We start from the raw sequence: 138,826 nt of genomic DNA on the forward strand, positions 1-138,826 counted from the left end.
CCTAAGTCCCCAGCTGGTTGGCTTATGTGCTGGAGAATCTGAAGATCAAGGTCACCTGGATCTCTGGACTTGAGCACTGGTTCTTTGGACACCCCTCTTGAAGCCCAGCCATATGGAGGGGCCACCTGGGGGTGCTTTGGTCCACAGCCCCAGCTGAGCTCCAGCCCTGTGAGTGTGCCATCTTGGATGTCCAGCCCAGTCCAGCCTGGCAATGACAGCCCCAGTACCATCCAATGACAACCCCATGAAAAGCTCAGCCAAACCCTTCCCAAATTCCTGTCCACAAAATCACCAGCAAAATAAAATAGTTGTTGTAAGCTGCTAAAAACAAACCAACCAACCAACCAACCTTTGTAATTCTAGCCTGGTGAAAATGTTATGTTGGAAACATAGACATTTGACTTTTTAAACACCTAAGTATAAAATGCTCTTACAGCTTTTTCTAAATGCAAAAAGTAAGGATGTGATAATTGCCTTTTATTGCTGTTCATATGACTGCTTTATGTTTTACAGTAGTAAGAGATGACTTTTTAAAATCTATTTATAAAAAGGCAACAAGTACACAAATGATTATCTCTTTGGTAGTTCAAAGACCAATCATACATGCCAAAATAGTATTCAATTAAATTCAAGATATATTCCTAATTTTTAAAAACTATTTTTAATATTTGTTCTACAAGCCAACTACCTGAGCTTCCTTATGAATATCAGTCTCAGATGACAGCCAGTATTACACTGAATGTTAGAGTGAAATACCAGAGGCATCCCTTCAACAGTAATTTTATGGATATATGTTTTAGCACCTTTTCTTTTCAACATTTTTGTCTAAGTTTTAGTAACTATAGTCATAGTGTAAAATATAGATAAGAAGTAAAACTATTAGAAAATAGATGAAGTTACCAATATTATGAGGAGCAGAGCATGATACTGTATTTTTTAATTCAAAAGAATTAACTAGAAATTCTTATATTTAAGAGTTTCAGTTTAGGTGGAAGAATATAAAAAGTGTCTCTAAATCAGCAACTAGAAATCAGGTACTAGAAATAACCAGCTAGAAAATATACTGGAGAAAACCAGGTTCCATTCTTAATAGTCATAAAAACAAAAAATACCTAGAAATATCCTTTTAAAAATGTGTAAAACCTAAGTGAAAAAATTATTTCATTTTATTAAGACTTGAATAGAGATGTGCCATGTTCCTGAATGGGTAGATTGAATGCTGCGAACCTGCCATTCTGCCAGATTAATTCACTACTCTAGTATCATCAAAATTAATATTTCAGGGAGATATTTTAGGAACTTAAAAAAACAATTCTAAAGGGCATCTGAAGGAACAAACAGGCAGGACTGTCTAAGAAATTTTTGGAAAGGAAGAGTGGTCAGGTGAAATATTCCCTTACAAGTTTAAAAATACAAAGAAAGATAAACAGGTATTCTAGAAACAGACCCAAGTGTTTATAAAATTGTAACATATGATAAAAGTGCATTACCAATGATCAAGAAAAGGATTAAATTATTCAAAATTAGTGCTAGGACAATTGACAAGCTGTAAAAAAAATAGCATCTCACCATAAAACACATATGATATTAATTTGTAATCGATTAAAGATTCAAATGTAAAAATAAATAAATAGATAAAAAGCTGAAAGAAAATATAGGTGATTATTTAATCTCAGGATGGGAATTAAAGATAAGGTAAAATAAATAGATTTTGCTATAAACTTTTAAAAATTTCTGTCCATCAAAAATCTTAAAATTAACATAAGTTGGAAAAATATTAACAAAAATATATTGGACAAAGTTAGCTTCCTTTCTGTTAATGCATCAATTTAAAAAATATTTGCTTGTGCTCTAGTTAAAGCAAATTATAATAAGGCTAAGGGCATACCTTTGGAGAACAGTGTTTCTGGATCTGATGCTGGATCTGTCACTTATCAGCTGTGTAGCCTTGAGCAAGTTTTACAGACATTCCCTGTTTTATTGGGCTTTGCTTTATTGTGCTTCACAGATATTGTTTTTTTGTTTTTTTTTTTTTTTTTTTTACAAACTAAAGATTTGTGGCAACCTTGCATTGTTGGATGATGGTTAGCCTTTTTTTAGCAATAAAGTGTTTTAAATTAAGGTATGTACTTTTTTTTTGGACATAATGCCATTGCACACTTAATAGACTACAGTATAGTGCAAACATAACTTTCATATGCACTGGGAAACCAAAAATTTGTGTGACTCTCTTTATTACGACATTCAGTTTATTCTGGTGGTCTGGAACCAAGCCCACCATATCTCCAAGATATGCTGGTGGTCTTCCTAAACCTCAGCCTCTTTACCTGTAAAAGAAGGCTAAGCACCTTCATGGGATTACTGTTGGGATTACATGAGATAATGCATATATTTAGCACCGTGCCTAGCAGACTTCAGTGTTTTCCTCTATCTCACATCTCACTGAATTCAATAGTTAATCATTATAATCAACTTCCTTGCCCCTTTCTTAATCCACCTTACTCCTTTGGGCAAACTGCAGTGCTGGTTAAATTCAACCTCCCTCCTGCTTCCACCAGCACCAGCACAGCTAAATGTAGCTGGAGAAAAATATACAAACATGCTGACAGGTTTCACTTTAAATTAATCATCAGTCTTCAAGAGGAATTTTATTGCTGACTGACGGTCATGCTCTATTGCCCTGGTCCATTCTCTATCCTCAGTGACCTTTCTTTTCAGAACTCTAATATCTCCTCCCTGATGTTCACCCTCAGCTATGCCTTTGCTACCTATTATTTCACCTACAAAATAGAAACAGGAAAGAACTTGTACAGGCTCTTGCTGTCTTAATCCACCAATGTAACTGCATTTGTGTTCAAACACTCTGTCTTTTCTCCTGCTACTTGAGATAAATGGTCTCTGCTCCTAGTACAGGATTTTCTCTCTCTCTCTCTCCACTTGATGCCCCTGTACCCTTACCTGCTCAAGGACATTACTCCAGCAATTCTCCTAACTCTCCACCCCATGATCAATCTTCTCTCTCTCTACTGGATCTTTCTCATTCAGCATGCAAACATACTGTTATTTCTACAATACTGAAAAAGCTCTCCCTTGACCCCACTTCTGCCTTCAGCTACTGCCCCAGCTCTCCCTACCCCTTTGTAGTAAAACTCAAAAGATTGCTCTATATATGCACTACTTCCAATTTTTCCTTCCGATTTTCTCTTGAGCCCAGTACAGTTAAGTTTAAGAACTCCACCTCTTTACCAGAGCAGCTTCTATCAAGATCCCCCAGAGCCTGCATGTTTCTGAACTCAACGGTCAAGTCATAGTCCTCATCTTATTTGCCTTCTCAGAGACATCAAACTGATTTCTCTTTCCTTGAAATGCTTTCTGGGACACCACTTGCTTGATTTTCCTCTTACTTTGTGACTGCTTCTTCACAATTTCTTTTGCTTGTCCTTCCTCATCTCTATTGATTACCATTGGAGTGCCAGAACTTAGTCTTTGGTCCTCTTCCTTTTTTTAAGACCCAGTCTTATGACTTTAAATATCATGTCTATATTAACAACCACCAAATATATAGAGAGCTTAACTCCAGGCTCACACACCAATTCAATATCCTTACCTGGATGTCTGATGGGTATCTCAAACTTACCATTATTATAGTTAAATGGGGAAAAGAAATTATTAGTTTTCAAACAAGAAAATATTAGCCAGCCAATAAACACGCAAAACCAATTGTTCTTGCTTCACAAGTAATCAAAGGAAAACTAACTGGAGTGACAAGTTGATGGCATTTTCCACGTAACACCCTAGCAAAGATTACAAGATCACAGTTTTCAGTATTGCTAAGATATAATGACATACATGCTCAAATTCTTCTGGTAGGATTGTAAACTGGTTTATTTTTTCTATAAGTCAAATGACAAAATGTTTCCCGAGCCTTAAAATGCTTGGATTTTTTAAAATGTTGTAACTGTGCAACTAAGAAATAATCAGACATATATGAAATATTTATGCCCATAGATGTTTATCACGCATTATTTGCAATCTTAAAAAAACTAGGTATGGCCTAACAAAGGAGATAAAAGACTTGTTCACTGAAGATACAAAACATTGTTAAAAGACATCAAAGAAGATACAAATAAATGGAAAGACATCTCATGCTTATGGATTGGAAGACTCAAATATCACTAAAATGTCCATACTAACCAAACCAATCTACAGATTCAATGCAATCTCTATCAAAATCCCTATGGCATTTTTGCAGAACTAGGAAAAAATATCCTAAAATTCATGTGGAATCTCAAGGAAGCCTGAATGGCCAAAACAATCTTGAAAAAGAACAGAGTTCAGAGCCTCACACTTCCTGGTTTCAAAATATACTACAAAGCAGCAGAAATCAAGACAGTGTTGCACTGGCACAAAGTCAGATATGTGAACCAATGGAACAGAATAGAGAGCCTAGAAATAAACCCTTGCATATATGGCCAAATGATTTCCAACAAGCATGCCAAGACTTGCCAGGAAAAGGGCAGTCTCTTCAACAAATGGTTTTATTAAAACTGGTTATTCAAATGCAACAAAATGAATTCAGACCCATACCTTACACCATGTACAAAACTTAACTCAAAACAGATTCAAGATCTAAGTGTAAGACCTAAAACTATAAAACTCTGAGAAGAAAAGCTTCAGAACATTGAATATGGCAATGATTTCTTGGATATGACACCAAAGTACTGGCAACAAAAGCAAAAATAAGCAAATGGTACTACATCAAACTTAAAAAAAATTCTGAGCCAGAGGAAACATCAGGACAAAAAGGCAACCTATGAATGAGAGAAAATATCTGCAAAGTATATATTTAATAAAGAGTTAATATCCAGAATGTAAAAGGAAATTCTACAAGTCAACAACAAAAAACAACCTGATTAAAAGATGGGCAAAGGATTTGAATAGACAATCCTTCGAAGAAGATATACAAATAGTCAACAGGCATATGAAATGATGCTCAGTATCACAAGCCATTAAAGAAATGCAAATCAAAACCACAGTGAGATACCACTTCACACCCATTAGGATGGCTGCTATCAAAAGAACAGAAAACATGTGTTGGCAAGGATATGGAGAAATTGGGATCCTTGTGTACTATTGGTGAGAATGTAAAACAGTGCAGCATTGTCGAAAACAATATGGGATTTCCTCAAAAAATTATAAAATAGAATTACTATATGATCTAGCAATCCCACTTCTGGGTATATATCCAAAATAATTCAAAGCAGAATCTCAAAGAGCTATTTGCATACCCATGTTTATCACAGTATTATTCACAATAGCAAAAAGCTGGAAGCAGCCTGAATGTCCATCTACGGATGAGTGAATAAAGAAAATGTGGTGTATACATACAATGGAATATTATGCAGCCTAGAAAGTAGGAAACTTAAGTGATCTTTCACTTATGCTAAGTGAAATAAGTCAGTCACAAAATGACAAATTCTGTATGATTCCAATCATACAAATTATCTAAAACAGTCAAAATCATAGAAACAGAAATTAGAAAGATGGTTACAAAGGGAGGGGGAAGGAGGAAAAAAGGAAGTGGAAGAGTTAATGCTTAGTGCATTTCAGTTTTGCAAGATGAAAAGGTTCTAGAGATCTGTGCACAACAATGTAGATACATTTAATACTATGGAACTGTACACTTAAAATGGTTATGATGTCAAAATTTAATGTTATTTTTATCACAATTTTAAACACTCATTATAGAAATAGTTAAATAATGGTGCGCTTTTATGAAAGAATATTATTCAGCCTTTAAAAACAATGTTTAAGAATTTTTTAATAACATGATAAAATGCTTGTGATATAATGCAAGTATTTTTTAAAGGTATACAATAGTATTAACCAATAATGAATACATGCATGAATAAACTATGTTTCAAGGGCATGAAAAAAACTAGAAGGATATATCTCAAAGTAGTAATAGTAGGTATGTTTGGATGGGGGATTATAGATGACTTCTGTTTTAGTTTCTTTTCTGTAGTTTTCCATACTTTATAAATGTTTCACTAATAACATATATTGTTTTATAATCATACAGACGTTAAAAAAATAAAAACTTGACACTCATTAGAAGTTTTTATTTTTTTGACTTCTGTATGATTATAAAGTGCAAAGTTCTGGGAAGTGCAAAGTCCCAGGAAGCAAAGATGAAGAATGTAAAATTTGAACTCTCTGTGGGCTCAGTCTAGCCAGATCATAAACTCCTACATTTGTGGCCTCAGTAACCAGCCCAGGGCCCCATCTAGGGCTGAGCTCTGTGAAGCTGAAACCCAGGTCAAAGTCATTTTCTCCCATCCAGACTCGAGCGTTTTTTTGTTTGTTTGCTTTTGTTTTTTTAAATTGAAGTATAGTCAGTTTACAACGTTGTGTCGATTTCTGGTGTACAGCACAATGCTTCAGTCATACATGAATATACCTGGAGAATGTCATTCTAAGTGAAGTAAGCCAGAAAGAGAAAGAAAAATACCATATGATATCATTCATATGTGGAATCTAAAAAAAAAAAAAAAAAGACAAATGAACTTATTTATAAAGTAGAAACAGACTCACAGACATAGAAAACAAACTTACGGTTACCGGGGGGGAAGGGAGTGGGAAGGGATAAATTGGGAGTTCGAGATTTGCAGATACTGACTGATATATATAAAATAGCTAAACAAGTTTATACTGTATAGCACAGGAAACTATATTTGATATCTTGTAGTAGCTTACGGTGAAAAAGGATGTGAAAACAGACCCGGGCATTTTTATCTCTCCTCTCACTCTTCTTGAGCGGCAGTCACCTCTACCCTGATTTAGACAAATCGAACTTGCTCTGTGAGGTGAATTACCTTATCACGGAGGTTATACTTAATAGACTGCTGAATGGGTTGTAAAAAATTATGAGGATTTGAACTATCACCTAATGCCTCTGCATTGGCAAAGAATAGTCTGAGAGCTGATTTTGAGAATCTTGAGATCATCTCTCTCTAACACTACAAATTTAATCGTTCTCATCAAATACTCTCAATTTGACTCCTCTCGGTGCTCCCTGGCCCCATACAGCCCACCATCTCACCCTCCCACTGCTTCCTTCCCTGCTACTGTGTCCTCTGAAAACCTCATTCCGCTGTGGACAAACAACTCTCCTCCTTCAAGTATATCCCTGGTGGCTCTCTCCATGTCCTCGCCTTGACAGAGCTCTGACTCTTCCCCACCCCAACCCCAGTACTCTGCTTCCCTCATGCTCCTGTCTCTCAACTGGAGGATCTTCCTTTTACACTTCCTATGAACTTCAGAGCCAGCTAAGGTCTCAGGATTTTCCTTGTCCTCCCCACCTCCATAACTCCTTCACCTTCACATATGCAAAGTGTATCTTTCAACTTTTGTGCTGTGCCCTTCTGGTTGCTGTTACCAACAGTCTGCCAGGTGCTTAACCACATTCTTTGAGCTCTCTGGAAACCAGTCTGAGGTAGTGATGACCTTTGTACTCAGGAGGATGAGTAATCCTACACCTCATCCTTAGAGTATTTGATCTTTACCTGTACTTTAAGCCATCCCTGCCAAGGACACACCCTGGGCCACGTCATCAATCACAATAACTCGACCTCATTCCAGGACCTTTTGTTTTTTTCACAACCCTTTGGCACTGACTCCAACATCATTTCCTTTCCCTTCCAGTTTATTCCTCACAATCCCCTCAGTTCACTCATATCACTACCCTTGTCCTTTTGTTGACTAATCTTGCAAAAACTAAGCCCGAGATAAATCAAGACATTTTACTTTTCACTCTCAAACCAAGCTGCTGAAGTAAGATACAGGAGAGAATAAGGATCATTGAGGGGTTGGAAGAACATGTGGGTTGGGAGAGTGACAAGTGGGGTGAAAGTCCAGGTGTGACTGGAAATGTAAATTTGTGGAGACAGCAATTCACATGGTTGTGTGATATTCTCCAGTGTCACAGGTAGGAATGAAATGCACAAATGGTTGGATTTGGGGCTTTGCAGTAGGGTGAGCAGAATGACAAGACAATGGAGGGACTGAGATTGAGGCAAAGGACCATTATATCTAGATTGAAGAGGAAAGGGAATAAAAACACAACAACTTCTGTTGATTCTAGTGTGCTGTGTCCGTCTACCTTCTTTTTCCTTATTTGGGCTGTATCAGAACCTGGCACAGTGTTAAGACCCAGAGTGTTCAAAAGAGGAGACTGCAGATCAGCCTAAGGTGGCAGGATCAGCACCATCTTTCTTGGACTATTCACCACTGCAAGACACGACTGTGGTGGTATGAAACCTAAGGAGACTGAACACAGTCGGTTGGTAAGGGCCAAGGGCTAGATTTCATTTTTCAGAATAATGAGATTAACAATTAATAATGTAGGCTTGAAGCAGACCAACCAGTTTTAATTTCGTCCTGCTACATACTAACTATAGCAACTGTGGAAATTACGTAACTTCTCTTGGTTTTCTTTATCTGTAAAGTGAGGGCAATAAGAATATCTCATAGAGCTGTTGTGAGAACTAAGTGATGTCTTGGGTTACTATTAGTAATATTACTATAATAAAACAATAGCAGAGAGGATTGATACTTTGCCAGGAATTTCTAATTTCCACCCTAACCTGACATCTAGCTCAGAAGATTAAGATCTTCAATAATTTATATCACCCAAATTTAACTCAGTCAAAGCCTTCTGTTGAATCTTACTCCAGTATGACTATATCCCATAAGGAGATTTTTGTGTTCCCATGTATCTTCTTTCCTGGGTGATCTTGCCCAGACCCGTGGCTGTAAATATCATTCACATGTGGATAACTCTCATATGTCATTCTGTCCTCTCCTATGACCTTCAAGCTCATATATCCAACAGTCGCCAAACTTTTATTTAAATATGTTTTGAATATTCATATATTTAAATATAAGTTTGTTTTTATATTTAAAATAAAACTCTTTTGCACAGGCAACAAAAGAAAAAATAGATGAAATTGAACTACCTTGAAACTTAAAACTTCTGTGTATTAAAGGACATGATCAACAGAGTAAAAAGGCAAATCCTGGAATGGGAGAAAATATTTGAAAACCATGTATGTCTGAAAAGGGGTTAATATCCAGAATATAAAAAGAACTCCTACAACTCAACAACAACAAAAAACAAACAACCCAATTAAAATGGGCCAAGGACTTGAATAGACATTTCTTCTAAGAAAATATACAAATGAAATGATGCTCAACATAACTAATCATCAGGGAAATACAAATCAAAACCACAATGAGATATCACCTCACACTCTTGAGGATGGCTACTGTAAAAAAAAAGAGATAACAAGTGTTGGGGAGTTTCTGGAGAAATTGGGACCTTTGTGCATTCTTGGTGGAAATGTAAAATGGTGTGGTCCCTATGGAAAACAGTATGGTAATTCCTCAAAAAATTTAAAATAGAGCTACCATATAATCCAGGAATTCCATTTCTGAGTATATACCACAAAGAACTGAAAGCAGGTACTTGAAGAGATATTTATACACCTATGTTCACATTATTCACCCCAAAAGATGGAAGTAGCCCAAGTGACCATTGACAGATGAATAGAAAAACAAACTGTGGAATATAATTCAGCCTTAAAAAGGAAGAAAATTCTGACACATGCTACAGCATAGATAAACCTTGAGGACATTATGTTTACTGAAACAGGCAGTCACAAAAGGACAAAAACTGTATGATTCCATTTTATATAAGGTGCCTACAAGGGTCAGATTCATAGAGACAGAAAGTAGAAGGGTGGTCGCAAGGGGCTAGAGGTAGTGGAGACTGGGCAGTTATTGTTTAATGGATACAGAGTTTCAGTTTTGCAAGATAAAAAGAGTTCCGAGACAGATGATGGTGATGGTTGTACAAAAATGTGAAGGTCCTTAATGCCACTGAATTGTACCCTTATACACAGTTAAGATGATAAATTTTATGTTTTATGTATTTTACCATAGTAAAAAAAATTTAATTAAAATAAAGTAAAACTCTTAATTTCCCAAACCCACCATCCCATCTAATTTCCTCATTCCAAAAACTGGCACCAAGTTGCTTAAGGCAAAAATCCAGAAGTCCTCAATTTCTTCTCTCATGCCACATTCCATAGTAAGTCATGCTACCTTTTGCTTCCAAAATGTATTCTGAATTCATCCATTTATCTCTTTCACAGATACTCCTCTACTTCAGGCCATCCTATGCTCTTGCCTATGATGCTGCAATAGATTCCTAACCAGTCGACCTGTTTTCGTTCTTGTGCTCCACAGCCAATTCTCCACATAGGAGCCAGAGTACTCTTTTAATGATAGAAATCACACCTTATCCTTTCTCTGATTAAAAATACTCTGATGGTTTCTCATTGCACAAAGTATGAAATTTAAAATCCTTGTCACTGTCTGTAGGGCACTAGATGATATGGTCTTCACATAAACTGGCCTCTGGCCAATGTCTCTAACCTGATGTCCCAACACTATTCACTTTGATCACTATGTTCCAGTCACGCTGGTCTTCCCTCTGTTGCTTGAACACCCCAAACACACGCCCTTACCTCACTTGCTGCTCCTCTGCTTGGAACACTGTCTTCCCAGTTCTTCACATGATAGATTCCTTCTCAATCCAGATACCTTCTCAGAAAAATATTCACTCACCATTCAATCTAAAGTAGCCACCTACTGACTGTCACTCTTTCTACTATCACACTCTTTATCTCTACTTGGCACTTAACACTATTTGAAATTCATATTTATATTCACAAGTTTATTGTTAGTGTCACCAGCTCCCAGCTAAATTGTGAGCTCCATGAGAACAGGTATCTTGTTTCTTTACTCAGTTCCCAGAACCCAGAACAGTGCCGGTCACATAACAGCCTATTCAAATATTTGCTGAATGAACAAAGAGGTAAACAACATTAATAACCCAATTTTCCTTCAATGTCACATTTATACACAATAGCCTTTTGAGAAAAACTGTATTTCTAACATTAGCTGTCACCAGTGTCTTTTCTATCTGTTCTCAAATGTGATAACCAGTCTTTAAAATGCAAGCAGCCTATTTCACATCTCATTTTATATAGGTGTACCTAAAGGGAACAAGTTTCCATTTCTATTTCCACTCAAGTTTGTGGCAATGAATAAATATTTATATGGAATTTTAAAACTCATCATGTCTTAAAGCCAAATTGTGAGTTTTCACCTTGGAAATTACACTCATTCAAAGGGAAAGTCTGGACATCTATATTCTTAAAAAATTGTTCAAAGCATATTATTATATTTGATTATATAATCTTCTAGTCTGCAGAATACTTCAAGGCCTATTCTCTTCATGGTTAGTTATCTATCTGTCCAGGCCAAAATAGACTAGGATGAAAATGCAGAATCATATAACAGTACAAATGTGATTTCTTTGGCCCTTCTATTTGTGCAACCCAATCTCCTTCAAAGTCAAACCTCCGGTAATTGGATTCACGAATATAGATTTGTCTTTTTCTTTTCTGAAATATATCTACAGTGGACACCTGGAGAACAGCACAAAAGTGCTGCCTACCACTGACAACTGAAGTCCTGCCACACCATGCTCAACTGCAGCTGCTCTACTGCGCTTAAAATGCATGGTGATGACATGCCACTTGGGATGTTGTCTGGTGAGGTGAATAGACTCCTGTTCCTTCACTCTTGGGTCACACTCTGATGTTCTGAGGCCAAAGCAAATAATACCTCACAGTGATCTTGGCAAAAAAGAGCTATTCCAGATTTTACTCAAGGTCCCCTTTCTATAAAATCTGTACACAGTCTGTGGCATCAACAGCAGAGGTTGGACAGACCCTCTGAATCATCCTCCACTCTGATGTGGAAGCTGTTATATTGGACTAAGCCTTCTCAGAAGCTTTCATTTATTTTGAAATATTAAAACAATTTTAAGAGTTGGTACAAGAAACAAGTTTAGAGGGGAGGGTATAATTCAAGCAGTAGAGCACATGATTAACATGCATGAGGTCTTGGGTTCAATCCCCAGTATCTCCTCTGAAAAAAAAAAAATCCTAATTACATCCACCACCTCCCCCACTGGCAAAAAGCAAGTTTACGTTCAAGAAGCATGATTTTCCTTGGTTAGTTCCAGAAAAGGACTGTTACTTGAAATTGGATGTTAAAAAGGATTAAGTCTATTTCAGGAGGCAGGAATATTGGACAGTAAGTGCAAATGGAATGACTAAGATTTGTATTGACAATTTAAACTCAATTTTTAAAAAAATCTACTACGCTTTATGGATATGTTTATATTTCTTTGTGTAAAACATGCTGGCAAGATTAGCTTCCCTTCTCTGTTTTCATTTTCAATGTAGAATACAATTACTATTAAATAGTTTTATCCAACAGGTTACATTTAAAAACGCACATTTTCTCTATCACTAAGCCACTATTATTATAAAAAGCAAAGTCCTGCAATGTTAAATTTGGCAGCCCTAATTCTTAAAAGCCTTAGAATGGTGCTGTCCTATAAGATAGCCACAAGCTACATGTGCCTACTCAGCCCTTAAAGCTCTTAAAGTGGCTAATCCAAATTGAAATGTGCTATAAGACACACACTGGATTCTTAAGATTCAGTATGAAAAAAAATTTTAATGTAAGATCAATGATTTTTTAATATAAGAATATAAAATACCTCAAAAATGTCTATATTGATTAGATGAATGAAATAATAATGTTCCAGATATATTGGACTAAATATATTATTAATTTCACCCATTTCTTTTTGAGTTGCCCTATATAATACATTTGAATTTCATAAGTCCCTGCATATTTTATTACTATAAAATTATTTATCAGAAATCAGAAATTTTAACTGGGTGTCCTATATTTTATTTGTTAAATCTTGTAACTTTATTAATATGACAAGTAGAAAATGTTAAATTACAAATGTAGCTACTTACTCAATTGGATAGAGAAGCTTTAGAGTTACCTAATAGCTTTGTTTCTTTTTTCAATTATCCGTCAACGCAACTCTGTGCAGAAATAACTAATCTAAGGGGGAACATTTAATTCTAGGCTGAGAATGTCAATAATCTTTAAGTTAAATTTTTACATTTGTTTGAACAAGTTAAAGGACAACAAAAGGGCTTGTTACAGACCAAAATATGGAGAGGGCATTTGGATTAGAATTAAAGCATTGCTCCCAATCTCTCCATTGGGGCAGTTAACGGTTCCTGTTTCAAAACAATCTTTGTCACTCTCGCAATGACGGGCAGTATCAAAGATAGTTAAAATAGCAGTGAGACCCTGGGCCAGTCATACTCCCCCTTAAGGGCTCGGCAAAGAGTTGAGGGGAGGGGGTGCGGTATTTTTAATACCTGAGCCTGGCTGCCGGCTGGCCCACTTGTGCCCTCCCCGGCTCCCCCACGATCTCGCAGCCTTCCTCAGCCGAGCGAGGGCTCGGTCGGCTGTAACCTCCCAGCTGGGCGCCCAGAGGCCCGCAGCCCCAGGTGCGCGCGGCGGCCCGGGCCCGCCCACCGCCGTCACGTGCGGCCTCAGCTCCGTCCTCGTTCGCTCCGCCCCGTCAGCGCCGCACTGCCGCCGCGTGGGGCGGGCTTGGCGGCTCAGGCCCAGAGTCCTCCCGACCTCGCGCCCCTATGTAAGGCCAGTCGCTTCGGTAGGGCCGCAGCGGCGGCGGGTGCTCACGAGCCTTTTCAGTCGGCGGGCCGTCCCCTGGTCCGTCCTCTGTCGGCCGCACGGTGGGTACCCGCCGCGCACGCGCACAGCCCCCCGCCCCCGGCCCCAGCGTCCCGCCTCCGCGCGCCTCCGCGCGCCTCCGCGTCCTCCGACCTCCGGCCGCGCGCCGCGGGCAGCTGAGGGCGGCATGCGGGACTACGACGAGGTGACCGCCTTCCTGGGCGAGTGGGGGCCCTTCCAGCGCCTCATCTTCTTCCTGCTCAGCGCCAGCATCATCCCCAACGGTTTCAACGGCCTGTCGTCCGTGTTCCTGACGGCGACGCCAGAGCACCGCTGCCGGGTGCCGGACACCGCGAACCTGAGCCTCGCTTGGCGCAACCACAGTCTCCCGCTGCGGCTGCAGGACGGCCGCGAGGTGCCTCACAGCTGCCGGCGCTATCGGCTCGCGACGATCGTCAACTTCTCGGCGCTCGGGCTGGAGCCGGGGCGCGACGTGGACTTGGAGCAGCTGGAGCAGGAGAGCTGCCTGGATGGCTGGGAGTTCAGCCAGGACGTCTACCTGTCGACCATCGTGACTGAGGTGGGTACCACTTCCACTCCAGGGCCTGGGTCCGGAGCATAGGGGGGACTCTTGCAATCTTTAAGGTCGCGCACTGCCCCCTCCAAAGTGAGCGCTGGATGCTGTCACTCCCAATTCGCCCGACTCACTACACACTAATGATGGGCATCTTACATCCAGGTGGCTTGAGAGCACTTTTCGAGGTGCTTTTGACTTCCAGCCGGATCATGCCCATCGTAGCACGGATGTCAGGCTGGACACTCATTTTGTTGGCTACTTTGGAGAGGAAGCCAAGGAGACCCTGTAGATTTCTGGTAGATGCTCTAAGATTCTGAGTAGTCAAAGACCTGCTCTAAATAGGAGTGGGATTGCTGAGAACCAGAGCTAGAATTTGAGCCAAGGAGCTGTCACCGTTTTTCCTCCAGCCTCTTGGTATCTGTTTGGAGAGAGAAGAAATAGCCCGTCTACTTTCTTGAACTTTTAAAGTTAAAGGAAGCATGTTTCTTGCTCCTTTTCCCAGTTACTCCTTCCCACCCACCCTAACCCCAAAATGACTGTCTGGTCATATGTTATAAGAAATTGTTTATTTTTTGCTCATGTTTAGTTAGCCTTTTAGGATTCATGCATCTGAAGATCCATTCAGGATGACTTCTTAACCTGAAATGTTTAAGGGTATTCTAAGGAAATGTCTTTGGCCAAATCTGATTAAGGTACACAACCTTAGTAGGAACCTTAGTTGGAGTGGAGGGAGACCTTTCTCATTCCCTGGCCCCTTGGATTTTCCTTTAGGGTGGCCTTTTCTGTCCCCTGGTGACCTTGCAGTCATTAAATCTGGATGTATGACATGATGTTCATGGATGTGAGTGGATGTGCTTTGCATCTTACTCAGGCACTGGTGCTCCCTGTAGTCTCAGCAGAACTGAGCAAGCAGGACATTGAAAAGAGCCCTCTTTTACAGGTTCCAGGATACCCAGGTTCACTGAGTGTCAGGATCAGGGGTTCAAAGATTAGGGAACGCTTCTTGGAGAAGGAGGCCTCTTGGTGAGTCAGGGGTGTTTAGCTCAGCAAGATGCAAAGTCTGGAATAGCAAGAAATAACCTAGCAGGAGGGCAGAGTTCGCAGGGAAGGGGCTGAACAGGAGGGTGAACAGATCTTGGTATGGCATCAAACCCCACTCATGTCTCAAAGAGGCTTACATGGGTCCTGGAAACCCTGCATGTGTTGCTTCTGGAGGTTGTCACCCTTCAATGGAATGTGAGCGCTGCCCCAAGAGACGTGTGTGTGTGTGTGTGTGTGTGTGTGTGTGTGTGTGTGTGTGTGTGTGTGTGTGTGTGTTGGTTTTTGTATGTTTGGACGTTTGATGTCCTCAGCATTGGTGCCTCTTTGCTCCACATATAGGTAGTAGGAGTGTGACAAGGGCCCCACTGTGATCTCTCAGCTAGTGACATCATTCCAGTGTCCTGAGGCATTATTACTAGAGAAAAGAGGCACTGATTGGAGGTGGCTACTGTACTTTGTGGCTAAAGAGTACACAGCGTATCAAAACTTCTAGTCATCACTAGTCCTTGTTCCTAGCCTCACAATCAAGTCTGTTACCCTACTAGAAGCCAGTGACAGTTGTGAAAGCAGGGGCCCCAGACTGCAGGCAGAGGCCACAGAGGGGAAGCCATACTCCATGACTCAGGAGTCCTTGCTGATTCTGCTTCTGGCTGCCCACAGAAGTGGGAGGCAGTGAAGTCAGAAGCAGCTAGTGGCTTCTGTTTGGATTTTCCTCTGACCCCGAGGGTCCCTGACTTACTGTAGTCATTTGCTCTTGCTTCGCTGCTCCCACCCTGCCTTCCACTGACAGTGGTGGTGGCACAGATGAGCTTCCAAAGGCTGACTGTTCCAGAAGGGTCCTTGAGCTTTGTTGCCCCCAATGACAGCCTTTTCTTTTAAATATTTAGCCTATTTCTTTAGCTGTCTTAACAGTTTCATAAGAGCTTTGTGCCCTTTCACCTACTTACAGGTTGTCAGTCTTTTCAGGAAGGCAAGATTAATACATTACTTAGTCCTTTGTTTGGAGAAAGTGGAATGCAACTTCAAGGCTGCTTATTCCTCTCTGGTGAATGGTCACTGTTGGAAGCTGTTGCATTAACTTTCTGATGGCTGTGTCTGTCTAAGGTCCATTTTCTTTCAAACCAGACCTGGCCTGCTGAGCACTATAGCTAGTCCTGTGCTTGCTAAGTATCTCCAAGCCTGCCCTCTGCCCCAAATCAGACAGAGAGGTATTTGTAAATACTCTGGTATCAAGTTCCTATTCATGTCTTTCAAGAAGATGAAACCCTCAGGTCTCCTGCTTGATTTTTTTTTTCTTTGTTGAAGTTAAGGTGTGCACATGTAGTACTAAACTTTGTGGTAGATTTACATCTTTGTATCTCCCGTAAGTCCTGACCTTGATGTTGGATACAGATGGTGTTACTCAGGAAAATTTTTGTTGAATGGATTAACAAATAATTTAGAAATCTTCTCTAAAGTGAAGATGAAAAGGACAAGTTTAATTCATAGAAGGGAAACTTGGGGGTAATTGAAAATCATTGATGGAAGTATTTTAAAGGAAAGGTAACATCCCCCCAGCCCTGAACTGGGGCTTGTGCCTATATGACTCTGCAACAAGGCACTGGGCCTGTCAGAAAGAAGGGGACACTATTAATGAGATGAAAGAGGTGGTTCTCCCATGTTTCAGGAATAGTTTGGTGGTTCACGTGCTCCTAGGCTGGCCCGTTCTCTGGCCCCTCAGTCATTGTGGAGTGCTGGAGAGTCAGCCACCACCACCTTGCAGTGCCGCAGATCCCTGAGTGCTTCTGCTTCTTGGCCCAGGACTGCATACTTCTCTGGGAACCCGGGTGATTTCTCAGGCTGCCTGGGCCGCCTGCTTTTTGTGTCTCCATAGCACAGCCTGTGGCCAGAAAGATTCTTTAAGAAGCTTCTAGTTCTTCTGGCACCCGTGAGTTGGGGTCTCAGCCAAAACCAGGCAGTCCTCTGCATCCCCATGCTCCCTGCCAGTCTCCACTTCCCGGAAGCCCCCTGCCCCACCTTTGGCAGCACTCTTGCTCTCTTTTGTCCTGGAAAGCCTCTTTTTCTGGACCATCTTTTCTCTCAGCCTTATCTTACTCTTGAATAGTCTTGGAAGATAGGAGAGTCCCCACAGTTACCTCCAAGTCGACCTGAAGAAAAAGCCATGTCAGCCCAGGAGGAAGGCCCTGGGCTGACTCTGGGGTGGAGACACCAGAGACCTGGAGCTTGTGCCTCACTGCTATGCCTTTATCGACCTCTCTCACTCTCGGGAAGCCCCAACCCTTATCTCTGCCTTTGTAGCTCATGGCAAGCCACTCGCTGGGTCCCCATGAACGTGCAGTCACGACAGACACATCTGGTCATGAGATTGATCCTCTCTCTAACTACCTGAGAACTGATACCCTGAGTCAAAGTTCTGACAGCTGACACAGAGAAGGGGGTGAGAGAGGAAGCAAAATTTTCTGTTCTAGAGATTGAAGTACAGAGTCCATCTGGGCTTTGGGCCTCAAAGCCCAAGGACTAAGCCCAAGGGATACTATGGTTTTTCATTCATCATTCACTCACTCACCTAGGTACCATACGGCTACTGAGCCTCTCCTCTGCAGGGCACTGCCAGGCATTGTAGAGGATATGGTAGCAAATACTTCTCCTTTCCCTGACAGCCTTGGGGCAAGGATTTGCCATTAATTGCAGCAGGAGACAGGATGAAATGTGTTTAGGAATACATGGCTTTCAGTAACAGGTAGTACTTACCAGTGTATTTGACCATTGATGCGGTCAGGCTAGGTACACCTCATGGAAGAGCCTCTGCCCTATGGGCACAGACCCTATCTCTTTTTTCTTCCAGCCAACTCACAGGTCAGAACATTTAGTCTCAGGAAACTGCATCATCTCTCTACTTCACGTAACTGAGAAGCAGCACCAATGACATTCTGCATACAAGAGACACGATTCTCTGTCTTCTTAAAAATTTTAACAGCTTTATTAAGGTATAAATGACATAAAATAAACTGCACATAACTAAAGTTTGTAGTTTGAAAAGCTTTATGTAGGATGTGAGGGTGATCTGGTTGCAACATCTGTCACCGCATTGATTGCCAGGGTTGAAAAGCTTTATGTATACATATGAATATATCTCTCCATGGAGCCATGGCCACTAGAAAGACACATTTCTGACCAGGATGGGTGGCCAGTCTATGCCCCTTGCTTGCCAGGGTTACTCCCAGATTTTTTCACTGTGTGCCTGGTTTCACAGCTCACCTAGCTGAGGGGTAATGATGCTAGACTCATAACCCAAATCTTAAACCCACGTATTCAGTTCTAACGTTGGTCATCAGCCAGTACAGCCCATCCTACTTACTAAGTGGAGGCATCAGTGAGCTGGTCGGTAGCTGCTTTTTAGTCTTGGCTGAGGAGCCAGGAAGTCAGTGTAAGGAATACTCGATTCTTCTGTAAACACAACAAGCCCAGGCTACATAGCCTGGACTCATGGGCTTCTTATCCCACCCCTCCTAAAGAGGATTCAGGGCTCACTGCAGTCCATCTGGTGGTTGACAGGTAAGTGGATGGGTTGGCTGGGTGGGACCTAGTCTGTGCCTGCCCTTCTGTTCATTTTTTAAGACCTATTACCTTTCCTGATGCTACTTACAGGCCCCTTGTGGCCAGTAGGAAGGAAGGATTAACCCATTCTTGCTTTTGGAGGGCCCAGAGTGAGGCCCTGAGAATTGCTAAAAACTGTCAATGGTAGATAGAGAGCCCAGTTACTTCAGGGAGTAACACACTTGCCCAGAGTATGGATGGGCTGGACCCGGTGGTCAGGGTGAGGCTGCAGGGACCAGAGATATTCTGGGGACCTATCCTAAGGTGAGCACTACAGTTATCTTCTCTCCTGCAGAGCGTAGTCTGACTTGGTTCCAGGTAGCATTTGGCCTTGCCAGTTCAGAACTCCCTAGAAGCCTATATTGGGAGCCCTGACATGGGGTAGAGGTGGGGCAGGGGGAGGTTTCACCCCAGAACTCATTGTAGAAGTCTCTATGGATTTCTAGTCCAACTCAGCTGTTAGCCCCCAATCCTCATGAGAGACCTGTTGAGAAGCAGCTACTGTCTATTCATTTTTTTTAATCTCTCTATCTACAAAAGCAGTGCATGCTAGCTGGGAATAGACAGCATTCAAGAGTGGCAGTAGCCATAATCTGGCTGTGAAGCTCTTCCTCACACCCAGGGGCTGACGCCCCATCATTGAGTCCCCTGCCACTTCCATCCTGACGTCAGCAGCCATGTCTGGACTCACCCTGCTAGAAGAGAGATGGTGTCTGGGGGCTGGCACCACTGCGGCTCCAGAGGTGGGAAGGCTGTAGACCTTGGAGCTCCTTGCTTGCCTCCTGCTGGTCTGGGCTTCCTCTAGATTTAGGAGTTGGTGACCCACAACTCTTCCCTGGGGTGGGGATCACCACCCCATTCTCAGTCCATCCAAGGTGCATACTTGCTCCAGAGTGGAGAGCCAGCTGTGTGGCTCAGTGATCCTTATCATCAGCTGCGGGGGTTCTGCATGTCCACCCTGAGGGCTGCCCTCTGACCCCTCTGAGATGCCTGGAGGCTGTGTGCACACACTGCCAGCAGGGCTGAGAAGCACACTTGCTTTTCCCACTGTCCCTGCCTGGAAGAGATGCTTTGTTCTTGGAAGCCGCACATTCTCCGGGAGTGGGCGGGCTCCACAGAGGGCAGGCCAGCAGCCTGGCACCAGGCAAGCAAGGGTCTAAATTCCCCAGAAGGTGGCCTTGTTGGTTACTACTGAGCACCACCTCTGTGTTCTGGAAAACATTTTTCTGGGAACCACCAAGCTTCCTGTTTTGGTTTTTCTTCCTTCTTTCAGCCCTTGTTAGGCTGGGGTGACCTAATGTCTGAGTGTTCAGGTCCCTGTGCCCACAGACCTCTTTCCATGGTAACTGTAGATGGAACTCTGCATTGGATGCTGGGAAATTCAAGCACCATAGCCTGTTCCCTACCCTAGTCCCTGTTTCGCAAATGGGGAAATTAAGGCACAATGAGGTGGAAAATCTTGTCCCAAATCTTGTAACCAGTTTATAGTAGAGTAGAAAGTAAAACATAGTTTCTTAGCTCCTAACTCAGAGCTCTTGGCTGTAGTTGGGCCTAGTGTTGGCGTAGCATCAGGGATCCCAGCTCTAAATGTCAGCAGAAGGACCCAGGGGTCATTGCCCAGTGCTGGATCCTGAGCAGAGCTGGAGGAACAGATCCAGAAGGTACAACCAGGCCCTCTGGCCTCAGGCCCTTGCTAGATGCTTTGACTGTTAGGGCCCCAGAGCCCTGCTCTGGAACCACTCCTGTGCCACCCCTGCCAGTGACCTGAACCCCACTGAAAGGAAGCCCTCCCCCATCCACAGTCCTGGGCTTGGCCCAGATCCTCAGAAGCGACCATGTGAGGCCTCGCCTCCTCCTGGGTTGGCACGTGGGCAGAGAGTACTTGCTCCCTGCCTGTCTCCCCTCCTCAAATTGGTAGCAAGACAGTGGGGCTAAAAGCTGTGAAAAACAGGATGGTGAGGGAGGCCACTCTCCCTGTGAGGGGAAAGCTGCTCTCTGCCTGGCTACCTCACGAGCTGTCACCTGCCTCAGTGAGCTCACACATCTTTGTGGTCGTGGAAACAGAGGCAGTGATGCAGGATGTTCTGATGTCATCTTCCAAGAAGTCTCACATTTAAAACATTTTTAAAAAAGAAATGAGTGATACATCCCTTTGCTCCTCTTTCAGTGGAACCTGGTGTGTGAGGACGACTGGAAGGCCCCGTTCACGATCTCCTTGTTTTTTGTGGGTGTGCTGATGGGCTCCTTCATTTCGGGGCAGCTCTCAGACAGGTAAGGTGGGTGTCTGTCTCCTGCAGCTGCAGGGGGCCCAGCACTGAGCAAGGTAGTATTCTCTCAGCCCAGGGCCTTGTGTTTTAAAAAGTGGAAGCCACATCTACAGCACAGACTCCAGACCAAGTAAAGAGAGTCAGCAGCCCCCTCCCCGCTGCTTGCCGAGCACAGCCTCAGCCAAGCATGCCCACGGTCCAGCTGACCAGGAGACAGACCATGGTTCCCTTCTGCGCTGCCTGGTTGGCCTTCCTTAGGTTAGAGTGACTCTTGCATGTCTTCAAACGTAGGAGAGGTAGACACCACACACACGTGCACGTGAGCTCGATTGTAGGTCTTAAGGCATTCCATGGATGGCCGCCTCTGTGTCCCCAAAACCATTGCTCTCTCCTCGAGGGGAGAGGAGATCTCACTAGCCAGTAGCGGTGTGATGGGCAGAACTCCTGTGTCCACAGGGCTGATTCCCTTTAGCTAAGAGGCCTGTGGTTATGGCACTTTGCAGTGAGCAGGAAGTGTGCTGCTTTGACCTGTAAGCAGATTATTTGTGTAATTCCAAGGCTGTTAACTCACGGTCCATTCGTGGTTTAGGGAGTTCATCTACTCTGAAAAGTACATGTAAAATTTTAGAGATTGTATGTGAGCATTTTTCTGAAGAAAGGTCTACAGTTTCCACGAAGTTCTCAGAGGGGTTTATTATATTGTGTCTTTCTACCCCAGGGCTTCAAGATCTGTGGGAGAAGCCCATGGTGAGGAGAGCAGCCTTCAACAAGGTCCTTGGCCACACTGGGTCACCCGCTGGAGAGGAGTCCCGGCATCCTCCCAGCTCGGGGAAGTCTTTTATAGGGAAGTTTGGGATGAGAATGTCATCCTGCCCTAAGAACATAGCCATTTTATCCTGTGGCACACACACAGAGGGATGTTTTGGCATGTTTGCATCTATGAACTAATGTCTTCACCTGGAAGAAATCTTTCCTCATAAGAAATATGTGCACTTCTCACTAGATTTGTCCTTTCCAGAGTGTCACCTAGTTATTTTAAAAAGACGCAAATTCCTCCAGTCACCAGTGAGCATTAAAGAGTTAAGAAGGCCATGACCACTGATTGAAGATTCTCAATGAACCTGAGACACTGACCCATTTAAGGGAAAGGCCTTTGCTTCCCCAGGCCCTTAGCCTAGCAGCAAGCATCAGCTGATTACTCATATTTATTTAACAAACACTGAGCGCCTCATGTGTGCCATTCACTCTTATGAGCACTGTACCAATAAAAAAGCAACAAATAGTTTAATCTTCATAATCCTATGAAGTAGAAAATATTATTTGCATTTTACAGATGGGAAAAATGAAACCCAGAGGAATTAGATGTCACACAGCTGACAAGTGGCAGAGCTAAGATTCAGGCCCAGAGTCCTGAACCTCTGTTTGGTATGAACTACTGTTCTAGGGCCCTGTAGTTCTCCTAGAACTTGCCTTCCAGCAAGACAGAACATATTAAACAACGAGTTGAGGAGAAGTACAAGGGGCCCAGAGAGGGTCTGACAGAGGAGGCCGCGAGAGGCTGCCCTGAGACGGTGAGGCATGTGCTGGGGATTGGAAGATACGTAGAAATTATTTAGCTAATGGGGTGGAGAGAGGAAAGAGCATTCTGGACAGAGAGAGCCACATGTCCTTAGGCCTAGACTCAAGAAAAGGTATAGCACACTTGAGGGGCCGGAAGAAATTCCTCTGGCGCGGTGTGGAGAGCAGCACAGAGACGAGGCAGCGAGGTGGGCTGAGGCCCATGCAGCAGCACAGCAGGCCGGGCTCAGCGGACGACAGGTTGGGGTCTGGGCTTTAGTCACAGAGCAAGGAGGGCCGTGGAGAGTGTGACATAGTCAGATTTTGCATTTTTAACAAGATTGTTTGATAGCTTTGTGGAGAAAGGCTTGAAAGGAAGCAAGAGGGATTATGGAAAGACCAGTTAAGAGGTTATCACAATAATTTGTGCAGGAAATGATGGTGGCTTACTAGGCTGAGGGCAGTAGAAACGGAGAGGAGTGGTAGGAGGTAAAATTAACAGGACTTGGCTCTGGGCTGGATGCAGGAAGTGAGGGGAGGAAGACTGGCCCGCACAACCAGGTAGATGATGATACCTTCTCTAAGACAGAGCACTCTGGAGGAGGACCATGTTTGCAGGAGGAGATGTTCAGTTTAATTTGAACATACCAAATTTGGGGTGACGGTGAGACTTAGGGATCTCAGGGGGAAATGAGTATGGAGGTGGATGTATGGATATGGTACCCATGAAAGGTCTGGGCTAGAGAAACACATTTGGGAATTGTCAGCTCATAGAACCCTTATCAAAGCCCCATGGGTGGATGAAACTGCCTGGGGACAGTGTAGAGTGAGAAGAGGCCGTGCCCTGGACTGAGCTGAGAGGTCCTCCTAGAGGGATGGCGGGAATTCTCTCACAGGGTTGGGTGGCAGCTGAGACTCAGAGGAATTACCTCAATGTGAGCAAAACTAGGAGGAGATACCCCAGTTTCAGTGCTGAAACTCAGGGCATTTTTCTGGGTCAGCTGTGTCCTGGGTTAGGCGGATCTTGGTGGGCTAGCCTCAGAACCTGACGACCATAGAACACCATGATTACCTGAGCAAAGAATTGACGTTCCAAGAGATCTGCTCCCAAGGAAACAGTAGAAACAAAATTAATGAGTAAGTTGAGGACCACCTTAGTCTTCAGAAGGGCTAGTACAGTGTTTTTGAAACCTTTGAACATTTTTTTTTGCCAGCAGACTTAAGTAGGATCATTTAAGTCTAGTAAATGAAATAGCCAAAAGTGTGGCTGTTCTGGCTACAGGCCCTGCCTTCAGCTCCCAACACCACCCATCAGGCTCATTAAGTATCCTGCTCGAAGGCCCAGGGCTCTGTGGGATGAACAGTTTACTCCCAGCTGAGCCAGCTCAAAAATCCAAGCCAAACAAATTACCTAAGAGCAATGGATTCATGCCTTCCACTGTTGTCTTTAATACCAACAGTAATTTTTTTATATAGGACTGCTTTCTGGCATATGAATAAGCCTGAAATTCAAGAGCAATTAAATTAATCCTGTGTGGTCAGAGGAATTTTATCTGACACTACATGCAGAATTACAAGAGAGCCGCACCCCTGGGAAGCAGCAGCTGATATTTCCTGTTTTTGTAGACATGTGTGTATGTTTGATCTTTTGTTGACAGACTTTAAAAGCGAGCATTTCTGATCCCAACCCCAGATTGTCAAGGACTGGTGCTGTGTAAGGGTTCCCTGAGTCTTTGTCTTCCTTGCCATCCCAGGGAGCCCACAGGAAGGGACGCTGGGTAGGAAGGGACTGCCCCTTGGTTGGCATGTAGAGCGCTATTGCTACAGAACAGTGCGGGGGAAATTGGAGTCTCCTTCTAGGCCAGGGCTTCTCAAGCTTGGCACTGCTGACGTTTTGAGCTAGAGAATTGTTTGTTGTGAGAGCTCTCCTGGGCATCTCAGGATGTTTAGAACATCTCTGGCCTGTGTCTACTAGATGCTAGCAATGCCAAAAAAATAAAGCAAAAAACCCTGTGTAGTGGGGAGAAGCAGCTTTACCATGGCTGAAGGACTTGTGCAGTCTGCCTGCTTCACACCTCTGCAGTCTTCTATTGAACAGCCAGTCACGATGGCCCTCACCTTCATCATACCCTTCCAGCCACAGTTGTGTGTGCTCTTCTCACAGTCTGAAGCATTCTCCACCCCATCCCTGTGCCTCGGCCTTCCTTAACCATGCAGGCTACCTCAGGGTCCCCAGTGTACGTTACCCTGGTTCCTTGTGCCTTGCCTTCGTAGCACCTAATCAGAAATTGGTAAATGGAAAGTATTACCATATGATTAATGTTGGTGTCCCCCACTCTACTGTGAATATCGTGGAAAGCTTGGTCTTTCTCCCCACTCTCCTTTGTCAACAATTACTTTATCTTTGGGCCTCATCTCAGTGCCCCATCATCAAGGGAAACCCTCTCTGAATGCCCACGTCCCCAGCCCCTACCTCCAGTCCAGCATAGGTTCCTCTGTTGTGTCCCTTGTGGACTAGGGCACTGGTCCTTCAGTGCACTTGTTTCAGTGTGTAATTGTACATTCAGTAGTGTGGTTGTCTGATTAAAATGTGATTACTGTCTGTCTGTCTTACCAACTATAGACTATAAGCTCCTTGAGGGAAGAAATGGTGTCTTTTTCAATCCAAATATGTCTCTAGTGACTAGTATATAATAGAGGTTCAAATAAATTTTTATTGAATGAAAATGAATATTGCCAGCCCTGGCCAGACACAAGCTGAATCTGCTAGGTTGAATTAACTAGGTTGACTTGTTCTTTCCTGTTGAGGTACTGTCTTTAAAACCCAACAAACCTAAAAGACCCAACATTTTTTTAAATTTTAAAATGAACACAGTCATAGAAAACTCACAGAACAAATGTGGCTTAATGAATTATTCCAGGGAAATAACCTTGTAAGTACCACCAAGTCAGGAAATAGAACACTGCTGGACGCCAAGAAGCTCTGTCCATCTGTCCCCCCAAAAGACAACAGCCTGCCTCCCCTATAAGTAACCACTAGCCTGACTTTTATAATAATCACTTTCCTCTGGGTTTTGTGTAGTTTCATAATCCAAGTATGCATCCTTAAACACAAGTTTAGTGCTGGCCACTTACGACATTTTTCAATGTCTTTTAGCCTGCTTTAATCTAGGGATTCTCCATCCTTTTCTTTGCTTGGGCTGTTCCTCCTGTAGAATTTCCCAGTGTGAATCTTGCTGATTGTGTACTCATGGTACAGTTTAGCGTATTCCCCTTTTCTCTACATTTCTGGCAAACTGCAGCTGGATCTAGAGCGTGGATCAGATTCAGATTCAGCTCCTTTGGCAAGACTGCAGGAGTCATGATGTTCAAGTGTCTCTTTTTATGATAGCAGTCATTGAAACATAATGCCCATATCTGTTCACTCTTTGGGGACTGTCAAATGGTGATGTCCTAATTTTATCACTTTGTTTTCATTTAATAGTTGGAATACTATTATAAAATGATAACTCCCCTTATCTGTTACTGCTTACTGTTCACCTAGTTTTCATAGGAAAGTTTTTATTTATAGTGAATTATTATTTTTCCATCATCCTCTGAAGTAAATGGTTGTTTTAAAAAAATAAATTATGAATGTATGATTTAAGCATAATGAATGTGTTTCAACCCCTTGTAATCATTTTCTTAATTCTGGCATTGCCTTTTGGGCAACCTTGGTACCTAGGCTGCACATTTGTCCTGGGGAGCAGTGGGGGGAGTAACAGCAAAGGCACTGAGAGGCCAGGATTGTCCCTGCACCAGGCACCCTGGCAGCACTGTCCACAACCTCTCCCTGAATTACTCAGGACAGCCTCTCTTGGTGGAGCCCATTCCTGCTGCTTTGCCCCAGCTGGTTCTCTCTTACTCTCCTTTCCTTCCCAGGTTTGGTCGGAAGAACGTGCTGTTTGTGACCATGGGCATGCAGACAGGCTTCAGCTTCCTGCAGATCTTCTCGAAGAACTTTGAGATGTTTGCTGTGCTGTTTTTCCTTGTAGGCATGGGCCAGATCTCCAACTATGTGGCAGCATTTGTCCTGGGTATGGCCATCAAGTTGGAGTTGAGTACTTAATCCTCTGTTTCTCCATCATCTCGCCACCCACTTTCTGGAGACAGCTGTAATGTCCCTCCAGGGGAAGTGGTCTCTTGCAACACTTAACAAGGATTTTTGGTGAACCCAGTTTGTAGGCAGGGACACTGAGTCCACCAGGTGCCCAGCCTTGGGTCCCCAGCAGCACAATAACCTGAGCACTGAATTCCAGTTCTTTTCTGGCCTCTGAGGTGTGGCACCTTGGTCTCATTATGTAATGTCTCTGGTAAAATGATGCCATTTTACTAAAACCCACCCAAGACCATTCATTAAAAATAGGGCCTGCACTGCCCAGGGTTGAGGTAGCAGAGGGAGACGTGACATGAGGAGCAAGGGCCTTGATTGGGAGGCTCGCCAAGGAGGAAAACTGCCTCTCCTGCAAAACATAGTAGCCAGTGAAGTCGACTGGCAAGAATAAATTGATAGGAGTGGTCTAGTCTAGGTCTAGTCATGTGACCTTGAGAGTTTTAATTCAGAGTCCACACTGCAGGTTTGTCCTCACTGAAAAGTTGCCGGTCTCACTGTTCAGAGGAATCTAACTCTAGCTTATTTGTCTTGGGTTTCCTTGGGTTGATTGTTGAAAGGATTATGTCTTTCTCTTAACATTTAATAGAATATTTTTAAATGTAACAGTCAGCATGTGTGGCCTTAATAATAACTCCCCCTTTAATGAACTCTTCCTCACGTGAAGATTACATTTTGAGGCCTGATGTAGCATCTTTAGTGTAAGGCTTCAGGAAGTGATGACAGTTTCAGGAGAGAACTGTTGCTAAGGGACCTGAGAGGCCACAGTGAGGCCCCCCAGCAGATGGTCCAAATCCCATCCCTCCCTAGGGCTTGGAAACTTTGAGGTAATTCCGCCTGCTTTCTTATCTGCACATTGAAAATTATGCAATAGAAGATTAATAAGGAAATAACTTGAATTAAAATACTAACATGACTCCTCCCTTGTTTTGAACAGGAACAGAAATTCTTGGCAAGTCAGTTCGTATTATATTCTCTACGTTAGGAGTGTGCATATTTTATGCATTTGGCTACATGCTGCTGCCACTGTTTGCTTACTTCATCAGAGACTGGCGGATGCTGCTGCTGGCGCTGACGGTGCCGGGGGTGCTGTGCGTGGTGCTTTGGTGGTGAGTGGTGCCCACGAGCAGGATGTCTTCTGTCTGGCTGTTACTAGAGGGCAGCAGCAACCCACAAATCCCCATCTGGGCTCCCAGAGACAGAAGTCTAAACTACTTCTAAGTTTTAAAAACGTGTTTTTCCATACTCAGAAAAGCCAAAAACAAAACAAAACAGCCCCAGGACATCAACAGACTGGTCCTCAGCTCTGTACTGGGTTGATCAGAGTTCAAGGAGAGGAGGAAGCGGTAGCTGTGAGACGATGGGTTCTAGCACGACCTCCCAGGAGCTATGGGACTGTAGGACAGGACACCTGAGACCCCGGCTCCAGTTGTGTGTTGCCAAGGCCCTATTGGGAGAATAGGGAGCACATTGTAAGCAAGAGTCTCAGGGAAGCTGGACAGAGGAAGCCAGGCCCCATGTGAGCCTCCAAGATAGAGGAATTGGACAGGCAGAGAGCAGGCCACTCTGTACCAACAGGGAGAGAGCACAGCCGAGGGGCTAAGGTGGGAATCGCTCCTCGCAGGTGGGGATGGTGAGATCACATGGTTGTGAGAGCATTCCAGAATATGGTGGGAGAAGACACAGAGCACAGCATGAGTCCTGGCTGTGACTGAAAGGCAGAGGCTACTTAAGAGGTAGAAAATAAGATCCACAGTTCTCAAAGCAGCCAAGTCCCTTGGTAAACATAGGCAGATTCCGGCAAGTCAGTTGGATGAATCAGGGGTAGGTGGGCGAGGAAAAACTAGAGTCTGAGAGGCCAGTGCAGAATCTTCTGTGGCTGCCCGGGACAAGCAGGGGAGTACAGCAAGGTAAGGGTCTGGGGTGGGCTGAGCCCCCCAACAGAAATCAGGCTTCCAGAGCCCACCTTGCGTCTGTCTACTTTGTGGCCAGCAGGTGGCACCACTACTCTTCAGAAATGGAGGTGGCCAGCCAGTGGCAGAATCCCATCATGGGGTGCTGGCCCCTCTAACTTTTGTGTACTCCCCTGTAATCAGAAGCTTACACTTCAGGTCATTACTGGATGTAGTATGGTGCATCTCTACTTCTGGCTCTGAAACACCAAAACATTCCCCAAACCTAGCTCTGGTTCCGAAACCCCATTTCCCACCTCCAGTTATGCCCCACCTGGTCTCTTGGGCAGGAAGGCCCCAGTAAGATCGCTCCTGTACTTCCAGGTTCATCCCTGAGTCCCCCCGATGGCTCATCTCTCAGGGACGATTTAAAGAGGCAGAGGTGATCATCCACAGGGCTGCCCGAATCAACGGGATTGTTGCACCCTCAACCATCTTTGACTCAAGTGAGGTGAGCGCTGTGCGGGAGCTGGTGGTAGGGTCTCAGTGACCATGATTTTAGGGTAGCACCACACAGCCCTGAAGCCCTCCCTTCACACAGGAGCCCAGCCCTCTCCCTGTCCAAGCCCCAGCTGCCCCCATGGCAGGCCCTGTTAAAATCAAAATTGAGGAGAAGGTGCCAGCTGCCTAAATTCCCTTCACCTTTCCCATGGATTTTAGGTTTTCATACTCTACATAAGTCTTTTCTAGATGATTATATAGTTGAACCATTACTTTTAATAATAATAACTTTTTATGAGTAATAGGCCTTTCCTGAAGTTAGCATTCTGCGAAATCAAGGTTTCTTACAAGGTAGTTTCTCATCTTAAAAACTAATGCAGCACCTAAAATACGAAGCAAAAATAGATTTGGAGTTAGAAATGTTCCGTCTCCTTCCGCCCACCAATGGGGAGTTGTTGAGTATTGTCTTGGAGCCAGGCCCTTTTTGATATCTGCCACCACCCCTCCCTGCAAACTCTGTTCTCACATGCCATGAGGAATTTCCTGGCTCTGCCTGATTCCTGGGTCTTGCTTCTCCTTCCTGTTACCTCTTTCCACCCTCTCTGCAGCAGGTGGTTTTCCTCAGTCTCATAACTACGAGAAGATGTTAGAAGTTGTCATTACTGGCTGATGTGGTTCTGAAGTGTCTCTGCTCTGACAGGAAGACAAGGGGCTGGCTGTGAGAACAGCCACCAGCAGTCACACTGCAGGGCGCGCGCAGGCGTGTTAGGGTCGCTCAGGGCTCCAGATGCAGACTTGGGGCTTGGGAAAGACAGACCAGTTATTATAGGCAGCAGAGAAGCTGCTGGCCACTGACAGCCTTGCCAGCCTCACAGTTAAGGGGTGGCCCAGCGCCAAATCCCATTCAGCATGTCCTAGAAAGGGCTCTGGGGCACAAAGTTCAGGGAGGAGTAGATGGAGGGAGGGCCTTTAAGTGAGGTGGCCTTGGTAGCTTCGCAGGGGTCAATCTGGGTAAACCCATAAGTCCCACTGGCATCTTTGTGGAAATGAGGCTATTTCAGGGGATCCATTAAGTCAAAAGTTGACCTTTTGTTGAACTGCTAACTCGGGAAAAACAAACTCCAAAGCTGGGTTTGCTTAAGAAAGCAACATCAGTGTGTTTAGACGTGTGGTTTATTAATGTCCTTGGCTGTGCCAAATTTCAAAGGAAGTTACTCTGGGTGAAGCTGAGGTCAATTTTCCTGTTTTTCTGTCAGAAATTTTTTTCCTTGGAAATAGACCAGTAACTACATGGTATAAGGGCTGAAAACATTAATTCTTTTAAAATACTGTATCAGTAAACTACACAGCCAGTTTCTCTCTCTGACCCAGAGGGCTGGGAGCCAGCCTTAGGTAGGAATGCTCAGAGGCCTCCCTGGAATGTAGCCACTGAGAGGCTGGGGGTGGTGCCGGGAGGGAGCAGTCAGCCTGTGCCTCTTCGTCGGCCTAATTGCCCAAGGGACTAGTCACCTCTCTTCTTCCTCATTCTTGTCTACTAATTTGTTATCGACAAGGCTTGGGGAAGCCTTCTGCAGCCCAGGGTATAGTCACTATACTCACTCTTCTTTTCGAGCAAGAAACGTAAAACACCCCCAACTCGGAGACACCGAAAGCAAAGATGCTAGGGTTTCAAGTGTGTTATCCGGTCTCTGAGTCTCCAGCCTTCTCTCCCTCCCATACCCTTGTCATGTTGTTCCTGCAGCTGCAAGACCTAAGCTCCAAGAAGCAGCAGTCCCACAGCATCCTGGATCTGCTCCGAACTCGGAATATCCGGATAGTCACCATCATGTCCATAATCCTGTGGTGCGTAAGTGAGACCTACCCGAGGCCTCCAAACAAAGCTTCTGGCAGTGGCTGTCAGGCCTCTCATTTGCAGACATGTCTCAGACCAAAACTGACACATGCCTGTGTCATCCGAAAGCGGCAGGGATGTGCCTTGCAATGAAAGAAATGGGCATGTCACCATTCTTAACGGGATCTCAGAAGAGGAGAATGAAAACTGTTGTGGGGCTTTGGGGGGAGATATGGGATCTCTGGGGACCCCTCCAGGTCATGAGGTGAGTCTTGCTGACTTTGAGACCAGTTTAATTGTTCCTGTCCCCTGTGCATCAGTGAGGAGGACAGGTGAGGCCTTTAAGAAATTCTAAGTGAAGACACCATGTCCTTTCAGTTACAGAGGCTGCTAAGTACATTCTGGAAATGTGGAAGCAGGACATCTTCCCTCTAGGATGTTTGGAGACTGTCCTGGAGGCAGAGCCATGGCCTGGATGTCCTCATCAGATTCTTCTAATGAGGCATTTCACCAAGTGTGTCAGGGAGGGATTTGTGACTGACCAGAGAGAAGGAACAATCCGAGTGCCTGGATAGCGTTTGCTCAGTGGCCAGACCCTTGGGATTGCAGGTGATGACCTGAGCCTGCCTGTTAGGGGAGGTAGGCAGACTTCCTCTTAGAGTCAACAAGCCTTGGCAGCCAGCCATTTTGCTCACTCAGGGGTACGATGCATCACCCACTTTCAAGGAATGGCCTGGGATCCCTCAGGGCAGTGCATCACCCCTCAGTCAGCCTGAAACAGGACCAGCATTCAGCCTGCAACACAGACTTGACAGCCCGTGGCATTCTGTAGTCATCTAGGCACTCCTCGTGCTCTGGATTTCCCAGGGACGCCTGCACGTGCCCTTTGCCCTGATTGTACCAGCTGTGGTTTCAACCTGCAGATAACTTAGAAACAGTCTGATTCATTCAGGTCTGGTTGCTGAAGAGTGCTGACCATCAACAGAGAGAACACCTCCTGGGGACCAGGTGCAGGCCAGGGGCAGCAGGAGGCATGCAGACGGGAGACAACATGGCCCACTGGGGGCTCCCTCTCCTCCCCACAGTCCGGTGGGGTTGGGGTCAGCTGCTTCTGACAGGCCTCTTCTTGGCTGGTCGCCTGAGAGAGTCTGCCAGGAATCTATCTCCAAATGTTTGACTAATGATTGTTCTTTATTTTATCTTATCCCTCTGGTCTTATCACAGCCCATTGGTACCTGCCTCTTTCCTCATTCCCTAGCTACTGCAGTTGTTAGATTTGGGGAGATTCAGAGAGTAGGGAAGTAGGCTTTTGTGAGCACTTCAGCTTTGGATTTTTAAAGCCAAAAGGTAGGTTGGAGTTTTTTGGGTTCTGTTTTTCTTTTTTTTCCAACACAGTAAATCTGTCTGAATTATGTAAGTCTTTTTGCTGGGACACTTTGTTTGAAATGCTCTGAAAGAGCTCTGGCCCAGAAGGTACCCTGAGCTGGGGGAAGTTATCTTTCATTCTGAGAAGACTCAGGGTTAAATCTGCTGCCCTCCTGGTAAGGATAGTTTTGAATTTCCTGCAATAATTGTTTTTTAAAAGTCACCCAGCTTGGGAGGCACGTGAATGCCGCTTCTCCACCTTTCTTCTGCACTCTGTTTCAGGATGACCATATCAGTGGGCTATTTTGGGCTTTCCCTTGACACTCCTAACTTGCATGGAGACGTCTACTTGAACTGCTTCCTTTCGGCTGTGGTTGAAGCCCCAGCGTATGTGTTGGCCTGGCTGCTGCTGCGGCACCTGCCCCGACGCTATTCCATGGCCACCGCCCTCTTCCTGGGCGGCAGCGTGCTTCTCTTTGTGCAGCTGGTGCCCCCAGGTAGGGAGCATACTCTTCTGCAGGCTAGAATATCCACTGAGTCACTCAATCCCTTCCAGACTGTCTGCCCGCAATTAATAAAGAGATAAAAGTCATGCCATCACAGCTAGCCTGCACATCTGCATTCTCGGCCAACAAATCAGGTGTCTCCCGGGACCAGACAGTCATCATGGCCTGGGCTCTGGGGGAGGAGGGAGAGCAACCATGTGGGGCTGGTGGTTAATTTTCTCCCTACCCGAGTCAATCTGTGTGTATTTGTTTTTCTCTGTAGAGTGCAGGGGAGGAAAGAGAGCCATCCCTATGTCTTTTTAACATGGCCACATCTTAGTCATTCATTTATTCAATAAGTAGGTACTGAGTGTTTACTGTGGGTGAGGCACTCTGCCACTCTGCTTGGGGCTAAAGATGCAGAAATTAAGGAGTTGGACAGAGCCCCAGGCCCTCCTGGAGCTCACACTCCACTGGAGAAGACAGACAATAAACAAGTAAATAAAACACTTATTATAGTACAAGCTGTGTTACCTTTTAAAGGACAGTGGAGAGCTTAGTTTATATATAGAGTGGTCACAGACAGTGCCCCTGAAGACGGGACAACTGAGCAGAAACAGATGGGATGATGGAGAAAGCCATGAAGAAGGCTAGGAGCAGAACATTCCAGGCCAAGAAAACAGCAAATGCAAAGACCCTGAGGAGGTGACGAGTCTGGCAAGTCTGAGGAGAAAGAGGGAGCTGGTAGGAGGTGAAGAGGAGAAGAGAGGGGTCAGGCCACATTGTGGCTCTCACAGGCTAGTACCAGGATTTTATTTATAAAATTGCCTTGCTATCCCATAGAAGGGTGGGAGGCAGCCCTCTTTGACAGTTCATAAAACGGTTTATGGACCTTCATGTCCATCATGGTACTCAGAGTTTCATGGATTTGGGGGCCTCTGGTGATCATTTGTGGTCCCTTGAGGCTGGCAACACTTTGCACAAGAACAGCCCCCACTGAAGCATTGCCAGGAGCTCAGGAATGTATGTCGAGGTTCACTTTGGAGCTTTGGATGACCCACAAGCCACCCAGCATGTCCCCATTGGCACAGCAGGCAGGAGAGATCGAAGGATCATTCCTGAGGGTCTGTTGGTCTTGAAGTGTTGAGTGCAAGCATGGAATGAGTCAGACTCCCCCTTCATCCACAGGGCACTGGTTGAGTCCGCAGTACCTGCAACGTGAGGTTATGGGGTGCCAGCTGCCCCCCCAGACAGACATGTCTTCAGGACTTCTGGACTGGAAAGCAGGCTTACTCTGGTGGTCTTTAGCCTGAGGAGAAGAGCATGTCCTCACACAGCTGCAGGTCCCAGCCTCCTCTCAGTATTCAGCGTGGAGGGACATCTTGTCTGTAGCCCTTTATCCTACAATAAGTAGTTTTAGAGACTATCCCCCCATGCCCATCAAGAAAAGGGAAAAAATATATTTGTTTTGGGCAAAAAATTCTCAGTGTACCTTGGTTTGGTGCCTTCTCCTACCTTCTTCCCTTTACCTCTCCAGAATTGAATTATTTGGCTATAGTCCTGGTGATGGTGGGCAAGTTTGGAGTCACTGCTGCCTTTGCCATGGTCTACGTGTACACAGCCGAGCTGTACCCGACAGTGGTCAGAAATATGGGAGTGGGAGTCAGCTCCACGGCGTCCCGCCTGGGCAGCATCCTGTCTCCCTACTTCATTTACCTTGGTAAGTCCCATGGGCCAAGTGCACGCAGGGGCGTTGGGTGGAAGCACTGATTGGCTTTAGTGTGAGCTGGGGGTGACTTGTTAACAGGAAAACAAGCACACACAGCACATGGGATCCATGCAATACTGGATCTATGCCTGGAGAAAGTTCTGGTCCAGGTGCGCTGTGGCAGAACCACTCACTTATAAATGGAAAACAACCTATAGACCAGCTAGAAATTGACAAGAAAAGTAGAGGGTTTTGTATCTCTTTTAACCATCCCAGGCCTTCCTTCAGAGAATACAATTCCCCTGTCCTAAGAAATTGCAGAGTGGTTTAGGGAGCCAGTGTACTTAATTGGGGAAATTTCTCCTTGGAGTCAGAATTTAGAAGGAACAGAAAGGGAAGGATACCCATTCAAGAGGTCTCATGAACAGAGAATCCCTGTAACTATGGAGTGTAAATATCTTGTACCATTTTATGTAACGGGGCGCCAGTTTTCTCTTCCTCTGATTTCCTCATGGCAGCTGCTGTTCCCTTGCACATGCCCAGCCAGCACATCTCTGGGAAGGGGTGGCACCCACCCTGGGAGTACTCAGAGTGCTTTGCAAACATGCTACGTAGACCTGACAAGCAGAAACACCTTTGGATCTGGCCTGAAGATAAATTGAATAGGTTATGACACATCTGGATAGGTGGAGGAGTTATTCCTGTCCCTGGACAAGTACCTCGAGTTCTTTGGAAATCCAGTACTAGAAAATAGAAATGGAAATGGCCCAGCCCTATCTTCCCAGTCTGCACTCCTCCCCTGCACCACGAGGCGCCACTGGTCTGTGCCACTCTGGGTTCTGAGCCCTGCCTAGGTGCCAGATTCCAATGTAGCAGCTCAGACAGGGAGATGCTGATGCCCAGAAGGCAGGTGATCCCTGTAAGAGTTCTGGAAACACAAAGAGGGGAAGAGAGCCCTCCTCTAACTGCACCTCTGGCTTGGGGCTCTGTCTGCTTTGCCATAGGTGCCTATGACCGCTTCCTGCCCTACATTCTCATGGGGAGTCTGACCATCCTGACAGCCATCCTGACCTTGTTCCTCCCGGAGAGCTTCGGCACCCCACTCCCAGACACCATCGACCAGATGCTAAGGGTCAAAGGGTAAGGAGGCCTCCTTCTTCACAAAGTTGATGCTCTGGGTCTGGGCCTGGCAGAGAGTTGCCCACAGAGTCAGAAATGCCCTGGACTAGTTCAGCCGTCAGAGGGTTAGACCTGGCCAAGTGCTTCCAGCCTGTTCTCTCTGGCCTGACCCAGACCGCCACGTCCACATGCACGTCTGCATAGCAACAGCAGCTCTGGGAGAGTGCAGAGACAAGGAGAAGCCTTTCAGAATCTGGGTATGATTTTTTGCCTTTAGTGAAATAGCCTCAGTTCTGGGTTTGTTTGTTTGTTTTGAGACTGGTAGACATCTTTTTAAGATTTGTTACTAACATTTTTTTTGGCTTGCTTTTATAGAATAAAATACAGGCAGACTCCAAGCCACACAAGGATGTTAAAAGATGGTGAAGAAAGCCCCACAGTCCTTAAAAGCACAGCGTTCTAACACAACCGCCAATGAGAAAGGAAAAGACTCTCCTGTCAGAAATGGCTTGTGCAGACACTGAGTGCTTTGGAGGCAAAGGCCTGATGGACACCCAGACTCAGAGTTGCATGTAGTCCTAGAGCACCCTCCCTCCAGGGACCCCGTGGCTACTGACAGACAACTTTGGATAAATCCTAACTATTACAGTGAGGGACTTGGCACTTCCTAAGAACTCAACTATTCACTAGAATCAGTGGGATTTGGAAGAATATCAGAAGCATTTGCTAAATTTACATTTTAATTTCAGATTGCCTGAAAAGACCCCTGATTGAACTAGAGGTCTAATCCCTCCACCCCTCTCCCCCCAAAATCTTTCCCCCATTTCCCTCTAATGGTGCACTTTAGAGGAAATGAAATAATTTCATAGAGAGTTTGATTTCTCCTAGATTCTCAGTTACAAAGAATATTAACTGGGATTGTTGCTTCCCTAGGGCAGGAGAGCCCAAGTCTGGGGAAACCTAAAAGTAATTAATATGGAGAGGACTGAGCAGATACAGAACACAGGCAAATGCATTGATTTATGAGACCTTAGACCACTCAGTGTGACTACTGGGGAGACTTGTTTACATCTGATCAAAGCATTGGGCTTGTCCAGGCCCATAAGAGATGCATCATTGTATCTCCTATTCTTGTTTTCCACTGCTCTGTGATCAAATCTCCTAGCTACTGTGGTTTCTGGTGTATGGCTTGAAGGAAGCAAACTTGTCCCTTCTCCCAGAACTATAATGTGGATTTTGATTATTTGTGTTTTGTTTATTTGTTTGTTGTTTGTTTATTGTATCTTTTTCTCCTTAAGTTATTTGCCCTTCAGAATAGACTTAGGAAAGGCTGATTCCTTAGCCTCCCGGTTCATGTCCTTTTTTTTGGTTTGTTTCAAGCCAGAATCACTCCAGCAATGGTCTGTGGTTGCCACCTGAGCAGGGCCTCACCAGCCTCCGCCACTAGCACTTCTCTGAGTGCCAAAAATGATGTCATTGTGTGTGTTCCTGTTGTGGTACTTAATCATGGGAAAAAATTACAAAGAAGAAAGTTATGCTGGGTTCACCTCTTTCAGAGCTGCTCAGTCGTGTAACACTGGGAGATACTTCGTGTCCAGTGTAATCGTCTTCTCTTTTCTGATATGTTACCATGGTACTCCTAAAGCATATGCTTCACCTGGTTAAAAAAACATACTTTTGTGAAAGCTACTGAAGTGCCTTGGGAAATGAAGATGTTTTAATAAAATGATTTTTTAAAATAATAGCAACTGCCCACAACTTTTATTTCCACAGTTTGGTGAGCCATGTCACACTGTCACCTGACTTTTCTCTAGGTCAGCTTGGACTCATTCTAACAGTGATTTGTGATGAGTCTCTAAGGCTAAGATTTAACCCCCATGTGCTAGAGACCTTCACTCTATTCATTGACTGTAGACTGAGCCAGCATTCTTGCACAAGTGTCTTAGTCTGGGTTCTCCTGAAAGCAGGACCTGAAACCAGTGCTCCTGTGCAGTTTGGTAGTTTATTTGGGAACAAGATTCCAAGGAGCAGAAGTGAAGAATGGGGCGAGAAAACAGGGAAGGAGGGACACCCAGTACAAGGATGGATTATCAGGATGGCCAGTGCCAAGGGCACTGCTCCATCTAGCCAGAACTTCTCAGGAGCCTTGTGAAATGTATCTCAGAACCATCTGCACCATGGATGAAAGGAGGAGCATTTACATATTGGCCTCCATCCCCTATTCATCAAAGGCAGCCCCACAAGGGTCAGCTTCCACATTTCCAGGTTGTACATGCATGAATCCCAAACAGGTTCTATCCCCTGGGTAGAAAGTAAGAGGTAATGCATTGCAGGCCTGAGGTGGAGCACTGCCGGGCTGCCCTTCAGTGAAGCTGGTCAGAGTGTGTGAACTGGTCACTGCAACAGTGGCTGGAATAAGAGGTCAGGCTTAGAGGGTTGAGGGTTGGACACGGTGCACAAGATATATATATATATATGTCACAGCCATTTGAGTTAGAATGGGTAGACCTGGGTTAACGGCTCCAGGGTAGATAACTCAAAAGGCACATTGCATAACAAAACGAGCAGCATCAAACTCAGGCAATGGGAAGGAAGCTTGTGAGATGGTCTACTCTCCTCACCCCTGGTTCTGTGCAGGGTTCCCCATTAACTGGCATCACAGTGGCTCCAGAATATGAATTACAGTCCTACCTGCCCTTTCTGTTGTTGCACAAATGAGCAGTTCTGAGTTTTCTCTCTTATTCTCAATGCAAGTGGTTCCTTTCATTTGTGGCCTTTCAGGAGAAAAAAATCATAATTACTTGAATTCTTTGAGCTCTTCCCATGATAGGGCAGTAGCCCAAGTCACTGCTTCTGGGCTAAACCAAGTATCCGAAAACCCAAGTCCTCTGTGCAGGCCTGCCGAACTCATTTGCGGCTTGTTTCCGTCAGAGCCATGACTTTTGGAAAGTGACCAGGGATCTCCTCTCAAAGAAAGAGGCATGTATAACCTGTAGTCACAGGGGTGTTTGTGCATAATGAGGTGCTCAGTTAATGCTCGTGAGAATTAGAAACCAGGATACCCATGGAAGTACAAAGGAAGTGGAGAAGCAATTCAGATTTTAAAAATAATAACTTTTCTACGACACATCAAAGTGAAAACAAGACTGTACCCCATAATCTTTTCCTATTCTTGACAACTAGTTCCTGTCTCCAGAGCTCACTGAACACTCTCCTGAATTCCAGAAGGGCTGGTGTTTGCCAAAGAGAATTAGTCTTCTTAATACCGAGAGTAAGTGACGGTGAATGAGTTGGGCAGAGGCCACGCTCTCTGTCAGGTAGTAAGTAGCACAACAAATCTTTCCCCTACATGTTTGCCATTTAATTGATTTTCCTAAAGGACTTTTTAGGCTGATAGAAAGAGGCTTGATGCAATTCAGCATCAGCAGTAACTTGTGTTGTGTCCCATTGCTATAAAAGCACTTTGGAAAAATACATCTGTTTCTCCTTCGATCCTCAGAAGTCTTATGAGATTAATAAAGAATGCCTAGGATGACAGAATCACAGGTTTCTCAGCAGAAATTGCATGTCTTCCTGGAGTCTCAGGCAGACCCACACCAGAGGGTCTCTCCTTGGGAAGAAGGGGCCTCATCTCAAGGACAGGTGTGCAAGAGGCTGCCAGAGACCCTGGGATATCATCTCTCTGATGGGCCAGCTACAAGGCGGCAGCCAGGCACCTGACCTACTCTTTTCACCCTAGAAGTCTTACATGAGAAGCTCTTCTCATGGATCTGTAGGGGAAGTGTAGAAATACACTCTGCACATCAAGGAGAGACTGCTAAATGCATGCGGTGGTATCAGTATTTCACAGGGCTAGTCTACTGAACCTTCAGAACTATCTTATTCATAATCACGTAACCTTTGATTATGCAGAAAATAGTTCTGAAAATAAATGTCATCATAGAATTGCCCTCCCCTAGATCAAACAAAATGAGCATAAAAAAGTAAAAACCTATAAATTTTTTTTCACCAAAATTAACCAAACAAGAAAGCAGCATAACTTAATACACTTTATAAAACTGGTGAAGGGAAAGAAAGTGAAGATTCTAACGTTGCCTGTCAACTCTAGCCATACTAAAAAGTCATCGACAGCTGCAACAGTCTCCCTACTTACTCCCAAATCTGGCAAACAGCAGACTGGGTGAAGCCCTCTCTTTATTTCCCTGTCCAAAGATTTTTGGAAACTACTGTAGAAAACAAATGGATGAAATGGAGAAGATGGACAGTGGGCCTAATCACTCTGAAAGCAGTGAGACCTGCCCTATGAGAAATGCTAAAAGGAGTCCTTCAGGCAGAAACGAAAGGATACTGGACAGCAACGCTGGTCCACATGAAGGAATTAAGCCCATGGATAAAGGGCACTACCCAAGTAAATACAATGGGTAGTGTTCATGAGAGTGAGGAAATTACTACCAACCTTACTGAAGAAAGGGATTATAAGAGAATTCTGTAAACAACTGTATGCCAACAATTCAACAACCTAGATGAACTCGACAAATTCTCAGAAACACACATTACCAAAATCGACTCAAGAAGAAATAAAATCTGAATGGACTTAAGAGATTGTATTAATAATCAAAAACCTCCCAACTAAGAAAAACTCAATCAGATGGCTTCACTGGTAAATGCTACCAAACATTTAAAGAATTATCACCAATCCTTCTCAATTTCCCAAAAATAGAAGAGGAGAAACACTTCCTAACTCATTCCATGAGGCCAGCATTCACCTTACACTTGGTAATTTTTCTTAAATTTCAACAGATACTTTTATTCAGTTTTCCCTTAATGAGAGACAGACCCTCCAGGAAAATATACTTCGTGACGCCCACACCTACTTCTTTCAAGCAGACTAATCATATCTGGGCTTCCCGAAAGCTTAGTAACAAAACATGTAAACTCACCTACTGTTAGCCTCCACCCTTCACAGTGAAATGGGTACAGGCTGTCTGGGATCTGCTGTTAATGGAGGAAATGTTTGACCTATGAGAGCGCTCAGTGTTCAAACACTCTTGTAGTTGTCGTGATTTGTTGAAGCCTGCTTCAACAGGATGAGCCAATGTTGCACCTAAAGAGCTCTGCCCTCTCACAGGTGATTCACTCAAATAAGCAATCTCCACGACAGGGTCATTCTCTGCCACCCAGCTCTCTGCGGGTACCTTGCTCAGGGAGACAGACGTCAGAGCAAGAGTGCCTTTGGTGTGCTCATTCTTTTTCCCACAGCGTGACAGAGATTTCCATCCACGTTGCCAAATATGTAAGTCTCTCCCTTTGGGAACACTAAGACTACTCCTTTTCCCTGGAAAATCAGGGCCACCCAAAGCAAAATTATTTACCCTTGATTGTTCAAGAACAATTGCTCACTCCCATTCAATTTTTTTACTTTTGCCTCTTCAACAAGAACGTTAAAGGATACTTCTGCTATCAGTATGTCATATTTTTCTAGAGGCAAACAGTATATTGTTGAATTCTAAACTACAGTTTGGAGACTATCCATGGAACGAGCATTTTACAAAGAAAACCAGACAGTAGCTCACACAGACAACATAGCTGATAGTTTAGTGGTGAAGCAGAACATATCTCATGAGTGGGGAAATGGATAGAGAGGTCTCCTGCCCACCTGACACCTCACCCAACATGCACAGAATTGAAGCCCTCCAAAACTTGTTCCTTTCCAAGATTCTCCAGCTCACTGAAGGGCATCATTGTGTCATTTTGAGTCCTCCTAGAGCCGACACCAAGATGGAATTAACTTGTAAGAGTTTAATGGGGAGAATGCTCATGAAGGGTAAAGAGGAGAGGGAGCAGGAGAAGGCAGAGAGACACTCAGACCATGATGCAGGTATGAAGAGGGAGAGGGAAGGAAGGAGGATAAGGTAGGAATAGCCTCAGACTGCAGAGCAGTTCTGAGAAAGTTTGGCCACGCTGATGGGAAGCCACTAAATATAGATTGCCTGTTGGAGGAGTCCCACCTTGGGCAAAAATGACCTGGCTCTGGTACCTACACTGTATTCGTTCATTGGCTGAGAAAGGCCAGAATGTGTGAACTTGTGTGGACACCACAGTGGATCTGAAGGTGCAGCAGCTGGAGCTTGTCAGCTATGTTCCTTGTAGAAGAGTCTCTTGAACAGAGAGATCTGAGAACCTACATGACTGCCACAGTCATTCATTCAGTTATGCAACCTGGGAGTCATGCTTGGTATCTCCTTCTCCTTTATCTCAAAGACCCAATCCATCACCAGGTTCCTGACCATTTTACCTCCTAAATAGCTCTCACATCTTTCCATTTCTCTCCATGCCCTCCACCTCTACCACCATCACCCTGCTCTCAGGTGCTGAGCATCTTTCAATCCATTCACCACACAGCAGACAGAGCAGTCTTTTCAAAACACAAGTCAGATAATACAACCCTCTGCTTAAGCACCATCATAGTGCTCATAGGATAAAGACCTGAGTCCTTAGCATAACCTTCAAGGCCCTACGTGTTATAGCTTTTGCCTTACCCTCCAGCCTCCTGTAGACTTGGGTACTCCTTGGTCTTTCTCTCTGCTCCATTGGCCCTTTGGTTACCAGATAGATAATGGTTCAAATCCAGCCTGCTTCCAGTCTCTCAAATGCTCAATAAAGATTCTTTCCTGCCTCAGGACCTTTGCATGTGCGATTCCTGTCACAAATTGTCTCTTCTCCAACCCCATGCCACTTTACCCAGTTAATTAATCCACATTCCTTAGCTCCTAATTCAAACAACCCTTCTTTGGGGAAGCCTTCTCTGACTCCCCAGGAAAATTCAATCTTTCCCATAGAATCAAATGCATTTTGTAGCATTTAGGATGGTATTCTATATTTGACTAATTATTTGATTGTCTACCTAACTGAAATATATTTCCTGAAGGCAGAGACTGTGTGTATTTTTGCTCACTATTGAATCCCCAGAATTAGTAGAGTGGCTGCATTTTGTATTTGCCACAGAATATTTGTTGAATGAATGAAGTATCTAAAAGTTATTTTTTTCTTTTTATTTGAATCACACCAGGTATTTTTTTTTCCCTAACCAGTGATTTCTTTCTTTCCATTTATATTGTTCTCCAGCTGTGTTGCATGATCTACCCCCTACAACTCCACCCCGCCCTCCTGGCCCGTGGTAAAGTTTTGGCTTTGGACTTGGATTTTCAGGTCTTCATTGATGACCACTGCAGGTCTTGATAAAGTGCTTGCTGCAGAACTTGCACAAGATTTTATTCTAGAGTTAGGTCAGGGAGGGTAGGAAGAAAAGAAAGTGAGTTGCTCTCAAACAGCTGGGATACAAAGTTAAAATATAAATCAAGCCAATCTGAGCAAAGATACACAAAACGTCTCCATAAAGAGAAATAAGGACCCCAGGACCTACAAGGCCGAACAGTACTTTTATTAACTAAGGCCTTATTATGTCTAAAAAAGAAATATGTCCAACTGAGAAGGAGCAGCACAGGCAGCTTACGAAAAAGGTGTGAATGTTGGTTGACCAGGCCCCATCCCAAGAAAAAGGGCTAGCCAGGTTGGCAGGAATGAGTGACCAGTCCTCCCAGCATGTCATTTGATCTTTGGTATGGAAGAAGACACACCAGGCTACCCTGCCTAATACCATTAAACATTTAAGTCAGATAATTCACTGTTCAGATTCTACTTTAAGCTCACCAAACCTCTTTCTGTTTATTAGGCTCTAAATTGCAGTTACAAGAAGAGTGCACTCACCAGGCAAACTCCAGAAACTCAGTGTTTCTGATAGTTTTGTTTCTAATAGGAAAGGTCAGGCTACGTGTTTTGGAATCAGATGGCCTTTATTTGAACCCTGACTCTACTACTTACATACATACTAACTGTGAGTCCTTGGGGAATTTCCATCATCTTCCCCCCTCAACTGAAAGAAAGATCACATCGCATCACATGATTGTAGGGAGAATTAAATGAAGCAATCTATGTAATATACTTAGCATGAGTCTGGTAAATAGTTAATGAAATCAATAAATTTGCATTCTGATATTATAAAAGCTGATTTTTAATCAATACTCAAACACGGAAAAAAGATGGCATTTTTAATCCACAAGGTCGACGACCAAATCTGGACTTTGGGAAATCATGAAGATAATATTCAGGCTTGTCATCACCTCTTGGGTCCTCTCTGTTCCCATATGTAACATCTACAAAAGGTAACCAGGATTTGGCTTTATCTTCTTGTGTCTTTTTCTCGCTTTTCGTGACCCTCATCTCTCAGACATATTTTTTATGTAGAAGCAGATTTAGCTCTTGATTGCTCTCATGGAGTCAAGAATTATTGTCCTATAATAAGGAAGAGCTCTAAGGCTGCCTTGATTTTTTTTTTTCCCCTTCATCCTACAGGCCAAAGTCATCATCTTCTGGAAGGGGAACCACGTGTGTTTCTAAGGTCATCATTTGGCCTGCTCCACTTCCCCACCTGCTCTTGAGGGAAATACTGCAAGGACCCATGGAAAGTCACAACATCAGTCATAGAGCAAGGCCTTCATCATGCAGGAAATGTGCCCAAATTAGAAAGAGGCAAACCAAAGTGACTCTGGCAGATTAAGCAGTTTATTGTGTTTTTGTCTTCCAGTTATCAGACTACTCTATGACAAAAACAAACACATGGGAAATTGTGTTCGGAATATGGAGTCTTGACAATGTTTTGCAGGTTTCTACAGAAATGCTTACAAAAGTATTTTTCAAATCTCAGTGGCTGATGCTGGGCAGAGCTGTAGAGACTTCCATCAAATTTTGTAGCAGGGCTCTCTTCTAAAAAAAAACTTGGTCCAGTGGCATAATTATAGGGGCTAATCGTCAGGGTAAGCATGAGGTGACTTCCAAAAAGACTGCAGTTCCCCCAAAGTCCTTCTAAGTCAAGATAACACAGTCCAAACTTTGAAAACTATCCTATTATCAACTGACCGTTAGAGAATGTCTATTAAGCAACGAGAAGAGCAATGACTTTGCCTCTGCCCTCAAAGAACCCATCTAGTGCCTAAAAGAAAATGCCAAGTATTTCTCCCTTATACCAGGAGTAAATATTTTGCTCCAGTTCACAGAGTGCCAGAGCCAGAGCTTGAACCTGTAATCTCTAAACCCTTGGGTATTGATGGGCACCACTTAGCCCAGGGAGTCCAAACCTTAAATTTGCTGTTCTAGTTTTTCTTATCAAATGAAGCGTCCAGCTTTTCACAGACATCATTGACTTTTATTTTTCCGCTGACCCAGAATGAAGAGCCTGGTACCTCTGGGTCAGGACGAGGCTGTCAGGAGTGCCGGTGCCGCCAGCTTGGCAGAGGGACCAGTGCGCATGCCTGGGCTGGGGAGCGGCCCGACCCCTGGGGTCTGCGAGCGTAACCTGCCCCAGTTTCCTCAGCGCCTCCCACCCCGACCCCTCAGACTGTCTCCCGGCCGTCCAGGCCGGTACCCGCCTCCTCAGGCCAGAACCCCCGAAGCGCCGCCGAGTGTCAGGTCCCGGGCCCGCCGCCAGCCGCGAGGCCCCGGCAGGCACTGAGTGAAGGGCAGATGAGGGAAGAAGCCCCGAGGGACGGAGGCGCCGTGGGCCGCAGAGCCGGATGAGGGCGCGCTGCACCGCTGAGACGTGCGCTACTGACCGGCCAGCGAGCAGCCTCCCGGGTGGACGCGGCTCCCGCCGGAACGCCGCTGGGCCCGCCGCGCGCAGACCCGAGGCCCGCGGCCCCTGCCTCCAGCTGCGGGCCCGCGCTCCGCGTTCACCGGGCCTGGGCCCGCCTCTATGCCGCTTTCGCTTTCGCTTTCCTGCCGAGACCGTTGAGGAAAATGAAAGTGCCTATGGCCAGGGCCGGCGCAGCTGCCGTCGGGGCGAGGGGCGCAGCGTGCGGGGCCGCCGGCCTGAAGCCAGCGAGCTGGGGCCGTAGCCCGCGCCGGGCGAGGTAAGCGCAGCCCCTTCGCGGTCGCCTCGCGGGCTCCTCCTTGCGGACCGCGCGGGCGGGACGCCAGGCGGCTGCTGGACGCCGGCCGGGCTGGCCCGGGAGTTCCTACCGCGGGGCTGGGAAGGCCTGAGACCCCGCACCGCTGGGCTTTCGCTAATCCTACAGGCCCGGCTGGAAGACCAGGGGGGAAGGGGCGGGGGCTCGGACAAACGTGCCAAGGATCTGGCAGCCTGGGGTCGAGGTGGGGCGGGGGGTCAAGCCAGGCCACCGGTCGCAGCACACGTTTCCTTTTTGTAGAACGCGGACCATACCCCCCCCCCCGCCCCACCAACTCCGGGTGCCTCTCTGGACCGAGTTTCGGTAAAAATCAATTTCGGTAAAATGCTAAGCAGAGCGCCTCGCCTCAGCCCAGTAGAGAGGAATTCTTATTTTATTTACCCTTTCTTATGTATCAAACTCCTCTGCTTCGGCACGAGGTCCCATACCGCGTGTAGTTCAGCTGTATTAAGTTTTCCAGATCTGGTTTATTTGGAGCAGCTGGAGTGCCTTCCAAGAGTTACCTGAACTGGCAAGCTTGAAACTCTTCTCTCTTGGTCGCAGGCATGGAGAGCAGCTAGACCAGGATGCCACCTCCACCCCAAGGCCCTGTCCAGGTAAAGACAGGGGCTGACTCTGCAGGGGCCCCAACCCCGGGGCTGGCAGAAATGGTCAGGAGTGGGTACACTTGGGAACCTGGACCTTCCCAGACCAGAACACTTTCTGTCCTGTATCTGCCAGGTAAAGGGTGAAAGATGAGTGCCCACGTTTTTGCCCTTTGTAACATATGCGTAGCTCATTCGTGGTATGTGAGAACTGGGCTCCACCTAAAGGCTGTGGAGACAGCCCCTGTCCCTGGGTATTTCCCATTCCCTGCTGAGAGAAAATATATATGTAAGGTGCCCACAAGAACAGTTGTGTAGATAGGAGAAGGTGCTAAGTGTTAAAGTGAAGTTCTGCAAGCATTTGACTTACATCTGAGTGATGACAGTTTTTGTAGGCAATACCAAGAACCCCCTCCTTTTTCTCAACTTTTATCTCAGCCTACTCACATGGATCTGAGCATAAAGCCCATTACTGAAAGAAAACTTGAATGATCTTAATTTTGAAAACACCCATCTGAATTTGACAAAAGATGACCCAAGGTCCTAATTTTTAAAACATGGGGTGCCCCTTCTGTACTACCCTCGAGGGTCGTGTTGAGTATTAATTGCTTTTAGAAAATACAGCCTTTATCATGAGCCAGAAAATCAGATTCTTTAATTTTTGTGGTGTACTTTCAATAATGACGAGCTGTTCCTTTTCTTCAGAATTCCCTAATGTCCTCCTCTTTTTTCTCTCTCTTGTCAACTAAATTTAAACTATAATGCATGATTCTCTCCTTTTCCTTTCTTATCTTCTGTCTGGGGTGGGGGGCAGGGGCGGGGCGGGGAGTAGACACCATCCACTGCGTTTTCACCACTCAGGTTCTTGCTTCCATGTTCCTGAAAACTAAATGACTCAGCTGAAGACTGAGCAAGCCCCAGTCTTCCCCACTACCTTCTTTTCTCATGGTTTGATTATTCATGGGTTTAGCCACCAGCATGTGAGGCACTTTATTGTATTTTTCACAAGAAAATAATGCCTGGAATTTTAAAAATTTTCCTAAGGATCTCAGGCCTATAGAATTGAATTGCTCATATTCTGAGTTCATGACACACTATAATCCTTGGTCCATTTGGAGTCTCATTTTGTTTTATTTTGCTGTGTCCTCCTTTTATCCTCCATTTCTCAACACCCTCCTCCCCACTCATGCACAAACTTAGACAGCCATCGTGGCATATTTGTTCTTACAAACTACCTTTCCTTATATTTTAGAGAATGTGTGTCTTTGAAAGGTATGTCATGTTTTGCTTTTGCTGTACTTATTTAAATAAATACCATTGTGTTATAAACCGCATACTGTTCTTTTCCCCTCAGCATTATGTTTTTGTCAAACCATATTGCTATATGTAAGTCTAATTTATTAATCCTGGTTGTTGCATAATTTTCTATCAGGAATGTACGAGTACTTAACCAGTCTCCTGAGAATAGATTGGGTGTCCTCTCACTCCTTGCTTCCACAGACCTGCACCAAATACCCTTTTCCAGTGTCTCCATTCTTGTGCAAGAATTTCTCTGAGACAGATCCGTAGATATGAGATTTCTGGATCTAGGATACTTGCATGATGTCTTTTATTAAAAACTGCTGCTTTGTGCTACAGAATGGATTCGTCAATTTCCTCCCACCAGAAGTGCATGAGGACTCCCTTTTCCAACATCTGTCAGCACTTACTATTATCTAATTTACTAATTTTTGTCAAACTAGTAGGTTAAAGCAGTACTCCATTTCTGTTTTAATTGAGCATCTCATCATATTGTTTTCTGCTCGTGAATTGCCTGTTTGTCTGTCTCATTTGCTGTTTTCTTTTAGGTTTCTGATTTTTTTTATCTGGTTTTCATTTTGATATTTACATATTGGTATACTTACTAAAATGTTAATCCTTCTTGAAATGTCAGTGTTGTAAACGTCTTCCTGTAGTCTGGTTACCCATTTATTAACGTCATTTATGGTCTCCTTTTTATTATTATTAGCAGCTTGATTAAGATATAATTTACATACCATGGAATTCACCCATTTAAAGTATGTAATTCAGTGGTTTTTAATATATTTGCAGAGTGTGTTTAACTATCACCATAATTTAATTTTAGAACATTTTTGTTACTCCATTAGCAGTTAGTGTCTAGTATCCATTAATATTCCCCTCTCCAACCCTAGGCAAGCACACTAATCTACTTTCTGTCTCTGTATTTGCCTATTTCTGGACATTTCATATAAACAGGATTATACAATATGTGGTTTGTTGTGACTGGCTTCTAATACTGAGCATGATGTTTTGGAGGTTTATCCAAATTGTAGCATGTATCAGTAATTTGTTCCTTTTTATTGGTCAATGTATTCTATTATATGGATATACTGCATTTTGTTTATCCATTGGTTGTTGGACATTTAGGTTGTTTTTGTCAAAAAGTAGAATAATACGTTTGTGAACATTCATGTACAAATTTTTGTGTAGACATATATTTTTATTTCTCTTGGATATATACCTAGAAGTGGAATTGCTGAATCATATGGTATGTCTGTGTTTAAACTTCCAGAATGTTTTCCAAAGTAGCTGCAAACTTTTACAATCCTACCAGCAGTGCATGAGTGTTTGTTTCTCTACATCCTCACCAACACTTGTCTGTATTTTTTGTTTTAGCCATCCTAGCAGGTATAAATTTCTAGCTCATTGTTTTTTTGATTTGCACTTCCCAGATGGTTAATGATTTTGAGCATCTTTTCATGCACTTATTAGCCTTTTGGATATCTTCTTTGGAGTAATGTCTACTCAGATCTATTTTTAAAATTTGATTATCTTTTGTTATTGGGTTGTAAGAATTAGTTATATATTCTTTTGTAAATTGAAGTATAGTCAGTTTACAATATTGTGTCAATTTCTGGTATACAACATAATAATTCAGTCATACATATACATACATATATTCAATACATGCCCTTTATCAGATATATGAGCTACAAATATTTTCCTCCATTCTGTGAGTTGTCTTTTCACTTTATTGATGGTATTCTTTCAAGCAAAAAAAAAAAATCAATTTTTTGAGGTTCAACTTACCAACCTTTTCTTTTATTTTTTGTGCTTTTGGTGTCATATCTAAGAAATCCTTGCCTAACCCAAGGTCATGAAGAGTCACTCCTGTCTTCATCTAAGAGCTTTGTAGTTTAACTCTTCCTTTTAGGTCTATGGTCTACTTCTTTTTTTTAACATAAATCTTTAAACTTTGTGTAGTCATATCCATCATTTTCCTCATTTTAGTTTATGCCATTTGTGTCTTGTTTAAGAAAACCTTGCCTACCTGAAGCTTATAATTTTTTTCTGTATTTTTTCCTACTAACTTATTGTTTCTTCTACATTTTCATCTTTAATCCAGTTGGATTTTTAAAATTATTATGACTGTAATATTCTACCTTTTTGTTCTTTTTCAAACTCTTCTTAGCTTGTCATGAACTTGTTCTTATATAAATATTTAAATATCTGTTTGGAAAATTCATAGAAATTCCTCTTGAAATTTTGATTGGAATTTAATTGAAATCATAGGTTTATCTGGGAAGAATTGATACCTTTCAATGTTAAGTAATCTCACCTGTGAATATGGTCTGTCTTTCCATTTATTCATTCTTCCTTTTATGTACTTTGAGTTTAGAATTTTTCTCCACTAGGCTCTTTTTAGGTTGGTCTCAAATATATAGCTATCTTTCTGAACTCCTATTCATTCTAATAGTTTTTCTGTGGATTCTCCTGAGAGTTCTATAAATAGTGATACCAGTTGCAGACACTGACAACTTTTGTCTCTTTTCTTTCACCTTTATACTTTGTTTTCCTTTTATTATCTTCGCATGGATTACAGAAGCTAGTGCTTCTGTAATTCTACTACATGATGGTGGTGGGAACAAGTATCCTTGTTGTGTTCCATCCCTGTAGATATAGTTTCTCTGTTAAGTATGATGTTAGCTATAGGTTTGTGGATGATAATCTTTATCAAGTGAAAGAAGTCCCTTTCCTTAGGATCTTAGATACCAAGGAAAATAAATAAAATCCTATGCACCACTTTCTAATGAAAAATTTAGTAATAAAATTTATCATATGTAGTGGCTAAACCAATGAATAATTAAGCTATGAAGAAAAGTTGATAGAAATGATAGGGGCTTATTCTAATTCTGCTGTAAAAGTTGTTTTGTTTTTTTTTTTAAAAATCATGAATTACTATTGAACTTTGTCAAATGCTCTTTCTCTGTCTAGTGAGATGATCATGTGATCCCCCCACCCAGTTTTCCATGTATTACTAGGATATATAATGTTAGCTAATGTAACAACTCCAGCATTTCAAGGGCTTAAACAATTGAATCTGTTTATCACTCATGACATAGTCCAGGGGTGTTGGTAAGGCTCTTCTTCATTTAGTCATTCAGAAACTCACTCTTTCTTCTAGCCAGTTGCTTCCCCATCTGCTAGGACCCGAGTCTTTCAAGAGATCCTTTCTGTTGGTCAAAGATGACAAATATCACTTCAACTCATATTCCGTTGGCAAGGGCAAATAACATGGTCCCACCTAGTTGTAAGGTGGCTGCGAAGGGTGATGGTGTTCACAGGAGGTAAAGGAGAACAGAGAGATGGTGGGCAATAGTAACCTCTTCCGTAATCCATTAACATGGTGAATTACATTGAAAGATTTTTCTGATTTTAAAAGTTGTTTCGTTATTACTTTATCATGATAAAGTCTTAATACATTTTTGGATTTGATTAAGTAATATTTTATTTAGGTGTTTAGCATCCGTGTTTATTAGTGTTACTGGCTTGTATTTTTGTTTTTGTGGAGAATTTCAAAATTTCAAAATTATAGTAACCTTAAGTTGGACAGTGTTTCCTTTTTTTCCCATTTTTTGAAGCAGCGCATTTAAGATAGAGATTGTCTCTTCCTTAGAATTTATTAGAATGTACTTCCAGGCCTGAGATTTTATGGGGAAGAGGTTTTAAAAATTATTCCAATTTGCTAAACTGCTATTCACATTTCCAACAATTTTTACGCTAACTTTGGCAATTTTTCTACAAATTTATTCATCTATATTTTCAAAATGTATTGTCACATAGTTATTTATATCATTATTTTGTAAGCTTTTAAATATCTACTACATTTGTCATTTCCTCTTTTTCCTATATTTTTTTCCCCCATCTTCTGTCAGTTATTCTTCTTCGGTTTCCCTAAAGGTTTGTCTATTTTCACAGAAATATTTTTGGTTCTGTTAGCCACCTTTATTTTTTGTCCTCTGTATCCTCTATTTCAGTGATTCTGCCCTTATATTTATTATTTCATTTATTCTTATTTCCCTGGTTACATGCCATTAGTGACACTCATAAAGTGAGATAATGAAGTCCACTCCTCTTGTAATTCCACTTTTTATAGGCAACCACATTTACCATATTGGTATGTTTTTCTGGACCCTTTTCTCTGCTTATATATTTTCCTACAACTTTTTAGACTATGCAAGCCATGGGCCTCTTTCTGTAACGTACACACACACATATACATTAAATGGAATATCATAATTTATCCATTTTCCATTAATGGGCATTTAGATTGAAAGTCTTGATTTTTTAATAGTGTAATTTTAATTCACTCATTTATTTTGATCACTGATAAGTGTGGCCTTGTTTTTGCTATCTTGTTTTGCCATGTATTTATCGTGAGTTCTTTTTTTTTTTCTTATGACTTTTTCTGGATTCATCAAGGTGTCTTTGTCCCCATTCTTTACTTCCTTCTTTTTATTTAGTGACTTGGAATTCTGTGTCTTATTAGGAGCTCTCATTAAGTTCTTAAGCATAGATAAACATATTTTCCTATCAGTGTTAAAAATTAATCAGAGTCTCCAACCTCATTCGAACCTTTTCAGCATGTTTTTAATTCCCTTCTTATATCTTGCAGGCACATATACACACAGGGGTCTGCCCAGGAATTACTGAAATAATCTGGAAGCTTCCTATTGTTAGTAACTCTTCATGCTTCAAAATATTATTTTTCTATTTTAGAAGTCTTTTCTTAGCAGTTAGCATTAATCTGTACGTATTTACGCAGTTGCCTATCACATCAACGTAGGAAGGCTAAAACCTGTTTCTTTTAGAGTTCTCATTTACTTACTGAAAATTTGTAGTGATTTTTATTTCTGGAGTAATGCTTCACTGGGTCTTTTATTTCTCAGAAGTATACTTTGCAAGTTCATGCTATTCTGATCCTCATTTGACCTTTGCCAGCACAAAAGCATTCTAAAATATTTGTAAGTGCTAAAGTCACTTCCTCATGTTTTACTGAGTTTACTTTAGCTTGGTTAAACCAAATGCAGTATCAATTTGTATAAATTTATCACTAACTGAAGGTTTATATAATGGTCTTCCCCCAGGGTCAGAGACTGGCCAAAGGAGTACAAAAAAAGCTTTGAAAATTCAGCTGCTGAATATCTTACACTAAAAAGCTTAACATTTTAACTTTTTTGTTTATAAAACTTAGTATTTGAGGGTGAAGTAAAATGGGCACTTTCATAGTAAAACTACGGTAAAACTAACTTGAATGAAGTTTGTCAAAACCTTTTTAAAAAAAGTGTCTATACCTTTTACCCCAGTAAATCTACTTCCAGGCATGTATGCTAGAACATGTTTCTGTTTGAGGTCATTTTAGGTGGTGCAGGTAATTCTAGGTGGGACACATTTGTGGTGTCATCTAATACTTTCACGGTGAGAAAAGTATTCCTCTGGTTAATTCCTTTGCAATCTTCTGGTCAGGGGAAGGAGAAAAATCTCAGTTTGGTGCTCGTATGTCTTTAACACCTTTTCAAGCCTTCCTAATCTCCCACTTGATATATGAGGATTAGCAAAGGGGTAGCAGTAGCTTCTATATTTTCATGACACTTTTGCGTTTTACACTGTATTTATTTTTACAGTTGCTTCCATTTATGACATATGCTGCTGGTTTTCCATTTACAATAGTAAATAAGGTTTCCTTTTAAAACATTTATTTAAGGGCAGAAATGAGGTGATTTAAAGAGAAATGTTAAGTACAGTATGGATGGTGTTTAATTATGGCAAAATAATAATGGTGATATATTGATGACTGAAATATGTGAAACATGACCCTAAGAAATCATCTGAGCTTCAGACACAGATTTTAAATGTAGAGGTGTTCTTGTACTTGGGCTTTTCCTCCCATTGTGACTTCTGTTATCACGAAGTTAGAAACTACTCAGTTGCCTAGCAATAAGGGATTGGTAAGTGATTTTGATAACATCCTATGATGGAATAGTGCCAAATTTTTAAAAAGTGTATTTAATGACATGGAAAAATTATATACTGTTAGATAAAACAAAGCTGTTACAAAAGAAAAATACATACAGTATCCTAATACTGTTTAAAAGAAGGTGTGTGTATGTGTGTGTGTGTGTGTGTGTGTGTGTGTATGTATGTGTATCTCAAAAAAATATTGGCAGAAATATTTCCAAATAAGTTATCACTCGTCTGTTGGGAAGTTTTTCTGGTTTCCATTAATAAACATGTCACTTTTGTCATCAGAAAAATAATATATACATATAACTATTTTTAAATTAAAAATTGTTTTGAAGTATATCTGATTTACAATATTGTGTTAGTTTCTGGTGTACAGCAAAGTGATTCAGTTATACTTATATATACATATTCTTTTCCATATTCTTTTCCACTATGGTTTATTACAGGATATTGAGTATATAGTTCCCTGTGCTATTCAGTAGGACCTTATTGTTTATCTATTTTATATATTGTACTATATCTGCTAATCCCAAACTCCTAATTTATCCCGCCTTCATCCCCTTCCCCATTTGGTAACCATAAGTTTGTTTTCTGTGTCTGTGAGTCTGTTTCTGCTTTGTAAATAAGTTCATTTGTGTCATATTTTAGATTCCACATGTAAGTGATACCATACGGTATTTATCTTTCTCTTTCTAGCTTGCTTCACTTAGTATGATAATCTCTAGGTCCATCCATGTTGCTGCAAATAGCATTATTTTATACTTTTTTATGGCTGAGTAGTATTCCATTGTATATATATACCACATCTTTTTTCCATTTATCTGTTGATGAACATTTAGGTTGCTTCCCTGTCTTGGCTATTATAAATAATGCTCCTATGAACATTGGGATGAGTGTTTTCAAATTAGAGTTTTTTTCTGAATATATGCCCAGAACTGGGAATGCTGGATCATATGGCAACTCTATTTGTAGTTTTTTAAGGAATCTCCATACTGTTCTCCATGGTGGCTTCACCAATTTACATCCCCACCAGTAGTATAGAAGGGTTCCCTTTTCTCCACACACTCTTCAGCATTTGTCATTTGTAGACTTTTTAATGATGGCATTTCTGACCAGTGTGAGGTGGTACCTTATTGTAGTTTTGGTTTACATTTATCTAATAATTGCAATTGAGCATCTTTTCATGTGCCTATTAGCCATCTGTCTGTCTCTGGAGAATTGTCTATTTAGGTCTTCTGCCCATTTTTTTTTTATGGGGTTGTTTTTCTTTTTGTTAATGAGTTGTATAAGCTGTATATTCTGGAAATTAAACCCTTGTTGTTCTCATTGTTTACAAATACATTCTCCCACCCTGTAGGTTATCTTCTTGTTTTGTTTATGGTGTGCAAAGGCTTATAAGTTTGATTAGGTCCCACTTGTTTATTTTTGCTTTAATTTCTGTTGCCTTGGGAGATTGACCTAAGAAAACGTTGGTATGATTTATGTCAGACAATGTCTTGCCTAAGTTCTTATCCAGGAATTTTATGGTGTTATGTCTTATCTTTAAGTCTTTAAGCCAGTATGAGTTTATCTTTGTGTATGGTGTGAGGATTTATCCTGACTTCCATGATTTATATACAGCTGTCCAGCTTTTCCAACACCGCTTTCTGAAGAGACTGTCTTTTCTCCATTGTATATTTTTGCCCCCTTTGTCAAAGATTAATTGACTGTAGGTGTGTGGGTTTATTTCTGGGCATTTCTGGGTTCTCTATTCTGTTCCATTGATCCATATGTCTGTTTTGGTGCCAATGCCATGCTGTTTTGATTACTGTAGCTCTGTGGTATTATCTAAAGTCTGGGAGGGTTATGCCTCCAGCTTGGTTCTTTTTCCTCAGGATTGCTTTATTCTCTTTCTTTTATTCTGCATTATCCCACTGACAATTAAATTTCTACATATTGGATATAATCATGGTTCTACTTCACCTAGATTGAAGATACATGTATTTAAATATAGATGCCTCCTCTCCAGGATTACAAAGTCTCTCCATTAGAAAGAAAAAAAATGGTTCACTGCGAGTCCAAACGCTTGGCAGAAACAACTGCTACTTTTTGCCTAGTAGAAATTCCAAGGATTTTATTCTTAGTACTTCTTAGAGTTTGTTCCTGGAAACCCCTGCACTCCTTTGTGGGAATGGAGTTAGCAGGTCCCTGTTAAGTGAGCAAATGATGTCTCTATCTGGAGGTGATCTTACAGCCATGATACAGTCTTCTTCCTTCTACAAAGAGTGGTGGGCTCTGCCCAGGGTGAGTCAGCCAGGTCCTGAGCCTGAGGAAGGCCTGCTGCAGCGTTCCAGTAATGTCTGCCTTGTGGCAGCAAGACCTTTGACTAGCCAACTCTTCACCTCCTGGGGTCCTTCAGCCTCTCTCCACCTCACTGCCACCACTGTGGTTCACAGTCTCACATCTATTGCTGGATAACATAGTGACCTCCAGCTGCTCCCTGCCTCTCCTTCCGTTTACCTCTAGTCTGTGTTTTACAGAAGCGAGTATATATTAGTCTACTGCTGCTGTAACAAATTACTACTCAGTGGCTTGAAACAATCCAAATTTATTAATTATGGTTCTAAAGGTTTCAGCAAGGTTGTTTTCCTTCTGGAGACTCTGGAGGAGAGTAATTTTGTTGACTTTTCCAGCGTCTGGAGGCTTCCTGTATTCCTTGGCTCATGGACCCTTCCTTCATCTTTAAAAGTAAAAAGTGTGTCTTGCACTTCTTCTTTAGTTAAATCTTCCTTTGTCTCTCTCTTATAAGAACACTAGTGATTACATTGGGCCCACTGGGATAATCCAGGATAATCTCTCCATCTCAAGATCCTTAATAACATCTGCAGTGTCCTTTTGTTGTGTAAGGGACTATACTCATAGCTTCTGAGGATTCAGACATTGACATCTTTGCAGGGCCATTACTCAGCTTACCACATAGTGTAATCTTTTAAAAACACACATCAGCCACATTACCCCTCTGCCTTAGGCGCTTGGTGGTGTTACAGGTCTCAGAGGATAAGGACCTCTCATGGCTAGGAGTGCTATACAAGGGCCCACACCCCTTCTCCACCTCCCCCTGCCTCCTCCCTGTTCTGCCTCTGGTTTGCCGTCCGGGATCCACCCTTTACACCTGGTCTGCTTTTTACCAAGGATGCTTCACCTCTTCACACTCATCCCAGGCCTTCCTGAGGCTCCAGACAAGGTCAGCCTTCCCTAGGATGCTCTTAATAGGGATCTGTGCCATTCTGCCGTAACACCTACCACAGGTTAACATCTTTGCATTTATTTAGGTGATGATTTGGTTTTATGCGTTGCCTATGTAAGTAACTACTCCTTTCAGGCAGGGACCATGTCTATTTTTTTTCCCATCATTGCATCCTGCTTGTGGTAGATTGTTAATAAGCACTTAGGAAGGAATGAATAAATGAATGAATATTAACAGCATTATCATCACTCTCTGTCCCATTTAACCTGCTTTTTCTTCTGCACAGCATCTATCACCTCTTCTATTGTGGTCTCCCTCTACCAGAATGGAAGCTCCACGAGAGCAAGGACCTTGTCTTTTGTGTTCATGCCTCTATTCCCAGGTCCTAGAGCAGTGTCTGGTCCATCATAGGCACTTGATAAATACTTGGGGAGTTAATGCTCTGTAGGATGCTTGGAATCTCTCACAGAGTTGTCATTCTGACCCCTCTTTGTAATTGAATATTATCAAGCTCTTCATTTTAATTATTCAGCCTAACTTAATAATCAGGCAAATTGGCAAAGACTCCTAAAACATGAACCTATTTTTTGAGGATTAAACGAGTTAGTAAATACAAGTCATTCGGAGCGCTGCCTGGCACTCGTGAGCCTGTGTGAGGGTCTGCTGCTGCTGCTGCTGCTAGCAAGTACTCGAGCCCTCAGTTGTTTAGAAGTTCTACTGTCAGAGTTCTGTGGTGGGATCCTAAACACACAACTGAGAACTCTTGTTCTTCGCACCAGGACAGGACCCAGGTCTTCCAGCTGCCTGGGAACAGGCCCAGTCTGGGGGCTTCAGGTAGGTGATTTGAGCCATAATTTGCGTTTTTTTCTTGTTTTGCCTGCAGATGGCAGTAGGCCCTGGACTTCTCTGCAAAGCAGGCAGTCCTAAGGCTGGACAGCAGAGAAACAATAAAATGGACTCCCTTCTCCTGAAAACAAGAAAGCTAGCCACTAGCCACGGGTGAGTATAGAGCTTGAGCTTTTCTCTACATTATTTGTTTTTTTTAGCATAGGAATCAGTGTAAATCACAGTGTTCAATTTTGAGGTACTTTGTTGATTTTTCACAGTTTATAAAAACAAAAAACAGTAGCAATGAAACCAGAAGTATTACTAGAATGTTGCAGAGGCGTTGAAAGGCAAGGGGGCCATCCTGTGCACTGTGAGTGTGGTGTCCCTTCCCTTCTGTACTTTGGGCCTGTCCCCTTTGTCATCCATAGAGCCAATACCCACCCAGACAGGTCCCTTTAAATTCAACAGGTGTGTAGTAAGTTGGCAGTGTGAAGTGTTCTTTGCAGGGACCTCGTGGTCCTTCTTCCAGTTGTTCATAGAGTGATCTGTTCACGTTCTGCCAGAGAATCATCCCTGGCCCAGCAGAGCCCAAAGTTTTTGTCTGTTTGCCCTGACCTTGCGGCTCCCTTGGAGGGCTTCTCCCTCTGATCTTCCCCTCATTCCAAAGCTGGTAACTTCTCAGCTCTAGTTTATTGATCCTAAGACCCCATTAGTGCTGCAGTCTGAGCAGTCGCGTAGGGATTATTTATGTTCTATTTCAACCCCATTTGTTAGCTTTGCCCTCCACAGACAATAATTCTAAGTTTCATATTTGGGATTAAGGGTACTTTCTGCCTTTAATTCTAAGGGAAACTATACCACTTCTTGGAATTCTAATGAGGGGTTTAGCAAAGGCCCTCCTTGATTTTCAGCAACTGCTAGATTTGGTAATGTCCTTCCCCTAGCTGCAGCCTCTTTAGGGCCCTGCCTGGCAAGGATTCTGTGACATCTTCCCTCAGTGTCACAAGTCTTTCTTTGCAAGGAACTTGATCCCTTGTCCTTCGCCCCAACCAATGCCAGCTTTTCCCCAAGCCTCTCTGCATTAGGCTGTATTCTCCACAGTTTACATCTTATTTAATCTTCATATAGACTTGATCAAATAGGTGATACTATTCTTTTGTTACAAATATGGAAACCAAGACTCAGAGATTAAATAATTTACAGAGCTAAAATGGATCAATCCAGAACCCAAGGTCTCTGAAGCTCTTGCCTCTTATCAGAAAGTGAGGCTGACCACCAATGGGTAGAAGATGAATTACATTTGTTCTCGTAGACTTGAAAAAGGAATTAAGTGAAATGAATGGGAAATAACATTATAATCTCTGAACAACCTCTATCTCTAAATTTACTATCCCAATTTTACCTAATACTATTTTTCTTTTTTCTTTCATTTAACCTAAATTGTTGACACACACTGATAAATTATTACTTTATTACCTTTATTACTATTTGCCTTATGCGCATCATTATTTGTACCAGTTGATGCAAGGTAGTTTTATTGCTCATTTGAAGGACCTGTAACATCCATTAATCAGAAGAGTTTGATTTCAAAACTTTGAAAAGTCTTCCTGTGTACCCAGGAGGTTTGTGCCCTGTTTGAGGACACACACGCTGACAAACCCTGAGCTCCCTGAGCATAACTGTCTCAGCCTAGTTATAGTAACTGATGCAACCTAAGTCTCAATTGTTGTCAGAATTAACTGTTTTATAAACCAGGTCACTCATAAGTACCTGATGATATGAATATTTAAAAATATTACAGTTAAAATTGTGGTCCGTGAAAGAAAAGCTGTCCTTTGTCCTGTGGGATCTTCCTGAGTGCTGCTTTGGGCATTTATTCTCGGGCTACTCAGGACAAATAGCCTCAAGGACATATTAACTCTGGGTGTTTCAAACTGATAGACTTGCACAATATCACTCTCACAAACAGGTACTAACTTGTGATTGTAGGGTGTTTTTCCCTTGTCCTCTTTTTTTTGTTTTATTTTTAATTTTTATTTTATTAAAAAAATTTTAAAATTTATTTATGTATTTATTTTACAGTATCATATTTTTAAAATTGAAGTATAGTTGATGTATAATATTATGTGTTACAGGTATACAATATAGTAATTCAAATTTTTAAAGGTAATACTCCATTTATAGTTATTATAAAATATTGGCTATATTCCCCATGTTGTACAGTACATCTTTGTAGCTTAGTTTATATCTGATAGTTTGTGCCTCTTAATCCTCCACCTCTGTCTTGCCCCTCCTCCTTCCCTCGCCCCACTGGTAACCACTAGTTCCTTCTCCACATCTGTGAGTCTTTTTCTTTTCTGTTATAGTCACTAGTTTGTTGTATTTTTTTAGATTCCACATGTAAGTGATACTTTACAGTATTTATCTTTCTTTGACCTATGTCACTTAGCATAATGCCCTCCAAGTCCATCCATGCTGTGCACCAGAAACTAATACACATTTTAAATCAACTGTACTTCAATTAAAAAGCAAACAACCAACTAATCAACTCATTTAAAATATGGGCAGAAAAACTGAACAGACGTTTTTCCAAAAGAGGAAATGCAGATGGCCAACAGGAATATGAAAAGTTGCTCAACATCACTAATATCAGAGAAATGCAGATCAGAATCACAATGAGACATCACCTCATACCTGCCAGAATGGCCATCAGCAAAAAGAACACAGATAACAAATGTTGGCAAGGATGTGGAGAAAAGGGAACCCTTGTACACTGTTGGTGGGAATGTAAATTGGTGCAGCCACTATGGAAAACAATATGGAGATTTCTCAAAAACCCAAAAATAGAACCACCACATGGCCCTGCAGCTCCACTCCCGGGCATATATCCGAGAAAAACAAAAACATTAATTCAAAAAGATACATACACCTGGCTATTAACAGCAACATTATTTGTAATTGCCAAGAAATGGAAGCATCCCAAGTGCACATCAGCAGATGAATGGATAAAGAAGATGTAGCATATATATGTAATGGAACACAACTCACCCATAAAAAAGAAGGATATTTTGCCATTTGTGGCTCTTCATTCTCTTTCTTTTTCACTTCAAAAACTAGAATTTTATAACTGGCATAAACATTTCTATTGCATCAAAATCAACAAAATACCTGGAAGTAAACTTAACCAAGGAGGCTGCCTATACTCTGAAAACTATAAAACACTGATGAAGGAAATTGAAGATGATATAAAGAAATGGAAAGATATCTTGTGCTCTTTGATTGGAAGAACCAACATTATCAAAATGGCCATACTATCCAAAGCAACCTACAAATTCAGTGCAACCCCTGTCAAAATACTCACGACATTTTTCACAGAATTAGAACAAACAGTTCCAAAATTATATGAAACCATAAAAGATCCTGAATTGCCAAAGCAATCTTTGTAGGTCTTTTTTTTTTTTTTTCCTTCTTCTATTTCTTCTTATTGTTCTCTTATGGTCTGATGACTAGAGAAGTTCCTTTAACATTTGTTGTAAAGCTGGTTTGGTGGTACTGAATTCTTTCAGCTTTTGTTTTTCTATGAAACTTTTGATTTCTCCATCAAGTCTGAATGAGAGCCTTACTGGATAGAGTATTCTTGGTTGTAAGTTTCCCCCTTTCATCACTTTAAATGTATCGTGCCACTCCCTTCTGACCTGTAGAGTTTCTGCTGAAAAACCAGCTGATAACCTTATGGGAGTTCCCTTGTATGTTATCTGTTGCTTTTCTCTTGCTAATTTTAATATTTTCTCCTTATCCTTAATTATTGTCAATCTGATGACTATGTGCCTTGGTGTGTTCCTCTTTGGGTTGATCCTGTGTGGAACTCTCTGAACTTCCTGGACTTGAGTGACTGTTTCCTTTCTCAGGTTGGGGAAGTTTTTGGTTATTATCTCTTCAAAAATTTTCTCAGGTGCTTTCTCTCTGTCTTCTTTTTCTGGGACCTCTATAATGCGAGTATTAGTGTGCTTCATGTTGTCTCAGAGTTCTCTTAAACCATCCTCATTTCTTTTCATTCTTTTTTCTTTTTTCTGTTCTGCAGTAATGATTTCCACTAATCTGTCTTCTAGCTCATTGATCCATTCTTCTGCCTCATTTGGTCTATTCTTGGTTCCTTCTAATGTTTTCATTTCAGTAATTTTATTGTTCAACTCTGGGTATTGTTTATATTTTCCAACTCTGCTAAAAACTTCGCTCTGTGCATCTATACTCCTCTTGAGTTCTCTGAACATCTTCATCGTCATTGTTTTAAACTCTCTCTCAGATAAATTGCCTGTCTCCTCATCACTTATTTCTTCTTCTGTAATATTATCTTGTGCTTTGGCCTGGGAAATATTCCTCTGCCACCTCATATTGTCTGTCTTTCTATTTGTATTTTTAGGTAAGTTAGTTAACGTTTCTCAACCTTGGAGAAGTGACCCCCTGCAGGAGACTTCTTATTTTTCCCAGCAGTACACTCCTCTCTTGTCACCCAAGGGCCAGGGTCCAGCCAAGTCCCGGTGTAGAATCTGGACTGTGTTTGTGAATTCCTTCCACAGGCTTTGGGATTGTTGTTTTCTTATTTTTGTTATCTGCCCCCTGGTGGATGAGGCTGGACTAGAGGCTTATGCAGGTTTCCTGGAAGGAATCGTTGGTGCCTGCCCACTGCTGGGGGAAGCTTGTTCCTGGACCTCTGGTGGGTAGGGCCATGTCTAGAGGTGTTTGTGGCTCAGGAAGTCTGCTAATGGGTGGGGCTATGTTCCTATCCAGTATGTTATTTGGCCTGAGGCTTCCCAGCCCTTAACCCTACAGGCTGTTGGGTGGGTCTAGGTCTTGGTGCTAATGATTCAATCAAGATGTCAGTCTTCAGGAAAGCTCATGTAGGTGAACACTCCCAGATGAATGTCTGCCACCAGCTTTTATGTCCCCTGGGTGAGTCGCAGCCTCTCCTACCTCCCCAGAAGATCCTCCAAAACCAGCAGGCAGGTCTGACCCAGGTTCCTATGAAATCACTGTCTCTGCCCTTAGACCTGGCGCACACAAGATTCTGTGTACACTTTCCAAGAGAGTAAAGCTTCTGTCTCCCCTAGTCCTGTGGAGATCCAGGAGTTAAGCTCCACTGGCCTTCAAAACCAGATATCCTGGGGTCTCTTCCTTTTCCCAATGCCAGATGCCTGGGCTGGGGAGCCTGACATGGGGCTCAGAACTCTCACTCCTGTGGGAGGGCCTCTGCGACTTAATTATTCTTCAGCTTGTGGGTCGCCCATGTGGGGGCTATGGGGCCCAATTATATCACGAGCACGCCCCTCCTACTGTCCTGCTGTGGTTCCTTCTTTATGTTTCCAGTTGAAGAAGATCTTTTTTGCTAGGTTCCAGTTTTTTCCCCTTGATGGTTTTTTAGCAGCCAGTTGTGGTTTTGTTTTAGTCACGAGGAGAGGTGAACTTGTGGTCCTACCACTCCACCATCTTGACTGGAAGTCTGTCTCCTTGTCCTCTTTTTTTAAAGACTGCTTTATTGCCATCTATCCCTCATACTGTACAATTCACCTCTTTAAAATGTGCAATTCATTGGTCTTTAGGAAGCTCACAGAATTATGCATCCATCAACGGAGTCAATTTAGAACATTTTCGTTACCCAAAAAGAAAATCTTTACCCCTAAATTATCACCTCCCCAATCTCTCCATTTTCCCCAGCCCCTGGCAGCCACTAATGTACTTTCTGTCTCTATGGATTTGCCTATCCTGGATCATTTAAATAGAGCCATACAATATGTGGTCTTTTGTGTCTCGCTTCTTTCACTTAGTGTGAAGTTTTCAAAGCTCATCCATGTTGTAGCATGTGTCAGTACTCCTTTCCTTTGTTGCCCAATGATACTCTATTGTATGAGTAAACCACATTTTGTTTATTCATTCATCATTTGATGGATATTTGGGTTGTTTCCATGTTTGGGCTATTATGAATAATACTGCAGTGAACATTTTGAGTATGGTTTTGCATGGATTGTGTTTTGTGACTCTGTAAGCTGTAGTAGCAAACGCTGTTTTTAAAAATCTGAGAAAGGAGAAGAACTAAGATGATATTGTTTGAAATTTAAAGAGACAGTTTTTTTTTGTGTAGATGTAGAATTGTATTCAAAAAGATTGTCTAATATGAGGTTAAAATCAGAAGGTATTAAATTTAATTCTCCGTATTACTTGAGCTTTCTAAGTTCTGTCTTTTAATACTCTTGCTTAAGAAAACGTAAGAAATATGTGTTAGTCTTTAGGTCTCACTTAAAATAATGTGGAATTAGTTTGGAGAGTTGTGCAAGTATTTTTTCCAGATGTATTTAGCAAGTGGGTGGGGGAATTGGAGGCATGGACCAGAGAGAGGAACAGACAGGAGGAGAATCTGGGGTAATGTTGGTTCAGCGTCCCCAGGGCCCACCCTCCTGGCCACAGGGCACTGGCTTACTTAGTGTGGCTATTGTTTGCTATCTGGGTGAAGTGCTTCACAGCTGAGTGCCTCTGTGTAGTTTCACTCTGCTTCTGACTCACAAAGTTCTGGTGTTGGGCTGTTGGTTTTTAGTAAAAGCAGGTGTTAGGAAGAATATGTTGAAGGGCGAATCAGCCCCTAAGGGACTTTGATAGACATAGTCCTAAAAACATTTCCGGGCTGTTTGTTGTTTTTTTTTTTAAACACCAGTTAACAGTTTTCAGTTTAACTGTGTTTTCCTTCCTGAAGTCTAAGTGAGAATAGTTCTTGTGATTTATTCTATGCACTGTTCTTAGGGAGTTCCTCTACTTGTCAAGCTTGGATTAGAGATAGAGGTTGTTTGGTTTTTTACATACAAACCAAGTATGTAGAAATAGGAGTGATTTGAGTTTGTCTCCAATTTAATTTGTTTCTATACCTTTATTTTCCTTCCCTTGGGTTATATAGAGGTAGTGTTTGGGAGCACTTTAACTGAATTCTAACTTCAGGGGAGTCAGTTAGCAGAAATTTTTATTTATTATTTAATATGTAGTTGAGGGAGACATCATAAGAGAAGAGGCAGTTGCCCTTAAGGAACCCATATTCTGGTTGGAGAGTCAAGACTTTATCCTGTCTGTTAACATGCAATACTGACACCAGTGAGTGCCCAGAAAAACCCACATCAGGGAAGACTTCGTGAGACCTGTCCCTGGGCTTTGGTAGACTCAGGTGGGAGAGAAGGTGGGTGGTGGCTCCAGGTGCACAGGTGTGAGAAGGAGCAGGAGTGTCCGGAGGAGTCAGAGGGACCATACTGGGTATGATGGGTTGACTGGATTTTGGTGGTGGTGGGATTTGACTGTGAAGCCAGAGAGTTTGTCTTTAATATTACAAAGAATAGGAAGTAAAGACATTTGAACTGGAGGACAAGCTTACTGTTTAAAGCAGGGACTTTTTCCATTTTACACCTGAGAAAAGCAGTGCTTTTCAAATAGTGTCTTTTCAAATGATTCTTTAGAATCACATGGCTGGTGGAGGTTGGATCTGCCAGACCGCGGAGTCTACACACACGCTTGCCACCGTGCTGGCCTGTGTTATCTGCAGAGCACACACAGCTCTTGGTATCACCAAGGCTTCACCCAGCTCTGACCTCGTGTGACCCTCTAAGTCTATACATGACTGCATTTGTTTGTTAGCGTCACTCCCTGGGCTGAACCGGTCTAGGAGAGACGAGGACTTTGGGTAAGTCACCTCCCAGCCTATCTGAAGCCCTGGGAAACCAGGGGCAGGAACCCAGCCAGGCCTCCATGGTCTGCACAGCAACAGTCCAGACAAGTTCCAAGAGCTACAGAGACTGTTAGGGGGGAGTTTTGGAGCTACAGGTCCCCAGGCAAGTCTTCTCTCCAAAGTGGGAGCCACAGGGCTGATCACAATCCGGGCAGGGTGACAGCACAGCTGCAGCCATAGCACAAGTTGACTCTTGCTACTACCCTGATCCTCCAGCACAGGCAGGAGAACACAAGGACTTGGTTTGTATTGCAGTTTTCCATTCATTCCTTTGTTTATTCTTGCATAGAGTATTCAGCAAATAGTTAAGCACTTAAAATGTACCAGGCACCACTTTGAGCAGTGGGCTTACAGCAGCAAACAGAACAACCCAAGTCCCTGCCCTCATGGAGCTTGCGGTCTGATCTGGGAGACAGGCAGTGCTTAATACTACTGTCAGGGAGCAATAGGTGATTTTGAGGAAGAGTGAAGCAATGAGAGGGGACAGAGTGACAGGCCAGTCCAGGAAGACTTTTCTAAGGAGCGGGTATTTCAGCAGAAGCCTGGGTGAAGCCAGGGAGCAAGCAGTGTGAATGTGTGTGCTCCAGGCAGAGGAAAGAGCAAGTTCATTGCCCTGAGATGGGATTGTTTGCAGAGCCAGGAAGGAGGCCAGAGCACCAAGGAGCTAGGAGGAGAGTGGAGGGGGCAAAGGCAGCAGAGGGAAGAGGGGCTAGCCACACAGCCTTGCAGGCCACTGTAGGAAGGTAGGATTTTGTTCTTGGCCTAGCTCTAAAGTTTGGTTGAAGCATTGTTCCTGGCTTTTTTACCTCTAAATCTGCAGCCCTCCCAGTGAGCGTTTTTATCTACTTAGTATCTTTGTGTATAGTCCTTTTCCTGGCGGTACTAACCCCTATGAGTTCTGTTGTCTGCAGATGTGAGCCCTGTGTGATAACAGAGCTTTGCCAAGAGAGGGAGGACCAACTACATTTAGAACTCAATATTGACCAGCTTTGTGGTGAAATAAAATTTGTTTTAAAGGTTACAATAGATTTACTTGAATATTATGTTAAAATGTTTAAATTTCATTGGAGGGACTCCACTTTGACACAAATGGTCCTTTTATCATCACTGTACCCTCCTCGAGGATCCAGGAGGCCTATTTCTGTCCCCTCCTCACCTGCCAGCTGAAGGCCTAAGCTGGCCACCGTTGCTTGACCTTTCTGATCTCACTTGTAGAATTTGGCTAGTCGTGGCATTCTTGCCCAAGGGGAGGGAGGCAGGGAAAAAATGACTTACTGAGAGTCTTTCCCATCTTGGAGGTCTCTGATTCTATGGACAGATTCCATAGAATATCTTTCAAGGGATTAGGGTTATACCTTCAGTTATGTCCAGGGAGTTGTGATTTATATTTGTATCATGCAGCAGTCCCCCTTTTTCTGCTTTCAAAACATTTTTACAACTGTCCTTGATCTGTGTGAAGTAACTCTGCATGCCACAGTGGTGAAGAACTTAGAAAAACAGACATAATCCTGAGAGCCAGATCCACCTTTACTCACTCTGTCACTGTGGCCATGTTGCCTAACTTCCCTGTTCCTCCAGTTTCCTGAAAATGGGAGTGAATATAGTACCTGCCTCAAAGGATGTATATCATGATTCATCCAGCATAAGATCTGGCTCAGAGTAAAACCTCAGTGAGTATCAGCTACAATGATGACTGTGTGTAATTATTCCCATTTAACAGAAAAGAAAGTCTAGACCAGGGAAGTCAGGTGGCTTGCTTAAGGTCACATGGAGAGTTAGAAGAAAAGCTGGACATAGGAGCCACGGTTTGTGGAGTCCCAGGCCAGTGCTTTCTTCCCAGGATTCACTTTAGTCTCCAGAAGAAAATGCTCATATGCAGAAACAGTTCTGAGTCCACTCCTTTGGTAGCTGGTTCTGGCTATTGTAGGGGATTGAGGGACAGGGCTTCCTCAACACACAGGACCCTCAGTCCTGGGCATTAAAATCCCCTCAGGGAGGGGCATCCATGGTAGCAGAAACAAGGAACCTCCTTCTTTGTTTTCTGAGAGGCAGAGTGGGGCTGGGGGTGATGTGCTTCCAGTACTCCTTTTCCCCATTCCCTACCCTTGCCTGGTCCTGGTCAATCCTGCATCACCCCCTCCCCCGCCACCTCCCTGGTGCTTCAGAGACTGAACCTGAAGTGGGGAGGGGGTTGGGGCTGATATGCAGGTGGCAGGTGGGTACTCTAGAACTCTCTGTCCCTGAGCAAAGCTGGGCCTTCACTCTGTGGCAGGATTCTGTAGCTCAGGCCTGCAAACTGGGTAAGGAGGAGTTTCCCTAAGACTCTTTAAAAAAAGAAGCCTAACTTTCGCCCTGTGGGGCAGATGCCTTTTCCATCTGCCCTGGTTATGCTGTTGCCTGAGGACTGCTCCCACTATTCTTATTTACACAGTGGTGGCTCCTGTTCTTAGCAAAGTAGATTTAAGACTACCCAAGTGGGTTTTCCCAAGAAATGGACAGCTCTTAAAATTTTGCTTCAGATAGTATAGCCCAGTAGAGAAGTCCGCAGTCAGGTAAGCCTGGGTTTGAATCCCAGCTCTGCTTCTTTGTGTGTGTACACAGGTGAGTGGGGGTGTGCTTGGGAAATTATTTAACTTCTTTAACTCTGTTTATACTCTAAAATGGGAACAAGAATATCTACCTCAGAGATTTGCACTATGAATTAAATAAAATAACTTGCTTGAACCACTTAACATGTCCGTGGCCCATGGTAGCTATTTTTATCAACCTTGTTATTCTTTTTTTTCCATCCTTGTTATTCTCATTAAGCATATCAGTAAGCTCCACCAGTCTGTGGGTGGAAACAGCTTTCACGTATGGCTTAGCCTCATGTACGCTGTACATCTGCCATGACTCAGGAGCCTAGAATGACTGAGCCAAAGACCTCAAACCTGCCTTTGCTCTACTGTTATTTGCAGTCATTTCTCATATCCAAGGTGGGTAATCAAGTTTCTGCTAATGTGTAATGCCATGCCATTTCTTTCCCTGTTTCTTTTCTGTTTAATTCAGTGTTCTAGAAAGAAAAAATAGTCGAATAGCTAAAATGTACTGAGGATTTCATACTAAAAGTTTTACGTGTACTATCTTCTTTAATTCACATAACAACCAAATGAAGAAAGAGGTTAAATGATGTCTAAGGCTACACTGCTTTCATGCAGCAGACTGAAGATTTGCTGGTCCAGTTCCAGAGCCCACAAGCAGCCCTGTCCTGCCTCCCTAAATAGGGCATTGGTTGGTTTTGGTGGCCTTGAGAGATCAGGTAGTCTGATCTATCCCCTAACCCCCTTTCTGTGTGTCACAGAGGGGGAAATCTGTCCCATTTTAGAAACTTTCCTGAGAGCACTGTGGATCTTCCTTTGGTAGCCATTTCAGGGTCTGCAGGGACAGTGACTTTCTTAATCTCCTTGTAGTGTCTCCTTGAGGCCAGCTGTCCATCCTTGAGGGTCATTTGAGAGTGTGCTCTGTCCTTGGGTGGACATGCAGACAGTGAGTGTAGCTTCCCTGGCATGCAGGTGGTGGGGCCTTCTGCCATTCTGTGTGCTTGGCATCCAGTGCAAGCATGGCCAGACATTGACCCTGTCTGCTCCAGCCAAGTTGCCGGACCACAGCTGACTCCTTCCTCACAGGTCTGTATCCACTTTGCTCTGGGAGCAGAGGAAGTGGCTTGTGGGCCAACTGGATCACCTGAGAAGCTGTGTGGCCGTGTGCAGTCTGGCCTGCAGTCCCTGGGGTAACTCAGGAATTGGTGGGAGTGGATCTGCTCTAGTCACAACAGCCACTGAAGGGTTATCTAAGGAGCTTTGACGCCTGAGAGCCAACATAGCCCCTGGGGATTCCTTCATTCACCTAGCATTTATTGAGCACCTATAGTGTGCTTCAAGAGGTCATGTGAAAGAGATGTCAGACATGAACGGGCAGGGCCACCACTGGCCACCAGAGAGCTCCACTGCTCTCGGAAGTCTCTGAGGCTGGCAGAGGAGCCAGGTTGGCTGTGTTGCTGTTTATCTGGGCCGCTTCCATGACAACCAGGAGATAAATACCTGAGGTCAAGCAAATCCTGGAGCAAGAGTAGTGTGTCTGGATAGGGTAAGGCCTGTGCTGTGATTTGGAGACTCTTAAGTGACCAGAATCTTCTGGGTTGCCTATTCAGTATGGTTAATTTGTTAATTAATTAATTAATGCCCCACTCCATTCCAGAAATGATTCAGAGTCGCTCCGTTCAGCAGGTGTCTTAGAGGGAAGATGGTATTCTAAGCTTGCTCTGAGTGAAATGTTGGGGTTTAGGCCCTGGTGAGTCATTTCCCAGCTCAGCTCCATGCTCCCAGGGCTGGCTCCCTGGGAAGCACAGCCTTTACTTCCAAAGCTGCTTTGCAGCGTTTCTGTGATCACCTCCTGGTTCCTTTGCAACAAGTGGCCCCAACATCTTCCTGCCTTGAAGCAAATCATGTGACTTAAGAGAAGTAAATCTGACCTCAGTTACCAGGTGCAAATATCAGTCACTGGGAGTAACCAGGAGGCCAGCGTCCCTGGTCGTTTCAGCCTCTGGTGTTAAACATTAAGAGTGCACTGTTCAGGGTGTGATAAAGGCTGTCTCTCACTGTTTATGATTTCCAGTAAATGAAGGGACTTCAGGGAAGGGCTAGGGGCAGGTGAGAGACTCCAGGCCAGACCCTCTGCTGAGCTGGCAGAGCAATTTCTGCAGGAGCAGAGTGACAGGAATGCAGGCCACAGCTTCTCAAGGCTAGCCTTGTTCTATAGCAGAGCCAGAGAGCCATGCTGCTCAGCCACGTGAGGCAGAGCCAGCTTCTGTACCCACCCAGGTAGCTACTCTCAGGGTGGCGATATGGAAAGAGGAAGACTTCTCTTCTTAGTGTGCTGGCCACTGCACTTGCTTCCTGCTGGATACCAGGCCAACTCGTAGCCCTGGGCACATTCTTTCAGTCTGGGAAATGCATGGCTGGAGCTGCTCTCACAGAGAACTGGAAGAGAATTTTTAACATCTTAAGCCTATAGATACATGGGCCAAGATTGCTCAGCATCTGGTCATAAGGAAGCTGTAGGCAGGCAGCATACCCCACCTTGGCCTAGGAAGGGAACTGAGCTTCCCCCCACCACCTGCCCTCTAATATCATGAGGGAGACCCTTCTCAGTTTCTCTGGGGCACCTAATCCAACAGCAAAGAGAGAGGCATACATCAAATTAAATCATAATGAAGTAAAAGTAACATGTGTTTATTTAACAAAAACTTAGTGAACATTCCACTATGTGGCACCCACTTTGTTAGATGCTGGGCATACAGCTGTGAATAGACAAGGTCCCTGGTCACATGGAGCTTATAATACAGTAGTGGAGATAGAAAATAATTAAACAAACACATAAATAAAATTTCAACACTATCAGTAATGCTTGGTAGCAAATTAAAATACATCGATGTGTAATCAAGTAACTAAGTGCTTGTACTAGGTGGTCAGAGACAGCCTCTGAAGAAGTGGTATTTAAGAGGAAATTCCTGAAAAAGAAGAAGATTGAAGAAAGAGCAGGTGAACAATCATAAGGTTACCTGCCCTGACTGCTGTTGGGGCAGGAGAGCCAGGGTGACAATAGGAGAAGAATGTTCTAGGACAAATAGTTTGGTTACTTGATGCTTTGGGGTTTGTGACACTTCATTTCTTATTTTCTGAATTATTCCCTGAACATTAATTCAGTAAACCTTTATTGAGTGCCCTCTGTGTGCCAGGTACTTTGCAGAATGTTGGTAAAACCAACATAAGTATGTCAGATTCCCTCAAGAGGTTTTCAGTCTGTTGGGAGAGTTAGGCCAGGAAACCAAGACAGTGTGGTAAGTGCTATGAGTGGGAGAATCAAAGAGGGTTAACGAGAACATACAGAGGGACTTCCCAATCCCTGTGGGCATTGAGCGGAGGAGACAAGTCCAGTAAAGCCACCTGGAGAAGATGGCACCAGAGGGGTCTTGGAGGATGAGGTGAAGTTAGCCAGGTAAAGAAGACAGAGTGTATGTTCCAGGCAGAGAGTGGTCTGAACAAAGTCCTGGAGGGAGAGGGTTAGCACATGTGAGAAGGATGCTGGAGCAGAACGGGTAGCCAAGAATGCTCTATTCTGAAGCCTATATCAGACACTCAAGAATACCTTATGGAATTAAGACAGATTCCTAAGAGGCCAAGTCAGCAGCAGGAAAAGGCTTAAGGAAAGGATGCTCAGGTTCATGAGCTCAGACTACTTACTATCTGGTCCTCCCTTCCCACTGGGAGTCATCCATGGGAAGACCAACTCACTTCAGGCAGTCTTTCCCAAATCAGAAGATTCACCTGAACCAGGCACACAGATGGGGGCATGCAAGTGTTTGACCATCCATGTGAACAAATGGATTTTTGGTTTTGGAGGAAAGGGGGCACTGAGATAAAACCTTTTAATCTATAGGTAAGAGCAAGATTTTGTATTTAGGGCAAGGAGACCTCTTTGCATCCTTGCAAATCTCACTAGGCTTTCTGGCAAGTCTCACTAGGCTGTAAAATGGCGAAAGCACTGTTATTACATCCCAGTAAATTCATAATTTGTTCATAAACTAAGATAATCCTATGTTCATTCCAGCCTGAAGGGAACATACAACTTTCTCCCATCGTTTCCTCCTACCTTCTCCCCTTCTTTTGTTTCTCTCTCTCTCATCCCCAGCCCCAGAGACCCTGGTTATCTTTTTTACACATTCATTGCACCCTCAAAACCCTCCAATGTAGATAACAGGACTGTATTACTTGTAAGTCACCTCAGTCATTCGTGACCTGTTAAAAACCAGGAAGTAAGCAGTAAGTAAAAAAGGCAGCCAGAAAGAATGCGAGAGAGAGAGAACCAAAGTTCAAAATGAATTAACATCTGTTGAGGACTTGCGGACTTACTATGTTCAAGGCACTGTGCTAAGCTTATCACATTCTCTATTTAATTTAATCTTCCCAAAAGCTCCTTCGTTTGCCCCTCCAGATCTGCTCTCCACCGTCTCCACCTGCTCTGTGCCCTATGAGGCTTACCTATATGCACTGCGTCACTATCTACTTTGCCTCTGGCTTCTGGCTAGGTTTGGCTAATGGGGAGTACTGGCAGGAGATCAGTGGACACAGGAAAACTAGGTCAAGAATTTATTCCCCTGGGTTGCCTTTGGGTCACTTCAGGCCAACTGCATCCTCCAGCAGCACCCACAACTCCAGCCAGACACCTGTTCTGACACCTGTTCTGACTCTCTTACCTCTTCCTTTCCCTCACACCTTCAGGCTAGAAGTGGTAACGGCTCCCCACTGTTGCTAGCCCTAAAGTGCTTCACTAACCCTTGTTAGTTTCCTTAAACCCTTCCAATTTGAGTGTGCCATCTGTTTTTACATGACCCTGACAGTATAATAAACTTTATGAGGTAAGCACAATATTATTCCCATTGTAAGACAAGGAACCTGAGGCTTAGAGACATTTAATAACTTGTTCAAGAACACACAGGTGGTAAATGGTAAAGGGTTCAAATCCAGATATTCCTGATATATGTGACTAAGCACATGTATGTTTAATCATTATATCACATTGCTTCCCAGGCACTAAAGACCCCTTCCCCAGACTCCATTAAGTATCTATTTGCTCTTGTATTTTGTTTCACAATACACAACCATTTAAAAAGAGCAAAAATTATAAATGAGTACTAAAGGCAGGCTTTCAGGTAAATAGTGAGAAGTGACTGGTGACAATCTAAGATGAAGAAAAGTCATAGCGACTACTGGAAATTGGCCTAAGAACATAAGAAGCTTTCAGAGTCCATACTTGGCCATGTCTTCTCTGCATTCTGAGAGATGGCAGCACTAACATTATAGTCCTCTGGAGTCTGAAGTAAAGTTCTGAATTTGCCAAAAGAGTTAACTTGGGGTTGCCAAATTCTCCCTAACACTAGTCCTTATTTTAGTGGCCAGTTTTCATGCTTAGTTTGTGACACCCCAAGCACAGGGCAGAGCTTTTTAGTTCTGAAACTGCTGATTCAGTTTGCATGAGGATATTACTTTTTAAGGAACTTTCAAAAACACCTAAAATTTAATTTTAACCATAGTTTAATTACAGAATCCCTAGGTGCAGAATTTTCTCCACTTCCCAGCATTTACAGAATCTCACGTCACTTGGGGTTGGAGGGAGACTCTGGGGAGAAGGACCAGGAACCATTCAGCAGGTGGAAGGGCTTACCCTGGGATTCTATTTGTGGGCTGCCGTATGGAGGTTGTTATTAAGATGGTCAGATCCAGAGCGTCCTCTTGATGGCTTGTCTGGCCAGCCCTTTAAGATCTTAGTAGGAGGAGACTATAAGAAGGCTACTTTACATTAATTTATTAGTAAAGTTGACAGTTTTAAAATCTTTTACATTTGTATTTCTTTTGAGAATTCGATTCACATGTATGTTAGGAGCTGCTAATTGCTTTCCAATATCCATTCCCTCCTCTTTCTCAGTAACAAACCTAATTTTTAGCTGAGCCCTTTGCCACCCAGCTAAAAGGCTATGTTTCCCAGGCTCCTTTGCCACTAGGTATGACCATGTGACTGAGTTCTGGCCAACGAGATGTAAGCGTCATGTGGGACTTCAAACAAGTCTCCTTAAAAGGAAAGGGATGTGCCCTTGTACCTACCCTCTCTTTCTCCATCTAACTTCCATAAATGAGGGCACGATGACTAGAGCTCTAGCAACCAGCATGGACCATGAGAGCTGCACCCTAGGGATGGAACAGAATGAGCTGGAAGAAGCCTAAGTCTCTAATGACTCCTGGAGCCACTGTATACTAACCCTGAACTGACAAGCTGTGAACTCTTCTTTTTAATGTGAGAGAGAAATAAACTCCTATCTTCTTTAGACCACTATTATTTTCTGTTATATGTAACTGAACCACATTCTGATCAATACAAAATGCTCTGTTGCCTACTGGAGCATTTTTTCCCATTACTTACTTGTGTTTTTTTAACATTTGAAGGATATTTCCTCTCTGTAAATGTTGTGAATATTCTCCCCATTTTTGCTTGCCTTTTGATTTTATTTGAGTTTTGTTTTTAAAGGATAGGTGTTTATTTTTAATGTTAATTTTTATAGACTTTTAAAATGCTATTTGCTTTTGTATTTAAAGTCCTTTTCCATTCAGATCAGATAAATATTCACAAATATTTTTTCTAGGTTTTTTTTTTTTTTTAACAATTTCACTGTTTATATTTAACATTTTAGTCCATTGGTGAGTCCTGTTGGTAAGTTTTGAATCTTTTGTAGGTCATGAGTTTTTAGCCCTGGCTGCTCTCCTGAGCTGTAGGGCAGGAGCCAGTGTTACTTACATTTCTTCCCATTTACACTACCTGGCCTGACCCTCCACACTCAGGCCAGCACACTCAGCACACATCCCCTCTCCTGCTCCTTCCCCTACCCACTCCTCTTCTGTGGATCATCTACCTGTTACCCAGGATAGCACTCTGGGCTTCTTCTGGAACTTCTGTCTTTGTTACCCTGTGTTCAGCTCTGTTCCAGTTCATCTCTAATTCCTGTTTACCTAGACCAGGCCACTGACAGATTTCTCAACTATCCAGGAGTTTTTATTATTTTCTCTCTGGATAGGAAATATGAAGAATTTTCATATATTTTTTCTGGGTAGATATGGAGCTTTTTAAATTCAAATTTTGTTTTCTTTCAAGAGAAATGAACCCTGTTTATCACCTTAAAATTGGAAAATACAGAAAAGCACAAAACTAAATAAAAATAAAACCCAGAATCTATTACTGGTACTTTTTAAAAACATAAAAAGTAAAAACCTTCTACCCTGAGAAATAACCCCTATCAATGGTTGATATATCTCCTTACAGACTTATTTATACAAACAAATGTAGAAGATATATATATGTACGATTTTGTGAAAATTGGATCATGCTGTATATTTGTTCAGCAACTGGCTTTTTACAAATAGCAATATATTGTGTACATCTAAGACAGTACAAGAAAACCTACTACATTCTTTTTAAAGGTTGCATAGTATTATTCCACTGCATGGATATACCATTTTTTAATCTTCCCTCCTATAGATAGCCATGGAGTTTTCCAATGTCATGCTAACATATATGAGGCTACTGTAAACATCCTCATCCTTATACTTGCATGTGTTTGTGCTAGTGTTTCTAGAAGATTTCTAAAATTGGGATTGTTGGGTTTAAGAGTATACACATTGTAAATTATATATGCTGCTGGTTTCTTCTTGTTAAAAGTTTGTAGCAGTAGATGCACTGTCCTTTTAAATGGTCCTTTCACCACCCTGTGAAGGAAGGAGAATTGGGTAGGAAGATCCTCTTACTGTGCTGCAGCTTTACGATCATCTCAGTTAGCTCAATGGGAAGCTCCAGCACAAAGATTGCGCATTAGCAGAGTCCCACTTTGAGCAGAAATGGACAGGCCCAAGCACCCCTGCCATAATCAGCCATTGGCTGGGAACTTCCTAGGAGGCAGTGGGGCCTTGGCTTGAATGACAGGTATGGCTAATGCTGAAGCTGCAGGCTCACACTCCATATAGCAGCTCCTCTGAGTGACACTTAACCATGGCTGTCAGAAACTGCAGCCTACCTTTTATTTCCTCCTTCCTGCTCTCAGAGACCCCATGCTGTGGTGCCACTGGCCTCACTACATGCCATCCCCCACATGACCTACTGTTCATACCACCCTGCCTCCCAACCCTGACCTTCGCTCACTCATTTCTTTCTGCTTGGAATGCCAGTTCTTCCCAGCTATGCCCATCAAAATCCTAATATGTTTTCAAATCCCAACTTAAATATCACCTCTCATGGTCACCTTCCCTGATCCCACCATGCAAAATTAATTGCTTCTTGTGCCTGTGGTGTTATTTGTAGATTAGTGCTTCCTGAGTTGGATTATTCTTAGCTGCTCCTTTCTCAGATTCTTACCCCTTCAGACTTCAAAACCTAGGACAATATAGGTACACAGTAAACATTGACCTGCTCCTCTCAAAACGCTTAAAGGTTGGAGAACTCCAACCCCTGGAATGGTAGGAAGCACACAACCAGTGGTCAATAAATGTTTGTTGAATTGTCTGGGGCCTAATGTGGAATAGGCAAGGTGGGCCTAAGGCTGCTGGGGAGAGATTGTTTACTGCTGTTAAGGATCACATGGTTTGGTACCAAGTCAGAGTTTTAAGACTAGAGCATGTCTTTTCTCTGTTTATGTTTTCCTCCATGATTTGGAAAGACCCCAATGGTTTTTTTTTTAAGTCATAATTTTATTTCCTCTGGTCAACAGATGGGAACTTTTCGAGGGGCTTCCCTTTTTCAAATACATTTTTATGTGTTGGGATTTTGCATTTCTTCGTCACTTATTCTCCTTATGGATATAAGAAGAGCCATTAAGATGCCTGGGATGAGATCTCCAGGTCAGATGAGTAATCATTTTCTAACTGGGTGTTCATAGAGTGGAGAGAGTTGGAAGGGATAGAAGTATTTTTCCTCTTCCTCTTTCCCACACCCATCAGTTAAAGAACTTCCCTGGGAGGGGACCTGTGGGAAATGGCTGAGGGTTTCCTGGGTGAGCATAGTAGGGCTGACATCAGGGCTTGGTAGGGATAAAGGGGGTGGAGAGAACAAGGGTAAGAACTGCTGACCCAGTCTCTCCACCCTCCTTTAGATATCCCTTGGCTACCTTCCCTCAGCTGAAGGAGGTTAGGGCTGGAGTGGCCACACCCTGGGCACCCTCCTCAACCTCTCCAAGCTGTCAGGTCCTCAGGAGAAGCACTAGGGTTTTCTCATCAACGTGTGGGAGCTGTATGCCTCTGCCTTCTCTCCTAGGGTGTTGTCAGTATAAGTGGAAGCAGGGAAGTTCTAGGCTGAGACCTCAGCTGCTACTGCTTGTTTGGCAGTGGTTATGAATACTTAGAGGCTTTGTGTTATCAGGAAGCCTGTACTAGGACCAGGGTTCTTATCTCTGGGTCCACAGGCTCATCTTCATGGGCTGTGAACCCACCATCTCCCCTGAAATAGTATTAAGTTGTACATTTGGTGGAGGCATAGCTCTCATCCAATTCTTACTTACCAGAAAAGTCTGTGATCCAAACCACTGCTTTAACCCAAAGAATAGTCTTTCTAATAAAAAAGAGGGTGTTTTCCTACAAAATCTGGATTATAGCTGCAATGCCAACACTGAGTAGTGGAGCCCCCAGGGTGATTCTAGAAAGAAGCCCAAATCATCAGCTTCACACTGTGATTGTCCCCTAAGAAGTTTGCATTCCCCTTGTAATCAGAGTTTGTGGTTTAGGGACCATAGGATTCAGTTGGTACAGGTCCAGAGAGCTGAACCCCTGAGAACTGCATCAAGTGGTCTGACATCCACCTCCAAGGAGGACAGCCTGGAGACAGAGTTGACCCTGCAGATGTGTGGATGGGGAGGCCATAGTAGGCATGGAAGGTCTATGAAAATAGAATATTCACAGGCTTTTAAAAATGCATTCCAGCATCATCATGCTAAAAACCCCTAAAAACCTGAGTTCTGGGCAGATTTTGGTCTCCATTTCAGGGAGACAGTTCTGATGTCACAAAAGCACAAAATTTTAATGTGACAGCCTCTCCAATTTTGACAGCCCCTCTACTTTTATTTTTTAAGTCCTGGCCACAATTATAAATAGGGAACCATTTCTGTTGAGACTTCCCAAGAATTACATAAACAGTTTGGTTATATTTTTTTAAACAGCAGTTTCTGAAAACACTGAAAAAAAAAATCCCACTTATTTAACAGTGTGATGCCTGAGCCAGCGTTGGGAGTCCCTAGGAGGCCTTGCAGAATCACTTCCTTCTGACTGCAGTGGGGGCAGGGCCCTTGCTTGGTCATGAAGCTTGTGCTTTGAGAGGGGAAAAGGAGACTGAGCAGAGGAGGAAAAGCCTGGTGCAGTAGGAGGGAGGAGGCCTCAGATTGCTCCTCCTAAGGGCAGTTGCTGTATCTTATCACCAGCAGAGAGTAGGGACCCAGGATGCAGACATAGCTTTTCGGAGGTCATGACCCTTTGAGGGGGGAGCATGTGCTTCAGGCATGCTCTTCCTATTTGAGGATTGATATAACGGTAGAAACAGGGTTCCCGGGCCCCTAAGTCACAGGGAGAATCTCTCCTTTCTACGGTATTAGCAGTCTCAGTGGCCTTGAAGGTTATCAAACCTGAGGGGCTGGGCTTCAGCTGAGAAATGCCAATGCCTTTTTTGACACATCCTAGTCACCAACTCCTGTCACCACTTAAGTAGACTTCAAAAAGCCATTTAGACAGAAAAACTGGTCTTCCACACCTGTGGGAGTTGCTGAAAGGCTAGGAAGAAGGCCTCCTGCTTCACTGTCACCCTCCCCACCGCAGATTTCAACTGTCTCTCAGTTTTGCTATTAGAAATATGTTTTAAGTTAAGCATTCTCCTTCCCCATGTATTATTTTGGAAGTGCAGTTAGCTAAAGATGCATAAGTCATTAGTGAAAATTAACTTTATCAAACTGATGTGCTCTGTTTAAAGAGGGCTTGGTCTGGTGGTTCTTAGCCTTTTTAAGGTCACACATTGCTTTCAGAACCTGAGGAAGTAAGTAGACCCTTTCCTCAGGAAAATGCACAAACATCCAGAATTGTACATACCATTTGTGGATTTCAGGGACCCCTTTATCCTACCCTGGAGTTCTGAGTTCTTATGAGAGGATGGTAAATGGGAAAAAGTAGTGGTGAGGAGTGGGGAACTAGGACAAACAAGGAATCTGGGTGCTGCTGCTAGAGATCACTTAGTGGTTTTCCCCAGGACCGGTAGTGTGAACATTATCAGAAATGAATGTCTCACCTGGCTGTGGTCACTGCCCTGCCCTAGAGAGAAGGTAGGCTTCTGTGAGCAGTGATGTTGGGAACCTGTGCACCACATCTCTGAGCTACTAAGATCACGTGTGGTATATATCCATGAAACTGGTTGAGGAGAAAACTGCCCTGGGGGTGCTGGAATTGGCTTTATGCTGGAGAAGGCAGAAGGTGGCTTGTGTTCATCTGGTAGGTGGGGGGGATCCTCTTGGCAAGGTGACAGGGGCCACCAGCCTGCTACCCCCTAGCAAGAGAGGTGGGGGCTTCGTCACTCCAGGCTACATACTCATAACCTTGAGTCTGAGATCTCTTTTCTTTGGGGAAGTCAATTTTATGAGGCAGCTTGTGATTCCCTGGGTATTGTTCTGTTCAAACTGGGGGAAACATGGGGAAAGTTTTTGGATCTAGATTTCATCTGAAAGCATCACAGGGGATTTTGGAAGTGAGGCAGCATAGCGAAACAAGCATAGCGATCATTTGTAGTCCCGTGCTTGTTATGCGAAGCTCCTCCTGTTTGTGGTGACTCAGGAGGGGAGAATTTCCCCATCTTGAGCCAGCTGGACAAGTGTCAACACAGCTCTCTTTGCAGGCTCTGGCACAGAGGAGGAAGAGTAGGGCCTGCACTGGGGGAGCCCCCAGGGTTTTGGGGACTGGACCCAGTTTAGCACACATGAAAAGGGATAGTCCTTCTCTTGATCCAGACAGCCAGGGTCCTCCTGCCCCACAGAGCCATCCTCAGACCTGATACAGCACCCCATCCAAACTGGGCAGCAACACCTTCTTGTTGAACTGATCAGGGGCTCACCTCTCACCTATATCACGTCATAGAACAAAGCCCAGGCTTTGCACGTCACACTCAAATGGGCACACCCTCATGGTCAGATGCAGTCTTTCTCCCACTCATCATCAAACTTTGTCCTTCCTTCACATGTTTGTTTTTTAAATATTAGTTATTTTTGTTACTATTTCTGTTTACTGAATTTCTTGACATTAAAATAAATATTTCTTAAACAGAATACAAAAAACACTAGTTATAGATGAAAAGAAAGATAAATTGAGCTTTCATGGACTTCTGTTCATCAGAAGATGCCATTAAAAGAATGAAATGGCAAGCCACAGGCTCATATTTTCAGTAACATAGCTGGCAGAGGACTTGTATCCAGAATATATAAAGAACTCTTGAAGATCAATAAGAAAAAGACAGACAAAATCTGCAGAAGTCTTGAGCTTCTTTAAAGTGAGTATCTAGATATCCAGTAAGCAAATTAAAGTTTATAAGATACCACTATACACCACCCCAAGAGACTAAAACCTAAAAGATTCATAATGCCAAATATTGGCAAACTCTAATATGTTGCTGGTAGGAATATAAATTTGAACATTTGGAAACTTGGAAAACTGTTCAGCGGGATTTACTAAAGCTAAGATTACATCATCCCGTAAACCATCAGTTCCACTCCTAGGTATATGCTCAAGAGGAATGAGTGCATATATCCACCAATGTCTGTAGTTTTCCCACTCAACAAGGCCCTAGACTGGAAACAGCCCAAATGTCCATCCAGAACAGAATGGATTGCGCCTGGATTGGGAGAATCAGTGTTGTTACAATGGCCATACTGCCCAAGGCAATCTACAGATTTAATGCAATCCCTATCAAATTACCCAGGACATTTTTCACAGAACTAGAACAAATCATATTAAAATTTATATGGAATCACAAAAGACCCAGAATTGCCAAAGCATTACTAAAGAAAAAGAATGAGGCTGGAGGAATAATTCTCCCAGACTTCAGACAATACTACAGAGCTACAGTAATCAAAACAGCATGGTATTGGTACAAAAACAGACGTATGAATCAATGGAACAGAATAGAGAGCCCAGAAATGAACCCACAAACTTTTGGTCAGTTAATCTTTGACAAAGGAGGCAAGAACATCCAATGGAATAAAGACAGTCTCTTTGACAAATAGCGTTGGGAAAACTGCACAGCTGCATGTAAATCAATGAAGTTAGAACACTCCCTCACACCATACACAAAAATAAACTCAGAATGGCTTAAAGACTTAAACCTAAGACAAGACACAATAAATCTCCTGGAAGAAAACATAGGCAAAACATTATCTCAGTACATCTCAGCAATGTTCTCCTAGAGCAGTCTACCCAACCAATAGAAATAAAAGCAAAAATAAACAAATGGGACCTAATTAAACTTACAAGCTTTTGCACAGCAAAGGAAACCATAAGTAAAACAAAATGACAACCTACAGAATGGGAGAAGATATTTGCAAAAGATGAGACTGACAAGGGCTTGATTTCCAGAATATATAAACAGCTTGTATGACTTAATAAGAAAAAAACAAGCAACCCAATCCAAAAATGGGCAGAAGACCAAAACAAACAATTCTCCAGTGAAGACATACAAATAACCAATAGGCCCATGAAAAAATGCTCAGTATCGCTAGTTATCAGAGAAATGCAAATCAAAACTACCATGAGGTATCACCTCACACCAGTCAGAATGGCTATCATTCAAAAGTACACAAATGATAAATGCTGGAGAGGGTGTGAAGAAAAGGGAACCCTCCTATACTGTTGGTGGAATGCAATTTGGTGCAGCCACTGTGGAAAACAGTATGGAGATTCCTCAAAAGGCTAAAAATAGACTTAACATATGATCCAGCAATCCCACTCCTGGGCTTATATCCAGAGGGAACCTTTATTCAAAAAGACACCTGCACCCCAATGTTCATAGCAGCACTATTTACAATAGTCAAGACATGGAAACAACCTAAATGTCCATCAACAAATGACTGGATAAAGAAGCTGTGGTATACTTATACAATGGAATACTACTCAGCCATAAAAACGACAACATAATGCCATTTGCAGCAACATGGATGGCCCTGGAGAATGTCATTATAAGAAGCCAAAAGAAAGAAAAATACCATATGATATCACTCATATGTGGAATCTAAGAAAAAAAAAAGAAATGAACTTAAATATAAAACAGAAACAGACTCAAAGACATAGAATACAGACTTGTGGTTGCCAGCGGGGAGGGAGGCGGGAAGGGATAAGCTGGGAGTTTGAGATTTGCAGATACTGACTGGTATGTATCAAACAGATAAACAAATTTATACTGTATAGCACTGGGAAATATATTCAATATCTTGTAGTAGCTCATGGTGAAAAAGAATATGAAAATGAATATATGTAGATCCATGTATGGCTGAAGAATTGTGCTGTACACCATAAATTGACACAACATTGTAAATTGACTGTACCTCAATTTAAAAAAAGAACAGAATGGATAAATAAATTGTGTCACATCCATACAATGGAATATACCACAGCAATTTAAAAAAGAACAAACTGTTTTGACACATAGCAACATAGATGAATCTCAGACATGTTGAGCAATAGAAGCCAGATACCAAAAAAGTATTACATGATTCTGTGTTTCTGGAGGCTAAGACCATACCTTTTATCTCTGAATCCCCAGATCCCTGCACAGTTCCTGCCACATATAACAGGCCCTCAGTAGATGTTTGTTGACAGAGTGAGTGAAGTAAGATGTGGCCTTTACTCCTGAAAGTGTTTTTAGAGTGATGTTGTGTGTGTTAGGGTGGAATCAGTCTGGTAGGCAGTTAACAAATCCTCGCACTTTGCTCTCAAACGAAGCAGAAGATACATGCTGTAAAGAGAAGCAGAAATGAAGCTCTTTTACCATAATGGGGAAGGGGATGGCAAAGGGGCTGTGAGTTCCAGGAAGATGCATTCACAGGTGCTCAGGGGACTAGGAGTACTTCCTGAAAGGGATAATATTGAGCTGAACTTTGAAAAGCGGTTGCAAGGAGAACAGGCAGAAAAGGTCTCAGAAGAGCAACCCAGCCTCAGGGAATGGCATAACCAGGTGGTTCTCAAGCTTTAGTGCATGTCAGAATCATCTGGAGGACTTGTGAAAACACAGGCAGATGGGCCGCACCCCAGAGATTATGGTTCAGTAGGTCTGGGGTGGGACCTAAGAATTTGCATTTCTAACAAGTGCCAGGTGATGCTGATGCTGCTGATCTAGAAACTGCTCTTTGGGAACTGGCTTAAGTCAAAGCTAGCTGGTCCAGGCAATTGAGCTATATTGTTAGGTAAGTGAAGTACAAGATGGGAGAGGGGTGTGGGCAGGTGGGCATGGCCTGAAGGCCTTTGGCTGCTGTCTGAGAAGCTTAGGCCTTATTCTATACACTTAATTTCAGGCCACGTGCATAGACATGTGTAATATCTGGTTTCCAGGATATCCCACTATAGGTTCTGAGTACCCTCAGCCTGAAGCTTCAGGTTATACAGATATGCAGGTGATAAATGCATACTGAGTTTGGCCTTGTAGAGACAAGCCCTGCACACAGCACACCTTTAGAGGGCAATACAGGTTACACTGATGGACAAAGAAGGATTGAAGAAAGGCATTATTTTAAATATATAACATCAGGATTATTTGTAGCCATGCAGTACACACATGATGTGGGAATGGCCAATGGAAAAAGAATCTGCTGATCTGACAATTCAGGCAAAAGCAGCAGTTTTACTCTCAAAAATTCAGTTTATCTGAATTTTTCTTTCTCATGGTTCACAATTCTTCCAGACCCAAGGACGAAGATGTTATACCACACACTCATTCCCTTTCTATTACCAGGGAGACACATAGAGCCAGGAGATTTCCCCCAAATGGTCTCTCTTTGGCTGAGGAAGGGAGGGTTAGTCACGTGGGTGGGGTCTCAGGAGGGAGGTACACTCTGAATGCCCCAGATGAAGAGTCCCTGCTCCTCCTTGGGGTCATCCTGGTCAGGATACTGGACTAGCAGGACTGCCCTTTCCTGGATGATCCAGGTGTGAAAAGCAGATGCCATCTGTTGTCCTGTGTACTAGCTTCCAGTTTTACTTCCAATGAGCTATGCTTAGTGAATACGAGTTCTCTGCAAAGTAATCAACTGGGTGTGGTAGAAACACAGATGAATCAGCCACAGACCTGCCCTTCAGAAACATACAATTTAATAAGGAAGAGGGGAGACAGAGGTCATTCTTGGTCATTAAAAATCCTCCGACCTGGTCCCTTATTTCTTCCCTGCACATCCCTGGTTTAGGTCTAGCTACTACCTCCTCTCCCTCACTCCCTAGTGTCAGAGGCTGGGGGTCTTACTCATCCAGTAGGATCCTGGGGTCACAGAGGTGAGTAAATCAAGATGCCTGTGGTCTGGCGAGAAGTCCTTCCTGCCCCATTACTGAAGATAGGCCAGTCCCGAGCAGATGCCCTGCAGCTACCTCCCCTGCTGCTGGGGCCATGACCATCATTTCCGGGCTGAGGAAACCCAAGTCTCCTTGCTGGCTGGGTTCCACACTGACAAAGGGTGCTTGGGGGCCCCACCTTTGCATTGGCCTGTCCCAGACCAGCCAAACCATAGGCCTTTGGGGGTTGCAGCTGTTGCACGCATGATGATCCACAGGAAGATGCAACGGGGCTCAGGTGACTGCCAGTGCCCTGACAACTTCTCAACTCCCCAAGGACCTCCTTCCTCTTGGAATTCTGCCCAAGTTTTCCCTCAGGAACATAGGGACTACTTGCTTCCTCCTCACCCCCAACTCCCATTTGCAAGAGAGCCACCTAGAAGAGAGCAGAGGCCCAGAAATCAGAACCAAGTTTACACCTTGGTCTGCCACTCCCCAGCTGTGTAACTAGGGCAAGGTACCTAACCTTTCTGAGCCTTAGTTTCCTCATCTGTAGAATGGGGATAAAGACCTTGCTTACTTTACAGTGTTGTTCAGAGGCACAGAGGATACAGAGGCAAAATTTTTGTCCTTAAATTGCCCTGAAGTGTAATGAGGGAGTCGGAAGCACACACACAGGATGATATGTACCATACCAGAGGTGTGTTTGGGGTGCAGTAGTGAGCAGAGTAGAGACAAACTAATTCTACTGAGGAAACTGAAGAGCTTCCTGTCAATGCTATGGGGCTCAGGGCATGGTGTATGCAATTCTCCAGGGCTTTGAACTCTAGTGTTTGCTGTACACCCAAAACTATGTTAAATATTTTACCCATGTTTTATTTTTTTATTCACAACAAGCCTGTGAGATAGGTGTTAGCATCCCCATTTTATAGATGAGCAAACTAAGGCTCAGAAATGATCATATGCGTTGATCTGGCATAGTATTTATTGAGCACCTACTACATGCTAAGTGTTGGCAGATATAACAGTAAACAAAAGAGACCCAAGTCCCTGGAGCTTGAATTTCACAGAGGAGGTCACTTGCCCAAGATGAGGCTGGAATGTGCCAGAGCTAGGATTCAAACCCAGGTCTGATGGCCTCCTGGGCTTGTGCTTTTCCCGTTCACCCCAGAACACGTTCTCCCTGAGAACAGTCCTCTTATGGGGGGCATAAACTCTCCCTACCAGCCCCTCTGGGGAATTGGAGAATTCAAGGATTCAGGAGGAGGGTGGGTCAGGGATAGGAGAGGAGCTGCTATTTCTGGAGAGCCCTTTATTTCCTGTGCACTCCCCAGAAGTGCTTCCCCAAAGAAAGGCTGACTGCCTCACCACACGGATATTTTCCCCAGGGAGGGTTGGAGGGAGGAGCTTCCTCAAGGGGATTTCAAAGGAGGATGAAGGTGCTCTCTGTGCTTAGGTCAGAGAGTGACACCCTCTTCCTGGCTCAGGTGGGGAATCCCTTTGGATTTCACTGGGTTAATGTGAGGGGCCTATTGTTTTCCTGCTGCTCAGGCCCTCCAGGGAGGAAAACTCTGGGTGGGGTATGTCAGAGGATTAAATCAGCTTCTGGCATCTGAGCGAACTCTGGGGCTCCTTGAGACCATGGCTCAGCTCTGCTCTTCCACTGCCCTAAGCCTCAGGCTGCCTCTCAGTGCCATGAGACTTGTGGTACTCCCACTGGGCAGTGACATTTTCTTTTAACTCGAGGAAACATTCAGAGATTTGCAAGCCTCCCCAACTAAGGAAAAAAGCTACGTACAGAATTATTCATTATAGTACTTACTCATAATAGCAGTCAATTGGAAACAGTCTTAAGTGGCCAATGTTTGGGAATTAAATAAAATTTGGTAAAAATGTGCATTCGGTGGAATACTATGCAGCCATTAAAAATCATCATGTAGAAGAAAACAATATGGCAAGAGAAGAATGCTTATAATCAATTTAGTAAAAATTCTTGACTAAAACAGCATACACAAAACAGAATGTACATGATCTCATCTTTTAAAAATGTCTATATGTGCATAGAAAATGTCTAGAAAATTGCATACCAAATGTGAACAGTAGTTATCTGTGGGTGGTGGAATTGTAAGTAACTTCTTTTTTCAGTTTTTTCCAATTCTTTCTGTGAAAATGCATGTCTTTTGTAGTCATGGAGAAAAAAATCCCCACAATACATATTAGAGAGAGAAAGAGAGTATCTCTTTTTGGACCTGTACTTAGCTGGTGCCAGGCCCTACCCAGCCTTGGGAAATTTGAAAGCTCAAGAGTAGAGTAGGGTAAGGGCCAGTTTGAGGGGAATTAGCTGGGCACTGTCTTCTAGCTCTCATCTTAAATGTCATCTCCCAGAGAGGCCACTCGACCACACAGTCTGGCTGAAGGTGGCCCCTCCCACATTCTCTTTCCCTCTTTCACCCCATATTATTATCTTCATTGCACTTGTCCACATCTGAAGTGACTTGCCTGCTCATCTGTTTCCTTGGTGAATCTTCATCTCCTCTGCCAGAAGCGAGGCTCCATGAGAGCAGCACGTCCTGCCTGTCTTGTTCCCTCTGACTTTGCATCAGGAGAAGAGGCCCGAGTGAGATCTTGGTTTATAAGAAACAGAGGACCTGCTCAACAACCCCCAAATTATGGGTATTGATCCTAAGGCTACGCATGACACTGAGAAAATGGGAGTAATTTCATGAGAGTCTAGAAACAAGCTGATTGCTGTCTCATGGGGCCAGAACTGGTTGAAGCTCAGCAACCTGGAGAATCTGGTCCAGCTTGGGAACCACAGCTGCCAAATGGTTACATGCATTGTGGAAGTGCCCGCTTTGTGCTTTACAGTTTATAAATGAGTGAAGTGAAGCTAAAAGCAGTTTATCTGATCATCATTTACCCCTTTGCTTCCAGAACTTCTGCTGCTGCCAGCCCACTCTGTCTTTTAGCTCACGATTTGAGCTTCTCTCATTTGAATTTGTTCCAGTCAGGTTCTCATCCCAACCATTTCCCTGAATCTGCCCTTGACCAGGATCACCTGTGGCTCCAAGTACTAAATCCAGTTATTAATTCTCTGACTCCATATTACTTGACCTGTCACAGTGGGTTGCTCCCTCTCCTTGACACCCTTTCTCATGGTTTCCCTCCTGTTTTACTTGCTACTCCTCAATCTCATGTGCTGAGCAACTGAATGGGGCTCAGTCCTCACAGCAACTTCTCTATTGACAGTCACCCCCTTGGTGATCTCATCCTGTGTCATGGCTTTAAAGAGCTATATGGTCAGTAGTCACAAATCTTTGTTTCCAGCCTGGACCTCTCCCCTGAACTCCATACTCATATATCCACCTGCTTACAGGCCTCTCCACTTGAGTGTCTAAAAGTCTTTTCATACTTAACATGTCCAAAACTGAGTTCCTTATCTCCCCATCAGACATGCTCCATTATCAGGCTTCTGCATTCAAATAATAGCTATTCCATCTTCCCACTTGGTCAGGCCAGAAATCTTGGAGTCCTCCTTGACTCCTTTATTTCATATCCCACTTCCAATCCATCAACAAATTCTGCTGCCTCTACTTTGTGGTGTCTGACCAGATCTCATTATCTCCATGCTACCTCTCTAGTCCAAGCCACCATTGTCTCTTGCCAGGATTTCTGCTGTAGCCTCCCAACTGGTTCAACCTATACTCCCCAATTTAATCTCAACACAACATCCAGAGTGATCTTGTTAAAGTGTGAGTCACTTCGTGTCACTTCTTTGTCTAAAACTCTCCAGTGGCTTCCATCTTGAGTCAAAGCTCAAGTTTAATACTTGATGAACTTTAATGCTCTGCACACTCTAGAGCCTCTCACTACCTCTCTGATCCCCTCCCTTACTTCCCCCTTCACTTACTCTACTCTGGCCACACCACCCTCTTCTCTGATCTTTACCATGTCAGGCAGACTCTCACCTTCAGGGCTTTGCATGTGCTGTTGCCTCCACCTGGGAAGCTTCTTCCCCACTGATTTTTAGGGTGCATGTCCTCATTTCTTTCAGGTCTTTGTTCATAGGTCATCTTCTCAGATGTCTGGGCTTCTCTGGCCACACCATTTACAGTTTCAGCTCTCCTTCCCACCTTCTGATCTAATATTTTCCTCCCCCGTCTTTTGCTTTATTTTTCCTCTTCTGGCTACTATTTTATTTATTTATTTATTTATTTATTTATTTATTTATTTATTTATTTATTTGGTTGGTTGGTTGGTTGGTTGGTTGGTTGGTTGGTTGGTGGTCTTTGCCAGAGATTTCAAGTTCCACAAGGACAGGGTTTTTAAAATTTGTTTGTCTACTACTGTATCCCCAGAGGCCAAGGACGGTGCCTGGCATATCTGATGACTGGATATATGAAGAAAAATGTATGACAGGACTACTGACTATTTATACAAGGCCTTGAGACAAGGGAAAGAGCATTGAGGTTTCTGCCAGCATTAGCAGGAGCATTAACAAGCCAAGTGAGAAAGAACTGCCCTGAGCAGAGAATGCCCACGTGGACGTCATGTGCTGGTGTCTGTCGTGGACCAGCTGCTTTGCCCCAGGTCTCCCCCTCAGTGCTGTGCCTCAATCACTTACTTTCCTTTTTTCCACCAGGTGCCAGAGTTTGCAGCCTATTGAAGGAAGACAACATCAAGGTAAAAGAGCAATAATACTGTATCTAGTTTGGGTCTTCCTAGCTTAAAAGGCCCTGAAAGTTATTCAGGGAAGACCAGAGTACTGAAAGTGTTGGCAACCAGATAAAGTGAAGATCTGAGAATTTGAGTTGACTTTTTGATTAGTGTGTGAGTGCTGGGACAGTGAGGACAGCTGAATATGAGGAGTGGATCATCAGAGGTGGCTGTCAGGTCTTCAGATCCAGGAGGAGACTGCTTTCCTTGGGAAAACATCACAACCTCCCTCATGCCAGTCAGTTGTGGGCCTACAGCCTGGCCCTCCTGCTCTGCTTTCCTCCCTCCCCTTCCTTACTATTGAAGTCCAGGCTTTTTTTTTAAAAGTATGGTTCTAACTCTAGAGGAATACACTAGAATGCTTTCAGCATAGGGTTCTAAGATTCAGTGTTAAATCACAGTCCAAATTTTTTTATAAGTGGAAATACTCAGTAAATACTGTATGTGGGGGAATGTGCACTGATAGCTGATGTGACTGGAAAAGGGGCAGCTGTTTAAAATGTGTCTAGCCTTTGTCCAAGCAATTCTACCTCCTGGAATTTATCCTAAGAAAATAATCATATTTGTGCAAAGGTGTATGAACAAAGGTATTTGTAACTGCATTGTTTATAATAGAAAAAAAAAGGGAAACATCAGAAAGTCCAATAAAAAGGAATTGGTTGTTTAAAATCTGGCATGTCCATACAAAGGCATGTCATGCAGCAGAATGATCTAGGTGTGTATTTATTGACAAGAAAGATGTTTGCATATATTAAGTGAAAAAAGAGAGAAAGAAAGAAGGAAGGAAGGGAAGGAGGGCAGAAGGGAGGAAAGAAAGAAAAAGAAAAATGGAAAACTCTTACAAAGCATTCAAGGAAAATAGCTTTAGATTTAGCCTGGAGGGTTGAAATCCACATCAGTCTCTTAACCAAGATGAGGACTCAGACAAGTGATGTGATCTCCCTAAGCCCCCGCTTCCTGCCTGCAAAATGGGAAGAATAACACCTGCCTCACAGAGTTGTGAGGATTTGCTGGGATTAACACCTCTAAAGGCCCAACTCAAGGTTTGGCATATGTTGAGTGCTTAGCAGGTCGGTACCCAAATGAGATGTGGACCAACAGTATTTTCACTTGTGAGAAAGCCTGGATACATTCTGGATACTTGTGAGAAAACCTGGAAACATTCTGGAATTTCATGGGCAAATATTGGTTTTATTTGGCTGGTTAGAATTATGGGTGATTTTCAATATTTTAACATTTTTCTATAAGGAATATGTATTACTTATATAATGATGATGTAATTTTTCAAAGGATGTAACAATTGAAAATGTTTAAAAAAAAAAACAAAAAACTACAGTGTATTTGGCAGGCAAGTCAGCTGAGCAGCCCCAGGGCAGAGCTCTGGAGGACTGAGGTAGAGACAGATGGGATGGAGAATAGGCAGTGGGTAAAGGAAAAGAAAGAAAAGACAGTTAGGCCTGAGGGCTAGTGTCCAAGGAGATGTGCCTCAAATGTAAGGCTCAAATGCCTACAATCATGTTCCCCACTTTGGCCTCTTCTCAGGGATCCCCTGGTAAGAGATATGGTGACCTGTCAGATGACCATGAGTGTGTGTGGGCACTTTTGGCTGCTTAGACAGCCTGACTCCTGCACCTCCAGGGAGGGCCCTGTGGCTGCAGCCCTGGGCAGGCGTAGCTCCTCAGCCACCCTCAGAAAGAAACCCAGCATCTTGTCTGGGTCCAGAGTAAGAAAGGTAGGGGATCCTAGTGAATTCCCAGAAGTCATCCTAAAAGGATGACTAGCTCCTCTCTTTGGCAGCCTGGTAGGATCCATACTCAAGGGTAGGGTCTCCCAAGCAAATACAACCTGCTGGGAAAGGGAGGGGGTGACTGTCCAAGGGCTGCTGTGCCATCTCCCATCCCTACCCCTACCTACCAACAGTCTGCTGGTTGGTGACGTTAGGAGAAACTCTTCCACATTAACAAGGTATATGCTGCCCATGCCAGTTTTTTGAGCATTCTTGGGCCATGGCTTGTCCACATAAGTGAATTTTCCAAATAATTGAATTTAATCCAATCACATTGTAATTTTTTATTGGACTCATTTTAATTAATTTCTATTTTATCAAACTTGTCAAAATTATGCATGGATATGGTTTAAATAAAATAGACAGGCTTATAAAAAATCCCCTTTCTACCTTTCTCAGTCCTACTCTCTTCAGAGGGAGCCCCTTTTAACCCTTTTCTATTTCTGTTCTGTTGTTATTTCTTGATTTACCAATTTTAGACCTCTGTGGACTTGTTGTGGTAGATGAGAACTGAGCTCACCTATAAAACCACGTCCAGTTCTCATCCCTGCATCCTTTCAGTAAGACTAACACTATTTTTGGTTAGCTCAATACATACTGAATGTAGACATTCTTCACTGCTGTGCTAAATAGTGTGTTATATATCCTTGAGTTCTGGAGGAAATTATGTTAATTCTTCGATAATTTCCTCCTCTCTGTTTTATCTGTTGAACCTAATGGATTAATCTTCTAATTTTCTTATATTTTCTCTTTTATTTCTCCTCCCTTTGTCTTTTGGGTCTACTTTCTTGGGAAACCTTCCTTGCTTTTATCCTCCAGTCCTTCTATTGATTTAAAAAATTTTTGGCTTTTATATTTTTTATATACAAATACCCATTCTTATATTCAGTTGTTTCTTTTTCATAATATTGCATTCTTGTTTTATGGATATACTGTCTCCCTCTTATCTCTCTGAATGTATTATTTTTCAGTGTCTATTAGTTTTGTGTTAATATTCTTCTAATCTGTAAATTGTCTTTGTTTCCACCTGGCTTTTCTTTGTTTTCTCTTTCCTGTTGAAGGCTTTCCTCAAACATGAAAAGTATCTATTGATATTTATGAATGAAGCAATAAGAAGCTGAATTAAACTGTTTGGGGAGAACATATCAATTGAGGCTTCGCTGCAGGAAGCAAGACAATCTTTTCGTTAACAAGCCTTTAAATGTCAGACTTTTTCTCTAGCGCTGGATTTCTCAACCTTGACACTGTGGACATTTTGGGCCAAATAATTCCTTGTTGTGCACTGTAGAATATGTAGTAGTGTCACTGATCTCTACCCACTGGGTGCCAGTAGCAACCGCACTCCCAGAGTTATGATAACCAAAAATGGCTGTAAACATTGCCAAATGTCCCCTGAGGGAAAAATCTGTTTAGAACCACTGCTCTGGAGCCATGCTGCTTCTCAATAGAAGCATTCTAACTCCCTGTTCCAGTTGCTGTATAGCAAACCACCCCAATACTTTCTAGCATAAACAACTACCATTTTATTGCACTGCAAGTCAGGAATTTGGAAAAGGTACAGCTCTTTTCTGCTTCACAATGTCTGAGGCCTAGGCTGAGGTGCCTGGGAGTTGGAACCAGTTGGGGCTGAAGGATCCCATTCTAATTTTCTCCACTTGGCAGGGATAGCTGGAAGACTGGGCACAACTGGGCCTGGAGACAGAGAGACTACAAATGGCCTCTCTAGTACAACAGCCTGGTACTTGGACTTCTTGCGTGGTACCTCGGGGTTCAGTGTGAATGTTCCAGCCAGCAATATGGAAGCTGCAGCACCTTTTATGGCCTGGCTTTGGAAATCACAGAGCATCACTTCTGCTGTAGTCACAAGCCCATCTATATTCACCGAAGGAGACAAAGACATACCTCAATGGAAGAAGTGTCAAAAAAAATTTGTAGCCATGTTTGTTTACTACACTCTGGAATGGGGTGATATGTGCCTGGGGCAGGCTTGGGTGTGCAGCAGTGGAGGGGAGTGCATTGAGTCCCACTGTTCATTCTTCACACTTTGCGCTCGTCACTCTCTTTTCATCTTTGAAAAGGTTCATCTGCCTCTCTTCTGCCAGGGTTTCTCCTGTTTAATGTCTTCAGTCTCCTGCTATATGGGACACAGTGTAGGGTGGGACCTGGGAGGATTCCAAACAATTGCTGTGGTTCCTTACCCCACCCACTCTGTACCTGACCTGACTCTCCCCAAGGCCTGAGCTCCCCCAGAGTTCTGAGGGTGAAGTAGCTTGCCTTCTGTCAGTGTCCGCCTCTGTGGGCCCTTAAGAAACTAGCTTCTTCCACATCAGCCATCATTCTCCATCTGTTTTCCAGCTTCCCAGAGTTTGCTGAAATCTCTCATCCACTGATGTCTCTACCATTCTATTTGCTCTTGAGGATTTATACCATTTTAATTCTTGACTAGCATTTTAGTGTCACTTCAGAGAGAAAGGAGATCGAGCCACGTAAATAACCTGATGTTTAATGGAAGCCTGTTATACTTATTTTGGATGGATGCATGGTATCTCTAAATTATGTTATAATCTTCCCTGCCTTGTTAAAGCAGTTAAGTAGTACACACGTTTGATGTTTTGTGGATAATTTAGAATCATCTTTATGGACATACATTTTTACCTTGGAATTATTAAGCTAAATAGAGCTATCTGTCCCTCCATGATGAGGACCTAGATCACTGTGCTAAAATTCCTTAAACCCTTTTTCATGGTCATTTCTGTCTCTGACTGCCTCTTGTCCCTTTTATTTGCAGTAAAGGTGCCACATTATAGCACAGTAACTTCTAATTTACTTCTTTTAAATGGCTAGTAAACTAGATGACCATGTAGGGTATCCCCCCACCAGCCTGCCTCTACTCATATTCTACCCTTCCCCACACCTTCCAGTATTTGACCTTTGTGGGTTGGGTCAGCGAGGCTCTATGTCCTCATGCTTTCAGTTGGGTTTGGCTAGTTGAAGACCTCTTCAGGAGCAGGGGAGGGTATAGCTCAGTGGTAGAGTGTGTGCTTAGCATGTACGAGATCCTGGGTTTAATCCCCAGTACCTCCGTATAAACAAACAAGCAAACAAACCTAATTACCACCTCAAGACAAAACATAAAAATTACACATTTAAATAAAATATGTGTATAAAAAGAGGTTAAAAAAGACCTCTGCAGGAGATTAGAGAGTAATGTTAGGGTATGTTGAGGTGCTTTATCCCCCTCCCAACTCCCTCCCTTGCCCAGCCTCAGGTCAGCAAGTCTGTATTCTAAGTAAGTTCATTTCTAAATAAGTTTGTTTGTGTCATTTTTTTAGATTCCACATATAAGTGATATCATATATTTGTCTTTCTCTGACTAACTTTACTTACTATGGTAATCTCTAGATCCATCCACGTTGCTACCAGTGACATTATTTCGTTCCTTTTTACGGCTGAGTAGTATTCCATTGTATATAAATACCACAACTTCTTTATCTAGTCATCTATTGATGGACACTTAGGTTGCTTCCATGTCTTGGCTATTGTAAATAGTGCTTCTGTGAACATTGGGGTGCATGTATCTTTTCGAATTAGAGCTTTCGTCTTTTCTGGTTATATGCCCAGGAGTGGGATTGCTAGATCATATGGTAACTCTGTTTTTCTTTTTCTTTTTTTTTTCTGAGCAGGAGGTAATTAGGTTTATTTATTTATTTTTATTTACTTTTTTAAAGGAAGGTACTAGGGGTTGAACCCAGGACCTCATGCATGCTAAGCACACACTCTACCACTGAGCTATACCCTCTCCCCTTCTATATTCAGTTTTTTAAGCAGCCTCCTTACTATTCTCCACAGTGACTGCACCAATTTGCCTTCCCACCAACAGTGTAGGAGGGTTCCTTTTTCTCCACACTCTTTCCAGCATTTATTATTTGTAGACTTTTTAATGATGGCCATTCTGACTGGTTTGAGGTGATACCTCATTATAGTTTTGATTTGCATTTATTGAATAATTAGCAGCGTTGAGCATCTTTTCATGTGCCTAGTGGCCATCTGTATGTCTTCTTTGATGAAATGTCTGTTTTGATCTTCTGCCCATTTTTTAATTGGGTTTTTTGAAATTGAACTGTGTTAACTGCTTGTGTATTTTGGAAATTATTCCCTTGTCAGTTGCATTGTTTGCAAACATTTTTTCCCATTCCATAGGTTGTCTTTTCGTTTTGTTTATGGTTTCCTTTGCTGTGCAAAAACTTTTCAGTTTAATTAGGTCTCATTTGCTTATTTTTGCTTCTATTTCCGTTACTCTAGGAAATGGATCCAAAAAAATGTTGCTGTGATTTATGTCAAAGAATGTTCTGCCTATGTTTTCCTCTAGAAGTTTTATAGTATCCAGTCTTACATTTAGGTCTTTAATTTGAGTTTGTTTTTGTATATAGTATTAGAGAATATTCTAATTTCATTCTTTTACATATAGCTTTTCAGTTTTCCCAGCATCATTTATTGAAGAGACTGTCTTCACCATCATATATTCTTGCCTCCTTTGTCATAGATTGACCATAAGTGCACAAGTTTATTTCTGGACTCTCTGTTCTGTTCCACTGATCTATATGTCTGTTTTTGTGCCAGTATTGGAGTAGTTTGAGGAGGAAAATAAGCACGTAGATAAAAGGAAACCAGGAAAGAGAATTTGTGTTGGTTTTCAGAAATTATATGACAGGCTGGAAAATATCAACAGTTTCAAAAAAGGGTTAAATACCTTCCTGATACTAGGTCCTTGTTGGGCCTTAAGGTAAAGTGAATGTTTGAGGGACATCCAGGCCGTGTGTGGGTGGGATTCCCCTAGATGTGACATTAGGGGTCCCTCAGGTCAGACTCACCAGGCCTATGTGCTTTCAGGTCAATAGCTTCTTTGATGCTTTTGCTCTGGGGAATGCCGTGTGCTTGTCTATCCACTGGGCTGAAGGTTAACTGGAGCCCAGTGAGGCCCATGGGCTTGCCCTTATCACATCTCGCACCCTTGCAGCAGCTAAGCTGTCCTGTGGCCACCTCTGAGATCAGCCTGCGTGACTCTCCTGCTGGAGTGCTTCTTGGGTTCTCTCACCTCCTCACTCTACTGCCCAGTCAGGCCTCAGTTCTGTTGAATTTATGCACCCCTTTGAAGCACGCATACCTCTAGGGAGAAAGTAGAATCAAGAACTCTTCCTGGCCACCCGTTTCCTGAAGCACAAAAAGGATACGTTTCTTAAACGCTTCTTAAAGACGACAACAGGAAGGGGTAGTGCCACTCTGGCTGGCGGGGGTTGCCTTTGTGGTATTTCACAGGCAGGGCGATGAGATGGCACACTGGGGCTGAGGACCCAGCCAGGGGCAGCACAGGCACAGCCCTCAGGGCCTAAGCTTCCTGGCCTACTCCAGCAGAGCCATGGACCTTCCTGAGCAGAAGGAAAAGGCCTGGGAAGCATCACCTCAGTTTCACCAGGGGAACCCAAAGCCAGGGAAATAAAGAACTGCAGCTTCAGTGGAGAGATACTTCTACATTCTTACCCTGGCTTCCTTATTCATGATTTTTCCTTTCTTTCTTTCTTTTTTTTTTTTTTTACCTCTAGGGATTTTTCTTTTTAATTTGAGGAGTGGGGACTGGGCAGTTGGAGACAGATTTGTTTGTTTTTAACATCTTAAGTGATGTAGGCTTTTTCAGTTTAGCTTGTCTTCTTCCAGCCCACGCCACTCTGTCCCTCAGCCAAGTGAGCCCAGCCGAGGCCCCCGCCAGCGTCCCGCCCAGCAGAGGTGCAAGAGCCCCAGGCCCAACCTGTTCACTCTTGCTCTGTAAACGCCATTCTGGGAAGCAGATATGCAGGGACACAGCCAGAAGAGCCAGCCTATGGCCAGAAAGTGGAGGGCCCCGGAGGGCTGGGGGAGGCTTCTGAGGTCTCTCTGCACAGCCCCTCACATAGCAGAAGGTTCATGGTCCATGCATTTCTGGGAAAGTGAATGGGGCCCAGGTAGGCAAAACACCTGAGTAGTATATATAAGTCCATGTCCTGTCTTGTCTTTTCCAAGCTGCCTATAGTTTGTTTAGAGTATGCTGGAATTCAGCCATTGCTAGGGTGGCTGCCACTAACCACATGGAGAGGAAGGAAAATTCTCAGCCCAAGCACTTGAGCCAAGCCTGACACGGTCCTCAGCAAGATGTTGCAAGTTCCTAATCTGGACCCAGAGCCAGGGATTTTAAGCATCATCTGAAGACCAGAGTTGACTGTTACCCACAAGCACAGACACCCTGAGTGGGTCCTACACACCCCCACCCTTGCCTGGGACGATGCCAGGGCCCACCTGTTCCCATCATATACCATTACAAACTGATGCAACCAGCTTTCAACAGACACTGCCAGGGAAGAAACATATTACAACAGCATGCTGTATGTAATACTTCCTCTACCCATGCAGAAGGCTTCATCACATCAACAAAGCTGGACCTCCTCTTCTCTCTCCACCAAGATGGAAGTGCCTTTTGTCAGGGCCATTTGAGGCTTTTGAATGGATCTGCTTTTCCCAAGAAATTAAACCAGTGGCTTTCAATTTTGTCTGTACATTACAATCTAGAATACAAAAAAAATACTGATGCCTGGGCCTCATTCTCACCCCAGAGATACTGACTGAATTGATCTGGGTTTTAAAAACTTCTTTACTGTCAGAGTTCTTGAAGAACAAGAAGACATGACAACTAAATGGAATGAGAGATTCTAGATTGGATCCTGGAACAGAAAAAAAAAAAAACCCTTAGCAAGACACTGATGAACCCTGGATAAATCAGCAGTTTAGTTAATAGTATCGTTGGACCACTGTAAACTTCTTATGTTTGATGACTATACTATGACTATGCAAGATACTATCTTTTGGCAAACCAAGTACGTATAAGAGAATTCTGTACAGTTCTGACACTGTCTATGAGTCTAGAGTTATTCAAAATAAAGTTTTTTAATTGAAAAAAAATTTTTAAGTTCTTTAAACATCTAAGTCTTTATTGAAGTATAACATACATGCAAAAAAGAAAAAAGGAAAAGAAAAAAACATAAACCATAAGTGTAAAGCTTGGTGAATTTTCACAAAGTGAATTTACCCCAAGTAATCTGCATCCAGATCAAGAAGCAACATCACCAGCATCCCCTGGTGCCCCTAAGGGTAACCACCATTCTAATTTCTAACAGTATAAATCAGCTTTGCTTGTTTTTGAGCTTTATATTATATAAGTGGAATTATGCAGTATATATTCTTTTGTGTCTGGCTTCTTCCAGTCAACATTGTGTTTGTGAGATTCATCAAAGCTGTTGCTTATAGTTGTAGTTAGTTCATTCTCATTGCTAGAGTATTCCACCATGTGGATATTCATCCATTTATCTACATTTGGGTACTTGGGTTATTGTTGGCAGTTTGGGGTTATTATGATTACTGCTATGAGCATTCGTTGGTGTCTTAGAGCACATTTGCATGCATTTCTGTTGAGTCCGTACTTGGACATGAAATTGCTGATCAGGTCTCAAAATTAGTATGTTCATCTTTGGTACCTTATGCCAAACAATTTTCCAAAGTGACTGTACCAATTTACACTCCCCTTGGCAATATATGAGAGTTCTGGTTGCTTCACAGAATCTTTGCCAACAATTGGTATTTTCCGGCTTTTTCACGTTAGCCATTCTGGTGAGTGTGTGATGATATTACATTGTGGTTTTAATTTGCATTTCTCTGATGACTAATACAGTTGAGCACCTTTTCACATGTCTATTAGCCATTTAGATCCTCTCTTTGCAAAGTGCCTGTTGAAGTGTTTGGGTATGAGTACTTTTAAGAAGACCCTTAGGTGGCTCTGTGTGCAGCCAAGTTTAAAGATCATTGAGCTGAACCACAACTTAGTATCTACTGTTCTGTTTTGTGACGTCCTGCTTTTGAGTTTAGCGTATTTTGGATCTGAGGGGACCTGATGGACCTGTAGAAAGATAACCTTCACCTGCCATACCAAGATGAGCTACCAGGAAGAAGGAAGAGACTAGAGCTAGAGTTTAGGCAGTTGAGAATCTTTGGGAATGTGGCCTCCACTTCACAAGGGTTCAGGGAGGACCTGTGGTGTCCACAACTGCCACAGATATTTCCTAACCACAAAAATGATCCCTTGCTGGTCCCCCTGGAGCCCTAGCAATCATGTGGAAGAAGTGAAGGGGGCCCCATCCCAGGTACTTCCCAGTTTCTAGGCCAGCATAAATGGGACACAGCTCATGGAGGGTTGTGGTCAGGCTGTGGACAGTGGAGCATCTGTTCCAGGGACCTGAGTGGGGTTGAGGGAGGCCTGCTGTCTGTGGCCTCTCTCCTGGGTGAAAGAGAAGTCTGGGGGGTCTCCTACATGGATCCAGGCCAGCTCTTGAGTTCTGTGGGTTTACATATAGGTCCCAGTTGTTATTCCCTCACCTGTAATGGTCTCCTCTATCTTCTGCTCTACCTTGGGGGCCCTGCACCAGGACCTTCCTTGGCCACCCCACCCCAACTTGACCCCTTACTCTTCTGAGCTCCTGCAGCACTTAGAGAGATAGCACACAACATGGCTCCTGATTACACATTGCCTTCTATTGAGTCCCCATTGCATCATCTATGTTCATCTTGTCCCTGCCTCTGGACTGCAGCCTCATCCCAGGGACCACTGGGCATTTCTTCATGCTCCCCCACAGTGAGTTAAGTGGCATTTGGTACCTCAGTGATAACATTCTCCAAATTGAACATGAAGATGCAGTAAAAATATAGACCACGTTCAGAGTCAGCATTTTCCTCCCCTCAAACTGGAGCTGTGCAGGTACCAAGCAGTGCTTCCTTGTGTGAGCTCTGTGTTGGCACATGTGCCACATGTCTGGTAGGCAGGTTGGACCACCAGCAGGGGACTAGGATGCTGGTGCCTGACTAGGTGTGCATAAAGGCCCCTCAGGCAGAGGGGCTTTGCATACCCTGATGAAGTTCACCAGAATGCCTAAGAGCCCACACCGTGTGCTCTTTGAAAAGAGCAGGGTCCACATTCTGTTGATTGAAGTCCTGCCAGCTGCATGACGTGAGGTAAGGGTCAAGGAGGCACGTGGGCAAAGTTGACATTTTGGAGGCTGATGAGCACAGAGCCAACTCCGTGTTCTCAGTTATGCTGTTTCCCATGGATTCAGTCCCATCTTGGAAATTGCTCTGGGCATAGAGCATTTCATGTCTAATAGTCCAAATGTAGATGTTGGGATCTCCTTGATTGGCGCAAATGGTAGCCTGAACCAACCAGCAACCAAAGTGCTGTCTGAAGCCTGGGAAGAACACTCTCCCCGGCAGTGTATGAGAATTCCAGTTGCTTCACATCCTTGTCAATGACTGGCATTTCTTGTCTTTTTCATATTTGCCATCTGAGTCTCATAAAAAGAGACACTCTTCTTCCACTGATCCTGCATCTCAGCCTCTCCCCTTTCTTCCAGTCCTCAGCAGTCAAGCCCTTCAGTTCTGTCAAACCTGGGTCTTCAGACTCCTTCTCCACTGGCTTCTGTGGTGCAATGTTTGGCATGATCCTATCTCCAACGTCCATGCAATGATTCTCTCCACCCCTTCCCCATGATGTACAGCCATGTTGTCAGCCCCTTGTGGCCGAGATTCTAGAAGGAGACGTCTTCTCTCTCCTCCTCTTCATCCTCATCCACTCATTTATTCAGCAAGTATTCATTTTATCCCTGTCTGTGTTGGGCACAGTGGTCAGGTTCAACAGTGAGCAAGACCACCTGGCCTTGCTCTCATGAAGCTTGCAATCAAGTAGGGTAGACAGATATAAATTGTTAGCAAGTGCTTTTGTAAAGGCAGTTGTGATAGGTGCTGCCACAGCCCAGTAGCACGGGGCAATTCCTTTCTGCCCTTATGCACCTGCAAAAGTCTGCTCATCTTTTGGGGCTCAGTTCACATGCCACCTCAGCTGTGTTGCCTTCCCAACACTGCACCTGCAGACAGGGCAGCCTGCTGGGCCCACAGCAGCTTTGGGTATAACTGCTCCCCACAGAGGCTGAAATCTGAGGACGAGACCAGACCTTGGAGCCCCCTGCCTGGCACAGAGCCCAGTGCATCAGAGGTGCTCAGTAGATGGATGCAAATCCCTGCCAAGACCGAGCCAAAGTATGTGAACATCTCTAGGGGCTGAGAATTCATTGCTTTCTTCTTCTTTTTTAAAAATAGCCTTTTGTTTCTTCTTACTATTATAAAAGTAATTTTAGGTCGCAATAGTGTGAATTTACTTAACAATACTGAATTTTACATTTATAAATGGTTATGAATATAAATTTTATGTTATGTATATTTTATCACAATTAAAAAAACCATAATGCAAAGATTAGGTACAAAAAACGAGGCAAATATCTATATTATCAAGAAATAAAGAATGAAGTATTTGATTCAGACAAAATTGGGTTAAAAAGTAGGTAGTTTAGATCAAGGAAATATAAATCAAAACCACAATGAGATACCACTTTACACCCTTTAGGAGAGCAATTACCAAAAAAAAAAAAAAAACAAACAAACCAGAAAATAGTAAGTGTTGGTGAGGATGTGGAGGAATTAGAACGCCAGTGCCCTGCTGGTAGGAATGTGAAATGGCAGAGCCGCTATGGAAAACAATACAACATTTCCTTAAAAAATTAAAAATAAACTTACCACGTAATGCAGTAATTCCACTTCTGGGTATATATCCAAAAGAACTGAAAGCAGTGTCTCAAAGAGATATTTGTATACCCATGTTCATATCAGCATAACTCACAATAGCCAAAAGGTGGATACAATCCAAGTGTCTATTGACAGATGAATGGATAAACAAAATGTGGTATATACACACAATGGGATATTATTCAGCCTTAAAAAGGAAAGAAATTCTGCCATATGCTACAACATGGATGAAACTTGAAAAACATTAGGCTAAGAGGCAAAATAAGCCAGACACAGAAGGGCAAATATTGTATGATTCCACTTATATGAGGTACCTAGAATGGTCAAATTCATAGAGAAAGAAGGCAGAATGGGAGTTGCCAACCACTGGTGGTAGGAAAGCATAAGGAATTAGTTTAATGGGTTTGGAGTTTATGTTGAGGATGGTGAAAAAATTCTGGAGCTGGATGGTAGTAATGGCTGCACGACAATGTAAATGTACTTAATGCCATTGAATTGCCTGCTTTAAAAATAGTTAAAATGGTAAATTTTATGTTATGTATATTTTGCGATAATAAAAAAGTAATTTGGGTATATTACAGACATTTAAAAAACTATTGATAAGCACAAGGGGAAAAATTCAAATCATTCATAATCTTATCACCTAGAGAAAACTGCTGTTAAATTTTCAGTACATGTCTTTTCATTCCTTTCTTGTTCTCCTTCAAAAAATATGTGTGTATGTGTGTTTGCATGTGTGTATCTGTCTACCTTTGGAGACCATACTGGACCTATAGGAAGTCTTCTCACATCTGTTTCTCGACTGTTCCCATTGATACTGCTTTCCTCCCTTCCAGTCATCCAAAACAATTCTATCTCTGTTCTGGACATCAATTCTTGAACAGTTTCTCACATCTGATTTCACTGTCCTGCACCTCTAGGATTACTCTTCTCTGAAAATGCCTATTTCTTCCATGTGTCTGGAAATGTGGTACCAGAGTGGACCCAGGAATGTGTCAGAAGGGGTTGGAGAGAACAGTGAGTGCCTCTCCCACCTTCTTAGGTAATACACGTCTTAGAAGCATCCACCTGAGCACGTTAGCTTTCTTGGATGATGCAGTCGTTGTGGTTCCTGCAAAGGTTCCTCACAACTAAATCCTAAGTCTACTGGTCGAGGCTGCTTGTGGCTCCGGTCCCCGTGCCCTGCCTTGATGTCCCTGCTTCTTGGACCTGGTGCTGGGCCTCATATTATCCCTGTTGATTCTAGCTTCTAGATCCAGCTTCTGCAGCCAGTCAGGAGCCTGCGCCCTCATGCCCCAAAGAGCAGATGCGCCTTTGCCACTGTGAGGGAGCTGGGAGAGGAGTGAGGCCCCACAACCTATGCCACTGTTGGGCCCTGGGAGGAGCAGCCACTTCCCCTCTTCCTCCCTTGAGCAGTGGGCCTCCTTCTTCAGCCCAGGCACAACTCTGCCCTGCATAACAGTGAGTCAGCAGGAATGAGCCAAGCTATCAGAGAAAAGGGCGCCCTCCACCTCATGGGCTCTGTAGGCTTTGGGGGCTGCCATCAGACCAGGCCCCAGAGCCATGCCACAGATGTCACACCTTGTGGAAGTGTTTCCCAGGCCCCCACATTTGGGCCCAGCTGCAACCTCCTTCCCCAGCTATGTCACCTGGTCCAGGAGCCAGGACATGATCAGCTTCTTTGGTAGCAAGAGGTGAAGCAAGAAGCCACAGCCACTCATGTGACTGAAGTTCATGTCTGTGCCCAGCCTTCATTTGTTTCCGAATCTAGCCACAGACATGAGGCCCTTCTCTCTTAGCTTTGAGGCCTCCACAGAAGGGTTTATTTAAGGTTTTTAACCAGGACATTTACAGCCCAGTCCTGAGAAGATTATCTTTTTATTGCAACTTTGATTAATGATTGATCAAAAAGTGATACTAGAAACACTGAAGAACAAATTTGCCCTAGAGATTAGCAGAGGTCTACATCTGCCAGACTTGGTGACCTGACCACCTGTTCCCTCCAAGGGCAAACCAGGGCAAGGGTTCATTTTAAGACCCACCCAACACAGAATCTTTCTCTGTCTCTCTCTGTCTCTCTCTCTCACACACGCACACACACACAGGAAAAAAAAAAAAAACCAGATGTAAATGTCCTTAAATCCTTTTTGGAATTAGACAGGCGATAAATTACAAATAAATGGAGCAGGGATAGAGCAAAGGACCTAAAGTCTCTTAATATAATTTTTCTTTTGATTCCAGTAATGCCTATTACAAACTAGCATCTTAAAGGGAAATCTGGAGTATGAGGAAGAGGAGCTTGTGTGAGAACCATGACCTGGGCTTCCTACAGACCTCCAGTCCCAAAGAGCTGACATCTGAAATGAGTCCAACACCAGAAAGGGAAGGAGCCAGGGATGGGTAATAGAGTTTTTCACAAGCACTTGTGGGAAGAGCTTGGGGAGGGATTGGGCTGTGTTCAGCTGTGCTCTGGCTGTTTTGATGGTCTCTGAGGCTGTGACTGCCATAGTAGGGGTACACACCTGAATCAGAAGGGCCCAAATATACCACCTCAGAGACTGGGGAGCCAGGAATCTGCATTTTAACAGCCTCCCCAACAGGAAGTTTGGCCAGTCCCCACCCTCAGAGAGCCCTAGAGAGCAGGGTGCTGGCAGGAACACTTTTTTCTTCACCTCAGCTCCTCTGTGGTGCCCTGGGGCTCTAGGAGTGAAGTGCTGGCAGAGCAGCTTCTAAACGGAAACTGGAAAATGAAACTGGAAATCACAGCCTCACAACCCAAAGAGCTGCAGTTTCTTTTCCGTAGGGAGAGTCCCCAAGTGAGAAAGAGTGGAGAAGTAGGGAAAAAGCATGTTTAGCGAAGGCAGCGAGGTATCCCTTAGCAGCTTCGCAGTGAGCACACCAGTGCAGGGTCGCGATGGCAGCCTGCGGCCCAGGAGGTGCCAGCAGGGACGGCAGCAGCGCTGCACCAGTCCCCCAAGGCTGGCCTGCTGCTGCCAGCCCTGGAGGGCTTCCTCTTCAGCAAAAGTTAATTTCATGCTTTATGTTGAACGACTGTTTTAAGAGGTATTTTGGGAAGGGCCCTGGCTTTCAATTAATCTGAAAATGTTTCTCAGAATTGAACCTTTTATGCCAGCATTTCGTACCAGCAGATTCTGGCCCTGCCGGCTGCCTTCATCCTCTCTTCACCCCCTGCCGGTGCTCTCCCACGTGTTCTTGCAGGACTTTGATGAGGAATGAAGGTGCTTGAGTTTAGCTGAGGATCAAAGATCAAACACCCTAGTCTGCCCTCCCCCCTGGGCTCCCACAGCACACACACCTGAGCTTGTGCTCACTCAGGCACAAACACTGAAAGCAGCTGCCGCAAAGGCACTGCTTGAGGCAACTTTGACAATACCCGGAGAGAAGCTTTCATGGAAGCAGATTTCCTGAAGGGACTGGAATGCGTGGGAGAGTAGAGCAGTGGGACAGGGGCCAAGAACTGTCCCTCCCCATTAACTCCACACCATCCCTGCTGCCCCAATCCCCCAATCCCACACACTCCTTCTTTGATTAAGACCCTGAAGGTGCACCTTCTCATAACACCTTGTGTTTTCCAGCTGTCTGTGTAATTATTTGCCTCTTGTCTGTCTCCCTCACTGGAACTAAGCTCGTTGAAGCCCAGAACCTGGTCTCTGTTGTTGACTGCTATATCTTTGGTGCTTGGAATAGCGGGCATGGGAAGCAGCCCTGATGTCAGATCCCACACCTTTTTTTCTTCTCAGCTTTATTTTCTCATCCATAGATAGGATTTGTTCTATGTATGTGCCTTGAAGGGCAATATAACAGAAGATAATAGGGTATACTTTGGAACTGGGCAGTCTGGGATAAAAATCTCAGCTCTCCCTTACGGACTGTGACCTTGAGCCAGTCAATTACTGTTTGTCTCATTTTGCCTCATTTTTCTCTTCTGTCAAGTGGAACAGTTATATTGGATTTTGCGAGTTAATTCGTGTTCCTGACACCTGGTGAGGGCTCGTCATTGTTAGCTATTATTACCTTAGTGGGGCTTGTGAGGATCCAACAAGATGGCAGATGTGAGCACAGTTCCCAGACTCGAAAGTGCTTATGAATATGAGCAAAGAGGGAGTATTATTTTGGAAATATTGAAGGCACAGCTTTCCTCACACGTCTGGGATGGGGCAACAGTTTTACTTATTTAATGTTCAGCTTGAAGATGCACCGAAGAAAGGTGAAAAACTGAAACCACCAACCGTTTGAGCTGCAGGCTACACTAAAGCTGGTGCAGATGGTAAGGGCCTGGGCAGGCCCACTTCCTCCCTGCGTGCCATTGGTCTTCCTCATACCAGCTACTTCCCAAGGCTACCGGAAGTGGGGACAGGAACACTGCAGGGTGTGTGCAGGGAGGCTTGGGGCAGGAGGTCGGCAGCTGCCGGGGTGAGAACAGAAGACTTTCACATCCTTGGTGCATCCTGGAGCCTCCTGTGCAGTAGCCTGTGCCCTCTCCCTGTGCAGTTTTGTCCAGGATAGGTTGGTAGCAGACTCCCCACCCAGGGTTTTCTCTCTTGAGGTTGCCAGCCATTGTACAAAAGGCGTCCAGCCTGAGACAGGCAGGCTAGAGAGGAGAGGCGAATCTTTTCTCAAAGGAAATGCAGTTGTGGTTTTCAGACGTTCACTTCACATCTGTGGTTGGCGTTTCCCAGGGTTCTCAGAGGTGAATGCAGGGTCAGCCTCATGTCGCCAAATAAGGTTCACCAGTGACCTTAGCAACAGGCTCCACTGCCCATTGGCTGCCACTGCTGCTGTCAGCCAATGTGGCCTCCTGCAGGCCAGCGCTGAAGCTGGGCTGAAGCTTTTTTATGTGCAGGGATCCAGCTGCTCCCTGTCAGAAATTACTGCCCTTTGAAGCAACCACAAATAGGTAGAGAGCTCTGGGCAAAGGTGCCAGGGTGGCAGGACTGCCTGGGTGCCCACGTTTCAGAGTCCACCTGGCCAGCACTCCACTGACTGAGTCTTCACACAGCACCCATCTGCTCCCTCAGCTTGGTGGCCTGGTTCCAGCTCACTAAGATGAGCTTCCCCTCCCACCCCCACCATGTCCTAGCTGTCAACCTTGGAACTCCATAGTTCCCATTTCATAGTCTTGCTCATCCCTCGTTTGTGCCAGGTACTCTGCTAAGCTCCTTCTACACGTTATCTCTTTTAGCTTTCTCAATAACCCTGTGAGTTAAATTAGCCCCATTTTACAGAAGAAGAAACTGAAACTAAAGGAAGTCAGGCAACTGGCCCAAGTTTGCACCAGTAAGTAGGGAAGCCATAATTTAAACTCGATTTTGATAAACAACAGGGTCCTACCTGTATAGCACAGGGAACTATATTCAGTACCTTGTAATGGCCTATAATGAAAAAGAACATGAAAAGGAATATATATATGTATAAATGAATCACTGTGCTGTACACCAGAAATTAACACAACATTGGAAATCAACTATACTTCAACAAATAAATAAATACATAAACCCAATTTAAACTAGTCCAAATTAACAGTTGTCCTATGTTGCCAGTCGCTCAATGTCTTTGTGCCTCAGGGTCTTCATCTGTGACATGGGATAACACCTACCTCACAGGTTGGGATGAGAATTCCGTGAAGGACTTATGTGCAGGAACCTAGTGCAAAGTGGTAGCTTGTCTGGTGGCACACCTTGGCGCTTGTGGGCTTGGTGCCTGCTAGGCATGCTGCATGGGTAGGTTGCACGTTCCTCTCCCACAGAGTATGCTGCTAAAATACTGAGGTTTGTGGACCAGACTTCACTGTGGCCCTTGTATTTGGTTTCCACTTCCTCATTCTCAGCCTCCTCCTACCATCACCCAACTGCATCATTGAAGTAGGGAGGCTGGAGAGGAGCCTGCTGCCAAGAGGCCTCAGCCTACGGGTGCCAGTGGGGACAGGGCGGCCAGGCTGGAGGGAACAAGTTTGGAGGACGAAAGGTGGGTCAGTCAACCTGCAAGAGCAGTCATCCCTCATTTCCTCTGTCCCAGACAATACTCAGGTGTTACAGCACTGCCTCCATGAGGAACATTTTCAGAACTGAAAAATATATCAGTGATCTGGTAATGAAAAATATATGTACCCTCTCACCCAGCAGCCCCACTCCTCAGAATCTGCTCTAACCAAACTCTCACCCATGTGCACCACAATATCCACACAGCACCAGGAAGAGTCCAAATGTGCATCAGCACTAGAGAATGCAAATAAAAACTGTGCACTGTTTCTGCAGTGAAAATGAATGAACTACAGCGACCTGTGATACTGTAATATTAGATAATAATACTGTAATAATTCTGTAACTCTCGTCAACTAATGTTAAGTGAAGCTGCAAAAGAATATATACAGTGTGATTCCTTTTATGAAGTTTAACAGCTGTCAAAACTGAACTATATTGTTTAAAGATAAATGCAGAGGAAGTAAAACTATAAAAAGCACAGAAATTATCGTCACAAAAGTCAATTTAGTCATGACCACAGGGGAGGGTTGGTGTTGCACAGGGGTCTTTGAGGGTATTGGCATTGTTTTATCTCTTGACCTGGTAGTGGTTATGCAGATATTTGCTTTATATTTTATAATTATTAAACTGAACATATATATGCTTTGTGCATTTTCTGCCTAATTATTGTTTTGGAATAAAAAATAAAAGTGTACTGTGTCATTTCCAGCACTGACCAGTGCAGTGAGTGGACAGGACAGCAGAATGAGCTCTACCCCACATGAGCCTTTTTTGGTACAGCACTCAGGTTCTACACTGTTTGCTGAACCACAACTGTTACTGCAGATGAGGAGCCCTGGAAGGAATGGAAGATAAAAGCCAGTGTGCACTTGTGGATTGGAGGACATCCTTTGACATATCACTGCAGCTGGGAAATGAGGAACCAGTGGTTGTGGAATCAGGCTGGAAGACACCATAGTCAAGATCTGGATGGACATGAGGGGATCTGAAGGGCAGAAGGACACGTGCAAATGACCATGCCTGGGACCCAGCCCACTTGGCCCTCATAGAGTATTGATTCGGTTGGAGTTCTCATCCCAGGATCACCACTTCAGGAATATGTGTGTTTGTTGATTATCTGCCTTATGCTTGGCCCCTTCAGAATATAGGAAGAAAATGGCCTTCAGCAGTGGCTGAGACAGCAGTGGCCTTATGCTATGCACAATAAGGAGTCTAAGGCCACAGGATGAGGCTTTCCTGACTCTCCCTCTTAGGGTGCTTTCTAAAGTGGCAAGCTTGTTTTATTCACCGTATCTCCCTAGCCTGGAATAGGCCATGGATGACAGTTACTAAATGTGTGTGAACAAATGTATAGAGTACATGCTGCAGAGAGTAGGCCTCATCAGGCCTCAGAGAGGTAGCCTGCCAGGCTCCCTGCTTCTCCGGTCCATTTCCAGACAGCCCAGCCACAGCAGACTTCCTCAGGAGGTGCCCAGGGCTCTGGCCCCCAGCAGCCCGTCAGGTATTGAAGACCACCCTCCTTTTTCAAGCTAAATGTCACCAATTTCCATGACTGTTTGTCTTATGGCCCTCAGCATTCTGGTGATGCAGTCGGGAGAGGCAGTAAAAGTATCCAGACACGGTCTGGACAGAACCATGGAGGCAGATGGTAAATCTGGGTTTGTGTGCTTTGGCAGTTGGCGTATTCAAGTTGTGTTGGTAACAGCTGCTGGCATGGCCTCCAACGTGGTAGGTAAGTTTAGGGTTGCTGCTGAGAATCTTTCTATCTTTGGTGTTCTCATGACTTTTATATAGATACTTTTGTGATGTAAAATCCCAAGCTGTAGCCTCACCAGTGTTCTATTTCTCCTCAGCTCTCTTGGAGACTCCCTGAGAGCTGGCTAGAGGTAGGCACTCCTATTATTTACTTTTTTGTTTTTTTATTTGAATGAAAAATCATGAATTCACTGTCATTTATTGAGCAAGTACTATGTGTCAGGCACTGCTAGATCCTGGAATATAGCAGTGAACAGAATAGGCCTGTCCCTGCCCCCCAGAGCTCCCACACACTCTGGGAAGACTTGTTAATTGAATGGTTGAACTCATTGTGATCCACACCACTACCACCAAACATTCAGTGGGTGTTCTCTATGTGTTCAACTCAGAATATATCCTGCTTGCCCTCCAGTGCTGGAATGTGGGAGTTGTTGAGAAAGATAACCACTGTGGGAGTGAAAAAACACTGGACTTGGAATGAACTGTCTAGAGGTCAAGCCCTAGTTCTGCCACAAACCCACTGTGTGACCATGGATGAGTTGACTTAACTCCTCTGAGCCTTCGTTATCTTGTCAGTGAAGTGGGGATAGCAATATATCCCTCAGAGGCAAGAGAGGATCTAATAGGATCACTATACTGCACAACTCCAGGGGAAGCTGTTCAAATTTTAGACTATGCAGCTGCTGGTGGCCTAGGATTAAATGAGGGCACTTTTGCTGTGTGCCCCGAAGTAAACAGTCAATAAACAGTAGCTATTGTTATGTACTAGTTAGAGGGAAACAGAGGTCATGCAGGCCAGCACGCTGCCCAGGATTTGGCCAGGCTTTGTTCTTCAAGGAAGGGCAGGGCTCTGAGAAGTGCAAACGGTGATATAGGCAAATGCCAGGAGGCAGCGACTCTCTGGGCAGGTCTGGGAGAAACAAAACTGGTGAGGGAAGTGGCAAGGAGTTCTCCAGGAACACAGAAGCCACTGGAAGCTGGGCATGGAGCAGGAATGGATAAGACTAAGGTGAATACTTCAATTATTGAGCTGCAGAGAATCATAAAGAACATCTTGTCCAGCATTCTGTCTCACCAGGCCAACAGAGACCAGGGAGGAAAGTAATGAGTCTTCGAGGTCCCACAGCAAGGACTAGGGTCAGGACTGCCACCTGTGCAGACCCCAGCTCAAATGACTCCCCTAGTCCAGTTTGTGGTCCCACAAAAGGAAGTCCCTGGTACTTTTCATATTTTTTCTAACTGTAAAAGTAGTTATAGGTCATTGAAGAGCATTTTTAAGTTACAGAAGTAAAAAGAAAATATAATCACCCACAGTTCTACCAACCAAAGATAATTACCATTAGTATTCTGATGCATATCTTCCAGTAGGCATCTCACATATAAAATTATATATTCATTAGATTGGAGTTGTATTGTGTATAGTTTCATGTTCCACCTTTTCCCTGTAAAATTGTGAGTATTTTTATAAGAAGAAGGGAGTGTTTTTTATGCAAAAGAAACCGTAGAAAACCTTTTTTTTTTTTTTAGGGAAAAAAAAGCACACAAAGCCTCAGCCTGTGGTGGTTGGGAGGACATCCTGCGGGCTGCAGGGTGTCTCTGTCGCACGTCTGGTGTGAGCTCTAAGGCAGTGGCTCAGAAAAAGACAAGTCTTTCTCTTCTCTCCTGGCCAGGCTGCAGCCTCCTGTCTGTGGGCAGGGCAGAGCTGATAAGTCTGCACTCGCCCTTCCTTCCCTGACCCAGGGTGTGTGAGCATCTACTCCGAAGAAGCCTGTGGCATTGTGATCGTTATTGCTTATTAATAACGGCATCTCAGTCTGTGCAGCACAACATTTTCTCATGTGTTATCTTACTCAAGAATCACACACCCTGTGAGGCAGGCAAGACAAAAACTGGTATACCCGTTGTACGGATGACAGGCTACAAGAGATTTAGTGCCTTATTTGAGGTCACACAGCTAGTAAGTCACAGAGCAGGGATTTTATGAAGAGCTGTCTGACATCCACGTTAGTGATTTTTTCCTCTAACCCTTTTTCTCTCTAGTCCTAGCTTTTCCTAAGCTAAACTGAATTCCCCGTAGTGAGGCCAAGGACTGAGAGAGCTGTGAGTATTAAGGGTGTATGGAAGTGGCACAGAACACCACTCTAGGAGTCTTAAGCCAAGTCCTGACAGCTCTGACTGGATGTGCTGGGTGGCCTGACCTCAGGACAGCTATTCCAGAACACCTCAGAGCCAGCACCATTGGAGACTTGGGGAGCGGCTCAAGGAGGCAGCTATTTCCTGTAGACACGTTCAGCAGAGGCACTGTTCTTGGGGCACCCTTCTAGACTCACCCAAGTCATGGAGGCCAGTTCCTTGCCCAGGGCTCCAGAGTCACAGTGTCTCCCAGTACAGAATAGGGTCTTTCAGAGAGGAACTGGGGCTCTGTGAGACTGACTGTAACCAGTGGATTTTGAGCATCCCTCAGGTGGTTTCCCAGTATTGCTGCTGTAACATATTTCCGTAAACTAAACAGCTTAAAATAACAGAGATTTATTATCTTACTGTTCTGTAGGTCAGAAGTCCAAAATAGGTCTTACTGAATTAAATTCAAGGTGTCAGCAGGGCTGCATTCCTTTCTGGGGTATCTAGTAGAAAATCTGCTTCCTTGCTCTTTCCAGCTTTTAGAGGCCACCTGCATTCCTTGCCTTGTGGTCCCTTCCTCCATCTTCAAAGCCAACAACAGTTGGTCAAGTCTTTCACATAAGACTGTCTCTCTCTGGTTCTGACTCTTCTCTGCCTCCTTCTTCATTTAAGGACCCTTGTGATTACATTGGACCCATCCAGGTAATCCAGAATAATCTCTTTATTTTAAGGTGAGCTGGTTAGCAACCTTAATTCCCCGTTGCCATGTAACATATTCACAGATCCCATGCATTAGGATATAGACATCTCTATTCCACCGTGGACCATTATTCTGCCTATTCATCTTGGTTCTCCCAGGGCCCTGTTCTTAGGCATAGACAGGAGGCTGGGCCAGACCACAATCAAGATGTGCCCACCATTGTTAGAGAGGTCTAGATCCCCTCCCACCTGTTCTGCTCCTTACTCCGCTCATCCTGTCCTGGATTCCTCTTTTCCCATCCTCTGCTCTCAGTCTTAGGTAGAGAGTGGCTCGGCAGAAAGCATCAGGGGGTGTGGACATGAAAGAGAGGGATTCAAGGCTGGATGCAGCAGGGCTGTGGGAAGCCCTGGGGACTGAGGACCTCCCACCGAGAGACTCTAGGGCTTCCAAGGACTGGGGCCAGAGCCTAGCCTCTGAGGATTCAGACACTGAGGTCTAAGGGTAGCTCCAGGGCTAGAGGGGCAGACAGCCAAGGATTGGAGCCCCTCCACCTCTACATCCCTGGCTGCCCTTGACAGCCAGAGTTCACCTGGCCTTTTCTCAGTATGACTGCCTCTCGGCCTTTACTCATTCCCTTTCCCCACTCCTTCCCTGGCCCTCAGGCTAGAACCTTGTGGGGGCCCCTGTGGAGCCTCTGTCCCTGGGCTGCCTGCTGAGGTCCTGAGGGATCTAAGACCCAGCAGGAGGGACTGTGGGCAGTGCAGGGAGGGAGAAGCTGGACAAGGCCTTTGGCCCCCCAAGTGGGCTGACCAACTCACCCCAGTTTGCCCAGGACTTCATGAGTTTTAGCACTGAAAATCCCACATCCCAGGAAATTCCTCAGTCCTGAGCAAACTGGGACAGTTGGTCATCCTGCCTCCAAGGCCCTTTGCTCCTCTTAATCTACTCTAGATTACCTCTGCAATCCTCATGGCCAGCCTTTGGACCCTTGGATGCCAACCTCTGCACGGTATCTGGGGGCTGAGGAAGGGCCCCAGGCAAGTGCTAGGGAAGTATAGACTCCTGTTTACAGCAATTCCAGCAAAGGTATCACTCTTGAGACCATGCCTATGTCTGCATGGGACAGAGCTCCTAAACATATTACAGAGGAGTGGAAAATTGTGTTTGCATCTTGTCTCTAAACATTTAACAGCCTGATTACTTTTGGGTGGTGTATTGCAGGTGGCTTCAATTAATATTTCTATTTACTCATCTGTATTTCTTACTCTTACAATTAAACCATGTTCCTTGTGTACATTTTTAATAAAAGAAAGTAATTAATGACTCAGCCTTCCATCTCCAGCAGTCCTGCTGAGGGGCATGGATGGGTTGTGCTGCATGTTGTGGGACACATTGGCCCTTATTCTAGGGCCTTTAGCTACTGGTTGGTCACGGTCTGTTCTACCCAAGGCTCTATAGCAGGGGCAGAACTAGTACCATTCTGTGCCCTCCCTGTCTCTCAGCCTACTGCCAGCACCCCAGAGTCCAGCCTGGCTTGTCCCCCAAGGAAGGACTCAAGCCAGGTGGGCAGTGGACAGAGCAGACGAGTAGATGCTGACTGCAGGGCTTTGCTGACCCAGCGTTTTGCAAGAGTTGCTCTCAAGCTCCAGCCCTGCCTGAGCAGGGGCTCCTCTGGTGAGAATGTGGAGGAGATGAGCTGCTTGCCTCTGGGGAGCTTCCAGTCTGGTTGGAGAGGTTGGGCACCTGGGGAGTAGCAGATAGGAAGGGGACAGGCACTGGCCTGTGAGGCTTTACCTGTGTGAGCCATCAGTAACGGGAGGGCCCCTGGGCCACATGGCATGTCTTAGTCTGGCCAGAGACCAAAAGTGAGGTCCTCCTGAGTGACCTGAGGCAGGCTCCCCAAGTAGGGGCAGATGGTCTCCCAGGAGAACTTTGGCTGCTTGCCAGTTCATGACAGAAGGGTGGTGATGAATGGTCGCCATGCTATTCTGAGTCTTGGAAAGTTGGACACCCCTTCAGGCCCTCCTCTGCCATACCCCACCCCACACACCTATATGGAGATGCCAGGTTCTCACACTAGAAGTTTATCGCTCACTCTGGCAAGCCCAGAAGGAGCACTAAGAGGGGAGCCCTGAGTCCCCAGCAGAGGCAGCCACCCTTCACCTCCCAAAGTCAAGGATAGCAGCCCCCACCCAAGTTCACCATCACCATTGTGTGGGCGACTTGAAAAGACTTCTTGGACTTGTTCTCAGTTTTAAGGAAAGTAATTGCTATTCTGGCCAAATGACTCCCTCCCTCCCTGTCCACCCCAGATCCCCAAACACCAACTCTGTGTCCACACAACCACACAACTTCCTTGTTCCATCAAGTCAGCTTTCTCAGACAAGCCTGGCACACAGTTCCCCCACCACCACCCAAGGACTCACGTGGCCTGGGCCACTTAATTCGCTCCTGAACTGTGATCCCAAGCATATCCCTTCGCCTGTCTGAGCAAAGGTGTGGCTGAATATGTTTAACTGCTGTGGAAGAACTCACTGCACCTGCCCTAATTCTAAGCCGATTCAGGATTGAAAGTGTGAGGGAGAAGTTGGTAGTAGAACCAGACACCCCACATCCAGCTGGCTGTTAAGGAAAAGGGGAAGGCAGGAACAGAGAAGAACCCAGACCAATCCAAGGCATATGGCTAGAAATGGAAGTAAGAAGCACCCAGTGGGGTCTAGAGGACAGGAGAGGCCTTCCCTGAAGGAAGCCTGCCAGTGATTCTGAGAGCCCATCTAATATAAGCAGCAACCAGCCAGCTTCCAGGGGTGCTGGGTTTTCTCAGGGACCAAGAAGCCAAAATTAGATTCAAAACAGGCAGAAAGTGGCTCCAGCCTTGTGGCTGCGAGTTAGGATGCACCCTTGAGTGGCCCTGGCTCATATCATCACCCAGAGTCCAGACTCTGAGGACCCCAGGACCCAACAAAGGGTCTGGTTTAAAGCAGGAGAGTAAGAGAGCTCTGGTAGCCTTGCTCAGACAGAAACTTAGCTGAAAAGTCCTCTTTGATCCCTAGAGCTGAGATAAGGCCTAGCAGGCCAGAGTCCCCTGGAGCTGGGAGCCGGTTCATAAACAGACTTGCATGGATAAGCTACCCCCTGCACTGAGGCCAAGTTACAGGCCTGTCTGTGTCCCACCCCCTGGGGGCCCCACCCCTTGAACTGCAGGTGGCCTCCAGGGCATTTGTGGTGTATCACTCCCTCTGAGGACCAAGCCAAACATCACTTCAGTGGGGCCCTGGGGCCTGAAGCAGCAGAGCCATGTTGCCTGAGGTGGGGGCAGGGAGCTGAAAGCACGGGTGGAGTCCCACATAATGTCCAGAGAAGCTGCAGTTTTGCTGCCTTCCCTTGGTGTTCCCAAATGCTTTTTTGGCATGAGGTGCTTGCCGCCAGAGGTGAGCTCTTTCATATTTCCTCCCCAGGTCTCAGTTTCTTCTTCTTTGGGTAGCTTGACATTGTGGAACCAGTCTGGGTTCTGGGCATGGACAGATGTGGATTGGAGTCCAGGCCCCATACGGATTAGCTGAATCATCCTGGGCAAGCACTGTAAGCCAGTTGAGCTTTCATTTTCGGGTCCGTGAACAGGGACTGTGGTGGTGGTGCCAGTGCCGTGGTGCATACAGGGTGCTTGGCACAGCTGCCAGTGTGAATTGAGCACTCAAGGCTATATTGTCATTACCCGTGAGGTCCTTTCCAGTTCTCCTTTCTGAGCTCATGGAGCTGGATGAGGTGGTGCTGTGGGTGACTATGTCTCTCCCCTTGTACTCAGTTCCCATATTCTTGCCTACTGATTGCCTCTAGTATCTCTCCAGTTGAAATTAAACTCAGCATAGACTCCCTAGTCCTGCCTCACATTAAGCCTGTGGAAGCGAGTGTTCTTCTACAACTCCTCATTCCCAGGAAAGCAGCAGAAACGGGTCTCTTGGTAGCTGCCTTGAGCTAGGAAAACCATGTTGCCAGCCAGCTATGCCCTTGTGCTGCCTTAGACTTGACCTCACAAGGGGGCCCTGGCTGACTAAGTCTCACTCTGCCCAGTACTTTGACTCCTGGAAAAGGGAGTGCACGAGCTCACTGTTCTCCCTCCAAGCCTCTTGCCCCCATGACTGCTGGCACAAGTGGGGAAAGGTTAGTGCAGAGTTCAGATGAATTTCACACATCCTCTTGATGAAGGGTTAGTTGTGCCCACATTAAGAAAGGGCATTACGTCTAACAGACAGAAGCTTCCTGGGTGCTCCAACAGGGCTTCTGAGGAATCCCGTACCTCACTAATGCAAGGATTTTGGATTTGTGCAAACAATGTGAAAGAAGATCAAATGGTCCCAGAGTATGACAGCCTGGGCATTACCTAGCCCCACTAGCCAAGGGGCATCACTCCCAGAGGAAAGGACTCCACCTCCAACCAGGCCCAGGACTTTTTCCAGGACTTCAGTTCTGTCTTTGGCAGTCCCTACCCCGGACTTCCAGAGAGATCTGAGAAAGCATTTATCTTGCACACAGTGCACTGAGATGTTGAAAACTGATGTATCAAGAGGGCATGGTTTGCATCTGTCTTCTCTAAAGGTCTTCTTCCACCATGAGCCTCGGTATGGGCAGCTATCATCTTAGCCTCTAGCTTTCTTCCTATTGCCAATGAATGAGGTGAATGAATAACAGCCCAATTAAAGTGACATCTTTGAAGTAAGGCAAGGAAACTCCTTTGACTAACCAGAAATGCCCTTGAACATATATAGACTTGGCAGGAGTTCTAGCTGTTGCGACTGAGCCCCACTTTGCCAGTATACCCCACTGGAAAGTGGTCCTTCATGACAATGAGGTCATCACAACCCCAACAAAACAGATCTTTGGATGAGCTCCTACCTAGCTCCCTCAGCCAAGAGCTCCTACCATTAGCGCTTAAACTGAGTCTTGGGAATGAGCCACAAAAGCATTGGCAATTCCTTAGAATGACCTTAAATTATTATACCCAAATTTGACAGATTATACTTATTGATATTGCTCCATTTCAGGCACTGTTTGGCTAATAAGTTAGTGTCAGCTGCCATCATCCTTAGGTGAGCAGTTGGACTTTACTATTTCTCCTGCTAGACATGGGCTGAGGTCCATGGTAGGGTGTGATGGGCCAGGTCACCATCCTGGAAAGTCTTGCTCTATCCCAGACTACTCTTCCAGGTCTGGTTCCTAGGACCTGGCTCCCTTGTGATGGGGAGGGGTAGAGTTTTAGGATCGCTTCCTGGACATTCCAAGGAGATGGTCCCTATTGTTTAGGATGCCTTTAGGGTAAGGGGAGCTGGAGCCTAGGATTCCATCTTGGCTCTGGTGACTGGGAGCTCATTGATGGAATTCCTCTCCCATTTTGGTAACTTAGGAGTGATGAGCTTTGCATATTAGAACTTGAGAGATTTCCATATCTGCCTGGGACTTCAACATATCCACTGCCTACTCTCTTTGGGATCCAGTTGAAGGACAAGAGGAGAGTAAAGAAGTCAGAAGCAGTCCCCGCTGTTTGTTCTGGGTTGCATCCCTCCCAGGTCCATTCTACCTGGGTTCACACCATCACCAGCCATCACTAGCTGGAAAAGCCACCCATTAGAAGACCCCAGTTAGAAGCCATAGAAGGCTGGCCACCCCAATCCAATTCTCCTCAGTAAGGGCTGGGCCCTGGAGGAGCTGGGAAAGGTCATCTTATCCCTCCCCTTCTGTGCCCAGGTGATGCTACTCTTGAAAAATCCAGGTGGACTTTCCAATGCACAGGGCTTGAGACTGGAATCTGTCCAGGTATCCACATGTAGAATGCCCACCCACGCCTGCCATTCACACAGCATGTCTGAGGTCAGGAGACAACACTTCCTGAGCATGGCAGACCAACACCTGACTGAACTTTGCCCATTTCCCAGTTTTTTCATTATTTTCCCACTCAGCCTTCCCTCTCCCACACTCCTTCCAGAGGGCTGGGCCCAAAGAGGTGGGGGTCACAGTCTAAGTGGCTCCTGGGACTGAGAATATGGGAGAAATGTCCACAGGGCTTGGTTCCCCTGAGCAAGCTCCTCACTGCCATGGCCTCCTTTCCTGGATGGTGCTCGTGGTGCCAGTTGGCCTCCCTTGGCAGCCTGCCTCCTGCAGGTGCTGCAGTTTAGCCCCAGGGCCGCAGACTGTGGAGGGAGATGAGAAAAGCCCATTTCCAGACCTTTCCCTCTCAGACACTCCTATGACTTGGGCCTTATTGGAAACCCTTTGTTGCCATACATCCGTGACTCCCAACCTACAGTTTTCAGAAATACTGTTCTGATGAAATATACCGCTTTACAGAGATTCTATATGCAGTAGACCAGCCAGAACCCTGAAAAGACGTGGAAGAAGGAAGCCTGCTTCATGTAAGGCCATCCAAGGTTTTCGTAACAGATTTGTGCATGGACCTGCTTCACAGCACACTGTAGGCTGGTATTCAGCACCAGTTATTGTTGGCTGTCAAAACAGTTCATTACTCTTGAATGGGCAGGTTAATAGCCCCAAGCCCCTGTCCCCAGTGTCTTCCAGCCTCCCCAGCTCCTCCCGCTCAGATCTGCTCCCACTGCAGTATCTACCTGTACTGTCCAATATGGCAGTCACTGGCCACGTGTGGCTGTTTAAATTTTAACTAATACAATACTTTTAAAAATTCAGTTCCTCCATTGCACTGGCTACATTTCAAAAGCTCCGTTAGCACATGTGACTGTCATTGCCTACTGTAGTAGCGCAGAGAGTGAACATTCCGGTCACTGAGGTAATGCTTAGCACAGCAGGCGTCAGGGACCTTTTTTGTGCTGGTGTCTGTTCTGATTGCGTGTGACCATGCTGTACCAATTGTTAACTTTTTGGAGTAGCAGCTGAGTACACTTGCATTTGAGTTTAGCAAGACATCAGAGTCTATGGCACATTCCCAAGAACTCAAAACCTAACACTCCCCAGGCCCCAGGAGCCCAAATTCAACTCACAGCCCTGGCTATAAAGCCAAGGGCAAGTGACTATATTCACATGAGCATGTCCCTGTGCCATGACTGCCCATTCTCCTGCCATCTTCTCCATGAATACAATCGAAAGGATTTTGCGATAGGTGCACATCACTGCTCACCTTGAGGTCAATCTCAGGCAGGGTGCCAACAATGAGTCCATCAGAATGTGTCTACAGAAAGTAAAATCATCTATAATTTATCTCTAAATAAAAGGCCACACCCCTTATAAACAATTAGCTTTTTATAAAAAGATAAATGTACATATTTACACACATGTACATGTGTGGTCACACATGACTTAGTGATCAGATGACGTTTCCAATTTTTAAAGTTACACCAAGGTGCTCACACTTGCCTCCCTGGGGCTGCTAAGGGGCTGCCGCGGCCTGCCTGAGGGGGCAGGTGGGTGCAGGGCAAGGCACTATAAATAAATGCAAAGGCCAAGAGCTTGGGGGAAACATTAGTGTACACCTCTGATCAGAAATGTGGCAAGGTCCACAAGAAAAAGTGCCATGTTTTTTCACAAGCCCCTCAATCCAAGCAGAGGGCAGAGCTCCTCTGAGGCAGAGGGGGCACCGTCCCGCAGGACCTCACTCCTCCTTCACATTTCACTGGCTTCGGAATAGTCCCCAGGGCTCAGCTAGGAAGGGAGGTGGTTCTTTGGAACAGGAATCACTTAGTGCAATTGTCTCTTAGTGCAGAGCCAGCCCTGGGGTTGGTGCTGTGCTTTTCTGAGGTCACTGATCTGTTCCCTCGGGCCAACCCAGTGATAGCAAGACCCTTTCCAGGAGCTGGGCTCAGAGGGAAGAGCTGGAGGCTGACTCCTGTCTTGAGACCTCTACCTGACACACCAGTCTCAGAACGCCATCTTCCCAGGAGGCAGGGCCAGCTTTACCCGACAAGAGGAGCCCAGACCCTGGCCTGCTAGGCCCCCAGAGGCCGCTGTTCCAAAGAGGAAAGCCCCATCCCTGTTTGGCAATGGAGTCACACTTTGCCATATCAAGGAGCCACAGAAGTCCTGCTTCTCTGAACCACAGCCACCATGATGCCAGGTCCTGCTTGCCTAGAGGAGTTAAAGGGGGCCAGAGGCCCACCTATGGTGCACAAGGAATGGCCTGGATGGAGGGCAGCCTGACTGGGGGCAGCAGGCTGTCCAGCCAGCTGGTGTCCATGTTCTTCAGATCTGAAGATATCAGCCCAATATACCCTAGAAGACATGAAGAAGGTTGTGTGAGGATTGAGGGTGGGAGGCAGATGCATTCTCCCCCAACCCTCCAGCTCTATCCCTGAAGACCACAGACACAGCAGCCTCTGCTTTCCACCCCACGGGAGCCACATCTTTAGGCAAACATGAGAGCCTGGGAGCAGCAATTTGCAAGCTGTACCCGGATAAGTTTAAGAAAGATGCTTTACCTCTGCTGCTCTCTGATTCTGCTCCACAGCCTTCCCTGCCCCCAACATTGTTCTCCCTTTTCTGGGAAACCATATGGATCCAGGGGCTTCTTACCGCCAGGGCTGTCAACTTCTGGCTCCTCCTTGCAGTTGAAGTCTCCATAGACAGAGGTGGGTTGGGCCCCAGGTTCATTGAGCAGGTACCCCTTCCCATCCACATTTGTCTGCTGCCATCCTGACTGCTCCAAGAGCTGGGGAAAGAGAAACAAGAAGCAATCAGCTCACTTCCAGTACAGACTCACCCTCTGGCCCTGCCCTCAATGAGCCAAAGCTTCCCAGCCAGGATAACATCCTTGGCCATTTTCACATTCTCAGATGGATGCAGACATGGAGTGCAGTTAGGATGGGAGCCTTGGAGGTGAGGGTCTGCCCTGGACCCACACTCCCACATCTACCCTCTGGCATAGAATTTCCAAGACTTCCTTCTTAACTGAATAAGGACATACCAACTGGGAGTGTGGCTTAAAGCAATGGTTAACATATTAAGTCAAGAAAAGATGCCTAGAAAAGCTAGAGATAGGAATTAAGCCCATATCTTCATTTTCTGTGCTGATGGACAGAGCCTGGGTACAACCACTACAAGTTTTTACATTCATTTTAAAAACTGAAGCAGAAAAAAACCTGGAGGATAACTTGCTTTAAAAAAAAAAAAAAAAAGCCATCATATTACAGATCCCAAAGGCTGATTATTGAAACCTGATGTGCCTTTCCCAAACTAACAGGGCTGGGACATGTTGGGGTGGAGGACACAGGCCAGGGACCTGGTGGCTGACTCAGAGCTGTCTGAGGCCCTGACGCCTGCTCTAGGGAGGCATGTCAGGAACCAGGCCTCCCTCCTGTCCTCACTTCCACAGTGACTGTCCCACCAGCCAAGGAGGTCAGTGGTCCCTAGCCACATGGATGTGGCACTAGTAGGACTATGCAAGCAGACAGGTCACAGCAGCACCTGCCTACCCTCCAACTGGGAAGTTCTCACTGGTTCTCTCCCCTCACTGAGCAGCAGCCACCTCAGAAAAGCACCCATGGAGGAAGGAAGGGGCTTTACCTTCATGATGTCCTCAGTTAATTTCCCTTCCTCGTCCTCATCTGTTGCGGCTGTGGATAAGGAACAGAAGTTGGCTGGTGGTCAGCCAGGCTCACCCTGCAGTGCCAACCTCACCACGTCCTCCTGCCCATTTACTTGTGCATACACACACTCTGGTCTCCCGCAGACATCTGCCTGCCGTGGAGATTCCAGAACAGGACATGTTCCTGATGACTCGCCTCTTGAACCCTGAAGCCACACCTCTTCCCTCTTCTCTCCAGCCCACCATAGTCAGCTCAGTGCCAGGTGGAGTTCTGAGCATCTTTTCTCCTTCAGGAAACCCCTCCCAGGATCCAAACAGGCCAGCAGGCCAGGCCCCAGCAGCACTAACCTTCAGAGGTGGAGGGCATGGGTGACACCTGGAAGTTGTACAGGTCACTGGTGCTGTCGGGCACAATTTCTACTGGGATGCGCCAGTCAGGGAGAGTGCTACTAACGGCACACGGTGACAGTGCTTCAGGACAACAGAAAAGTAGGTCAGAGCTGTGTGCTTTCTTAGTTTGCCATCACACCCAGCATCCCCCCAACCCGAAGCCTTCTCTAACAGGCCACCATCCACAAGCACAGTGCCTCCTAGACTCAAGAGGAAAAGCCATCCCACCAACGTCCCTCTGCCAGACTCAGCCCACCTCACCTGGAGTAAGGGCCCGTTCAATGTCCAAGTCCTGCCCCATGTAGCCCTGAGCTGTGTAGCTGCTGTGGTCATCAGGCAGGGTGGAGCTGCTGAGTCCATCAGAGAAAGTATCCGGGCTGGATTCCCCACATGACTATAGAAGGAGAAAGCAGTTTAGGCCCAGGCTTGCCGTGGCACTCCTTCCACTGCCCATCCTGATTTCCGGTGACCAAAGGCTAGCTATTGAGGACCACACTCACCTTCTTCTTGGCCTTGCTCTTAGCATCTCGGCTGGACTTGGACTTTCTCTCTGTGAGGCAGAAAGGCTGTCAGCTTTGGTACAGACAGGCATGCCAGCCCCAGCTGTCTTTCCTCCTTCCCTCCCTCCCTGAGGGCTTCCTCAGGACCTTGAGCCCTTCGATACCTTTCCTCTGGTTCTTGGTGAGGGGTGGGAGCATCCGGTACACCCGCACAGCTGAGCTGCCCTTGTTCCTGCTCTGGTCCTTCACCTCCTCAATATCTGGCAGGGAGTTCATGGCACAGCGGAAGTTGGCCTTCCATGTCTTGGGATCTGGCTCCTTTTCCCCTGCTTTGTATCGGCCTAGTGGGCAGCAAAGTGAAGAGTATCATCAGGGCTAAAGGTGGGGATCCTCAGCTGCTCTCCAGCTTGGGAGGAGAAAGACAAGAGGCTCTCAGACTGCCAGAGATAGATCCAAAATGGTCAAACCAGCTGGTATGCCTGGGTGACACTTGTACAGGCCTTGGGTCCTAGGGCTTCTTAAATGCCCAGAGTTGGCTCAAACACATCCAGCAAGCTTCAGTGAAGGACCCAGTCAGAAGCACTGGAGAGCCCATATGCCCAAAAGTGCTGCCTTTGTCCCAGATTATGCCCAGTCTCCCTGCTTTGGCTGTCAGCAGCCAGAGGATAGGGACTGGGGCTGATCTGATATTTCCAAACATGAGAGTGGCCAAAGAATACTTACTGATAGGTGGGCTGGCTGGTCTGAGATGGACCAAGAATGCCATCCCTCAAGGATAAAAGGAGGCTGCCAACCAGATGGGCCTTGGGCCAAGAACCATTGGTCAACATCAAGAAAAAGGAAGCCCTGAGTCTCTTTCAGTGTCCTTGCTCACAGCTGTTTTTGCCAGGGAGAACTTTAATCCAGCCACAAACTCCATGAAGCCACACTTTCTAAGATTTTGGCCTCACAAATTAATTTGTGAACTTGTTGAAATGATGGACCTTCCCCACCCCTCCCACCCCAAACTTAGGTCTGCCTCCTGCCCATCCCTGAATCCTGTACAACATCTCAAGGAGCTCTGAGACTTCAATGAAGAGCTTGTGTGTGTATTAGAAGCACCTCCCCTTGTCTCCTTCCTGGCCCCTTTTAAGCTGGAATTCAGGACACACACCTGTGTGAATGGCCCAGCTCCGAAAGAGACAGGCGTCCTTGTTGATGTCCCAGCCATGCTTGGCAGCATGCTTCCACGGGATCTGGAAGATCATCTCCTCCTGCACAGCACACATGCACACATGCACACATACACACAAGGCTCTGTCAGCTCAGAGACCATAGGTTTTTGGCCTGAGTCTGCCCAGCCCCCCAGGTCTGGGAAAAGGCTGACTTCCCCTTTTCACCCTGACATCTGGCTTGGGTTGACCCATCCTGAGAATGGTTTAAACAGGCTACTCCATCACTCTAGATCTCTCAGAAGGGGCTCTGGGTTCTGATGAGCTGTGTCACCAACAGCTCAGCAACGACTTCCTTCTGCTAGTTACAGATGTGCTGGGACCCATACAGAGTACCCTGGGATGCTTCTCTCTGGCTTGTCAGCACCAACATAGAAGTGAGAACTCTGTCTATTAGATGGGACTGTTCAGGGCAATTGTGACAACTGGCTTCTACAAAGAGCATCGTGGCCATACACCTGAGGGAGCGCAGGGCCAGACTTGGATGATGACTACTTGTGACCCTGGCATTGTCACTGTACCTCTTTGTCCCTCACTGTTTTCTCTTTGGTGAAATGAAAAAACATGGTAACAGATATAAAAGCTAAGGTCTCATTGTTATCATTACTAGTGGTTAAAAGTATGATTTTTGAGTCAGACTGCTCTGGTTCAAATCTTGGCCTTAACACTTTTTGTGTGATCTCCTTATCTACCTATCAGTATCTCTGTTTCCTTACCTGGAAATGGCGATATTAATAGGATCTACCTCACAGGGCTATTTTGAGGATTAAATGACACAATCAATGTAAATAACATATTTAGCATGCTGCCCTGCTTGTAGTAAGTACACAGTAAACATTAGCTATTATTGTGAATACTATTCTTACTAAGTGTACTAATATCACTATATATTAATCCTGTTATTACTAAGTCTGCAGGGTCTGTGTTGCCCTTTGTGCATTGGCAAGAGGTCTCTGGGGCCTGGAAAACCCGTACAAGGTCAATTTTGGGGTCCCCTGCTGAGCCAGCCATCTTCCTGCCAGCAGTGCCCACTCCTCTGTCTCCTATCTGACTAGAGCCCTATAAGCTGCGTGTGCTTGTTGGGGTCTCCTTCATGAGAGGCCAAAACTCCAGCTCTGCAGAATGCTGGGAGAACCTTGCTGTTGGAAAACTGTCAGTGCCCTCAGGTGGGTGCCTTGTCCCTATCTTGAGAAGGGAGGCAGGCAGAAGTTGGCCAGTGGGGCCCTGGGCTGGGTCTTGCACATTCCCTACATGCAGGACCCACTGGGAAACACATCTGTGTGCTCCCTATCACTTCCCTTTTTGAGCTGCATCTGAAGCTTTGGTCCCCCAAAGGACATAGGTTAAAAGAGTGGCAGAAAAACCCAAAGAGTTACACTCACTTTATTAATCCAGATCAGCCCTGGGATTTGGTTGGAATTAATCTGCATCTCTAGCCAGGGTCTCATGCGCATCCGAGTGATGGGCATGTTTGCTGTAAAGAGAAGACAGAAAGCTCCTGTTTGGAGTCTGCTGAGCAGCCCCTGGGCACTACCCTGCCCCACCCCAGGTCATTCAGTTACCCTCCCCTGCCCTTGGCTAGGTACCAAGTACTACAACCATGGGGAAGGGGGCTTTCTCTGGAATAAAACTGCCCCCCAAATCTCTTCAGTATCTTGAGCAAAACACTCTTCCCTCACCACCTCCTAGGCAATCTTGGGAGGAGGCAGGCATGCAAATGACAGTTTCAGGGTTTATGTGCAGGAAAAGAGACAAAAACCACAGATACCTTAATACCAGAACTTTTCTCCCCAAATTCAAATCCTTTGGGAAGGGAGGGGCTTCTTTTGCTTGGTGCCAAGAAATTTCCCTACTTGAGTTGTTGCTTCTACCTGTGCACCTTCCTTAATGGACAGTCACCCTGTATCTTGGACAGCGCACACTACCTCCTGACCAGTCGATCTATTCTATTCTAAGCCTCCCCCGACAGCCTCTGTACAGAGGCCAGGACGCTAACCCTTCCCGCCTGGCTCCCCTCCTCGGGCGAAGTGGCCCAAGGAACAACACCTGTGGCCGCCTCTTTCCGCGTCCCCGGGAGATACTCCAGTCACCCAGGACAGCAAGCCCCAGCCCCCTGCCACCTGCATAGACAGCCTGAAAACTGGGGCCTGGGCGCAAGCTGGGTCCGCGGAAAGTCGGCGCCAGGAGCACGGGGTGCCCACGCGCGGACGTACACTCGACTTCCCCGCAGGGCTTGTGATGCGTGCAACCAACATACAGGGCCACCCAGAGGCCGCCGGCGGCTTCGCACACACATTACTGCGACAGTGGCCCGGCGCCGGCAACCTCGGCTGGGTGGGCGGTCCACGCCACGGCCCGCCCTCGCAGCACCGCTGCTCGCCGCTCTTCCAGCGCCCTCCCGAGACAGCCCAGGGGCCCAGGCAACACTGCGCCCGCCACTCTCTTAAGCTGAGGTTTTCGGCCCCCATTTCCTGGTGTCCCGCGCGCCTTTGTTCGACGCCACCAGTGCCCCCCGCGGCGAAGGCGGGCTCACCTCGGCAGCAAGCACTATTCGGCGGCGGCGCCCGAGGGTCCTGGAGCGGCGAGGGCTGCTATGCGAGGGTAGGGAGCGCGACTCCGGGTGGGAGCGAGGAGAAGGCAGAGGATGCCCGGGTCGCGGAGCTGCTGGGCACGGCTGGCTTTGGCCTGGCACAGCTCCTGCTGGCCTCTGCTCGGCCTGGCTCGGGCGCACGTCCTGCCTCGACGAAGGAGTGGCGCGCTCTGCCTGGGCAGCGGCGCGGCGCGACGAGAAATCTAAACACTTAGCGGGATTCCCCCAGCCCAGGCCCGGCCCCGCCTCCTAAAGAGCCGCGGGGGCGCCCATTGGTCGGCGCCGCCTCATCATTTCGGGGAAATCAGGCTGTTGTAGAGCTAGCCGCTAAGGGGAAGTACAGGGCGGCTGCCCCTCCCCACCCCCTCCGGCCTGGCGCCGCCGCCCCGGGGCGACCGCGGGCCCGCCCCACCGGCTCCCACTCCACCCCCACACCAGCTCGCCCTGAGAAAGGCTGTCGTGGAAAGCCGAACGCACCCGGCCGCATTGCTCCCCTCACTCTGCACTCCCCCAGCCTGCTAGTTCCTGTGGCCGTCTCCTCGCCCTCCTTCCCAGGGGATGGGGTATCTGTACCCCCAGCGCGAGTGAGGGGGTCACCCGGCCATCCTCTTCAGAGTGGACGCCAGGATTGAATCCCCGAAAACCAACCTGGTTCCTCACACCCGTTGATGAGGTGGCAAGAAGGCAGGGTTTCGGTCCTCAAACAGTCCCTTTTTTGAGGGCCCACCCACCTCCAGGTCACTTACCTGCCCTGAGGAAGTAAAGGAATGCCTACCCTGCTTGGGGCTGCCAAGACAGGAAATCCCAGTTTGGCTGCTGCTGCCAAGGGACTCGGGACCTCAGTTTCCTCAACTGAAAAATAACAATAACCTTAACTTGCTGTTTTATAGTGACAGATGATACCCGTAAAGCACAATGCCCGACTTGGGCAGAGGATGATGCTATATTTTCAAGGTCCTTGCCCACAGTCTAATAGTGACCGGGGGAGAGACCTCTTCCACTTCTCCATCTACACCCTTGGGACTGCCCCACGGCTGGTCTTAGGGAAAAGGTTTCAGAGAAGCCAGGATTGCTAAATTAGGGTAGGGGTGGGGTAGCCTTGGTTCCTTCTAGTACTCCTGCCTTAGGCCACCTCCACAGCCTCACCTGGGTCTTGCATAGAAGCCCCTCAGTGGCAGCATTGGTGTAGTATCTCAGTCCTCAGGGCTTGGCCCAGAGAGGTCTGGACAACGTGTGGCAATTGGTTAGGGCTGACCAAAGCCATGGGTCTAGCCACAGGGTTGGGGAGTCCAGGTCCTAGGTCCCTTGGGAATGGCAGCTGTTTAACTCTTGTGCTTACAACTAGACCTTGCCCTACTTGTACTCTTGGAGGCTGGGCAGAATGTTCTTTCTTCTATCCAGGACTCTGGCCCAGAAGGTTTCTTCCTTTACCTCCCCAAAGCTGCTGACTCAGAAGTAAATCGCTCTTCCAAGTGGGGCTCGTTGTGTCACTCCTGTCACGGCAGCTCTCCCTCCATAGCGGCACCCAGTTGCAATGTAGCAAGCTATAAATAGACACATTGATACAGCATTCCACCTGTCAGTCACACTACTGCCTCCCTCCCACAGAGGAAATGGATGGGTTGATCCAATTCTGGTATACCAGAATCTGATGCTATGACTAAGGCGAAGCTTGGTTCCCAGGAAACGAACAGGAATGGGTCAGAGCTGTCTCCCAGATACTGATGGATGCAGGAGCTGGGAGAGGCAGAGAGGCAGGAGAAACTGTGAGGAATGAGCCTAGCTGGGTGTTAAGCAAAGTGGAAGGTGCTGAGGCCCTGGAAGGGAGAGAAGGGTTAGGGTGCTTTTTAAGTGACAGATGCTTAATGTGGGACAGGGAGTGGGAACACACTACAGACCAAGACCTTCTGAGCAAGAAGAACAGAAAACAAGTGGCTCCTGAGTTGCGAAGTCTGTTTTCTGTGCAGCAAGTGGATACTTGCCCTATCCCTAAGAACCCGACTTAGCCACTGGAAAATTAAGAATGAGATAAGGGAGATGAACTGTGCATCTCATGTGGTCTGAGAAATTGACCCTGTGAAGGCAACAGAAGACTGTAAAAAGTACTCTAAAACAAGAACTTTATTTAAATTTCCAGATAATCATCTTTGTGTATCTATATAGAGGGGGGTAAGAATCTTTGTGTGTCATGAAGTGTACTTCTGCAGTATCATTTGTAATGGGTCCCTATTATTCTATCACAAGGATAAATAAAAATTTACCTAATTAATCCCCTATTGTAGGACATTTAGGTTATTTCCATTTTTTCAGCACTGCATAGCTAAAATCTTTGCACACATCAATAATTTTTTTGCTAAGAAGAAATTCCCCAGTGCTAGGATTTACCAATGAAATTGTCATTACAGCTTTGAAGTGTTCTTTGCCTTTTTTTTCCTTCTTTTTTTTTTAACTTTTAATTTTAGGGATTCTTATGTAATCTTGAGGCCTATAAGAATCTGCTTATCCTGATTAGAGGTGCTATGCTCCAAATCAGTGAAAGAAAGCTAACCCTGTTTAAGTGTCTCAAATTTTTATTGTGACTGCTCTTGATGAATCCTGTGCTAAGATGTATCACACATTCCCTGTGAAGCTGGACAAAACACATATTGTCTTCCCTCGGTTTCTCTTAATAATTTAGGGCTTGCCTTTTCTTCTCTCTGACTGAAAATACTCACCTTCTATAACTCTAGCCATCTCCTCTGGGCAGGTGACCTCCAAATCCAGGCTCTGGCTGCCTTCTGGATGCTCCCTTACAACTCTGTCCACTCAGGCAAGCAGAACTCTTAGCCTACCCTTTCCACACCGCCCCCCAGCAGCTTTCTCTCTTCCTAATTCCAGCTCCCTTTCTGGTAAAATCTTTCCCATCCTCCTTTTTTTGCCTCACCTGTTCCTCTGGGTCTTCCTTCCCTGTATCAAGTCCTGCATTTACATCCCCAAATCAGACTATTGTTGCCACAGCCTCCCCTTAGGACTTCCTCCCTGTCAGGCCTGCCCCTCCAGGCACCTCTGTACTAGGATTATTTCCCCTAACTCTGATGATCTCCCTAACATTCAGGTTCACACAGGAGCTTTCTGAGTTCCCCCAGACTCCTTAATCCCACTTTCAACTCGCTGCTAACTCTACTCCCAAATGTCCCATTCCAGCCTTTTTTCCCACAGCTCACCTATCCTTGGCAGTAACTAGAGGGCAGTGGAAAGAGAACATAGAATTTGAGGCTGAAAGCCTGGGTTCTTGTGTTTTTGCCACTTGCTGTGTGACCTTAGGCAAGTTACTGTCCCTCTCCTGGCCTCAGTTTTCTCACCTGTAAAATTGATGTACATTCTGCCCATCTGTCCTGTTATGATGATGAAATCAGATAGACTATCAAGCGCCTTTTTAAACTGTAAAACATTAGTCACAGGACGTGTATTTTCAGTAATGCATGAATTTTTCACTGTATTTACATCCTCTGAACACACTTTGTATTTTTCCCCTGTCTTTGCTCCTTCAATTTGCTCCTCATCCCCGACTTCCTGAGATACTTAGCAACACTCACCTCCCCCCAACTCTCTCAATCTCAGTTGTCCCCCTCCCACCATCCTCTCCCCAACCCTCCACACATGCACTGCAATTTCAGTCTCTGTTTTAAGGCCCAGAGCAAATGCCTGGTCTTCTATGAAGCACCTCCAAAGCAGCCAACCAGAAATCCTTCCCCTCCTCAGAACCCTTTGGTCCTTAACTTTCATGTGGCCTTTTCTTTACTTATCACCTTCTGGATAGTGACCTTCTAGGGAACAAAGTCTATATTTTTCTGCAAGAGATCTGACCGGGTCCCTCACACCTGCAGCAGGAGTTAGCTGGAGATTAGCTCCAGAGCAGGATCTCACTCACAGGATACCTCCCATCTATACCGTCACTCAGTGAGGGTAAATTTATTGTGCAGTTTCTCTGTTTAAGGCCCTGGGGTTTTCTGGGCTGGCATAAGGGGCTAACTGGCTGGCAGGGCCTCCTCTGAGATGATTTCTGCAATCAGGCTGCTGTGGGCAAGATCACCCCTATGGGAACCTCCTTCTTGTTGGACCAAATTTTGTTCCCAGCCCCCCCCTCAAGCTCTCAGAACACAGTGTTCACCCTCTGGTTCCAGTTAGTCCTGAAGTAAAGGGACCCAGCAAGGCTTTAACCAGTTGAAGGCTTTAACTCTCAAAAAGATAGTAGGGCAGCCCTGGGCCATTGTGGGGCCTGACACCTAGAGAAGAAGCTACAGTCCCCAAAGCAGATGAACTCCTAGCAGGCATTCCAGCCTTCCAAGTCCAGAGGGAGGGGTCTCTTAGATGCTCAAAGTCCCTTCCAGCCATCATCGATTTTCACAGCAACCTGGGAGGCAGGCAATCCTAAACTGTGAGGTGCAGGCACAAGACAGGAATAAAATCATCTGAAAGCAACCAAAATCTTGAAGATATAATCCAGGCATCATCACTGCCTGAAAGGAGCCTGTTTGAAGATAAAGGCCGTTTCTGAATTCATTCAGCAAATATGAATGGCACTCCAGCTCTGGGTCAACTCCAGGTTTGGCCCTGGGGATGTGCTGGGGCATGAGACTAGCCCCTCCCCTCTCATAGCTCTGGCAAAACGGTGTATGACACAGCAGAATAAACGCTGTACTGTTAAAAAAAAAAAAAAAGTCCGACACGCAGAATGGGAGGCTGCAGCTGGCTGGGAAAGCACTAGGGGTCCTGCGATGTAAGAGTGGGCTGAGGATTGCTCCAGCGCTCAGGGCTGTTCCGGAACCCCGGAGGGGGAGCGGGGTGTCAGTGTGGGCTGCCGCTGATGCCCTGTGCAGTTTCATTTCTTATAAACACTGCGTTGGAAGGAAAGAGGCCTCAGCTCCCCATCCGCCCCTAGGGGCCTCGAGGCGGGGGTGAGGGGGAGGCTTTGGGGCCAGGCTCGCGGCCGCGACCCGGGAGTGGGTTTGGATGGGAGCAGCACCTTCCTCCCCGGCAACGATGGGTCTTGCACCACGGCCAGCGCCCCTGGTCGGCTATTTTGCCTTTTAGAGGGGCAGTAGCACCCCTACTTCGCCCTGGGGACTCGAGTCTCGGTCTGGAGACCCTCACCCCGAGGTTACCCCCACTCGTGCAGCTAGGGCCTAAGATGGGAGTATGCGTGTTTGCAGGGGAGGGGGCACAAGCCCTTCCGGCCAACTTCCACATTCCTGCTCAGCCCAGAGTAGGGGTGAGTTGGGGTGAGCGGCCGGCTCTGGGCTGGCCGGCTTCCTGGAAAGGGAGGGGGGGCGGGAGAAGGCAAAGCCTCCCGTCCTAGTCGCCCCGGTGGCTGCCTGGGGCCGCCCCTCCCCCTCCCCAGCTGGCTGCCCCGCGGGTGCCAGGCGGCTCACCTGCCCTCAGCCGGCCGGGGCACTTCCTCCTCCTCCTCCTCCGCCCAGCCTCCCGCTGCGGGCCACAGGTTTGCAGCCAGCTGACTGTGTGACCTCGGGCAAGTTGCTCTGCTTCTCTGTAACCCTCAACCTTTGCAAGATGAAGCTAGCACACTCAGGGTACAGAGTTCTTTGTAAATACCCCAGCCCTTCCTTCTCCCCCCTGCACCCCCTCCCTGGTTTGGCGGGCACACAGTAGGCGCACAGAAATGGCGCCCACCTCTACGTTGCTGAAGGGGAAGGCCGCGTTGCGTACCCCCGCTGGGCACTCCGCCATCCGCTGCAGCCAGAGCGATCGGGTTAGACTCGCAGCTTTCCCATGGGAGGTGCGGGTGGTGCTGAGCCGCTGGGGACGATGCCCGCTGGGGGTGGGCGCGGAGTGGAGCTCGGGCATTCATGGGCTCCCCACCTCCGCCTCGGCCCTGCTAGTGGGGGGGGGCCGCACCGGCCGCCCAGTTCTGATCTGGCCTTTCGAGCGGGCCCAGCCCCCAGCCTCCGCGCGGGGTTCCGTGGGACAGCGCCGGAGGGGCGGGGCCTGGGTTTCGGTTTCTTGCAAATGCGGCAACAACAGGGAAATCGAGGAGTTTCCGGGAACCACGCCGGGAGCGCAGAGGTTCGCCAGCGGCAGCCCGGGGTGGGATGGGATCTGTAGTGGAGGGCGGGTAGGGGACGGGCAGGCATCCAGTGTCGCGGGCCCTTGGCCGTCTGGAAGTTCCAGAGGGAGCTGGGGAAAACCGGCCTCGGAAAAGCCCCACCTGAATGCACCTGCCCCCAGCCCCTTCCCAGGTGGCGTTCTCTCATAAGAGGGCGTGGTGGATCTGGATGAGAGGGCTTTATATGCATGAAAAGAGGCAGGTGGAGTCTGTGGAATGCGGAGGCCCCCTTCAAACGGCTGAGGTCCCCAGTTGTGCCATTCACTGTCATATTCCGTTTTATTGCCTTCATAGCTGTTGTCATTGCTGAAATTATCCTTTCTGTGAATTTTATTTGTGGATCCCCTTGATGGTGTGGCCCTGCTTGCCTAGTCCGGCTTGCTGGGTCCTGAGGGCCTGGAATGGAGGGTCTCAGTGAGTGCTTATTGAATGAGTGAAAAAATGGAGTGAGTTAATGGCATCTAGGAGGGCACAGCTCTCTTTGCCCCTTAGCCCAGTCAGCTCCTGCTGAAGCCTGCATACAGAATGAAGGCACCATTCTGTAGGAGAGGCGTTAGCAGCCTCTTGGGAGGGAGTCCCCTATGGCTCCCTGAGAACTGCCCTCCAGATGGGGTGTTTGGGCAGTGAGCAGACTGTCGTCATCACAAAGGAATGCTGGCTGTGAGGGTCGGCCACTTCCTTCCCTCCCCAGGGCTTGCAGCTCAGGCCAGGGAGAATTGTGGGTTGGGCCTGGATCTGGGCTCTGGAGGCTGGGAGTTTGGGATGTTGAGGCAGGGTCCAGGACCCTCCTTTACCTCTTCACACCAAAGCAATACCTGCAGTAAAGGTGGGCAGTGTAGCCTGTGAGCCCATGTTTCCTTAATTCTTGCTTTTGAGCTCCCTATCTTTGATAGGAGTCTCCTTACATCCTTGAGACTATGACTCTTGGAATGACAAATCAAACAAGTAGAGCTCCCTCAGTCCTCAGGACCAGAGAGTGGGGCAACTAGCAGTGGTGGCCACTCTGGAGATAACCAGCTAGCCAGATCCTCAAGCATTCCTTGTCTAGGCCAGTACTGATTTCCTCTGGCCTAGGCCCAGGATCAGAGTGGCTGACCTGGGAGAGGGCCAGGGAAACTCCAAATACTGCAAGAGTAGAGCTTGTGCTATGAGCACAGCCCCTGGTGACCATGGTGACTCAGCCTGGGAATCCCGACTCCAGGGGCTGCCCTGGAAGTAAGGCTTAAGACAGTGAGGCTGTGCCCCTAAGGGGTCCAACGACCATGGCAGCAGTTTAGTGAGACCCCAGACCAAATAGGCTATTGTTCCCTCTTTCTGTGGCCCAATCTGACCCACTGATGCTGGCCCTCTACCTAGTCCAAGTAGTATCTTTGAGGCAGAGAACCCAATCCTTATCCTAGCCCATAGATTAGACTTGGTGGAGGACCTGGTCTTCAGAGTTTCTTTGTTGGGCTCCATTTGAGGTCATATTTTGGAACCAGTAGGTGTAGCTTAAGCTAAAAAATGTCAACAGGAATGTGTCTTTGTAGCCTGGACTCAGCAACTGCTGAGTTATAAGTACATTCATGGAAGGAAAGCAGAGTAAGAGGCAGGAGAATGGGGTGGCCCAGTGGGTACTCTGTTCTTTTCACTTCTGTAGCCCAAGGACCCATCCTTGGCTGAGCACAGCAGGTGCCCTATGAACTAGTGTGGCATGGATGGGGTTGGATGGATGGATGGATGATGGATTCAGATTGTCTCATCAGCATGCACATTTTCCCTGAGATGGTTTTGGTAGCCAGACATTTTCCACAGAGACTCGTGGATGCCCCCAAAGGGAGGGGAGGAGTAAGGCACATGGCTTCCTTGAGCCTCACTGTGGTCTTTTCTGTCTGGTTCTGTCCCTCAAAGGGATCTTTGCTCTCTTTCCCATCACCCTGTTCACATGTATGGCCCCTCCCAGTCCTGCAGAGAGACTGGGAGTCTAGTGACAAGGGTCAGCCAGCCACAGAACAAAGGGAGGAGGCTGTTAACATCAGATAAGTTGCTCTCTTCCTCTCCTGGAAGGTAGCTCCACAAAGGGGATCAATTTAGATAGGAACTCAGCCAGGTGAGAGGTTCCAGTCCTTTTTCCGCATGCTTTCTCAGGAGAGCATCTGTTGACTGACTGACCGACTGGCTGGCAGGAGGGATGAAGGGTCAGCAGAGATCCACCTACCATGATGGTCCAGGAGAAAGCATGACTGTCTGCCCTCCAGCTTGGCAAGTGACAGACCACAATGAGCATGTCACCTTGTCAGATAACCAATATGAAATACCGCTTTGGGAATGTTTCAGAGGCCTGGGTCCATATAGGGAGACAAAATGGATCAGGATGTCCTGGGAAAAGGAGCTATGAGCCAGGAGGCTTCTGGTGACATCCCAAGGAAACAAGCTATTTTCCCTTCCTTGAGAACCCTTGAGGGTGTTGGAGAGGGCTTCCCACAGCCTCAGGGGCTGGAGTACACATGTATTACTTTGCTCTTAGTGACGTGGTAACTCCAGAAGGCTGAAGACTTAGGAGCATCTAATGGTCATGGAATGTTGCTCAGCCCTGCACCTGTGCCAGCCACGTGGGAGGGACTTAGAAGTAAGCAGCTATGGTCCCCACAGTAACTTGGATGTGAGCTCACCGAGGACAGAGGATGTGGATGTTACACTAAGAGCCACTTCCCTGGCACCCAGCACATTCCTCACAAACAGTAGTCACTTAGTAAGTGCACTTGATTGCAGAATGACAGATGTGTGTCCTACAGTGACAGAGCATGTGGTGAAGGAGCAGAGATGCTGGGGTGTAGGGACAGGAGCAATTTATCTCAGCCAGTGTTCACAGAAGGTCACTCTGAGGAGGTGGCATTCAGCAGGCCTTAAAGGGTGATGAGTCAGTAGTGGATAAAGGCATTCAGGATACAAGAACAGCCCAAGCAAAAGCCTGGAGGCTCAGAAGTGCAGAAGAGATCCTACTTGCTTTGAGGCTCCATAAGTTGGCTGAGGCTGGACCATCCAACAGGGGTCACACTGAAGAAGCTCAAATGCTTCTCAGAAGTATGACCTCAGCCTGGTACCCAGGACTCTGCAGGGTAGGACTCATTGTTCCTCTCCTTCTGGAGAACCAAGGTCTGTCATCAGATATTTGTTGATGTAAACTCTAGGCCAGTCCCTGGGAGAGTAACTGGCAATCTGACCTGTGCTTTAGAAAACTTTCTGTGGAGGAAGCACTCATGCAACTCTGCTCTTGCATGACCATGAGAGTGAGTGTCTCCTTAAATTTTGCACCCTAGGCCCCTACTTGCCTCACCCTAATCTGGGACCCTGCTGTACACTAGAGGCAGGGCGATGGATAGGAGGCAGCTCAGGTGCTCCAGGTGGATTAGGGCTATGGCTGTAGGGAATGGAGAGAACTGGACCTAGACGAGAGTAGGATCAGTGAATGGCCAGATTGTGGGATGACTTGGAGCAAGACCCTTCTCACACCTTCCCTAGGTTCCCTATTCTGGGAGAAGTGTAGGGAGACCCTGACTCTGCCAAAGGGGCCTTGGCTTTGGATTAGGTTGTGAGTCTGGGGAGCCAAAGGCATTGAACTGAAGAGTAGGGCAGGAGGTAAAAAGTTCACGGTTTGCACCAGGAATGCCCAGGTCACTGGTGACCAAAGCCAGTACCTGAAACAACATACCAGCACTGCTCGGCCCTGCCCTTTGGACACTGGGTGTGTGGGTGTGATAGGCAGTGAAGGCTGGATAAGGGAGCACCACCGCTGGATGGGCTGTGTCTATCAATCCATCATCCCTCTACTGTCCAGCAAGACCAGAGTCTACCCCCAGGTCCAGGCTGTGTGCCCAGGGGATTAGCAGTTCTGCTCCCAAGCTCCAGCCCCCGCTGGAAACTCTGACGCTGTGGCAGCAGCTCCCCCTGCTGGACACCAGAGAGACTTCCCTATTTCCCTCTTCTTGGGATCTAGGGGAGAGGGAAGGTACAGGGATAATGCTGGCTCAAAGGGCAGAGTCAGGAATTGAGGATGAACTTTGGCTAAGGTAGATAGGCAGGTGCCACCTGGTAAACAAAGCACCTGCTTCCTGGTCAGTAGCCTTTAGCAGGCTCCAGAGAGTAGGGACAAGCAAAGGGAGAGATGGCATTTTCTAAGGTGACTGCTGAGGGGGGCCAGAGAACGAGGACCCTGTACTCTCCCCCAACATCATAGCCCAAGAAGGCCTGCATCCTAGACTAAGCCCACATCTCCTGAGATGGGCTCATGTGACCCCTCAGATTCTCCCAGAGCAATCCCCCTGGGCCTAGATGATTTGTCCTGGAACTGAGGGCCAAGGGGTAGGCCTGTGAAGGGACAGTGCCCTTGGCACTCTAAAACAGGAGGAGTCATCCCCAGACACAATTTCTGCCCTAACTGTCCAATCCATGCTGAGAATGGAGACAAGGATATGTCAGCAGAACAAGGATCAGAAAGTCCATGACTGGCTGTCTGGCTCCTCAGATTCAAAACTCACCTGGACCCACTCCCCTCCTGAGCCCCATACCAGTGCCTCAGACATAGGGACCAATTTAGAGTGTGACAGAGGAGTGAGAGGATCCACTGTGTACCTCCTCAGTCCCCTTATCTCCAAGCCAGGAAGTCCATAAATAGGGCCACACCCTGGGCAGCCACTTCTCAGAAGTTTCTGCCACTAAAAAGGGGTAGCTTTCTCTGATGAGCCGTGTCCACCCATGGCCCTGGCATCTGGAGTTCTCACCTTAGATAAGAAGCTTCTGGGTGTTTTTTTACATCATGACTCTTGGTTACAGTGAAGGCTGAGGCCTCACCTGTTCCCTCAAAGCCTTGACCCCAGGGAAACTTATCTCCCAGGCCAAGATAGTGTGAGTGGCTGCTGTTCTCTTTGGGACATGCCCTAGAGATGGCCTAGTGCTCAGGAGAGTAGCTCCTCACCATGGCCCAGTCTGGCCTTATCAGCCATCTCGATTCAGCAGGGCAATGTAAGCTCCTCACAGAGACTGCTTGGACCATTCACCTACCAGACTCTCAGGGAGAGATGAGGCCTACAGGAGAGGTCCTCAAGAGAGGAAACTGATGCTGTGTGCCAAAACTGCCCACATACTCTAGGTGCCCTCTCAGCCAGAAGGCTGGTGCCACACCAGAGAAGGTGGTGGCCATGGGAGCAGTGAGCTGTCGCCAGTATATGGGAAGGTTGATCCACTGTGCTGAGGATTGTGGATGGGAAAATCAACCTGCAGATCCCAGGGAGTACAGAAGCAGAGTGAACAGTGGAAGAGGTAAAAAGGGTCTAATTTCCTTTGACAAGCAGACCTTATAAAGGACTCTCAGCTGCACCTGCAAACTGCCCCATTGCCTTGTGTGCATTCTATGTGGACCTAATGGCCCAAGCAACTAAGGTAGGGCTGTCCCTTGTGTGGCACACCAGTGCCAGGGACATGACAGCTCTGTCACAAAGCTCCTAAAACACTTCTAGAGGAATTGACCTTCTCTCTTAGGCCTCTTTGCAAATTTTCTCATCATTTTCCTACATGTGTGTCTTTAATCTCCCTCTTCTAGCCCAGGGATGCTTTCTGGTCACTGGTACAATGGGGATGGATTACTTGACAAATTCAGGCAGCAAACATTTACTCTGTGGCCAGATGCCAGGCACAGAGGTAGGTGCTGTGGGCACAGACATTCCACAAGAATTTCTTGAGCCTGTACTATGTGCCAGGCATGGCTCTAGACACTAGGAATACAGAAATGAGTAATCTCCTGCTCTTATTAAACACATTCTAGTAGAAGCAGGCAACAAATAACTAAGAAAGTGTCCTACTGTGATAACTATTCTGAAGAGAAGTTAAACAGCATGATGTCATAGACAGTATGGAGGTAGCCACTTTAGATTTGGTGTTCAAAGAATGTCTGTCTAAAATGGTGACGTTTTAATTTTCTAAGTGACAGAAATACCCCATTCCCCTCTCCCCAGCTTGATGAGAGCCTTGAAGACAGTGGCCTGCATTCCCAGTGTAGGCTCTTAGTAACAGAGGGAGCAGAA

General features: G+C 45.2%; 3 protein-coding genes across 18 annotated transcripts; 2 read left to right on the forward strand and 1 right to left on the reverse strand.

Annotated features, from left to right (window-relative positions):
* Window positions 1–13,573: 13,573 nt before the first annotated feature.
* On the forward strand, window positions 13,574–37,538 carry SLC22A5 (solute carrier family 22 member 5). 4 transcript variants are annotated; one of them, XM_045507822.2, is made up of 11 exons: window positions 13,574–14,284; window positions 21,087–21,190; window positions 26,665–26,819; window positions 27,831–27,849; window positions 27,940–28,002; window positions 29,170–29,296; window positions 31,028–31,128; window positions 32,765–32,979; window positions 34,505–34,687; window positions 35,680–35,815; window positions 36,170–37,538. In XM_045507822.2, the coding sequence occupies exons 1-11, from the start codon at window positions 13,892–13,894 to the stop codon at window positions 36,255–36,257; spliced, it is 1,584 nt and encodes a 527-aa protein (XP_045363778.1). In that variant the 5' UTR covers window positions 13,574–13,891; the 3' UTR covers window positions 36,258–37,538. The 4 variants fall into 4 exon arrangements, with proteins under 4 accessions (XP_045363778.1, XP_045363779.1, XP_010969887.2 ...); XM_045507823.2 differs by lacking the exon at window positions 27,831–27,849 and having other exon boundaries at window positions 13,575–14,284; window positions 26,665–26,838; XM_010971585.3 differs by having other exon boundaries at window positions 13,576–14,284; window positions 27,831–28,002.
* A 7,627-nt stretch (window positions 37,539–45,165) lies between these two features.
* Window positions 45,166–113,756, forward strand: LOC141577079 (uncharacterized). 13 transcript variants are annotated; one of them, XR_012505628.1, is made up of 7 exons: window positions 45,166–45,759; window positions 46,360–46,412; window positions 57,815–57,930; window positions 89,285–89,325; window positions 108,563–109,585; window positions 109,707–109,739; window positions 111,136–113,756. XR_012505628.1 is itself a non-coding variant. In XM_074360642.1 (5 exons), exons 2-5 carry the CDS (start codon window positions 46,383–46,385, stop codon window positions 108,706–108,708), a joined length of 333 nt encoding a protein of 110 aa, XP_074216743.1. In that variant the 5' UTR covers window positions 45,166–45,759; window positions 46,360–46,382; the 3' UTR covers window positions 108,709–113,756. The 13 variants fall into 13 exon arrangements, 6 of the variants coding, with proteins under 6 accessions (XP_074216743.1, XP_074216742.1, XP_074216745.1 ...); XR_012505625.1 differs by adding an exon at window positions 104,093–104,251 and having other exon boundaries at window positions 108,563–113,756; XR_012505627.1 differs by having other exon boundaries at window positions 108,563–109,739.
* A 5,921-nt stretch (window positions 113,757–119,677) lies between these two features.
* On the reverse strand, window positions 119,678–126,749 carry IRF1 (interferon regulatory factor 1). The gene is made up of 10 exons (XM_010971589.3): window positions 126,608–126,749; window positions 125,457–125,548; window positions 124,017–124,116; window positions 123,028–123,204; window positions 122,864–122,913; window positions 122,625–122,757; window positions 122,322–122,444; window positions 121,952–122,001; window positions 120,962–121,097; window positions 119,678–120,661 (listed from the first exon to the last, which is right to left on the reverse strand). Exons 2-10 carry the CDS (start codon window positions 125,541–125,543, stop codon window positions 120,549–120,551), a joined length of 969 nt encoding a protein of 322 aa, XP_010969891.1. The 5' UTR covers window positions 125,544–125,548; window positions 126,608–126,749; the 3' UTR covers window positions 119,678–120,548.
* Window positions 126,750–138,826: the final 12,077 nt, after the last annotated feature.

Source organism: Camelus bactrianus, chromosome 3 (genome assembly GCF_048773025.1).
Source record: "Camelus bactrianus isolate YW-2024 breed Bactrian camel chromosome 3, ASM4877302v1, whole genome shotgun sequence".
Taxonomy (NCBI): Eukaryota; Metazoa; Chordata; class Mammalia; order Artiodactyla; family Camelidae; genus Camelus; species Camelus bactrianus.

Coding starts and splice junctions, on each gene's coding strand:
- LOC141577079 (XM_074360639.1), top strand. CDS start 46,383: ATGCCACCTCCACCCCAAGGCCCTGTCCAG. Junction 57,931..89,284: donor AAGCTAGCCACTAGCCACGG/GTGAGTATAGAG, acceptor TTTTTCCACCAG/GTGCCAGAGTTTGCAGCCTA. Junction 89,326..92,806: donor TGAAGGAAGACAACATCAAG/GTAAAAGAGCAA, acceptor TCCACTTGGCAG/GGATAGCTGGAAGACTGGGC.
- SLC22A5 (XM_010971585.3), top strand. CDS start 13,892: ATGCGGGACTACGACGAGGTGACCGCCTTCCTGGGCGAGTGGGGGCCC. Junction 31,129..32,764: donor ATCATGTCCATAATCCTGTG/GTGCGTAAGTGA, acceptor ACTCTGTTTCAG/GATGACCATATCAGTGGGCT. Junction 34,688..35,679: donor TCCCTACTTCATTTACCTTG/GTAAGTCCCATG, acceptor GCTTTGCCATAG/GTGCCTATGACCGCTTCCTG.
- IRF1 (XM_010971589.3), bottom strand. CDS start 125,543: ATGCCCATCACTCGGATGCGCATGAGACCCTGGCTAGAGATGCAGATT. Junction 123,205..124,016: donor GAGCTGGGCCATTCACACAG/GTGTGTGTCCTG, acceptor GCTGCCCACTAG/GCCGATACAAAGCAGGGGAA. Junction 122,914..123,027: donor CACCAAGAACCAGAGGAAAG/GTATCGAAGGGC, acceptor TCTGCCTCACAG/AGAGAAAGTCCAAGTCCAGC.